A 144,179-nucleotide genomic window follows, 5' to 3' on the forward strand; every position below is an offset into this window, starting at 1 on the left:
TGAGATGACTGTACTGTATAAGCATTGAAGGCAAAAACAGACATGATTATGATCATATAGGCAGATAAGTAGTGTGTTTGGTTATATTAATACTACCATAGGTCATTCTTAGGACAGCTTCTGTTATCAGGTATCTGCTGATAACAAACATGATTACTTTTGTTTGCACTGCTATAGGCTTCAAGTTGAACAGCTGCTGCCATTTTGCAACCTCGTCATTAAAAAAATGAAGGAAATTTAAGTGGTACATGCCCATGTGAAAACAGCAACCATCATGACAGGCCAGGCCTACTAAACAGATGATTTTTGGCCATTTTGACATTATCGGTAACTTTGCCAAACTGGCTAATTAACAGAAGTGGTCATTCCACACAGAGACAGCTCCAAAATTTACCAATTTTGATAATGGATAATGTCAATTTTGTGTGATTTTGGAGTAAGATTTGTAAATAAACAAGTATAAAATAAGTAATTTAATTTGTGATCATTAAATTGTATTATCCATACTGCATATACACTCACTGAACACTTTATTAGCAACACCTGAATACCTACTTATTCATGCAGATTCAGGTCAGGAGCTTCAGTTAATGTTCACATCAACCATCAGAATCGGTAAAAAATGTGATCACAGTGATTATGACCATGGCATGATTATAGGTGCCAGACGGGCTGGTTTGAGTATTTCTGTAACTGCTGATCTCCTGGGACTTTCAGGCACAACAGTCTCTAGTGCTTATTCAGAATGGTGCCAAAAACAAAAAACATCCAGTGAGTGACAGTCTGCGGATGGAAATGCCTTGTTGATGAGAGAGGTCCACGGAGAATGGCCATATTGATACGGGTTGACAGAAAGGCTATAGTAACTCCTATAACCACTCTGTGCAATTGTAGTGAGCAGAATAGCATCTCAGAATAAACAACACATCGAACTTTGAGATGGATGGGCTTCAACAGCAGAAGACTACGTCGGGTTCCACTTCTGTCAGCCAAGAACAGAAAGCTGAGGCGGCAGTGGGCAGAGGCTCACCAAATCTGGACTTTTGAAGACTGGAAAAACGTAGCCTGGTCTGATGAATCTCGATTTCTGCTGAGGCACACAGATAGTAGGGTCAGAATTTGGCGCCAACAGCATGAATCCATGGACCCAACCTGCTTTGTGTGGTGTAATGGTGTGGGGAATGTTTTCTTGGCACACTTTGGGCCCGTTAATTCCAATCAATCATCGCTTGAATGCCACACCCAATTTGAGTATTGTTGCTGACCACCACAATTTACCCATCTTCTAAATGCTACTTCTATGCACCATGTCATAAAGCAAAAGTGTCTCAAACCAGTTTCATGAACATGACAATGAGTTCATTGTTCTTCAGTGGCCTTCCCAGTCACCAGATCTGAATCCAATAGAACACTTTTGGGATGTGGTAGAACGGAAGATTCACAGCATGAATGTGCAGCTGACAAATCTGCAGAAGTTGCGTGATGCAGTCATGTCAACATGGACCAGAATCTCAAAGGAATGTTTACAACATCTTGTGGAATCCATGTCATGAAGAACTGAGGCTGTTTTGAGAGCAGTGAGGCCCTACCCAGTGTTCCTAATAAAGTCAGCAACCCCCCTCTCTACATATCAGAATCGACATCTGCCGAACCCTAGTTAAGTAGTTGCTAGCGTGTTGCAATGCCGTTGCTAGGGTGTTGTGGGTGGTTGCTTACTGGCCCTAAGTCAAAAGAGCCAACCCCCAAATCTCTATGATACTCCGGAAGATATTCAGGTCCCTCCTTCAATAAAAGTCTATGGGGTTTTTCAGCCTGGTTTATTGTCCAACAGCTTAGAAACGTTATAGCACACCTTTCCTCAACAATGGGTTTGTTCAAACCCCTTACCTTAAGTATGAGCAAAAGTAACAGTGACAGGCCGTGCTTGACATATCACATGATGTTTGATTTGTTTTGTAAGCAACGTGTCAAAGTATGGTCCCATTCATCTCGTCGTTTCATGAATCAGACAACAGTCTCTGCTGTCCTGGAGGAAAAAAAAAACAAAAGCGATCTGTCACTCACACTCACTAATGTGGAATAACATCAGCCGTCTCGTCTCTGCCCACTAACACCACTTTCATCCAATGATACGCTGTCCATGCGCCTAAATGATCTCTCTTTTGTAGATACCATACGGGGTTGTGTGTCATGTTTCACAACTTCTCACAAGCCAAATGACAAGGTGCTTTCTTGTGGAGAATGCAGACACAAATGCAGACCAAAGTGCGATTTCTACACTAAGCAATAAAGCAGTTCTTCCTTTGAATTTGCTTCTCAAAACAGGCTTAAATCAGGCATGAATAGAATAGTCTAGATCTTTGCTAAAGCCCTTGCATTATAGAGCAAAACAGAAGGAATCCAGAAGTTAAAAATCCCATTCATTTTCTCCACAAAGAAAATGTTTGAGATAATGTATACATAATGTCTAAGGGTTGTATGACTGCTGAATTTTAATAGTCAACTAATCAAGCCCATTAGTTCAGTCGAATTCGACTAGTTGTGACATCTTAGGTGTGACGTCTAACCCTAACAAATCAGGTAGAGCTTTTTCTCCCAATTTGGAATGCCCAATTCCCAATGTGCTTTTAAGTCCTCGTGGCCTCAGTCCGGGTGACGGAGAATGAATCCCAGTTGATTCCGCGTCTGAGAACATCAACCCGTGCATCTTATCACGTGGCTTGCTGAGCGCGTTGCCACAGAGACATAGCGTGTGTGGAGGCTTCACGCCATCCACCACGGCAACCAGCGTATTTTACCACTGAGCTACCCAGGCCCCCCCAGGTAGAGCTTTCTTAATTAATATGAATGAGGCTTCCCTTGCCATCCTATGTTTCAGAAATCAGCTACCGGCTTTATTTTTTACAGAAACTTTTTGTAAATCACGGGGAAAGAGATTAGTGGACTTCAGGCTGACAGTGTTGACTACATTTGTTATAGTCGACTAGTCTATGTAACCCCTTGTATACACAAGACAGAACTACAGTACTATGAGCTTTGAGGTTAGGCAATTCAACAGTCTCATCACAACACGTAATAATTCGTACAAGATGGCGAAATTGTTAGATATCATACAAGGCTGGGTTTCCCGATAACATTGCAACTTAAGCTTTAATGATCATCTTAACTAACGTTGCTCGTTATTTTATGATGGAGTAACGCCTGTTTCCCAAACCAGCACGTAGATCGCTTGGTATAAAGTAGAAATTAAATGCTTTGTTATGGGAGCTGTTCAATCCAAAGTTGCTGATCACTTCGGCCAGGATGTCCAGGTGTTTGTCTTCTCAAAATGAAAATAAGGTGGAAATACTAACAATCATGGAAGTTGTTTGTAACCTTGTCGAGGCGCAGAAATGTATTACCTAGCTATTACAGGATTGAATTCAAAAAATAATTATGCCTTTTGTAAGACAGAGTTTCAGATGTATTTATGCTCAATCATAGAGATTAATGAAAGTGACGCAATAAATGCATGTAACGTGAATGTATGCAATGTGAATCACAAAGGGCTCTCACATAGCCTAAAGTTTTGTGCCTTTGGTTGGAAACTGAACAAATGAACTGAGAACAGGATTAAAATGATGGGCATCAGTGTTGAACTACTCATAGACCTTTCTAAATATTAATAGGTCATCTGGTTAGTTGAAGGTACTGTGTACTTTTACCCTTACTGTCATTATGCATCATGCAATTTGTTGCTGCCTTGTAAAAAGATAATAGGCAAGCCGATCTGAACCAGCCATTGGAGGAAGTAAGAAGAGGAGGAGGATAAAGAAAGAGAGAGAGGGAATCTCTCATTGAACACTCTTGCTCTAATCTTCTCTGTTAACCATATTTTAATTATTCATTAAGGCATATTTATTTAAGTTTTAAACTGTGTGGTCACATTACTCACGTCTTCTTAAATAATCTGTTTAATAAGAACATGTCGTCTATCTACTGCCATTACAATTATGCTTATCAAAGAAGGCTAATATAATGTTATACTGTATTACGTGTCTTGCAAATTTAGACCTATCACGTCGCATGCGCAGACTGCGGAGACTGCCAGTTGATTTCAATGCAATTTTTCAACACTTTTTTATCCTCGGAAATAGTTTACAATGGCTTTCCAATGATCAAAATATATTAATACAATTTATTCAATGTTCCATTGTCTTTGATAAACTATGAAAGATGCCAGACAGATGCGTTTAAGTTGCACTTAATGGACTTAAGAGTGGTTCAAAGCTCTCGTTAATTTACGAACGTTTTTACGAACTACTTAGATAAAGATGCTTTTGGGAAACGCGCCTTAGAGATTAAGCACTACTTAAGTGCTGCTAACATTTCAAATCTTTGAAATAAAAGGCATTACATTTTTATTTTAAGAAAGGCAACTGTGAACAAGATTGTCTATTGAATGTCAGAAACCTGTAATATGCTTCCCTTGTCTCGTTACAAACCCAATGTTGTCTTTCTTCCTAGGTTGAAAAAACGTATTTTTCCTATTAAAATAATGGCTAGGTTTAGGGTTTGTATAAGGGGTTAGACTTTATGGTTAGGTTTAGGTTTGGGTTGAGGGTTAAACTTCGTATAAAATCATATTAACATCGTTCGTTGATTAGTTTATTTTTCTCTATGAGAGTAAAAGTTGCACGTTTTGTATGATTTCTTAATCTTGTACTATTACTACGTGATGAGACCGGGTTAGGCAATATAGTATCGTTAATATTAATATTGACGTTCTCTACATCTCTCTTCCTCAACTTTTCTTCCTAAACACCCCTTTCTGTTTGCTCTCAAAGCTGTGCATCCATTTAGAAATCAATTCATTCTCAGTGCACTCTTTTAATCCCACGTTTTTCAGCAGAACTGTTTTCCAGAGGCTGCATCACTATATGACCATGAAAGCATAATCTCCCTGTGCCCTCTTTCTCTCTGACTTTAAGCCCTCCATCCATCCCATTAGTTACTACCACCGCACATCTGTCCGCATTTGGAAGACTGACAGCAATGCATCAGTGTTGCTATTTCCAAAGCCAGAAGAATTTTCTTAACAGAGAATTCATTTATTTTGAAACGTTAACAATACTGCAAATCTACATCTCTACATATTCCGAAGTAAATATGAGTGGTGCTTGACATGACAAACCTGATATGAAAATTCAAAATATCACAGCATGTATCCTGTTGGCTATTACTCGTGAGTAAAGTTCATTCTATCATTTAATTTATGACCCCAAAGATTGAGTTCCAAATAATGTTCTAATCCTTTTTATTACAGCAGGTACAACTGTCTAGCCACACTTACAGGTCAGAGGCCAAAACAACAATCGAACAAAACAAAAATTATCTTATGAGTTATTTATAAAACTAGGCCTAACTGCCGGAATAATCATGAAATTCTCATGCAGGAACCAGGGAGATACTCGCCATCTGCACAGACGATTAAATTAACAGTCAGTTTAGTTATACCATATGCAATTTATTTGTTTACAAGAGGATGAAAGAGTGGGCTTCTCGAGAGAAAAGACACGGTTATCAGTAAACTCAAGGTGCTTTACTTTAGACATCACATCGTGATGTCACTTTGTTCTTAACGATTATCCCAGGATGTGTGTGAATGCAAGCACAGATTACGGGAAAGCTCTTGCAGTGTGAATGAACAAATTTTGCAGTCCCAAAAGTTACCGGAACAACTTTTCCCTGGATTAATACCGTGATCTCTGTGTGAAAGGGGCTTTAGCGTTTGTCTGCCACAAGCCTGTGGATTTGTTGTTTGAGATGTGAAGAATATGAGCTGCTCTCTGAAGAGGATTTATTTGGAGACAAGTAGGTATGAGAAATGCATTATTCCACAATAATTGCAATCACCAGTCTGCAAAAACCTCATCACGAGTGGTTCACTTCTGTGATTTGGTACGATTGTATTAATATCAGCAGCGAACATTAGTGCAAATGAACAGTACCCCAAACCACCTATTCAAGCGGAAAGGCGTTCACATTATCCAAACGAACTGAACTTTGATGTAATTTGAACCCGGGTGCGCACCAAAAGTGCCAGTGTGAAAGCACCCTCACAGTTGGGCCATTGCTTTCAGGAATTAGTTCAATAAGTTGACGAAAATGCAAGTGAACAACAGAAGACGATGGTGAAAACGCATTTGTATAACTTGGTCTGAAAGACTATAAAGACATCTTTATGGGTCTAACCTCCAGAAGAGAAATAGTCCAGTATCGCAAAGCCGTCGTATCATGCCTGCAACGACTGCCTGTACGCGCGTACGGTCAAATGAAGCATACTTTAAAAGGCTATAGTGTTCGACTGTAAAAAATCGAATTATACTTTGGGCTTTAATTTTTTTAATGTATTTTTTCTCACGTTGAACGTACAACAAAATGTGTCACGAAAATACTGCGCTTTTGCACAAGACACTGAAAAAACTGTGAGACGTGGTGCAACGGTCAAAATGCAAAAATAGTATTCGGTGTAAACTGCCCCTAAGAATTGTGATTTATTCCATATTCGATGAGTGTAAAAGTAAAAAATTAAGCGTAAGATTATCCGTTCTAAAATGTTATTTTAAACATGGGATTAAGACACTCATGTACACTAGGGATGGGCATTATGGTCATTTTGTCTACTCAAGTACTTAGTGCTCGTCGAGTACTTGAGGGGCAATGACATGTACATAACTGTATATATAATAACATGTCTGACAAAGGTCTTTGGCTGCTGCATTGCGCCTTGTTTATCCGGTGTATCATCTATTCATTATTATAGGCTGTTATAAAATAATCTGTTACAAAATGTACAAAAGATTGCATTATCAAAATATAATTCATCATATTTTGTCATTATGTGAAGATTCGCTGCCCAACTCAATGAAAAAATGTGCACAACACCCGTCTGTCTGTTCTTCCTTCAGGTTACCGTAGTAAGCACGCATCAGTTTTTTTAGTGACTGTCTAAACCGTCTATTCTCAAATCACGGTTGGCTTAACAGGAGACACCATAACCATTGCGTTTTTAATATGTGTGTTAAGTTGAAGTTCAGTTTTGAAGATGCTGCATTCTGTTCCATTTAGCTTCGCTCTGTCTAGCTGTTTGAAACACTCGCCTGCTGTATATGCGCTGCTTCAGCACGTTGAGTCCACTGCCACATGCCTGTTGTGTGTGTGTGTTTCCCCAAGAGTTCGCTCCTGTGGGGAAAGCCACGATGCTCCGTATTGATGTTGCTGTGATGATTCATGAAGCGTTCCATTCAATTTGGAGAGTCGGAATTTCCACATTTCAACTGGGCAAAGTGCAACAGAATGACACATTATGTTGGACATCTAACCTGGAAACTCGTGCGGAAATTTTCAACTCCCATTTCGTCAGTATGCAGGTGTGTGTTACGTCACGCAAACATTTCGGCACCCAGGGCAGGGAGGTTTACAGTCAGTGACAAACATTCACTTTTATTAAATAATATCCATTAATGAGTCAAAGTTCTTAAATTAAATGATAATAAAACGTGTTTAGCAAACGTTTTGCAGAGACAGGCGTTCAAAACATGGCTAATTACACTCTCTTTTGATTATCGTAACGATAGCATTGCATCCCTAATGTACACTGAGAAAAATTACATTTTTAATTAAATTTTCATTTAAAGGTCCACTCAGTAAGTTTTTGTTCATGTTGTCTTGGACTTACACTGAAACCTAGGGGCTTGGATGCAGCATCATTCAAACTCAATAGTTTTCAGTTACAGATGCCATTGTAGAAATTCACTATTCACAGCCAGCCAGGTTTAATTAAATTAAAGGCAGTGGAACATGCTTTTACATCAACAAAAGTTGGTGCACAGATGAAACAGCATTGAAGAAGATGTGCTGTCCTAATTTAGAAGTGCTCTTCATCAACTGTAAGCTTTTCTACTTGCCACAGGAGTTTTCCTCATTTAATCTGGTGAGTGAGTACATCCTGCCAAAAGCATGCGTGAACGCAGTGTTGCAACAGCTGGCTGATCACATCACAGACACGGAGCAACAACTCCCAGACTCTCTTATCACTATTCTGGGAGATTTTAATAAAGCTAACCTCATCCGTGAACTGCCAAAATACAAACAACACATCACATGCCCCACCAGAGACAGAAATATACTGGACCACTGCTACACCACTGTAAAGGATGCATATCACTCTGTCCCTCGAGCAGCTTTGGGACTCTCTGATCACTGTCTGGTTCATCTTCTCCTGACCTACAAGAATAAACTAAAATCAGCTAAGCCTGTAGTAAAGACTGTAAAGAGATGGACCAATGAAGCAGAGCTGGAACTACAAGCCTGCTTCGACTGCACTGATTAGAGTGTTTTTAAAGCTGCAGCCAGAGACCTGGATAAGCTCACATATACTGTGACATCATATATCAGTTTCTGTGAGGATATATGCATCCCTACTAGGACATTTTTATCATTCAATAACGATAAACCATGGTTTACAGGAAAACTCAGACAGCTTCGTCATGCCAAAGAGGATGCTTACAGAAGTGGGGATAAAATATTGTATAACCAGGCTAGAAACATACTGACTAAGGAAATCAGAGTGGCTAAAAGAAGCTACTCTGAAAAGCTGAAAAAACTGTTTTCAGCCAACGACCCTGCATCTGTGTGAAAAGGCCTGAAAAGTATCACCAAGTACAAGACACCACCCCCTCGCTCCGTAGAGAATCAACAAATGGCTGATGACCTGAATGTGTTTTACTGCAGGTTTGAAAAGCCCAGCCTCACACCACTCCCCCACTCTGATCTTCACTTCACACACACACCAACACCTCCAAGAACCCCCCTCCTCCCCCCTGCTGCTACTCAACCTGCACTTATGGTCTGTGAGGAGGAAGTGTGCCGGGTCTTTCGGAAACAAAAGACCAGGAAAGCTTCAGGCCCAGAAGGTGTTTCACCTGCCTGTCTGAAAGTCTACACTGACAAACTGGCCCCCATCTTCACACAGATCTTCAATAGATCAGTGGAGCAGTGTGAAGTTCCCTGCTGCTTCAAACACTCCACCATTATTCCAGTTCCCCAAAAAACCAAAATCACAGGACTTAATGACTACAGATCTGTCGCTCTCACATCTGTGGTCATGAAGTCGTTTGAGAGACTGGTTTTGGCCTACCTGAAGGACATCACTGGACCCCTGCTAGACCCCCTTCAGTTTGTTTACAGAGCAAGCAGGTAAGCAAACCATGTTGATGCTGTCAACATGGGACTGCATTATATCCTGCAACACCTCGACAGACCTGGGACTTATGCAAGGATCCTATTTGTGGACTTCAGTTCTGCCTTCAATACCATCATGCCTGATCTTCTCTCAACCAAACTGACCCAGCTCTCCACCCCAATCTGTTGATGGATCATCAGCTTTCCGACAGATAGGCAGCAGCTAGTGAGACTGGGGAAACTCACATACGGGACCCTCACTATTAGCACTGATGCTCCTCAGGGATGCATTCTCTCTCCACTGCTCTTCTCCCTGTACACGAATGACTGCACTGCAAAGGACCCCTCTGTCAAACTCCTGAAGTTTGCAGACAACACCACAGTCATCGGCCTCATCCGCGACAGTGATGAGTCTGCATACAGACAAGAGGTTGAACAGCTGGCTGTCTGGTGCAGTCACAACAACCTTGAGCTGAACACGCTCAAAACAGTGGAGATGATAGTGGACTTCAGGAGTAATCCCCCCGCACTCCCACTCCTCAACATCCTGAACAACACTGTGGCAGCAGTGGAGTCATTCAGGTTCCTGGGCTCTACCATCTCTCAGGACCTGAAGTGGGACACCCACATAGACTCCATTGTGCAGAAAGCTCAGCAGAAGTTGTACTTCCTTCGCCAGCTGAGGAAGTTCAACCTGCCACAGGAGCTGCTGACAAAGTTCTACTCGGCCGTCATTGAGTCTGTCCTATGTACATCTATAATTGTCTGGTTTGGTTCAGCCACCAAATCAGACAGAAGGAAATTATGATGGACAGTTAAGACTGCTGAGAGGATTATTGGTGCCCCCCTGCCCACCCTCTAAGACCTGTATGTCTCCAGAGTGAGGAAACGTGCAGGTAGAATCACTCTGGACCCCACACATCCTGCCCACTCCCTCTTTGAACTGTTGCCCTCTGACCAGTGCTACAGAGCACTGAGTGCCAGGACATCCAGGCACAAGAACAGTTTTTACCCTCAGGCCATTTTCCACATGAATAATTAAACTGCCTTGAGGACTCCCACATAGTGCAATAATGCAAATAATTATCTCATGTACATATGTAAAATCACATACTGTATTTAATTAAATAACTGTACATACTCCTATCTTGCACATACATTACCACTTGCACATGTACATACACCATTCTATGTTATATGTCCTATTATTTGTATGCCTATTTATACTCTTACCTTGTTTTATATTCTGTGTCTCACAGTAATGTTCTGTGTGAACTTGTTTCTCCTATCACCAAAAAAAAAAAAAACATTCCTTGTGTACGTGAGAACACTTGGCAATAAAGCTAATTCTGATTCTGAAATGTCCAACAACAGGGCAGTTACTGAGATTAAGTGAGAAGTATTGGGCTGGTCATGTGATTCTAACATGGCAGCCGACATGAGGGGACCCTCTCCATGTAGAATAAGAGTGTGTTCACACTTGTAGTTCGGTTCTCTTGGGCCAGACCAAAGAAGAAAATGATCCATTTAGTCCTGGTTCGCTTAGCATTCACACTGGCATTTTTAACACTGTACCTAAAGATACAAAACAAAAGGCATAAGGATAAGGTCACAACCTGATTGGACAGCTTTTATGGCGTATATTTTGCGACGGAACTTGCCAAACATCCAAAATAATGCTGGCTGCTGGGCTAAATGTGCTCGTTGGACCCACTTTCCCTTAACCTATCACTGAACATTTTGAACACTTGAGCATTTTTGTGCGTTTTTTCCAGTATACTGGAAATATGCTCATCGGACCAAATGTTAATAAGGAACTTTACCTCCTCATTGCTTCATGTTTGCCCTCTGCTCATTTTGTTTTGCATACACCACTCTTACCGCTCTTTCTATGTTATCAAATCATGTGATTTTTAGGGTTGCGTCTTCAACACGTCCTGTTACTGGTCCGTTTAGACATCTTTGGTCCATGCTGTGTTCATATATCAGTCAAACCGCACCAGAGTTCGTTTGGAAGCGGACCAAGACCCACTATTCAAGGGGCCTCTGTCAGCTTGTTTGGTGCGCACCAAGGTTCTGATGGCAGCGTTCACACTTGTTCAAATGAACCGCACTAACAGAGCAATCGCACCAGAGTTCGTTTTAATCGAACCAAACCTGCCAAGTGTGAACACACTCTAAAACAGCTTTTATAAGGTTACTGATATGACTGAAGTCTTCATCTCATGTGAGTGGTCATGATTTTAGACATTGGTTTCAAAATTACAATTCATGTTTTTAGAAGTAAAACTTTTTAAATGAGAAAAAAATGATTGAAGTACCTTTAAACCCCTCCATCTGATATTTATAGACCTATAGAATTTATTTGTAAAAAGTCTGATTTATTCCACATTCTGTGAGCATTAGAATTTTTTATTTTAAACATTTGACTTATTCCATGTACATTCGATGAGCGTGGAAATTAAATTTGAAATGTAGAACTATCCCATGTTCGTTAAGCGTTAGATAGCCTATTGAAATTTTAAACTTGGGAAAAAGATGTAAATAAATGTAAATAAGATTCTAATTTAAAATCGCTCCATTGGATATTACATTTTTGATCTAAATTTTTGAAAATCAAATGTTATTCCACATTCGATTTAAACGCAGTACACCCTAGGAATCTAAAATCCTATCCTTACGCTCATCTACAACTACACAAATGGGTGGTACATAATCCTAGTGATGGGTCGTTCATGAACGATTCGTTCATTTTGAACTCAGAAGAATGAGTAGTTTCAGAGAGTGATAAATTCATTTTGTGTTGGCCACACATGTGCATTGCGCAATCTCTGTTCGTTTGTTACGTGAAAACCGCATAGGTGCTGTACAGGAAACAGAAATGATTAGTTCACCTTTCGACTCTTTTGGTCCGAGTCGTTCGTTCTTTTGTCATGTGACAGCCGTATACGCTATGCATTGCTCACACAGGAAACAGAAATTATTAGTTCACCTCTTGAGTCATCTGGTCCGAGTCGTTCGTTCTTTTGTCACGTGACAGCCGTATACGCTATGCATTGCTCACACAGGAATCAGAAATGATTAGTTCACCTGTCAAGTCTTCTGGTCCGAGTCGTTCATTCTTTTGTCACGTGACAGCCGTATACGCTATGCATTGCTCAATGCTCACACGGGAAACAGAAATGATTAGTTCACCTCTCCAGTCTTCTGGTCCGAGTCGTTCATTCTTTTGTCACGTGACAGCCGTATACGCTATGCATTGCTCACACAGGAAACAGAAATGATTAGTTCACCTCTCGAGTCATCTGGTCCGAGTCATTTGTTCTTTTGTCATGTGACAGCCGTATACGCTATGCATTGCTCACACAGTAAACAGAAATTATTAGTTCACCTCTCGAGTCATCTGGTCCGAGTCATTTGTTCTTTTGTCATGTGACAGCCGTATACGCTATGCATTGCTCACACAGGAAACAGAAATGATTAGTTCACCTCTCGAATCTTCTTGTCCGTGTTGTTTGTTCTTTTGTCACGTGACAACCGTATACGCTATGCATTGCTCACACAGGAAACAGAAATGATTAGTTCACCTCTTGAGTCTTCCAGTCCGAGTTGTTTGTTCTTTTGTCACATGACAGCCGTATATGCTATGCATTGCTCACACAGGAAACAGAAATTATTAGTTCACCTCTATGGTCCGAGTCGTTCGTTCTTTTGTCACGCATATACGCTATGCACATACGGCTGTCACGTGACAAAAGAACGAACGACTTGGCAAGTAGATTCCAGAGGTGAAGTCATCATTTCTGTCTCTCATCATTTGTCCTTGGCTGCATTATACATTTTCCTTATTCGGACTATAATCAAAGTTTGCGTAAGTAGACGTGTTTGGAGGGATTTGGCTATTGAAAATGTAACATTTTAATTTAATTCTGCTCTAATGAACGAAATGGCTTGTATAAAGATTCGTTCATTTTGATGAAAGACTCAAAGATTTAAGTCAGTAAAATGATCCGATCTTCCCATCACTACATAATCCCGTTCCCCTCCCAGCCACTCCCATGATCCACGCGCTTCTCCAATCCGCTCTCACTTGCTCTCTCTTCCGCTCCAGTGTGTGCGCTGATGCCGCAGCTCCAGTAGACTCACTCTCTCCCACGCTCTCCCACTCTCTCTCTCTCTCTCTCTCTCTCTCTCTCTGATAATAACACACAGCACAGTCATGGCGACAATGACAGTCCAACCGCTCACCCTGGAGCGAGGTGAGTACTGACAAACGCACACCCATTCACTTCTCGCAGGAGGAGAGATGGTGGAGGTAACTTTAGGCTTTTGCACAATGCGTTTCTATGTATTTGTGAATTATTGGACTTGGAAGAAGGAAATATAGTCATTGAGCTGTAGATTTTTTGGTGGATGTTGCCTTCTCGTTTCGGCTTGTGTCCGTTATATGACGATGATAAGAATATTATCTGCTATTCTCTATTATTAATCCACATACTTTTGTTTTGGACTGTCTGCGCGCAGTTTATCTATATGCAACACTTTATTGGCACTAATTCCTTCATGCACTTTGCTGCGACTCAATTCAAGGCTTTATTATCCTTAGGCTATACTCCACTTGACAGAAGATTATACAACTTCTGACATGCATGTTTTAATATACTACATTAAAAATCAAATCAAAGCTTTTTTTTTTTTTAATCAACCACAAATGTTATAGCGTACACATGATGGAATAAAGGAAATATGTCAACGTGACTGAAGTCATGTGGACAGAAGCTTGCCTTTTTTATCGCGATGTTGATGTTATCATGGCAGCAATCTTGTTGTTGCTTAATTTAACAACACCAGTCAGTGACAGTGCCGAAGGGTCTGAACTGAAGACTAGAGAAAAGCGATAGTGAGAGCAACCATATGTGATGGCTGATGGGTCGCTGTTGTTCTTTTATATTTACGCGATTACCCGCGAAAGCAAACCGCGAATAATATTTCGTTCTTTAACGATTATTTAGCGCGCAAAATGACTGATAGGCTATGGCAAACGAAGCCAGTTCAGCCGTCACTCAAGCAAGGTGATGGAGATATTTATAGAGTAACGTGATACCTCTGGCATGTGCACATGGCGCTTGTGTAAACGATTTCGCTGTGTTATAGATTAAAATAAGTGACTGTCCCGAACTGCGTCACACCTACATTACATTTTTTTTTTTTTTTTTTAAATGAGCAATAGTAAAACATGTCAAACAACGGCACTGGATGACAGCAATAAACAAAAATTAACTTAACCCTTTCAGACCTCATTTACCTTCCAGTGACACAAATAAATGGCCAAGCTTCATTTCTACTCTAAATGCAGTCATAAATAAAAAACAATCAAACAGTTCAATTTATGCTTATGTTTTAATTATTTCCTATGCCCAGTACAATTCAAATAATTATACATATGGATTTGATGATGAATCATTGTAGATTCTGGTTGTTTTTAAGAAATCAAATTACTTAAAAAAAAAAAAAAAAAAAAAAAAGAATATATATATGCTATTCATTTATATATATATATTTATATATATATATATATATATATATATATATATATATATATATATATATATATATATATATAATGTATGTATGTACTGTACTGTACAAAAGTCTTAGGCACATAAGATGTTTCACAAAAACATTTGTCTTAAGATGGTTATTTATATCTTCAGCTTTAGTGTGTCAATAGGAAATACACATTATAGACTCCCAAACATTTCTTTTGCAAATAGAATAGAACAGAATAGAATAGAAGAACAGGGAGCCCTGCAACAGATGGCATGGTCCCCACAGAGCTCCCCACTGAACATCGATTCAGTCTGGGATTTCATAAAGAGACAGAAGCAATTGAGACAGCCTAAATAGATAGAAGAACTGTGGCGAATTCTCCAAGAAGTTTGGAACATCCTATCTGCCAACAACCAAGAAAAACTGTGTCATGGGGTACCTAGGAGAATTGGTGCTGTTTTGAAGGCAAAGGTGTTCACACCAAATATTGATTTAGCTTTTTTTTTATGTTTACTGGACTTTGTATGACGTTAATTGATAAATGAGAACTATTTATGGCATTATATTTGAAGACATCCTCACTATGCAACATTTTTCACAAGTGCCTAAAACTTTTGCACAGTACTATGTGTGTGTGTGTGTGTATATATATATATATATATATATATATATATATATATATATATATATATATATATATATATATATATTATTAATATATAAAATAATACTTTGACAGATTTAACTGAAGCTGAGTAGTTATATATACTGCTCAGCTTCACTTAAAACTGTCAAAGTATTATTTTTAAGGTGTAATAGTTTGAATTGACATATTTGTTGCCATGCTTTTTTTCAAAGGATGATTTTTTTGTTCAAAATAAAAAATAAAAAAATGAAATTACACATAGTTTGAATTGGTGGCATCTAATTTAATTATTCTCTGCAATTTGGGTGGCACCAAATGACAAAAGTCATACTCATAGGATGGTTATACTACAGTTATATTAAATAAAACAGCAGTGATAATGTCTGACCTGTAGGCAAAAGTTTGCACTGTGCAAACATTCTCTGTCCACTTTAGTATGACCATTTGAAGATAAAAGACCAGACTAGACTCAAGGAACCATATCGAAGAAAAAAAAATTCTGACCAGAACTGTCTGTGTTGCCAGTAATTGCAGTACAACAAAAGACAGCGTTCACAAGGAAAGACAGACATTGGTATCCATCAAACATCAAGGTACAAAAGATCTGAGAGGTTCGTCTGCACAGCACTTGCATAGTCCTCCGTCATTAGACTGTGGGGTGTTTATGTGCTCTCTGCTCTTTCAGGAATATCACAGTTGGGCCAGTTACTGCTAATTCATGTGGTTTGATAAAGTGGATATGGCTTTGTGTCTGTGCAAACTCCTGCTGTTTTGGAAAGCCTGTTATCTGGAGACTGGCATTTTCTTCAGGCTTGTCTGACCCTTAAAGGATATAAAATGTAGAAGACCGTGCACTCCTCAGTAAAATTGTTCTGTTACAAACATGTGAAACATAGTTCAGAAGTGTCTTGGCTAACCATGTTGTCAGTCTTGGAACATGGAGCTTTTTATTCTGTTTATTTACTAAGGTTGTTCATATATAACTGAACATCCTAAAATTGTAATTTAATGATAATGGAATTATTAGAAAAAAAGCATAAAGGTGAGGTGTGTAATTTCTGTGTCAGTAGCTTTTTCAAGCAGAATTGCAAAAATTATTTTATTATTATTTTCTATGTTTCAAACGAACAAACAGCCCTTGACCTGAACTCACACCATTGGTTGATGCTCAGACAAACATAGTAATTTTTGATAGCGCCATAGAACCACAGTGTTTACAATTCTGGGGGAAATATAGTTGACTCTGTACATTAACTTTACACATGCTTCACCATTAAAGTGAACATGAAATCCAAAATTGGCCCAATTTCAAAAATATTTATGAAAACTTTCTCTGCTTCAGAAACAACTGCATTACGGAAGTAAAATGGGCTGTGAAAACCATGTTGAGTGGCTTGTTGACTTTAAATCAACCTTCAGGCTATGTCCAAATTAATCCGGGTACATTTGAAAATGGCTTATTCATTTTCAAAACACTCTTCATCAACACTGCCATTTTCAAACGTTTTCCAAAAGTTTCCCATCCACACTGAAACTTATGAAAACTATTAATTCCCCTTACTGCGCATATGAAAAATCGCTGTTCCATGTACTGTCTGAAACGCAATTGTCCTTGTGTTCAGTCGCCTGACAGTAATTCCGAGTAAACATCCCATCACCTTCGATGGAACGCAAATGTAAAGGTTGTACAAAGTAACATTTATCTTTAACTATCAAAGTGGACAGCAGGCACAACAACGCCACTACAACATGGGCCGCCATCTTGATTGTTTTGGGTTGAATGGATCACATGACTGCATTACATGACAAAAAATGCGTCATTGTTTTCAGATATCTCCACTTTTCCTGTCCACACTGCAACGCGAAGATGGCGTTTTCAAATTTATCCACATGGGAGAGTGTTTTCAAAAAGCTCAGTTTTCACTATCAAAACGGCGTTTCAGTGTGGACGGAAGGCCAAAACGTAGAGAAAAAAATTGTGTGGACATGGCCTCAGATTTGCTTGCTAAATAGAAAATGTTTCGCCTTATGCTGCGTCGAAAGCCAGGACATTTGTAGGATACTTCTTACTTCAAATCTCAGAATTCCAACCATTAAAGGCATTATTGCCCGATGCTTGAAATATTAGCAATGATATTAGCAATGATTATTAAATAATGGAGGAATGTTGACTCATTTAATGTATTTTATTTACTTAAAAATGAATGTTTATCACTTTATGTTGTAAATTGCCCTGGGTGCCACCATGTTTGTGTGATATCACACACCCGTATCTCAGCAAAATTGAAGTACGACAAATGGAGTTCCATTGCACTTTTCCAACTAGGAAGTTATAAATTCAGACTTTCCGAGTTGAATGAACACAGCATTGTCCCTACCTTAGAACTGACCAATTAGGGCCTCGACTCTGCAGTTTTGTATGCAAATTGTATCACACCACATATTGAGCCAATCGTATAAAAGCAGGGACATAACTAATTTGCAGGAAAATGCAATAATGTAATATGTTATGGAATTTAATTGTGGTCTTGCAATGTGTATGTTTGCCACAATCTTGTCACAAAGATTGATGTCCTTTTTATTAAATCCTGTCTACAAAAGGAAACTGTAGAGATCTTGTCGTTGCTGTAGACATGCTGACAAAATAGCATTTTAAGAGCACATTGGAATTTCACTGTATTTTAACTTTTGCAAAGAGTTGGGCCATGTTCCTACTATCTTTTGGAATTACTCTGAGCATTTCACTGTTACCAGGGTTGATTTTTAGGCCCGTGTCCGCCTGGTATTAAGATGGAAATGCACCCTTAGGCAAGCATCACTATATATTTTCCTTATACTTAGGATAGGAATTTCCAGAAAACCCTTGTAAGCATTAAGTTACATTTTGGTGTGGAACTTATCCTGTACTGTTTGTGCTACAGATGTGAATGAAATCAGTGAGGAGAGATTACATTTTCTAAAGTGACTGGACTTTTGATTTTTGCCTGACAGACATTAAAATCCCCTAGATTTACTCTGAAGGAGGGACACGAGCCATATCTAGAAAATGTAAAAATCCAGTTGGAAAAAATGACCTCTCTTCCTTTTAATTAACAGGTTTAATTGAATTTAATTGATTGCTATAATAGTATAAATATGCACTTGTTACTCCTTATCAAGCTAATAGGGTTCATATTAGGGGTGTAATGGTTCAAATTTCTTACAGTTCGGTTTGTATCACGGTTTTAGGGTCATGGATTCGGTACGGTTTGGTATTTGCTATGTTGAGAAAAAAAAAATATTATTTCCAAATCCAAAGTAAGAATACTGTGTTTAGTAACAAACACTTCAACAGGTTTGCCCTTAATAAAAATCATGGTTTTACTACAGTAACCATATTTTAATCATGGTATTTGTAATAAAATCATAGTAACCAAAAAATCAACATGGTTACTGTCATGGTTATAATATATAGTAAAACCACGGTTATTATATGGAAACTACAGTATTACTATTGTAAAACCATGGTTAATTGTATCAAAACCATGATTTCTGCTTAGAAAACCCTTATGACAGCAGTAATGGTTACTTCAGTCATCATTACTACAATATTACTATAGTAAAACCATGGTTAATTTTCTTTAGGGACCTGAACTATAAAATAATTTTTCTCTAATTACTAAACAATATTTTAACTTAATACATGCACTATCACTACATGCATCAACATAAAGTGCATTTCAAACTCGACTCAACATATATTCAACATTCGGAATATACATCGAGCAATGTCTGCAAACAGTGCCTGTTTTGTAAACTTTTTTGAACACTGCTGTTGTAATAGACTGCAAAAAAAAAAATATTCCCAGACAGGAGACTTGAATAATGCATGGGGCTTCTCTATCAGCTGCTTGTTTTCTCCACTTTGCGCTTGCTGTTTCCAACTACACACAACACGTGCAGAACAGTGATGCCATCAAGTTGACATTAGCGGTGGTTGTAACTGTGCGTGTCTATTTGATGCTTTGTTTTCATCGCCAAACCTTGTTCTCAAGATGCGCCATTAAACTTGAGGTGAACCGCAGTGCCAATGCTTACCGAAACGCGGGTGGTGAACCGTACGGTTCGGTTTTTACAGAGAACCATTACAACCCTAGTTCATATAGCTATAAAATAATCAAGATATAATTTATAGCTATAAAATTTGATAGCTATTAAATAATATAAAATATTTTATAATTAATATCATATAAAATATAAATTGTAATGCAAAGCTAGTCTATTGTCAGTCACATTTCAGTTTTATTCCTCATAATCAATGCGTATGTGTTTTTGGGGTGTTTGGGGGATGTACTGTAATTGGGTCAGGTTTTTATGTCAGGTCAGTGTCGCTGCACAACAAATCAAACTTAAATCAATAGGTGCTTGCACACATAAAGCCATTTATTTTAAACAAGACCTGTTGTTGAAATACCAGCAAATCAAGATGGCTCTTGTAATTTGCCATCATAGGAAGTTGTAACACTGCCAGAAAAGTTTCGTATTGATTCTATGTGTGAACGAAGCCATTAGATTAACAGTTTGAGCATGTAAGAGGTTAGAACGTTCTAACGTAAAACATCTTCTGTCAAAGAGTTTGAGGGAATCACAGTGAAGGAGCTGACGCTGTTACTCCATGTCATTTCATTGTAAGCCTGTGACATGATTGTCAGAAATTATGATTATCTATGTTATACTGTATTTCATCAAATATCAAAATGTTGTGTTGGTTAAAAGCTTAAACAAAAGAGCTTCTCTCCATCCAATGATTTTTTAACGGGATTTTTGTGTTGACATATGAATAGCATTGAATAGCTTTATAAAACGGAAAGCAGTCTTGAGTGAATTGCATTTGGTATGTTTATCGGAAAAGGTAAGCCGGTAATTTTACTGAGATTTAACAGGTTTTGTGAGAAAGTGGGTAATAGTACCAGCACTCTTCACTCAAAAGAGAGAAAATTACCTTTCACTTCTTTTTTTGGTGAGTAAAATATTTTGAGAACTAGCGGACAGCACACAAATTATTAAGTACTTTGTTGGCAGATGGCCATTGCTGACTTGGTATCAAACAAAATTTCACGAGTTCACTGGTTCATATAGTCTTGGGGCTTGGACACAAGACTGGGCTTGAGCTTTAAATGGTCAATGGTCAGCCCTAAATACAGGTCTAAATGGGGTCTAAAACGTGTTGTGATCGAATCTCAAAAACCACATACAATGTGGTCAGAACACATATGACCACATCACATTTGAGGTATGAATGCTAATCTGTCCTGTATGCATCACGGCAGCAGTGAAGCGCCGACCCTCACCTGTTAATCAACTGCTGCGCTAAAACAATTTTTATTTTGTGTACAGTTAAAACATTGCCGGTTACGAGCGGCTTTAAAAGGAAATAACTGTCCAATCTGAATTTTTAAAAAAGCAGATTCATACACAGTCACACGAGCTTCATGGATCTTCTTTAGTGTGTCTGATATCAACACAGATGACAAGCATGATCACCTGAAGCTCTTTTAATACAGGTAATGCACTAAAATAATGGATAATTTTGCTAGACATGTTGCGTTTCTGCTTTTCAGCCGCATCTGGGAGAAACAGCGCATCGGTTTTTTTGCGATTTCTTTGTCTTGTTTGACTTTGTTGCATTTTATTATCATGCAGTAACACAGTGACATAGTTATTTATGTATGTCATCATTAAACAAACCCTCCCCTCCAAATCCAATCACAAGTGGTCACAGGAGACGCATTTAAGTGACCTGGTGTAAACAGCGATGTGTCTCACCTGACCTCATGTGATCGGATCACCCGAGACGCATCTTAATACCAGGTGTAAATGGGGTTGTAATGATTTGATATTCCTTTAAAGATGATAGAAAGCCCTTCATTTAAGTACATGCTCTAAATACTAGGGTTAGTGGTGGTCCAAATACACAGTGTGCTTGTGGAAAAAAAGAGGGTCATGTTGGTCCCTGCACTTTTAGCAATGATGCTCCATTGGTTTTAATGGAGAGCCAGGCCACATACACTGAATGTAGAGTGCTAGTTTGTAAGATTGAATACTCTGTTTCTATGCTATCTTTGCCTCCTCTGCTTACTCATAGATCCATGTTGTTGGGCTATACATTTAATTACGCAATCACTCTGGCTTATTTTTTGTTTGTAAGACCACACTTTACAATAACAGACAGATAATAGTGTTCAACTCTTCAACACCATTGTCAATGCATTTGCAGCCCCCTTCGCTGCCCTTAACAGTCTCCATGGTAATGTGGTTAAATGTACCAATCAGAGACCTGGAGTGTGTACAACGAGCCCTTTAAACATCCTGTTTGTGAGTCAGCGCAAGTAGATGTGACGTAAATCTCAGGCTAGATCCACACACTGCTTTTAGCTGCCACTATGCAAATCTGTATCCGATGGGTTTAGCGCTTGAAATAACATTGTGTGCAAGGGATGGGCATTTTACTCATTACTCAAGAATTTGACAGTTAAATAAAACAAGTACTGGCTGACTAGCTGCGATTCCTGCACATTAATGTAATTATCTTTATTATTACCATCACCACTATTTTCGTCACAAATGGCAAGACCTTATATTTTCAAACTGTGGCTGGCTTGCCCAGAATTGCCATAAATGTTGTGTTTTTTGTTTTAAGTTGAGTTAAATGGTGCTAGTTATATAGTAATATGCCATGTTTTTTCATAAAACATGTCTAAAAACACTCTGCTGTTCCACTCAGTTCCATTCTAGTCCACTGAAAATATGATAATCCACATTGAACTTTACATCAAAAAGGTTTTAAGCCATTTTTCTCTGTTTCAGTGTTGGCATAGTTACTGCAATTTTTATTTTTAATGGCAGTATAGTTCAGGGGTGAAGCCACCATTTTAAAAGTGCCTCCACACTGCTTAAAAATAGCTTTACATATTTAACATGTCTAGTAGTCTGCTTAAATGGGTGGGAACACGGTTACCCCCTTCTTTACTTTTATTAATGTTTCACTTCTCATCCTGTAGAGTTTGAACAAACACCCTCCTTCTCTCTTACTGACAAAGATGTGACTGTCTGACTTTTCTACACCAACACAGCAGTTATAAACCACTGTAAAAAAGTGGTAACCTGCAATTGTCACTTAAGTTTGAAATGATCTTACAGCATGACTATCATCATTGTTTTCCCTTTGAAGTACCCTTCGAAGAGATCATTTCTGCCATTTGGAACGCAGGGAAAATGACCAGAGCTGCATTGATTACCCTGTCTGACAGACAGAATGTACAAGCATTATTTTGGCTCATAAATCTCACCCGAGTTCTCATGCTGTGAACAACAATGTGCCTCTTTCTTTTCTGAATGATGGTGTGCGTCACTGAGATGTGTGAGAAATGGCTTTATATGGGATGAGACCTGTTCTAATGAACCGAATCCAGGTCGGCTGTTCTGCTCGTGCAGTGTTCACTGAAAGCCAGAAGAAAACCTGAGGTGGCACAGAGAATTAATCCTATCTGTAATAGCTATGCCTGATGCAAGAGCTTAAAATGCTTTTAGAGGATTCTTTCATCATATAACTTTGTTAATGGGTGAATTTATCTTCAGAATGTTGTTTCATGCTTTTTCGAAGACTTAACCAGTCCATTTATATTTTCATAAATAACTGTGCCCACTAAATTACATTATGGTAATTGATCTTTAGACAGTTAATAAGGCATTAGACATAATTTCCTTCCCTGAGGTTATAGAGTTTCAGCTCAATATAGTTAAGTAAGTGACTGAAAGATGACTAACCTCTGATCCTATCTTGCATAGCCGCTAGCCAGTCTGTTTCACATTGCAGGTTATTTGGCCTCTTAAGGACCGGCCACATAGAAAGGAAGAAACCTTCTGACTGAAATTTAAAGTGGCAAACCGCAGTATGTTTTTTTTTACAAATAGTTTAGGGGCTGATGGATGATACAACTGTACAATAATAGACTGGGATGCAAGAAACATAATTCAAAGTATGGCGCGACAGTCTCCTTAATTAGTTGCACAGAAAACACCAATGAAATGAGCCTAAAATTGCATTCGATTAAAATTATAGCTTACATGAATGTTAAGCATTCAAATGTGGATATTTGCTGTAAAATTTTGAAATTCAAAATAGTAGTTTGAACTCCCAGTTTACTCAGGACATTTGATAATGCTAAGGCAGAGGCAATTTACACTGTGTAAATAGCAACCAAAAGCATCTTATTTTCACTAAGTGCAAATAGTGTTAGATGCTATTTACACCCCAAATTAAATACTAACATACAGTATAGGGGCATCACTGCAGACTTGCTACAATATTACTATAGTAAAACCATGATCAATTTTACCCGAATCAAACCAAATTATTATAAATGTAGTTACAATGCAATAACATGTATGTACATAATAAGTACATTGTATCAATTGGTTAAGTACATAGGGGCCTGGGTAGCTCAGGGAGTATTGACGCTGACTACCAGTCACGAGTCGCGAGTTAGAATCCAGGGCATGCTGAGTGACTCCAGCCAGGTCTCCTAAGCAACCAAATTGGCCCAGTTGCTAGGGAGGGTAGAGTCACATGGGGTGACTTGTCCTCTGCCAACCAGATTGAGGTGAGTAACTGCGCCACCACAAGGACCTACTAAATAGTGGGAATTGGGCATTCCAAATTGGGAGAAAAGGGGATAAAAAAATAAATAAATGGTTAAGTACATAGTAGTTAAGGCCACCTAATATAAAGTGGGTCTGGAAATATTAAGAGTGGAGACAGGTGAGGGCTTGGGTAGCTCAGCGAGTATTGACGCTGACTACCACCCCTGGAGTTCATGAGCTCGAAACCCAGGGCGTGCTGAGTGACTCCAGCCAGGTCTCCTAAGCAACCAAACTGGCTCGGTTGCTAGGGAGGGTAGAGTCACATGGGGCAACCTCCTCATGGTTGCTATAATGTGCTTCGCTCTCGGTGGAGCGCGTGGTGAGTTGTGCGTGGATGCCGCGGTGGATGGCGTGAAGCCTCCACACGCGCTATGTCTCCACGGTAACATGCTCAACAAGCCACGTAATAAGATGCGTGGGTTGACGGTCTCAGACGCGGAGGCAACTGAGATTTGTCCTCCGCCACCCAGATTGAGTCTGCTACCCCACCACGAGGACTTAGAGTGCATTGGGAATTGGGCATTCCAAATTGGGGAGAAAAAGGGTGAAAAAAAAAAGAGTGGAGACTGGAAACAGGATGAGGAAAAGTAAAACAAAAGGTGGAATCGAACCCGGGTCATCCGCACTAGAAAAGCAGATCCACACCGTCGTTACACCCCATGCCAAACAGTGTTGGATGTAATCCAATTACAAAGTAAATAGTTACTGTAATCTAATTACTTTTAGTCAAAAAGTAATGTAATGAATTACATTTTAAATTCTTATATTCAGATTAAATTTTTTGACTTTCAATTAATTTAATATAATGTACTTAATTTTAATGAAGTACATTATAAGGTTATGCTTATTTCTAATATATTATTCATGTAGAATACATTAATTATGGCCCAGTAATGAGTCATTGTGAAGGAGAAATGTGAGGTGCTGAGTGTATGACTTGTGTGTAACAATAACCCAGAAAGAAATATAGACATTATTTTGAATTTGTTGAGCAGAAAAGTCGTTTAGAAAGAAACTTAAAAGTAAAGTAATTAGTAAAGTAATATGATTACAATTTTAGAGAAACAATTAGTCATTTGTAATGGATTACTATTTTTAAGCAACTTATCCAACACTGACGCCACGGCAGCGACACTAGGGCGTAGTTTGTCTTTTAGTTTGTTCTGTTTCCACCAGACTTTTGGAGTGCAAATAGCCACCTTGTGTGGCAAGTTTTATTTATGCCGAGTGCAAATAGTCACTCTGTAATAATAAACAGGAAAGAATGTTATAAGGAATGTGTACAGCACATGAAAACATATTGCTATTGAACTAGAGAAAGACAGATCAAAATGACAAAAAAGAGAGAAAAACATAAAAATCAAGAAACACAATGCAGTCAGAAAATGAGACGGGAAGCAAGAAGGAACGATAGCTTGTCAGTGATCCTCCTCTGACCTCTTGATAATGAGACATAAACGTTCACGCATTTTTTGTGCTAGCTGAAACGAACCCAGCAAATTAAAGACAGCTCATTACCCCACACACACCACTCCAGATTCCCCGCTCAGCAGAAATCTCCGGTAATGATGGAGCTTTAGCGCTGGATTAATGAAGAGTCGGTTGTCATGCATTGTTGAGTGGCCTGTAGAGTAAATGTGTGGATCTGGAACAATGACTAATCTGATGTCATGCACTCTGTTGTTGGGAAAACAGAATGGATAGAGTAATAGTTCATGGGAGATGTATTTTGAGCTTCATATCATTGGGTGGACATTTTTTCTGTGCATACTCGCTAATTTCATTATTAGTACTGTGAAGTGTAACCATTTCCTAAGCCTATATTTTTTTGCACATTTTACAAGGGCCTGGTGTACAAGTGAACAATTGAGTAATTGAGCCAAGCAGAGTAATCGGCCGATATTGCCCATTTTGAGATTACTGGCATCAGCCAAAAACTATGTTGTATTGGTCAAGTAATGGAAATAATCATTACGCCATGCAACAGCCTTGTTAATGGATGCATGATTTCTGATTTCACATATTTTTAGTGAATATATAGTTTGTAAAATAAATCTGCTATCATGAAATTAAAGTTTTAGGGTGATAAGGGTCATTTTGGTTGATTGCCTACCTACTGTAAATCTGTTGGCATTATATTAGAAAATAGCCACCCTTCTCTGCAGGTATTGGTACCGGCATATTGGTTAAAAACCCATATCGGTTGATCCTTATTGACTTAAATATATTGTCAGCCATGATTCACAAACACTACCCAACTGAACTGGCCAGCACAGACCAATTATCTGAATGGCTCACTGGACATCATGGGGTGATGTTGAAAAATAACTTAAGCGAGCCTGACCCACTAAATAGTAGAGACGCACAGATTTATTGGCCAAACATTGGTATTGGCAGATAAAAGCAATTATCTGTAAAATCGGACAAAATTGGACGATGATCAGGGCTGATTATTTCATGTCAAAAGGGAGCGGAAAAACACACAATTACCCTACAACTTGTGCTGTGTGTTAAAGAAAATGTCTTTTGTGTGGAATTACTTATAATTGGGTGATAATGACAGCAGAGTTGCTATTTGTAAGCTTTACACTGCTAGAATTTAGAATTTCATGAGTTGGAACTACTGTTAAAGCTCTTAACACAACTAATTTGATTACTCGCCTTAAAAGTCGACAAACAAATTTGTTAAAGCTGTATATGCTGTATAAAGCATGTTTTGAACCACAAATCTATTGGTATATGCAGATGTTGTTCTAAATAATTGGATACCGGTATCGGCATTAAACATTATTATTGTGCATCCCTAAAAATAAGTATGGAATTTTGTGTACATGTTATTTGCTACCATAAAACTTTATATATCGCCATTTTTTTATCAGAAATAAGCTACCCTCCTCTCTAGATATTGGTATCGGCATCAGCCATTAAACAAACTCATATCTGTCAACCACTATTTACTTCAATATATTGTCATCCATGTTTTATGAATGCTGCCAAATCGAACCGCCCAGCGTAAGCAACTATCTGCACGGACCACTGGATAGCCCGGAGTGACACTGAAATAATATGGTTGACCCACTATTGATCTGTACATAATCTGTCTGTTTATTCATGAGTGGATAGTGCTGCACAAAAGTTTGGCATGACCCATTTGCATTCTAAAATTTGATGCAACTTGATGAATTTGAGCAATTAATGTTTTAGTTATGACAAAATGCTGTTTATTTGTTTCATTTTCTTTTTTTTATATATCTTGAGCTCAACTGGTAGAGTGAGGTGTCAAGCAATGCCAAGCTCATAAGTTTGATTCCCACGGAACACACATACAGATTTATAAAGTATGTACTTTGAATGTAATGCAAGAATAAAAGTGTTGTCCAACTGAATAATATAAATGTAGATATTTCTAAACCATAATTTTCTACAGCTATGATTATCTGGTGGACCAGTGGCACTTTGGCCCTCACGTGCTTCACCCCTGCTTGAGATCTTGCAGTCCTAAGAGCTAGAAAGCAGCTTGGTGACAGTTTATGCCATCGCCTGTATTTATTTTTTCACCAAAAAGCATCAGTCGTCAATTTGATGTGACGCATGGTGGCAATAGAGTGATTAATGCCATGCAAACATTCCTCTGACAGCTCTGTGCCAAAGCCAAGTGGGACATCCCAGGGCACCACTCAGTTATGGATCTTGCTGTCAGCTTTTTAATAGAATCAAAGCTGCTTTAATAACAGAAGAGCTTCAATTTAAACACGTTTCAGTGAAAAAGAGCAGAAATTCAATGTAATGTGACAAAATAATGAAAAATGTCCCAAACCCGCCCATTTGGCGTTCTAAGATTACAGAAGGTTGCAGCCTCCTCTCAAAGTGATGAAATTACATCAAACTGCAAGAGATTTTGCTCAGATGTTCTGTTCTCGCATCTGTTTTATTCCCCTGAGCCCACAGGCTGTATGAGCTTTTGTGCCTGCTCCCCTAGTCACGCTGGGTTAGGTTTTATTGGTTCCTGTTAGGGTTTGGCCCACTTTGCTTTGCTATCCATGTACAAATAAAGGTAATGCCTCATGTAGGCTAGTTTGTGTCTATTTGTGAGACAGTGTTTAGGAAGATCTTCCTCATTTTTCTCCCTCAGCGGTGTTGTATATTACATAAAATGGGTGCAATTTTTCATGGCCCAAAGGATGTACAAGCACAATTAGCCATATGCTTGCCTTCCCAGAAAAAAACTAACTGTGATGAGTGCTACAAACTGCTAAATGTTGTCAGAGGCTCAGACATTAATAGCAATTGCATCTTTAGTAGGAGTACATATTTTCCACATCAACTGGTAGGTTGTCTGAATGATTAGTCAACTAGTCTTTGTTAAGGAAGCCCTAGTTAGGCTGGTTTAGGGTCATGTCTGCTGTCCTTATATAGAAAAGCAGATATTCAACAATAAATGACACTTATAGACAACAACTAACATACAATCACTAAGCACTTTATTAGGAACACTACGGTCCTAATAAAGTGCCTGACGGGTTCTTCTGCTGTTGTAGCACATCGGCCTCAAGGTTCGATGTGTTGTGTATTCTGAGATGCTATTCAAATTGTACAGAGCAGTCATCAGAGTTATCGTAGCCTTTCTGTCAGCTCGAACAAGTCTGGCCATTCTCCGTTGACCTCTCTCATCAACAAGGCTTTTCCATCTGCGGAGCTGCCTCTCACTGAATGTTTTTTGTTTTTGGCACCATTTGGAGTAAACTCTAGAGACTGTTGTGTGTGAAAATTCCAGGACATCAGCAGTTACAGAAATACTCAAACCAGCCCGTCTGGCACCAACAATCATGCCACGTTCCAAATCACTGAGATCACATTTTTCCCCATTCCGATGGATGATGTGAACTTTAACTGAAGCTCCTGACCCATATCTGCATAGTATGCATTGCACTGCTGCCACATGATTGGCTGATTAGATAATCGCATGAATAAGTAGGTGTACAGGTGTTCCTAATAAAGTGCTCAGGGAGTGTATATTAATAATAATGATAATAATAAACTTTATTTGTATAGCACCTTTCATACATTGAGTGCATCTCAAAGTGCTTCGAATATCAGAAATTAAAAGTCAAAGAAAGTGACTGGATTAAAAGAAATAAAAGTATATAAAAATTAGAAATAAAAAATTATATTAAAATATATTTTAAATAAAAAAAACAAAAATAAAACAATAATAATAAAAAGTAAAATATAAAGAAAAGTTAATAAACAAAAATTAAAAGTAAACATTCACACCTACATATCAATCAAATTTAAATGTGGATGCTTGGAGCCTGTCTGATGTCAGTTGGTAGAATGTTCCAGATCTTTGGGGGATAGTGGCTAAAATGACACAGCAATATTTTAAAAGGTCAGCATTTGAAGACTGAAAAACAAAAAAACAAAAAAAAAGGAACATATTTTGATAGACTGTTAAAGTTTATGCAGTGAAGTACAGTATCAAACACCACACTTAACTCCAAAAGGAGTAATACTGACGCTTTTCCATTATCTGCATTTTATCTTCGATCATTCACTACCATTAGCAAAGTCGTTTCAGTGCTATGACATGATCCAAAATCATACTGATATTTTTCACAAATGTTATTTTCAGCTAAAAACTGATTAAGCTGGTTAAACACACCTTTTTCTAAGATCTTACTCAAAAACGGTAAATTGGAAATTGGTCTAAAATTATTGAGAACCAAAGGATCCAAGTTAGTTTTCTTCAGTAGTGGTTTCACCACAGCACATTTGAGGACATTTAAGAAGATTCCAGTGTCCATTTTCAACAATAAATTTAGGCTAAATAAATACAAGCTATCCTTTATTGCAGAAAAATATCAGAGCAAATAAAAAGATTATACATAATAACCGGAACATTGCTCACGGCAGACGATTTGAAGTTTGACATTAATTGAATTGATTTGTTTTCATTACATTGAATTTGTAACAAAAGATGACTGTTGCCGTGGAATTTCGAGATGCAACTTGCCTAAAGCACAGCATCCTGTCAGCACACTAAAACTGTGGAAAATGTTGAATATCTAAATCCCCTTTAAAGCACCACAGGAAATAATATTAATGGTTAAGAGTGTAATTTATACAGAACTAGCGCCACCCAAGATGTCAAGGTTTGGCTGGGTAGCTTTGGCAGTTAACCCCTGCTGGTAAGGGATGCAAAATAGTTTGGGGTTGGACTACCTATCTGTGTTTAGGAGTACAAGAATATGTCCTTGTCTTGTGCCATATGCTGTCAGTAATTGTGGTATGTTGTCGGTACAGTAGGAGTTGCACTTACTGCGCTTATGACATTATAATACTGTCAAATGTTGAGAGCGCATGCATGTAATGCTCAAATATGCACTGCTCTCTTGTGAAATCTCCCTGCTCACGAATATCTTTGAGCACTTGCTCTTGGATTGCCTTCTCTTGGCACTTGTCAAAAGTTATCTCTAGGACTGACCAATAAAAAAATGCTACCTCAATATGGAGTTATATTTGTGCCACAAATCTGTGCGCAAGATGATATTTTGGGAGTGCAAAATGATTTTTTGATTGCACAAAAATGTCGTTTTTTGTAAGAGTACCTAGCAGTCCATTGGATAGGCTATGTTTTGGGAAATATGTTTAACAGATACATACCATCCAAATACCATATTTCAAAATTAATATGACATTAGATACCTGAGATTGTTGATTATATGGGTCCATCATCTAGACACTGACAGAGAAATCCAGGTTCCGTTTTGGGATTTCCCTCAGCCAATAAGAATGCATATCTGAAGTAGCATTTTCACTGGTCAGTCCTGGAGCCTGTTCTGATTGGTTGATAACTTTTGACTACTTTAAATCCAAGAGCCAAGAAAAGGCAATCTGAGAGCAAATGCCCAGAGAGAATCGTGAGTGCACAGGACACATTTTGAGCGCCCACACGCATGTTCTGCGTGCAAGCAGAGAGAATCTGAGAGCATTGAGAGATTTGCAAGAGCACAGAACTTATTTTGAGTGCGTACACTCACTCTCTGAGCGCGAGCAGGAAGATTTCACAAGAGAGTAGCGTATATTTGTGCAAGAATTAAGAAAATACCAGTGCGGGCGGAGAGATTCACGCTTGCACATTACATGCATGCGCTCTCAACATTTGACAGTAATATAACTCCATATATACCCTGCTGACTGAGACTCGTAAAAACACGAAGATGGTACAGTACTTCAGCTCGAATTGCTCCGATGGTAGGAAAATTTCTTATCACAGTCCAGGTGCATGATTAATCTCATTAATTTTTTAAACACGTTATTTTTTAAATACAGGTGCATCTCAATAAATTAGAATGTTGTGGAAAAGTTCATTTATTTCAGTAATTCAACTCAAATTGTGAAACTCGTGTATTAAATAAATTCAATGCACACAGACTGAAGTAGTTTAAGTCTTTGGTTCTTTTAATTGTGATGATTTTGGCTCACATTTAACAAAAACCCACCAATTCACTATCTCAAAAAATTAGAATATGGTGACATGCCAATCAGCTAATCAACTCAAAACACCTGCAAAGGTTTCCTGAGCCTTCAAAATGGTCTCTCAGTTTGGTTCACTAGGCTACACAATCATGGGGAAGACTGCTGATCTGACAGTTGTCCAGAAGACAATCATTGTCACCCTTCACAAGGAGGGTAAGCCACAAACATTCATTGCCAAAGAAGCTGGCTGTTCACAGAGTGCTGTATCCAAGCATGTTAACAGAAAGTTGAGTGGAAGGAAAAAGTGTGGAAGAAAAAGATGCACAACCAACCGAGAGAACCGCAGCCTTATGAGGATTGTCAAGCAAAATCGATTCAAGAATTTGGGTGAACTTCACAAGGAATGGACTGAGGCTGGGGTCAAGGTATTAAGAGCCACCACACACAGACGTGTCAAGGAATTTGGCTACAGCTGTTGTATTCCTCTTGTTAAGCCACTCCTGAACCACAGACAACGTCAGAGGCGTCTTACCTGGGCTAAGGAGAAGAACTGGACTGTTGCCCAATGGTCCAAAGTCCTCTTTTCAGATGAGAGCAAGTTTTGTATTTCATTTGGAAACCAAGGTCCTAGAGTCTGGAGGAAGGGTGGAGAAGCTCATAGCCCAATTTGCTTGAAGTCCAGTGTTAAGTTTCCACAGTCTGTGATGATTTGGGGTGCAGTGTCATCTGCTGGTGTTGGTCCATTGTGTTTTTTGAAAACCAAAGTCATTGCACCCGTTTACCAAGAAAATTTTGGAGCACTTCATGCTTCCTTCTGCTGACCAGCTTTTTAAAGATGCTGATTTCATTTTCCAGCAAGATTTGGCACCTGCCCACACTGCCAAAAGCACCAAAAGTTGGTTAAATGACCATGGTGTTGGTGTGCTTGACTGGCCAGCAAACTCACCAGACCTGAACCCCATAGAGAATCTATGGGGTATTGTCAAGAGGAAAATGAGAAACAAGAGACCAAAAAATGCAGATGAGCTGAAGGCCACCGTCAAAGAAACCTGGGCTTCTGTACCTCCTCAAGCAGTGCCACAAACTGATCACCTCCATGCCACGCCGAATTGAGGCAGTAATTAAAGCAAAAGGAGCCCCTACCAAGTATTGAGTACATATACAGTAAATGAACATACTTTCCAGAAGGCCAACAATTCACTAAAAATGTTTTTTTTATTGGTCTTATGATGTATTCTAATTTGTTGAGATAGTGAATTGGTGGGTTTTTGTTAAATGTGAGCCAAAATCATCACAATTAAAAGAACCAAAGACTTAAACTACTTCAGTCTGTGTGCATTGAATTTATTTAATACACGAGTTTCACAATTTGAGTTGAATTACTGAAATAAATGAACTTTTCCACGACATTCTAATTTATTGAGATGCACCTATAATTAGTTGCACTGAAAAGGCGGAAATGCGTCATCAGTCGTTGAAAAGGTTCCATTCTGTTTGGTGGCGCAGAAGTTACACACTTCACCAAGAAAAAAAATCATTAAGTAGTAGATAAAGTTGACATCTCAAATCTATTAGTTGGTTATTAGATGACTAGTTAACCATCCTGACCCATTCCTATTCAGTGTCTTGATTACAGACTGAATCATAAAGACCCCAATGGCGAAGGCCAGCAAACCTTAATTTTTCTTCCATTCCATAACTATTTTGTGAAACCAGGCCATGACTGACTCCAGTGAATGTGTCTATCCTGTAGGTCTGCTGAGGTGAATGGAAGGGGTATGGCAAGAGCACTGATTGCTTTCACTGGCCCTAAGCAAGTCTATTTCCATTATCCCACCAATCGATTCGCTGCAGCTCCACCATCTCTCCCTGCCCTTTGCTGCTAATGTAACATCACACCTCACCCTGTCTCTCCTTTACTCTTAACACATTTGTGCTTTCTTTCTCTTTTAGATGTTGCCAGGGCAATTGAGCTGCTGGAAAAATTACAGGAGTCGGGTGACGTCCCGGGTCACAAGCTGCAGTCCCTGAAGAATGTTCTAGAAAGCGAGTTCTGCACGGCCATTAGAGAAGTGAGTCACATGAACCTGTAATAAGCCTTGCTGTCACCTTTCTAGGAGAACCCAGAGTTGGAGTGTATTTGAAGGGTGACAAAGTAAATACACACACAGTTATCCTCATAATTGTTTTAAAGAAGTGGTTCATTCCAAAATGAATCATTTACTGAGCCTCATGTGTCTCACAACCCATATGACTTTCTCCTGTGAAACACAAAAAGAGATTTTATTATTTATTTATTTATTTTCAGAATTTGCAGGCTCTTTTCTAGCTAAGACTTTCAAGCTCTAAAATAGTCTATACCACCCATTTAAATTGAAAGTATATGCATAATATGCAAAAGAATTAGCATAGAGCCAAATCTTCGGTTGTTGCATGTATCAACCTGGAGAGCTACAAGATGAAGATTTTCAGAGAATAAAATGATCATCATCAATTTTGGGATGGAATATCAGCCTCATCTGAACATGTTGTTAGTGACAGGCTTACGTTATGTGTCTATCAGGCAGAGATAGTGGTGATGAATGCCTGTTCCTCTCTGCTCTTCCCTTCTTGGTACATGCACTTTAAAGCATTTGAGCCACCTGGACATAGACTGTGTGTGACCATGACTGCAGCCGGAGTCATAACGTGCTATTTTCATGTTGATATTATGTTATACGATTAAACATTTGAAACGGAAATATTACTTGCTTATATCTGAATGAATTTGACACTTAAATCGCTTTTCTGACACTACACTCAAAGCACTTTTAAAAAGAGAGCAGGGGACTCTCCTCAGCCACCACCAGTAGATCTTAATATTTATCTACTATTAATGTTTGAATTGTACTACAATTATCAATTTAAGGGGTTCAACTCGTGATATGGCTGATACGAGTTCAATAGAATACTTTATTATTTTTATACTATATTGTCCAGCCTCAGTTACTACAATAGCATGTCTATGCAGTGCTCACAATAACATCATGAACTAAAATCATAAAATGAGGATTCAATAATTATGGGGATAAAATATACTTCATTAGATGTAAAAATAATATGCTTAAATATGCAATATAACAATTACAAGAAGTCAGTTTCAGAAGTCATACATATTAAACATGTCACAGTGTCTTAACCAGACAACGTATATACATCGCGATCGGTTAACACACGAGTAATGTTCGGTTCATAAAAGCATGACAAGCAATATAAGCTTCAACAACCCTACCAGATAACATATCCAAGCATTATAGCAGGTAAACAACTTTACCAAATGGATAACAGATCAATATCCATCTAGACAGCAGTGATGCTGTCCTGAACTGTGCGAATGTGACTGAACTGAGCTGAACAGCGACATGACGTAATGACGCAAGGATGAACGTCATAAGCAAGCGATTTCGCGCCAAATCGAACCCGACAGTTCAAAATACAAATAAATTTTATAGGCTTATAATAGTGAATCAGAGTAAGGTAAGGACATTATTTTGAACACTAATTGTTTATGTACTCAATCAATAATGGCAATTTGTTCATTTTTAACCAAAAAATCTTACATAGTGCAGCTTTAAGAAACATATTTATTCAGAGAATGAGGTTTAGTAGACACTATGGTTTTACGTGCAGTCGCGGGACAACATCCTTGCCACTTTAAGACGTCCCCATCGCCCATTGGTCAGATAGCTGGGTGAGAAAAGAAACAGATGATGTTAATATGTATGTTTATTTAACTCATTATTACATGGATGATTATATGCTGCCCTTAGGTTTGACACCACAGCTGTTCTCTTTTGTTAATAGTGGGCTAGTGTGTATAGCTGTGTGGTTGTTCATTGTGAAACAATACGGAAGATTAATTGATCACCAAAATATTTGTTTTTTGTGTGTAAATGCACCTAAAATATCATATAGCAAGATGTTTTTTTGACACGAATGTGGTACACTTTGGAGCTTATACTAGCCAAGAACTGCCAACCTAGACAGGACTGTAAAATGGACATATAAACTGACCAAACACAGTTAGTTTAAGGGCTGGGTAAAAAAATAAATTCATCGATTTTCCGATGAATCGAATCTCCACTTTCACTTTCACTATCATATTCCGCTTTTGTTTTTGGCAATTCTCATTCTTCATGCATATTGCCACCTACTGGGCAGGGAGGAGAATTTATAGTAAAAAAGGACTGAAATATAGTCTAAAGCTTCCAAAATCCAGCTACCAGATCTACCTCAGAAATATGCAGGCTGGTATCCTGTGAACAGGAGCTTTTCCACCATCGGGCCAAAGGTTCATGCTGTTCCGTACCCTTAGGCACGGTCAGGGACTAAAAATGGTTCAAGGAATGAAAACGAACAAAACATTTTGCTGAACGTAACAAAAAAACAAAAGGAACGGAAAGGGTTTACATCAATACATTTTCGGAAATTACTCCGTCCTGTTGCCCCCCAAAAATTTGACTTCTCTCTTTTTAGTAGACCATGCACTCTCTGTGAGTACACCAAGGTTTAAAAAATACAAATGATTTGGCCCACATAAGATGAAGTTTAGTTTGCAGCATTTTTTAACTGCAGCATTTTTTTTCATTTAATGAATACATTGAAACTCATTGTTGTAAATGAAGCATTTGAAAATGTAAAAGGCTACATCCCTAATGTTTCAGAGGGCTGCTCCAACTAATCAATTCAATCTAAATCACTTAAATTATAAAAATCAATTTTGAAAATAATAAAAAATGAATTCAGTTATGATTAGTTGAATATCTTTGCACTAGCACTGCAACCTCCGTCATTGACACCACTTTACAGTAGTGAAAACGTGTTTCTATTGGAAACAGACATTTGAGAAATGGTACAGTGCTGCATCTGAAAAGAGCCCAATCCAAGCACTATATAAAACGTTTGATAAGCTCATAGTTTTGTGTGGGTTGTCAGGTGCTTTAACAGATTCCTTCTGCTGTTCAGTGTGCTTGAGAGATGTTTAACCCCAGCTCATAACTTACATTTTACTGATTTATTCTTATTTGTCAGTATTATAAACTCAGTGTCATGCAAGTTTCCATTTTGCAGAACAGCTTGTCCAAAACAGCAAGTGAGCCATTACATCTTCAAATAGGCATTACTTCATGGAGTGTGCGCCAATGCCGCTCAATCAAACGTAGGGTTACGATAAAATATTGTTGATGTGTTGAACATCAAATTTCAATGTTTAACTGAAATCTTACATGTAGCTGTAATGGGATTAATACATTTGTTTTATTATCAATTCATTTTGTGATTTAAATTATCCTTCTACATTAAAACTGTGGAGAAATTCTGTTTTGATAACATGAAAAGCATATGCAATTTTATATGACAAGATTTAGATTTTTTATTTTTTGTTGCCTTTAATTTGCACATTGTTTGAGGACAACATACGGCAAGATGTGGAATAATGTTTTAAAATACAGGAAATTCAATTCAGCTTTCTTATTTGATTAAAGAATTAATCAACAGAAATAACCTAATATCATAACATTGTTTTATAATGTGTTCTATTAATCATGAGTGATTTAATGTCATACCAGCTGGGACATTTTACACTTGCAGGCTCACTATTGGCTGATTCAGTAGTTGAGGGTGGCCATTTGGGTCCACATCATTGTAGTCCTTATTTTAGGTGTTTGTGCTGATATGCTGTGTTTGGTTTTCACCAAACGTGGCGCTGTGCATTATGGCCAAACATCTCCACTTTGGTCTCGTCTGTCCAAAGGACATTGTTCCAGAAGTCTTGTGGTTTGTTCAGATGCAACTTTGCAAACCTAAGCCATGCTGCCATGTTCTTTTTAGAGAGAAGAGGCTTTCCCTGGCAACCCTTCCAAACAAGCCGTACTTGTTCAGTCTTTTTCTAATTGTACTGTCATGAACTTTAACATTTAACATGCTAACTGAGGCCTGTAGAGTCTGAGATGTAACTCTTGGGTTTTTTGCTATTTCTCTGAGCATTGCACGGTTTGACCTTGGGGTGAATTTGCTGGGACGTCCACTCCTGGGAAGATTGGCAACTGTCTTGAATGTTTTCCACTTGTGAATAATCTTTCTCACTGTAGAATGATAGACTTTAAATTGTTTGGAAATGGCCTTATAACCCTTCCCAGATTGATGGGCAGCAACAATTGCTTCTCTAAGAACATTACTGATGTCTTTCCTCCATGGCATTGTGTAAACACACAACTGAATGCTCCAGACCAGCAAACTGTTAAAACTTTGACTTTTATAGAGGTGGTCACACTTGCTGATGATCAATTAATCAAGGGCATTTGATTAGCAGCACCTGGCTACTACTTAGCCTCTTAATTCCTATGGAAGCAGTAAGGGTGTACTTAGTTTTTCACACATGGCTTCTCCATTTTGGCTTTATTTTTGTTAAATAAATCATGACACGGTGTAATATGTCATGTGTTGTTGTTCATCTGAGGTTGTATTTACCTAATTTTAAGACCTGTTAAGGACCAGATGATTCTTATTATGTCCTGATATGTAAAACCATAGAATTCAAGGAGGGTGTACTTTATTTTTCACATGACTGTATATAGTGCTTGGGTTGGGCTCTTCAGATGCAGCTCTCTACCATTTTTCAAATGTCTTTTTTTCCTATTGAAATACGTTTTCACTACTGCAAAGTGGCGTCACAGATGGAGGCTTGTTATGCAAGTGCAAAGATCTTTAACTAATCATTATTGAATTCATTGTAGATTTTTTCATCATTGATTTTTTTATCATTTTAGTGATATTTAGATTGTTTAATTAGAACAATCAAATAATTCTAATTCTAATTCAAATAATTAGAAGTTGTTGCAGCCCTCTGAAAGCTTAGACAGGCAACCCATCAAATTTTTCAAACGCTTAATTCACAACGAGTTTCAATGTATTCATTAAATTAAAAATTGTGCTGCAATTATATATATATATATATATATATATATATATATATATATTGTGGCAGCGGGGGCGTGGTCAAGCATCTTTCCGGTCCACCCAGGGGAGCACCGCTGCCATCCGACGGGGAACGGAGTGTCGAGGACTCTGTGATGGGAATCCCTCCTCCCTCCTCCCTCCCGGGTTTCGGCACCAGTGTAAGGGGGTTCGAGGAAAGGAGGAGGCGAGAACCGGCTTGACAACTTAAATAATAATTTAATGAACAACTTAACCAAAAACACACAACCATAAAGACACACAGAACAGCTGCCTGTAATTCTCTCTCTCTCTCGTCTACTTGCGGTGTGGCTCTTTTTATGCCGCTCTCCCCGTGCTCACTGAAATTAGAGACAGGTGTTAGACATAATTTAGCTCAGGTGTAAGCGCCCTTACCGCTTTCTCTCTCTCCGGAGAGATGCTTGACCATGCCCCCGCAGCCACATATATATATATACACACTGATGGATTTCATTTTGCTCAACTACGAAACACATTTGCCCAAGTTCCACTGTCATAAGTCCAACACATTCTTTCTTTGTTGTAGAGTGTGTTGTCTCCGCAGAACACAGTCATCGTGCTACTCCTAACAGGTTAAAATACCTCTCCAGCACTCTTAAACAATTTAGGAGCTGAGACCAAATCTTAACACTTATGAAGTTTTATGAATCATATTTACTCTTAAGTCTAGGAACAAGAGTAAAATGACATCATTCTCAGAATTTTGACACACTTAATACAAAACTTTACTCTAAGTGGCTTTATACATATGGCCCCTGGCAATATTGCCACTGGTATACCACCCACGCTTTCATTTCATTCTATCCGGTTAACATTTGGAAAGGAGGCTGCGGAACGACTGAACTGGAACAAAAAAAAAATACAGTTTCAGCTCAGAATGAACCAAAATGAAAAACATTTAGTTTTTTGTCCCTGGTTTCTTTTATCTTTTTTCACGATGTGGTGCTGCGAATTCAGGATTGGAATGGACTGACTGGGCAAGGCCAGTTAGATATTGAAAAATCTCTTGTCATTTTTGTGTGTAATATGCATCAGACGGTTCGCTGGCATACTGTCTGAGGCTGAGACTAATACACCAGTAACTATGCATGATCAAATATGCCAAAACTGGACATGGAACATCTGTAGAGTCATGCATCAGATTGGATACAAGATTAATTTTACCAACGGATGAATCATCAAGCACTGTTTCATTTTGCCATTGTAGCATCAAACTCTTTCATCAACCAATAGTACAGTGCATTACTGTAATAAAACTTTCAATAGTACATCAATTCACTCTCCCAGCAGGCATCAGGCCCTAGTTTCTCCGAGCCGTGCACTGATGCCATATGAGCTCATTTCATGGCCCGGCAATTGTGCGCGGTATCATATGGCGCAATCTGTCTTGTACAGTCCCATAACGAGGGTGTGAGAGAACATTCGCAAGTTACAACTTCGGTTCACTTTATAGTACCATCAGTAAAGCTCTGCATGGCAGGAACAATGTCAGTATGACAAACTGTGCCATGCAATGTCCTCCAAAAAGAAAAGAGTACAAAAAGAAGATTGTGACCATCAGTAACTATGGTACTTAATGACAAGAGGTATCGCTCTGACTCATTCAGATGAATCAACAAGCACACTTAGCCATGTGAAATGACAGTGATTGACCAAATAAAGATGACAAAAGACTAACCCGCTGCAAAACATCATCTTTCCAACCAAACCAAATGTATATTTACCTATACAAGACCACAGTCTGTCCTGGATTACAACTATCCTCATCTAGTCTTCGACTATTGCTCGAACCTCAACAGAGAAAACAATCTTTTTTCCTGCTTTCAAGCAGCATCTGATAATTTTATGCTAATGTAATGTATGTTTGAAAGTCATAAAAACAACTGGACTGACCAAAAATGATGTCTTCCAGTAATGAGATTTCAGATGGAATGCTTTTATGTTGGCGAGAATCATTTCCCACAACCTCACAGTCTGAGAGAGAGATTATCATCACTGCAAACATGTTTATGATTTCCAACACAAATCCCAAAGGAATCCAACAACAGGGCCATTATCAACTGAGAGCTTAATCAATCATTGCCTACACCTTTTCTACAGGGTCACGGATGTCACACTCTCTCTTTATGAATTGTGAATTTGTGTATGTGGAATAGCCTCTGTGCCATGTTTGTTGAGAAAAATTTGCATATGAGAAGTGTTATGACGAATCTAGCCTTGCGAAGCCAGACTTTTGACTTGAGTCATTGAGACATTGAATAAATAATCATTATTATCTTCCCTGAGTAAATTAGTAAAGTTTTTTTTTGCACCAAAACAGTCACAATTTTGTAATATATGATCATTTTCCAACCTGTCTCTGACCCTCCGTCTGAAACGCTCGGTTTTGGCCAAAGCGCCTCCTTAAAACTTCAACATAAATGGCCACTTTTATGATTGGCTAACATAGTAAAGTCCCTCAATACACAGCCATATGCTGTATGTCCAAAAACAAAAAGCTGGAAAACCATGGCACTTATATTCATTAAAAAGCCTTTAGTATCACATGGCTAAATACAAAAGTTAAAACAGCTCTCCTACGTGTTCGGCGTGAGCCTTCCTCAGGGAGAGTAACAAACAAGCTTCACACAGCTTCACAAAGCTGAGAGTAATATCACTCATTTAGTAGGTCACATGATCAACTAGTTAACTATAGTGTTAAACATTTACTATTGTTACTTGTTTTTGTACTCAAAGAGAATATTACAAATAATACACTAAAAAACAAAAATCCAAATCCTCATTCAATCCAGGATATTTCATAGCATTTAGCTTGTATATCCAAAAATTCTCTCTATGATTAAGTTTTTGTTCTCTATTACCTTTCCTGATTGAAATACTTGTATGGTCAATAACTTGTGTTTTAAGAATAGATGGATTACAGTTGTGCATTAATTTAAAATGTTTAGCCATAGGATACTCTTCATTACCCCTACTAATGGCATATTTATGTTCAGCCAGATGGTCTTGCAATCGTCTTTTTGTTCAACCAATATAGAAAACTTTACAATGTGGACATTCCAGCCTGTAGATAACAATGAGTAGTTTTACAGTTAATGAAAAATTTTGATAGAATAAATCTTATTTGTTTTTCCATCTAGAAAAGTTTTTCCTTGTAGTACACTATCACAGTGATTGCAAGGATGACATTTAAAACAACCCTTAGATTTATCCCCTAACCAATTATTTTCACGAGTGGGTGGTAGGTAACTGTACTAATCTGCCACCTAAAGTAGTGCTTTTCTTAAAACTTATTGGAAATTCTGGAAAATGCATCTCTCAAAAAATCATCACTCTGTATAATGCCCCAATTTTTGTCGGATAATCCGTTTGACTTTTTCAGCAATCGTGCTATATTGTGCAACAAAATAATCTTTATTTGAAGTTTCAGATATCATTTATCTTTTTAACAAATCTGTCAGCTTTTTGGATAGTTTCGAACTTTTACCCTCTGTTTAAAAAGTGTTTTTCTAAGTCCATAGGTTTATCCTCAAAATCTTGCTCTTTGTCACAAATCTTACGCCGTCTTTGAAATTGTCTAAAATGTATGTTTTGTATCAATTTAGGAGGATGGAAACTCTTAGCATGAAGAAACATATTTCTATCAGTAGGTTTCCTAAATATTGATGTATGTAAAAGCCATCTTTATCTTTACTGATTTCAAGGTCCAGAAAATTAATCTTTTCTTTATTGTACTCTAGGGATAGTTTAACATTTGAGTTGGTACTATTAAGATATTGGTGAAATTATATTAGATCTTCCTCTGAACCCAAAAAATAAGATAACGTCATCAATGTAACGTCCTCACCAGATGATTTTATCTAGAAAGTGATTTGTTCTAGGATTCAATACATAATCATGTTCCCGTTTACCTAGGAGTAAACCAGCGTAGGAAGGACTGTAACAAGCAATATAGCACATCCTTTTACTTTTATTCAGAAAATATTCCAAAGCCAACAATCCATTTTCATGTTCGGTGTTAGTATATCAAAACTCTACATCCATAGTGACGAGATAAGAAGAAACACCAAAGTTGCTCAATTCTTGAATTGTTTTCAATACGTAAGCTGTTGATAGTATTCTGTATTCTCCAATTGTCTATTAGATTCCTCTATGTATTTATCTTTACCCCAAATAACGATTGCACCTCCTTTGTCAGCTCTTTTTATTACAATTCTATAATTGTTCATCAAACTTGTAAGAGCATCGTTTTCCTTTGTAGATAAATTAACCTTGTGAAATGTCTTCTTCTTCTCATTAAAAAGCTGCTCCACATCAAAATTACCCTTCTTTACAAAAGTATTCAAAGTAGCATTTTGAACCAAGGACAAAAAGTGGATTTAGGCTTAAAGATACTGCCTGGTATTGTAGTAACATACTTAGATGTACTTGTATTGTGACTTTGACCAGGATTTGATTTATACCACACTTTCAAATGCAAGTTTCTATAGAAATGGAAAGGTCTGTTTTTGTATCAAATTCATTAGGAGTTGATGCTGGGGCAAATGGCAGTCCCTTAGATAATACTTTTATACTGTTCTGTGAAATATGTTTATCTGAGATATTACAGTTTCAGTCTGTTTCTGCTCCATGTATATGGGCGATCTAGGCTTCTTTCTCCCTCTCCGGGCAGGTCACTTACTCCTCTTCTCTCTCTTTTGCTCCACTCTCTGTGTTTCCCTTATGGGTGCTAAAAAAGTACTGGAAGAGGCTTCATTGTTTCTAGAGTGCTCCTCATCCTCACTACTAGTAATGCTGAAGGAGTTCCTAGAGTTCTTTTGAGACGAATTAGGAATTGTAGTTGAGCAATTTTGCAAGTGCCATGCATAGATCTTGCCTTCTTTATAGTCTTTATAGACTTTTTTCAGTTTAACTTGTTTTAAATTCTCCATGAATGTATCCATTTCTGCTTTAATATTTACTTCTAGTTCTTTCATCTTTGCATCGTCACTGCATGTCTTGATAGATCTTGTAACTTCATCAATTTGAGCTTGAACAGTCTGAATGTCTTTTTTTAGATTCCTCTATTAAAAGCAGCATCAGGTCAAAGGAGCATTTGTTCAGAATTGCTTCCCACTTATCTTTAAAATCGGTTCGATCTTGTCTACTATATGCTGGGAAATTTTTGATACAAAGCCCTCTAGGGATCAAACCTTTTCTCCAATAATCTGAGAGTGTTGTTGCATTCAAATCAAGCTTACATTCCTTTTCTTTAGTAACATGCTACATTTACTCATAAAAGTACATAAAATGTACTTTTATGAGTATGTTTTATAGTGGGTACTTTTCACTCATACTCAAATAAATTTCTGATACAATGGGTTACAGTGGGTTGCGTTCCTGTTGTTACATTACTGGTTTTAATTTAATAAGTGTTAATAAATGTGTAATTTATTGAGATTTCTTAATGGGACTCTTACGTCAGCGGAACTTCACAGCTGCATGCTGTCACTCGAGTCGCGTTCAACACTACAGCAGGAAGAGCGCAAAACAAACATTTCTTCACTCCACACAATGCCTTCGTTTTACACCAAGCCAAGATTAAACTTAAGAATACACAGTGAGGTAAGTTTTAAAGACTGTGACAATGTGGGCTTGTTTGTGTCAAGGTGATACTCATTCATTTTCAATGTGAATCTGTAACTGTGGGCTCTAATGACCGTTTTATGAAGCTTACATTTATATATAAGCACTGCAACATATCAGTGCCTACTGTATAAATCCTTGTAAACATCCGCGTTAAGTGCAAATGTTTTGCCCTGCCTATCACGATTGTGAGCATTTCTGCACGTGCAAGGTTGCCGTGTGCACAGCGTTTGACAGATGCGTGCGGCCTTGTCTTATGGACAACAAGTTTCCAAACACAGAGATAAGGTGCAATTTACCCTTAGTGTACAGAACTAATTATCTAAATTCTTTCGATGCTGACAATGCTGGACCGTCACTGAACTAAATTCACGCAGGATGTAAAAAGCTGTGAAATGACAGCAGAAGGCATGAATAAAGTATGATCATGCTTCAGTGTATAATTAAACATTATATGTAATTGACATTGTTCACGTTTTTCACCGTAATAATTACTAGAAAAAGGTTTCCAAACTTCTCTTCTAATTGACAGATTCATCATAGTAGAATGACCTCTTATATGTCTAAGTATCAAGGAAAATTGTATTCCTCATGTCATGACCCCTTTAAAGTCTGGTCCACTTCACGGCCAAGAACAGCCAACTTAGTTGGAAAATACAGTCTGACCAACATGTAAAGCGACCAATCATGGTTCAGTGGGGGAAATCTGAAATAGACAATAGCACAATAAAGGATCTTTCACATGACTAGCATCAGAGTTGCCTATAGCATTCTTTTCTATGGAGTAAAGCGTTAGCTTCAGCGACGCCCCTGACGTTGTCTTGCATTCAAACAATATCAAATTTGCCCCATTGCCACTGACGTTTAGAAGCACCTGCCAATGATTACTGGGCAATTTGGATGATGTATGCATTCATGCAAGTCTTTACAATGACTGGTCCAACTTTGCATAATAGTTTGTGATGATTCACACAGTTTAAATTGTGTTTTAGAGTACAAAGTTACAAGAAATACTTAAAAAAACGGAATGTTTTTTTTACTCATTAATATTTAACTTCTTGAGTCAAAACAGCCCAAGACTTTAGTTCTTGGAATTCACTAATTTAAATTCACCATAAACACCCTTAGATGTTCAGTGAGTCCTTTTTATTACTCTCTGTAATTAATGAATGAAAGCAATTGCTAAGACTTTATTTCTGTACAAATACATGTTTTCAACGTTTACTGTGCACATAGGAGTGTAATGGTATGTGATTGTCACAGTATGACAACAGTGACAAAAAATACCATGCTACTATAGTGCATTGCTAATATTAATATTATCAAAATAATATATATATATATATATATATATATATATATATATATATATATATATATATATATATATATATATATAAATAACATTATTAAAATAATCCAAAAATGTTAATGATTACTGCACAGGTTAACAGTTCAGATATGCTTTTAGTTCAGTATCTGGTTGTTTTTGAAAGTTAGTTTGATTCTAAGCAATACATACTGAAAAATAAGGAAACCTTTAACTAAATGGACAAGGTGTGTACATAAAAATATGCTCTTTTTCATCAGACAATTTTACAATCAAAAATTATTATTAATTTGCAGTTCAATTGTTGATGTTTCTTCCAGTACTTTCTATTTTCTGCTAATCAGGGCTCCAGACTAAAAAAATGACTTGGGAGCCATTGGCCCCTAAACTGAAACATTATGGAGCCAAATGGCTGTTTTAAGTCACCAAATCACAGAAATGCTCGATTTAGATTGCTGTTCAGAAACAAGATAGAGAGCCAAAGAAAAGGAAGACAGCTGATAACCCATTCATCGGAGGTTTAATAAACAGTATATAGTTGAGAAGACAAGTTTGCATTCCCTTTTGTCTCATCAGTGTTCACACCCCTTTCATAATTTATACAAATATAAGAGATACATTATTTTTTATTTAGTACTGCTCTTCAGAATCTACATGACAGATAATTACAATAATGTATAGTATGCATATAGTAGTGTGTTGTCTTCTTGAGCATCAGTGAATGCTTGCACCTTGTGTAATAGTTGTGTGCAAGTCCTTCGATTGTCCTAAGTGTCAAAAGCTTGATTTTATATATACCACTCTGTACAACTGTGCTGAGAAAAATGTCATCTCAGAATGCTATTCTGAGATGAAGGTTGGTGATGTTTTGGTGGCACAAGGGGGACCTACACAATATTCGGCAGGTGGTTTTAGTGTTGTGGCTGATCAGTGTGTGTGTGTTTGTGTGTGTGTATGTACATGTGTGTGTGTGTATATATATATATATTGTTTTAAAATATTGCCTTAGTCTTTCTTTACTGTTACCGGATGGCCCAGACACAGAGACAGCAAGAGTGCAAACTGAATGAAATCCCAGATGCAGTTTATTGTGCTACTCCAATCCCAATCAATAATTACCAGAAGGAAAAAAAGTGATACACAATATGGGACTTTTAATTATCAAGAAGCCCCAAATACACATGGGACTCTTATTTTGAAATGTCTGCACTCCCAGTTGTGAGCTCACAGCTGATTCGCGGAGAAAGTGAATCTGATTCAAACTACTAACCTGAGCACCTGAGTTCACACCCTCAGTTCTTTTCGGGTGATTCATGAAAAAGATCTGGTTTAAAAGAGTCATTTGGTCATGACTCTCTTGTGCTGGGTTTGTTGTTGCGGTGCAGCGAGCTTGCACAACAGAACGGGTGAAAAGCGGTGTGAGACACATTGGCGCTCTATAGATATATTCAATAACTCACAAGATGATATCTGACGAAACCGCATATGAGCACACACAACCCGACTGTCGCCAATGGCGACTAGAATTTAAATGATTGTTGCAATCAATTATTTTTGGTCACATTTGCGACCATTTGTGACATTTGCAGTCTGGAGCCCTGCTAATACTGATAATTTTCTGTATGCCTAAAATACTTTTTTTACACATTTTTTTTTTTTTTTTTAAATAAAAAAGTACTTTACAAATAAAACATATTATTGGTAGTAGTAACGAGTGCTGTTCGTGGGAGTGATGGTTTAATTAAAGGAGGAATATGCAATTTACAGATTTAGTTTATTGTTTTATTATTATTATTTTATTTCATTTATTGATATTTACGATGGAAACTTCTGGAAATTCTAGACTTTATATTCATGCAATATCATAAATGAGAAAATGTCAACTGTATGATAATAGTCTGTTTTTAAAACTGAGGTATACCATGAAAGCATATATAGGCCTATTCGCACAAAGGTCCATGCAGTAAACCAGAAAATACATGTTTGTAGAACAGCGCACCTACTGTTAAGGTGTGAAATTGTTTTTAATTTTATTTGTTTCGCACTCGGAACCCTTTTCATTCATTTAAATTCGCAAAATTGCTCTTCGTGATTCAATCTGCAGCGCTTTTTTGTTTTGTGGAATTCAAAGCACAACATGACCCTCGCATTGAATGGTGCATTGAAGCCATGATACGTGTCATGAGAAAGACTGCCACAGAAAAAACTCTTTAATTCAAAATATGGTACGCCAAAATGGTTTTACAGAAAACTCGAAATGTGTGTAGATGTATGATCAGAATTTCTTTTGATTATTTCATGGACAATAAACTAAGTGGAATATTACTACTCGTGAAGATCTAGTGAGTATCTAGCTTAACTGAGAGCAATTGAAGACCTCTCCTCTCGCTCTACCTCTACTTCTCTTCACCGACATCACAAAATGTATTTTTCTCTTTATAGACAGGCCACCATGGTTACATGAAGCACGTCACTCTGGCCTGTGGGCGTTTTTTTCCACTTTCACAGAGAGTAGTGAGGAGTCAGGGGCAATACACCTGTATGTGTGTGCTATTCCCACTGAGGCAAAGCAGATCTGGGTTAATGAAAAACGACCGAACACCCAGTGAGCTGAGAGGAAACAGAGTGCTCCCTCGAGACGTGGCAGAGAGGAAGACTGAGAAACAATGACTGAGCTGAGACAGGATTGTAGAGAGAGGAGAACTGGAAGAGAGAAAGGATGAATCTCAAAGTATTTCCATTTCTCGCTTAAACATTCCAAAAAGTTACATCTCTCAATTCATCCCTTTAAAAGCACCACAGCTAAAATGAATAAACTCACTAGTTTGTTGTTGGACGACTAGTAGAACAACCTGTGCCATTTGTGGGATGTGTACCTTTATATGACAGCTGTCTGCATATGTATATATTACACATCGTACATAACGTGTTTGCCACGTGTAATAAGTTCACTTGGTTAAATTAAGTGTGACATTTTTAATCGCATTTAATAGTGTAACTGTATAATTGCGACATCCCTACTTTCTCTTCTTACTTGTCAGAAAACATTCTCTCTTTCTTTACAGTGTATAGTAAATAGACACGCATATCTCGCATTCAACATGGCTTTTGAAAACATTTCCTTTGGAAGACAAAAAAATCAGTTTTCTGTAATAATTATGAATGGAGGTTTACATGTATACATGTCAAATACGGCATTGTCACACTCTCTGTAAAGTAAGAAGCAGTTTTTATCATCATCTCTAACACAAAACACAGCAACAAGTAATAGATCTACTTACTATTTTAATATAAATGCTGTCGTTAAAAAATTATACTACTTTAGCATATTATTCTGCAGTACATCTTGTGGTTGTGTGATAGTTTATTAGCCCACAACACTAAATTCTGGTATTATTCTCCTTCTAGATATTTACATTGTTGCTAATGACAGCGGAACTTTGTCACACTTCCCGTAAATGCAACCTCTTGCTTACTTGCGCATTGCAAAATAAGGTGGATTGAAAGCAGGGCACTATCATGGCCGCCAGAACTCAAGATCAGTGGTTAAAAAAAGCCCTATTGATCTTGCTGACTGCCTTAAAAATTACATTTCCAACCACTAATGAATTGTATGAAATAAAATAGCTCCCATGGTCTGTTTTCTCAATCTCAGATCCCAAATAGATGTTGATAAGCAATAATTGGGTTGAATATCAGGATCAGAGACAGCACAAGAAAAGAAAGTACTTTTTTATATTTAAGGGTAACTTGTGTTTACATTTTTGTTTTATAGTTTTAATTTAATTGCTTTTAAGTGAATACAAAATCACAACATATATCTTGTTTGCACTTCAACCATTAGCTGTTTTTTATAACCAGTTTATAAAATTACAGCCTGAAACAGTTTGAACTTTATTGATATTCATGCATTTCCAAGACGCAAACAAGACACAGAATATTCCACCTGCAGAGACGCACACACAAAGAAGTAATGCTCTGGAAAGTCTTAGACAATAGATTTTTGAAGGATCAATACATCCAGACAAAACAAATCAATCTAAGTTGATTCTTTTGCTAATAAAAGGTAAATTCTTAGTGTATTCTTTGTTAATGGCATTGAACTAACCATATGTGGCAGGGCTGAGGGCGGGGCCGGGCCGTGATTCTGCACACTCAGCCCCTAATCAGGATGATCAAGCCCGAGAGGGATAAAGGCGACCGGAGACGGCAGTTCAACAGAGAGAGAGAGTTACGGGCAGGTGCCTGGCATGTGTTTGTGTTTTTGTTTAAATTAATCATTAAACTATTATTTGTATTGTTAAGCCAGTTCTCGCCTCCTCCTTTCCATTGAACCTCGTTACACTGGTTCCGCCACACGGGAAGGAGGAGGGATGCGGCGTAGTAGATTCCTCGCCACTACCATCCACCCCAAAGGGGCAGCCGCGGCCATCCGCCGGGGGACGGAGGAGCCCGGCCGCCTGAAAGCGGAGGAATGGCTGCCATCCGCAAGGGGAGGAGGGGCTCCTAGCCGACCACCTGGAGTGGTCAGGGCCGCTGCCAGAGGCGGAGGAGACCCCTACCAGCCACTAAAACGCAACAGGGTCAGAGGACCGCTGACTGCGAGTGGGGAGGGGCTCCTGGCTGACTGCCTGGAGCTGGAGAACCGCTGCCAGGGGCGGTGGAGACCCCTTCCGTCCACCGAAAACACGGCGGGTGTTCCGTCCACCAGGGGCCGGAGGACTGCCTCCTATCCGCCCGGGGAGACGCGGCTGTCGTCCATTAGAGGGTGGAGGAGTTGCCGAGAACCGGAGAGTACATTTTTTTTTCTCTCTCTCTCCTCTCTCTCTCCCACTGCTGCTCCGCATTGGCCTTTCCCTCTCTTTTTATATACAGGTGCATCTCAATAAATTAGAATGTCGTGGAAAAGTTCATTTATTTCAGTAATTCAACTCAAATTGTGAAACTCGTGTATTAAATAAATTCAATGCACACAGACTGAAGTAGTTTAAGTCTTTGGTTCTTTTAATTGTGATGATTTTGGCTCACATTTAACAAAAACCCACCAATTCACTATCTCAAAAAATTAGAATATGGTGACATGCCAATCAGCTAATCAACTCAAAACACCTGCAAAGGTTTCCTGAGCCTTCAAAATGGCCTCTCAGTTTGGTTCACTAGGCTACACAATCATGGGGAACACTGCTGATCTGACAGTTGTCCAGAAGACAATCATTGACACCCTTCACAAGGAGGGTAAGCCACAAACATTCATTGCCAAAGAAGCTGGCTGTTCACAGAGTGCTGTATCCAAGCATGTTAACAGAAAGTTGAGTGGAAGGAAAAAGTGTGGAAGAAAAAGATGCACAACCAACCGAGAGAACCGCAGCCTTATGAGGATTGTCAAGCAAAATCGATTCAAGAATTTGGGTGAACTTCACAAGGAATGGACTGAGGCTGGGGTCAAGGCATCAAGAGCCACCACACACAGACGTGTCAAGGAATTTGGCTACAGTTGTTGTATTCCTCTTGTTAAGCCACTCCTGAACCACAGACAACGTCAGAGGCGTCTTACCTGGGCTAAGGAGAAGAAGAACTGGACTGTTGCCCAGTGGTCCAAAGTCCTCTTTTCAGATGAGAGCAAGTTTTGTATTTCATTTGGAAACCAAGGTCCTAGAGTCTGGAGGAAGGGTGGAGAAGCTCATAGCCCAAGTTGCTTGAAGTCCAGTGTTAAGTTTCCACAGTCTGTGATGATTTGGGGTGCAATGTCATCTGCTGGTGTTGGTCCATTGTGTTTTTTGAAAACCAAAGTCACTGCACCCGTTTACCAAGAAATTTTGGAGCACTTCATGCTTCCTTCTGCTGACCAGCTTTTTAAAGATGCTGATTTCATTTTCCAGCAGGATTTGGCACCTGCCCACACTGCCAAAAGCATCAAAAGTTGGTCAAATGACCATGGTGTTGGTGTGCTTGACTGGCCAGCAAACTCACCAGACCTGAACCCCATAGAGAATCTATGGGGTATTGTCAAGAGGAAAATGAGAAACAAGAGACCAAAAAATGCAGATGAGCTGAAGGCCACTGTCATAGAAACCTGGGCTTCCATACCACCTCAGCAGTGCCACAAACTGATCACCTCCATGCCACGCCAAATTGAGGCAGTAATTAAAGCAAAAAGGAGCCCCTACCAAGTATTGAGTACATATACAGTGAATGAACATACTTTCCAGAAGGCCAACAATTCACTAAAATGTTTTTTTTTTATTGGTATTCTAATTTTTTGAGATAGTGAATTGGTGGGTTTTTGTTAAATGTGAGCCAAAATTATCACAATTAAAAGAACCAAAGACTTAAACTACTTCAGTCTGTGTGCATTGAATTTATTTAATACACGAGTTTCACAATTTGAGTTGAATTACTGAAATAAATGAACTTTTCCACGACATTCTAATTTATTGAGATGCACCTGTATTAGTATTGTGTTTTAAATTGGTATCAACATCGTTACGGTGTACAAGTACCGCGTTTTTAAAAAAAAAAATTATTGTTGTTGTTTACCTCCCCTTGTCCCCTCCCAGATCCAGGAAGGCGGGGATGACCTGCCATTGTCTGGACAAATTTATAGTGCTTTTTTGTCCTTTTTGGAGCTTGACAGCTGATCACTATATGATTTTGTTGGTAAAAGAGTTCGGAAATTACTTTTGTAGAAGAAAGACCCTCATGTCATTGCAACTGTATGAGTTTAAGTAAATGATGGCTGAGTTTTTATTTTTAAATGAACTATTCCTTTCAGGAAGACTTTGTTGCACCTGCTGTAAAGCCTCAAGAGACTTCTCAAGCATGCTGAATTTATAAAGCGATGACAAGCCAGACACATCAAATAACAACTGCAGTAAATAAATAATGTGCACAACATGCTGTAGAAGACGCTGTGCTAAAATCATTTAGACAGTGCTTTCAGACTTAAGCATATTTCACATGCAGGTTGTCATCTCTTCTTGGTACCCAACTCTATTTTGTTTAGGCGTTGACACTAAGCAGATGCTATCACTTCTTATAAAGCAGTTTTTAAAGGCCACTCAACAGGTCCCGCCATCTTAGAAGGTTTACATTGAGTGGTTTAAAGTTGGCAGAGCAACAGGCATAAAAGACTTTTAAAATGTCTCTTTCTATCACACTAGAGTCTTAGTAGGAAGATAGGAAACATGCTAAACATTCTATGGTGCTGGAGGAGAGATTGAAAGACAGAGGGGGAATCCACTAAGAATGAATTGCGCTTATAGTGCTGTTTATTTGCAAAGCTGTCTCTGTTGTTTTAGCTCCCAATTTACTTAAGGAATTATGCAAATCAGGTAGCAGCGCAAACATCCCCATCTTGCAGTTCAGTACTGAGTGATAGTTTTTGGAGAATGCAGCAGACTACAACAATCCAGCATACTACGTAAATACCACTGCGATCCTGGCACCTGAGTCAGGTCTTTAAAATGCCAAAACTGCATCATCATTTAATGAACTGCTGCTGCCATGATCAATAGAAAATGTATTGGACTCACTGGTGAAGATCACGATCTAAGTTTACGGTTAAAACTTTAAAGTCCCCAGATATATAAGTCAGGCATATGTGGTATCATTTGAGAGCTTAGAATCTGAACTTTTCATAGAACACCATCACTTTTAGCATGTTACAATACATAAAATATCAAAATAAGAGCTGAAAACATCTGCATCACAAATAAGCGCCACCTAGAGGTAATGTGTTAGAAATAATATGAATATAAAAGTCTTTCACATAGCACTTAAATGGACAAGTCATAAATAAAATGAAAGCTCTTATTCTCAGGAATTTTCCCTAATACCACAGTTAGACAGATTCTCAAAAGAATCACAAAGTGAAATTTGATTTGTGTAAGACATAGCATACACTATGCTACATCTCATTTATGCACCAAGCACTGCTGCTGTAAGCTCCAAATAGCTAAAAACTTTATATCCGCTTTTACCTTAGGCAGTTTTCTAAAGAAAATTGCCATTTTTTACTTCTCTGTGAGCTTGCTTGGCTGAATAAGCCAATGTTATATCTTAGATGTCCAGAACAAAATACGCTTTCCAGCAGGACAAGCATGCTAAACAAATCATCAGAAAAATATTTGAATCAACTATTGGTGATAAAATGTTTTATGGCATCGCAAAGGGTAGGAGCTTGGCTTTCTGTTGGCACCTAGATTGAGCTTCTAGTCAACTCACAAGCAGAGATATTCGATGGATAAATGGTGGTGGTTCATGAACTGAAAATTAGACTGAATGTATATGAACAAGCACATCTGTGAGAGCTGAAAAGCATTAGAACACCACCTACATTTCAGATTGGCAGTGATGGAAGGTGATAGTACTTGCTGCCATCTAGTGGAAAGATAAGACTTTTTGCTGGGAGATAAAGCAAACAGAGCCTGAATTAGATGCTTACAAAGTTAAGACAACAACAAAAAAGATTTGCCCCAGAGTTTAAGGTTTAAATAAAATTCAGATTAGTTCAACAGTAACTGTGCCAGGGAAATAGCGCTGACTTTCATGAATAAGGTGCAATATATATTTTACTTAGAAAGGAGGTGGTTTTGTGCTTTAAAAAAAAAAAAAAAAAACTGAAAATAACTTGGTGTAATAATCTTGGTTCAGTGCTATGTCAGCACTAGTAGTGTACTATTAGTACTGTAAATAAGACGCAGATTTTTACGCTAAGGTGACGCAACTGTTCAGTGAATTCACCCCAGATTTGTTATTTGGTAGAGACAGATTTCTTGTAGCCCCAGCTGCATTTCAGAAACACCGGTTGATGAGATAAACATAGTTTCTCCAAATGAACAAAGGACTTGAAGCTAATAGTCGCATCCCTGGGTGCTGTGAATGTAGATGTAGCCTCTGTACATTCACCTGTTTGTGTAAATAAAACTGGCCTTGACCTTGAAGTCCATATCTTGAACATGATCAAGCACAACTGAGAAATTGAGTATTTATTTTAATAACATTTATTTTAACCCCTTTTCTCCCAATTTGGAATGCCCAATTCCTTTTGGTGGCACGGTTACTCACCTCAATCCGGGTGGCAGAGGACAAGTCTCAGTTGCCTTCGCTTCTGAGACTGTCAGTCTGCGCATCTTATCATGTGGCTTGTTGCGCATGACACCGCGGAGACTCCCAGCATGTGGAGGCTCATGCTACTCTCCGCGATCCACGCACAATTTCCCACACGCCCCATTGAGAGCGAGAACCACTAATCGCGACCATGAAGACGTTACCCCATGTGACTCTACCCTCCCTAGCAACCGGGCCAATTTGGTTGCTTAGGAGACCTGGCTGGAGTCACTCAGCACACCCTGGATTCGAACTCGCGACTCCAGGGTTGGTAGTCAGCGTCAATACTCGCTGAGCTAACCAGGCCCCCAGAAATTGAGACTGTTAAACAAAACAATATAAAGGCATGATAGAGGTTTGTAGAAATTGAATGGGGAATAAATATGCATAGCAAAATTTCTAGGGCTGAAAATGTTATTTTATTCACTAACGGTCAGGTAGACCTATGTTTCTTTAGTGTATTGAAAATGTTCTCGCCATAATATCTGAAATAGGACCGTGCTGATATAGTCATATATTGATATATTGCGATACTTTGCAATATTGCAATATTGTATCGATATTTAGATCCATCTATGTATTGTGTATTCATTTAATGTCTAATATTTCAATAATGCAAAAATAGGATGTCTAAAGCTGAACCCGCATTATTCACGATTTCTCATTTCAGTTGCAATCTAATTATGATTGTTTTGTTTCACAATATATATTGAATCGTGACATACGTAAGGAGTCAAATGTGTTACATACATATGTAAAGTGGTTGGAGATACCCAGCCCTAATCTGAACACCACAGTGTAGTCAGAGATTCTTCATTCAACTAAAGACTTCTGACAGGAACATAATTGCTAGCAATAAACATGCCAACAGTTTAACTAAACTCAATTTCCAGTAGCTGACTTGAAAGAGAAAACTGACTATAGAAGAAGACTGTTTACTCTAATGCCTACTAGAGCACCCCTTATGGCAGTACTAGGAATGCAATTCGTAGTTGCACTGCGTTTTGAATGCTGTTCTGACATTTCGTAATGCAACAATGGATCAAATCAAGCTTGTGCAGCTAAAGTATTTGCATTCAAATACTTGCTTAGCGTATGTTTTAGACCTTGGAAGAAAGTATCATAGGTACATAATTGCGGCATCATTAAGAATTCCATGTGCACATTTCGGAACACAATAATGCATGAAATCGATTTTGAGTATCTAGAAGTGTTTGTGTTCATGCTCTTGCATAGAATATTTCTAGGCCTTTAACTTGGAGGAAGGTAAAATATCATGGGTACATAATTGCTGCAGCGTTGAGAATGAAACGTATATGCACTGTGTTCTTAATTGCATACTGACACATTTTGGAACACAACAACGCATGAAATCAAGCTTGCTTAGCTAGGAGCATTTGCATTCACATACTTGCTTAGAGTATGTTTTAAACCTTTATCTTGAAGGAAGGTAAAGTATTATAGGATCCCAACTGATGCAACGTTGAAAAAGCAACATACTTGCGTTGTGTTATGAATTGCGTAATGCGTACTGATACATTACGGAATTAAACAATGCATGAAATTGAGCTAGAGTAGCTACAACCCCAATTCTGAAAAAGTCAGGACAGTATGAAAAATGCTAATAAAAACAAAAAGGAGTGATTTGTAAATTATATTCACACTTGCTATATTGAAAGCACTACAACTAAACATTATATGATGTTTTTTAAAATGTACAGTAATTTCAAATCAGATGATTGCAACACACAGGTGCAATTTAAGACTAATAACAATTTAACGAGTTGAAATAACAAGGCGATGTGAAACAGGAGATGTTAAACAGGTGAGGCAATTGTGTCATAGTACTGTATATTGTATAAGGAGCCTCCAAAAACTTCAAACCTTCAAGAGCAAGGATCGTTCAAGACTTGTCAGTTTGCCAACAGATGCTTCAGCAAATAATCTAGCACTTTGAGAACAATGTTCCCCAAAGACAAATTGGAAGGATTTTGGGCATTTCACCCTCTACAGTGCACAATAAAGTTAAAAGATTCAAGGAATCTGGTCAAATCTCGGTGCGTAAACAGCAAGACGAAAACCACTTCTGAATGCTCGTGATCTCTCAGATCCCTCAGACGTCACTGCCTTAAAAAACTTCATTCATCTGTAATAGATATCATGAACATGGGCTTGGGATTACTTTAGTAAACCTTTGTTAGTCAACATCACTCGCCGCTGCATCCACAGATGCAAGTTAAGACTTTACTATGCAAAGCAGAAGCCCTACATCAACACTGTCCAGAAGCCCTGCTAACTTCTCTGGGCTAGGTCTCATCTTAGATGGAAAGTAGAACAGTGGAACTGTGTTTTTTGGTCCAAAGAGTCCACATTTCAAAAAGTTTTTGAAAAACAGCCATCGTGTTATCTGGGCCAAAGAGGAAAAGGGCCATCCAAGCTGTTATCAGCGTCAGGTCCAAAAGCCAGTGTCTGTATGGGCCCGGGGTGTGTCAGTGCCCATGGCATGGGTAACTCGCACATCTGTGAGAACACCATGAATGCAGAAAGATATGTACAAATTTTGGTGCAACATATACTGCCATCCAGCACTGTCTTTTCCAGGGACGCCCCTGCATTTTCCAGCAGGACAACTGCCCGGATTACAAGTGCATGGCTGTGTAAGCAGAGAGTGTTAGCACTAGATTGGCCTGCCTGCATTAAGCACACCATCTGGCAACAAAGATGTACAATTGTTCAGCTAAAGACCTACATAATGGATGAATGGGGGAAAATTCTACTTTCTAAACTTAAAAAACTTGTATCTTCAGTGCCCAAATGCTTAATAAGTGTTATTAGAAGAAATGGTGATGTTTCACAATGATAAACACTCGACTGTCCCAACTTTTTTGGAGCGTGTTGCAATCATCTGATTTTAAATTACTGTACATTTAAAAAAAGAAACAATGAAGTTCACAGGGTAAAACATAATATAATGTGTAGTTGTAGAGCTTTCACTCACTCACAAATCACTCATTTTTGTTTTTATTAGCATTTTTCATACTGTCCCAACTGTTTTGGAATTGGGGTTGTAGAAGTATTCGTGTTTATGCACTTGCATAGAGTATGTTTAGAACCTTTATCTTGGAGAATGGTAAAGTTTCATAGGCACATAATTGTGGCAATGTTGAGAGTGCAATGATCTTGGGTGGCATTATGAAATGCATATTAACACATTTCGGAACGCAATGACGCATAAGCGATTGTGTGTAGCTTGAAGTGTTTGTGTTCACGTACTGTCCTTTTAAATCTTGGAGCAAGGTGGAGTATCATATTTCCATCATGATTTTCATCATCTTAATAATTGAAGAGCTGTTTAATATATGCAACTGAAATATCTTTCTCTCTTTGTCTCTCTTCCTCTCTACATTTTAAAAGGTCTATCAATATATGCATGAAACAATAACGGTGAATGGCTGTCCGGAGTATCAAGCACGTGCAACAGCTAAGGTAGGTCTGACTTTGTTGTTTCCACATCACCTGCCCTGATTGTTCAAATCCCTGTTTCTGTACAACACATTAAATTATGTATCTACTAGACTAATAATCGTACGTCTTTTAAGCCCTTTTCTATAGTCTAATTAGCAGTAAGCTGAAATCCATTAACTAAGAACATTTCCAACGGAGAACATTTTTAAAAGTGCTTTCCTCAAACCATCAAGGGACCAAGAACAGATTTGCATGCAGACACTTGCCAATTCCTCTTCAGTCACTGCACCAGTGTTCATTCAAATTCATACTCTGTGTGAAAAGTGCACTCTTGCTAGAAAGATAGGACAGTTAAAAAAAAAAGAGGTAAAGAGTTACTGGATGAGCTGAATCGCTGTAAGGAAAGGTCTTGCTTAAAATTTTAGGCTGAATTTACACTGCAAAGCCTAAGGCACAGAACCAATATTATCTCCCATTTGTTTGCATTCTCTTAAGATACAACTGACTGTGTTTACTTTGATACCTCATAAGACAGTGCAGTGCTGTGCTGGCCAAATTGATCTGTGCTGCATTATCAGTGGATTGCGCAATTAAAATTATTCGCTCTGGGCTGTCCAGTGGGTTTGTGTGGATATCGGTGGGTGCTGTACGATTCAGTTGAGTAGTAACACAGTTTCGTCTTTTGGAGCGTTTTGCTTGCCATACAGTGCATAACTAAATAAAACAGGACTGCATAACTATGAGGGTTACTGTAATAGGTAATTTGACTAAGGATTTGTCACAATGGTCAAGCAGTCAATTAGTAGTCCAACAACTAATTAGTGAGGTTGACTTTTTATCTAGATATTTTTTTTTTATATAGTTTTGATATTTTTAGCAGCGGTGCTTTCATTAGCTGTTAGAGAGTTTGTCCTGTAAAACCCTCTCAGAGAAGTTTAACCTTAAACTTTAAAGCAACAACTATACCTGTACGAATTTTAACACTGGCCGTTGCGTTACGTCTCAAGCTGCTTTTTGAAGTTAAAAAATAGTCCACATTTTTAAAAATGCATCTTGAGACCCCTGCATTCCCTTCCATTCTTTTGTGCTTCGTCTTGCTGTTTTTGAACATTTTCTAATGTAAACGTCCCCTCAGGTAAACCCGAAACCAGCCTAATTATTGAGGGCTTTTCTTAAGACTGATCAGTTGACAATTCGTTCAGGGCTGCGTTTCCCAAAAGCATTGCAAGTTTAAGTTGATCGTAGAGACCATTGGTGCCAATGGTTTCTACAATCTACTTAGGCTTACAATGCTTTTGGGAAACGCAGCCCAGGCTAGGCATGGGTCACGATCGGGTTTTGAAATTAACACCCACCAAATGTGGGTAAAAATCAGCAGTGGCGGGTAACTCTGTCAGTCTTATTAGCCACTTTGGTGGGTGATGTTTTCAGGGTTTTTCCTGCATTGAAAATACTGTGAATGTCGGGTGATTCGGAGCCGCTCCAAAAGCAAATTGAATGGTTTCCATCTCATGTTCAGCACTTTATAAGCACTAAATATGCCTCTCAAAACTTACATGTGCATCCGTGCGGGCCGATTTTGCAGCAGCGTACATCAACGAGCTACAGAGATAAATTTGTTAGAGCTCTGGGACAGCGCAGAGCAAAACTTTAATGATTCATTCGGGCTTTACTTGATATCGCGGCTACACCGGTGGAGACCACAAACCTTTCATGGTCCTATCATTACAAATGACACTGTTAGAGGGGCCTGGGTAGCTCAGCAAGTATTAATGCTGACTACCACCCCTGGAGTCGCGAGTTCGAATCCAGGGCGTGCTGAGTGACTCCAGCCAGGTCTTTTAAGCAACCAAATTGGCCCGGTTGCAGGGAGGGTAGAGTCACATGGGGTAACCTCTTGTGGTCGCTATATATGTGTGGTTCTCGCTCTCAGTGGGGTGCGTGGTGAGTTGTGCATGGATGCTGTGGAGAATAGCGTGGGCCTCCACACACGCTACATCTCCATGGTAACGCGCTCATCAAGCCACGTGATAAGATGCGCGGATTGATGGTCTCAGACGTGGAGGCAACTGAGAGTCATCCTCCGCTACCCGGATTGAGGTGAGTCACTATGCCACCACAAGGACTTAGAGCGCATTGGGAATTGAGCATTCCAAATTGGGGAGAAAAGGGTAGAAAAAAACAACAACAAAACAAATGACACACTTAAACAAAGGTAGAACAATGGTAAACTTTCCTATAGGCAATAAGTACAATTTGGAATGAAGGCGCTGAAACTTCTTTGAATTATGGACAAATTATTGACAAATTTTCCTCCTGTTCTAACTGGCCATGTTTGCCTTCAAATATTCTAAAGGTGACTATAATCATTAGGCTTGTGTCCTGCTTAACTAACATAATTCTCGTTCAAAAAAAAATTCCAAACAAATGCATGCAGTTAAAGTCTCTATTTACCTTTATAACTTTTTGGCTAGTGACCTTGGAAAACTACTAGCCACAGTGGCCGGTGAGCCAAAAAGTTAATTTCAAACCTTGGTCACGATGGTCAACTAGTTGACAAGTAATCCAATAGCAGATTTTTTGGTTATACTTTATTTTAATGTGTCCTTGTTTCCGTGTAATTACACAAGTAATTACTGGTTATTACTAATTAACAACATGTACTTACTATAGGTTTAGGGTTAGGGTAAGGGTTTGGTTTAGGAATAGTTGCTACACATAATTTACCATTACTATAGTAAATACATGTAATATGTGTAACAAGGACATGTTAAAATAAAGATAAAAATTTTTTTTGCTTTGACATTATTAGCAGTGCTATTTTTATTAGCCTGCTGACAGCATGCTGTGCTTTTGCTGATAGACAGCTTAGCCAGTAGACAGTAAAAACATCATGGAGAAGTTGTGTCTTTAAATTCATCCCGTTTAAAGCATCAACCCTTCAGCCACACACATTCAAACAGATGTCTTTAGCTGTTGTATCAAATATTGCACTGTTTGAGCGTCATGCCAAGAGTGTTGCAATTTTAAGATGGTCTGTCAAGTTAAAGTAGTCTTTTAAGTTTTCAGGAAAAGCCTGTCTCGCGACCCCTGTGTTCTGTTCCATTCCAATGGGTGCCGTCTAAATGTGTTTGAATGCTAGAACACATCTTCTGTATATGACCACACTTGTAAAAATTAACATTTGTAAAAATTAACCACTCTACTAAATAAAATTAAGGATGCACCGATATGGAATTTCTGGGCTGTTACTGATAACCAATAATTCACAGCTCATTGTGGCCGATACTGATACCGATAACCAATATTAAAATACATTAAAATAGCACAAAATAAAATTAAAAGTAACATGAACCAAAAGTGTGCCTATATTACAGATGAATGCTGATTTGAATGAGAAATAAATGACAATATACTTGCATAAATTGTATGGTGCACATTTATATGAGTGTTTCGTTAATCCTGAGATTAATGAACTTCAAACAGCTGTAATAATGCATTAAACCAAAACAAGATAAATTAACAGCATGTAATGAACATTAAACAGACAATACAAACTGTAATCTCTGTAAACATAGTGTAATATTTATGCTAGCAGCCAGATTGTGCAGTGGTGGTTTGTGTGATTATGTGTGTGTTTGCACGCACATCTCATTCGCAGACGGTTGTTACAGCGCTCATCTGTGACAGTTCCTCTGTATAACTTATGAAATGTGAACACAACAATCATAATGGGAATAGGTAACATTATACAGATCTAACAGTCATGAGTCATAATGTTAGAAAAGTCTCAATTTGTAAAATACAACAAGCACATTCATTTCACTAACCAACTAATGTTTTTAGCCAACTCAGTTATTTCTATATCTATGCCCTGTGTTAGATTGTATTTGGGCTTATTTTAATCGCAGTGTTGTTCTGTAAGTAACAATGTGCTATTTCCCACATTTTGTTTGTGTTTCATTATAGAGCCTGACTGGTATGGGATTTTTGAGACCGATACCGATTTTAGAGGGGGGAAATTCACCGATTACAGATATGGTGGCCGATATAATTAATTTTTGAGCTGGAATGAAAACAGACCTTTTCTATGTGGATTGTTCACTGATTTTGCACCATTATGACTATGCAAAGGTACTCCAAAGGCTGCTTTCTTAAACAAATATTTTTATCAAAGAATATTTGACATTATTATTATACATTGTCAACAAATTCTAGAAATGAACACTGAGAAAATAAAGAATAAATACAAATACAATAAATAGCTTAAAAAACATCAGTACTGTATGTTTAGTATCAGTCAGTTGCTGACCATTAAAATAAAGAATAAATACAAATCAAATAAATAGCTAAATAAACATCAGTAGTACTGTTTAGTATCAGTCAAATGCTGACTATATTAATACTGCCAGTCAATTATTGGCAGGTTGTAAAACAAGAAGCATTTACACCTGCCGAGACAAGAGAAAAACAGTGGCAGCATTGTTACACCGTATTCTGCTATACAAGTTCAGGGGAAACTTTCAACGGTGGAAAACCAGACTTTTAAATATTACATTTTATAAATGCAACGACTGGAATTGTTCAGTTGAAGGGGGTACCAAACTGTGAATCCTGAACAAAAGAGTTTGGTGAATACATGTTTACACATTAGCTTCCACTCAGCTGACAAGGTATGAAAGTAGCTACGTGGTTAGCTAGTTAGCTATAAGCTCGTTGTCACGGAGAGTAAAAATGGACCAGAGTCCCACCAACTAGGTAACAACGTAGCATGAAATCAACACCCAACAGACACAATCCACCACCGCACTGTTGTCTACTGAGCTGCAAAAAGATGCTCTGATGTTTACCTTTCAATCTGCTACATTACTGACTGCACTGACAAACTATAGCTGGCTAACACAACAAACATATGTGATAATCATAAATGACATGGTTGTCAGGGACAGGGTTAATGTTATATTAGTTATATTGAAAAGGGAAAATGATGGGGTCATTGTTTATTAACATTCCAGTATGTATTTCACAAACTAGTTAGCAAATTACCGAGAAGACACCACTCAACTCCGCACCGCTTAACTCCGCCCTGTCTGCAGAGCCACCGTCAGCTCAGAGTCAACTCTGTAAACAATGGAGTCGGAGCGCACTCTGCTGGACAAACTACATAATGACACCAATTCTAAAGCACTGTGTTCTGCATTATATGTTCTGAAAAAAAAAAGTTTTCATATCTGCTCATATCGGTAAACATATACGCCGATACAGATCGGTCAGGCACTATTTCATAAGTAATAAGCAGAAATGACTGCCCCCAAGTAATATACATACATGTTTTTGTCGCTTTTTCTTTTATTGCCTCATGAAACAAACAGAATATGGGAAATGGCAACTCGTTAAAACCAAAACCAAAACCAGCCCCAAAACAATGTAACAAGGTGCAGAGATGTTGAAATAATCCTCACCAAGCGACATGAGCTTGGCTTTCACTCACAAAGACACTGTCGCTTGAAACACTTGAGTCCCTGCCTGAAGGAAAGACGCCGCAGGCAGTCAGAGATTTTCAGCCAGCAAGCAAATAAACCGTAACAAATTATTGCCGAAAATATCGGCAGTAATTCCATTATCGGGATTCAACGTGATAATATTTAGATTTTCCCGGTTATAGGCCAATAATATATCAGCCACCGATATATCGTGCATCCCTAAATAAAATATTAAATTGCTTTTGCTCTTATTACTCACTCATACACATGTACTCCCTTCATGATGTACACATTAAAATTCCCATGCATTAAGCAACTTTACCTGAGCCTATCTGTCATGTAACAATGGCAAAAAGTCCAGAATACTAGTGGTGACAAGATGTCAGATACATATTGAATTTAGAACTAAATTTGAAAGTGGCCCATATCTGATGCCAAAAAAACAATCCGGTCACATAAAGTTTTTTTGCAGTTTACACACATGTAACAAGACCTCAACTGTTTCATTTCTGTAAAAAAATTAGAATTGGCTGTAAAAGCAGCCTTAGTGGCTGAATTTCAATACAGCACTTTCAGTCATGCCACAACATTGCACTGGTCTCAGTCCATCACAAAGAGGCACATAAGCCAATCAACCAAACGCTTGCCCTGCCAGATAAAGGCCACACTAGGGAGGCCAACCCACAATCCCTCCCATTCAAACCAGCAGCACTTGTGCCAAGAGACAGCACCAGACACAGAGAAAAGAGGTGAATGAACAGAGAGAGAAACAATGTATGCTTGGATGCTACCAAGAATGCTGAGCAGTACCCAGTGATACCTAGATTAAAAAGCTCAATAGGCCGCTCTTGTGGGTGTTGTTGTAACTGTGTTGTTGAACTGAGGGTAATAGTCTATTAACTCTGCAAAGCCAAGTAAAAACAGAGGACTTGCGCGTTTATCAAGGCTATTCTCGACATGTCCACTGCGGAAATGTCAAATGTTTTTTGAGCTTTGAAGGGCTCATATCATGAAAAATCTTTTTTCTTGATATCTTGACATGTTTGATGTTCAGAAAGCTGAACATGACTGCCCACATTTAAATGCCAGCAACACCTGGTGTTGACAACTTGCCCAGTCGCACTGAAGTGGAAGGAGGATGAGTAGAACACCAGAAGAAGTAAATAATGTTATACCATTATGGCATAAAACTACCAATGAGGTTCGCCAAATGTTGTGCTGTTCCTGGCTGTGGGGTAACATCTTTGCAAAACAGCCAAAAAAAACTCTTGTTGAATTATAAGGGTAAGAGAAAAGCTGGAAAATGGGTATATATGTTTTTGGTGCAAGACACCTTGACTAAGATTATAAGTGGGACTCAGGGGGAAAGATTACATCTACATTTTATCAAGCTATTATTTTGATAAATGCAAAGGACAAAAGTTAAAGAGGTGAGATATATTATGATATTATGGTTTCATGATCTACAATGAATTTCCTCTTTGTAATGTCTTGATAGTATGGTAATTCATGTGCAGTGTATGCTTTCAGAATTTTAATAAATCTATGTCCTCGTCATTGATGCAGTCTTAAAATACATTTTTAATGGGATTTGCTACTATTTAAACTTTGTAGCAGTTTTGTCAATGACATCTGGGCTTTCAATTTCAGCACAATAAAGACAAAGCAATAACTTTACGATTTGTATTCCTCGTTTGAGCATACCTGGTGCTGATAATATGAACCTACAGTATAGCAATTCCCCTTATACCTTGTTTAATTAGTATGCTACATTAGCAAGTCTCCTAAGGTGAGTAGAATTAACATATAAATTACAGTTCTAATATAGATGTAAATTACAAAAGCCTTAGAGTGCCTCAAAGCGCCCTGCTTGGTCACTTTGACAAGTTGCTACAGGTTTGAAAGCATATGGAATGCAAAACACCAGCAATAGGGGCAATTATCATGGCATGAGCAGCTCGTGTGGGTGCCATAGGGAGAGTTTTCAATCTATAGCACATAAACAGGATGGAGAACAGCTCTAAAAGCCCCAGTCATCCTATGGGATACCTTGCAGCAGTTGCCATGGAGCTTCGGCAGTTTGAGATACATTTCATCATCCATACGCCAAGTGCATTCCAAATGCATCTCTGATGTAAATGTTAAAAGCCAAAATGTAATACCATTTAAGATTCTTTTGAAAGTGTATGGAATTTTTTAAGAGCTAATGTGTAGGACAAGTAATGTAGAATTTTAATGTAGAAAAAGAAGAGCTTGAATAGGCCATACATTAAGAGCCTCAAGATTAGCTCAGAATAACGCAGATACAATCTGGCATATGTTGTATTTTGGATGCTGTTCCCCATATAAACTATAAGCAAGTTCCCAAGAAACATCAGAAACAGGAAAGCAAAGGACTTGCCTGAAAAGGACATACCTGGAACAAGCAAAGTCTGCTGATGCTGTACGCCATATGTTGACTTAGGTAAACACTGACTAGTGGAGTAGTAAAAATTAGTATTCGTGTAAGTTCTAGTACAGGCTGGCACAGGAGACATTTAGTGGGACCATCGACAAATCTCAGCCAAGCAAATGAAAATGTTGTGACTTCAAAAATTCTTGCAATATGTTTCCTTGTCTTCTTTCCCTAAAAAGTATATAGGAAGTGAGGAGAGACAGACTTACATGCAGAGAACTTTCAAACAGCATTTCTTGGGGTTTACTGAACACTCAGACAGAGAAGATGATGTTATTTCAGTTCCAGAGATCAGAAAACTGCATGGTTTGCCTTTTGGGAATATGCCGCCTACAAAGTCTCTGAAAAAGCCTCTTGTTGTTTTCCTGTGTGTAATGAGGGGAGTCCCACTGTGCTGCACCTGTAGATTCAGTCTGGATCAGCGGGAAGTGCTTTTGTCTTTCTTCACTGTCTGCTGTTGATTGCCTTGGATAACAGGCCCTGTAATCACAGGAATTCAGACAGGCTGGATATCGGTTGCAGTTTCTCTTTTCGTTGAATTCACACCACAAACATGCCTGTGAAGATATTTTGACAGGCTGCTAAAAACATCCAGAATCACAGAAATATTTTCTTGCTTTTGCTAGTTATAGAAATGTTTATTCATAGATATTTATTCAAGTATTTCCACATCCACTTTTCTGTAGGTGTACAGTATATCACTAGGACTGTCAACACAATATTCAGGCCCATTAGAAAGCTAGAATTTTACTAGGCCATACTTTCAATGAGTCAAGATAGAAGTAAAGCCTTTATAAGTCAGTAGATCCTTAATTTGGCTTTTATGATCAAAAATGTCATGTTAGAGTTTGGGGGCCTGGGTAGCTTAGCGAGTACTGACACTGACTACCACCCCTGGAGTCATGAGTTCAAATCCAGGGTGTGCTGAGTGACTCCTGCCAGATCTCCTAAGCAACCAAATTGGCCCGGTTGCTAGGGAGGGTAGAGTCACATGGGGTAAACTCCTCGTGGGCGCGATTGGTGGTTCTCGCTCTCAGTGGGGCATGTGGTAAGTTGTGCGTGGAGAGTAGAATGAGCCTCCACATGCTGGGAGTCTACGCGTTGTCATGCACAACGAGCCATGTGATAAGATACACGGATTGATTGTCTCAGAAGCGGAGGCAACTGAGACTTGTCCTCTGCCACCCAGATTGTGGTGAGCAACCATGCCACCACGAGGACCTACTAAGCAGTGGGAATTGGGCATTCCAAATTGGGGAGAAAAGGTGATAAAAAAAAGAATGTCATGTTAGAGGACTGATGTGTATAGAGGGCTTTAGAGCCTAACAGTCCTTGAATATCAATCCACTTAAAGGTTATTCAAGTAAAAGGGGCTCATGCCAGTCAGTTAATTGGATCTTTTACAAAAAACATATAACACATGAATTCCTATCTTGAATGAATTGGAGATTGTTTCTCAGTTGCTCAACCAGTTTGGGTTTACAATGGTGCCAAGGTCATTTAAAGTGGATGTATGAAGTCAGTGAAGTCTATCTATAATACAGCTTAATGATAGCAGATTAGATGCATTCACAAAGGCTGAAATTAGATGAACATTTATTCTAGCATAGATTTTGTAACGATTCTGATAATCTAAAAAGGCCAAATGTCGTCATATTAATGGGCCTGGTCATCATATCAGTCCATCACAATTTCTTAGTGTCACGCCCTCATGTCCCACAATCACGCTCACTGATACCTTCAACTGTCCCTGCCAGGCCACAGTGGCGGCGTTTGCAGCCAGTGAGGGTCATTCTCACCCGAGAGTGGTGGAGCTGCCCAAGACGGAGGAGGGGCTGGGCTTCAATGTGATGGGCGGTAAAGAGCAGAACTCTCCAATCTACATCTCCCGCATCATCCCTGGGGGCGTGGCCGAGAGGCACGGTGGCCTAAAGAGAGGTGATCAGCTCCTGTCTGTCAATGGAGTGGTAAGTAGACATTGTTTAACTCATAGCTAATGCTAAATGCAAGAAAGTGCAGTAAGTTTTCTTTCTTATGTTGATGTATTTCTTATTGAAACAGGAAGTTGATAATACTGTAGAGCTCGCCCTTTTTTAAAATAGCCAGCAGTCTTTAGTTTACACAGCCACAAACCGTGATTTGTACTTGGTATTGCTAGTCAGAAGAAGGTGGTATTAATTAGGGGATTGACGTTCTCATTCTAGAGTAGATTTTATTGGGCAAAAATCTGTATGCACCCTTGCAAACAAGATGAGTCATCAATATTTTTGGTCTGTTTTCTCAGAAAAGGAAACCTATACATTTTAAATTGACATATGTGCTAAAAGTTGACTGTCAACTGTAAGCCTCAAAGCATATAGACATGGACTAAAAATCACAGTGCCCATCCACATTTCAGTTGTCTTGTTTTTGGAAGTGTATTTCAGATAAATTTTTCCATAGGGATTTCATAAAAGTATTCAGAAAAGGGTTCCAAGCCATGAACCAAACCAACCAGCAATATTAAAAGCTTTAATTTGAAGCAAAAAAGTTTTTTGAAAATTGGACTAAAAGACTATGTACTTAATGTCTTTAATAAGGGAATTAACTACAATCTCATGAAGCATTCTGGATGGCATAATCAAATAAAAAGATTGAAAAATATAAAACGATCGATTTGAAGCTGTTGATTATAAGTATAGAAACCTTATATTTTAAGATTATTTCAAAATATATTTGTAGTTATTAATAGTACAGTAGTTTACGAGTCTAGGGAGACAGACTAGATTCACTACAGTGCTCGTTTGCTGCGACTATCTGATTAATGGATCTTTTCTCTTTAAGATTCTCTGGTAGCATAGTCCCTCTATTTAACTCTGTTTCTAAAAGTGAATTTTTTTTTATTGACAAATCTATCGTACAGATACTTTCGCTGAAGTTTATCTATGCTGCCATTACATAACATGCCTCTTCATGCTGTAGCACCCACTGACATTGAATCGAAACGCATCAGTCTGGGGTGAAGTGATAGTCAGATTATTATGATTAGGATTTTTCCATTGATCTCATTGAACAAAGATTTCCAACAGGCTGATCACATCATGGTATAATAGGCTAATAAGTCAATCTTTGCAACTGTTACTCTCTCTCTGACTCATTAGACAATAGACACTGAATTTTTCTTTAGGTAAAGTTTGACATTAAAGTACTGAAATTTGTTGAATAAGCTCTAAAGATGAGAGTCTATATTTAAAATGAAAAGAGCAGATGTCAGTTGAGTGTATATACAGTAAATGTTTAAAATGTCAAAGCACTGTTAGTTGTTCAAATTAATCTTTCACTGAATCTGAACAAATCTTTCTGTGAAAACGCAGTTTGCTCTCATAAAGTGCTGTGCGAAACCTTTTAAAGCCTGTTTCTTTGCTGTTGTCTGCCAACATTTCAGTATGTGACGAGTTTATAGAAACAAATGTCTACTTCTTTCTTGATCGAAGAGACAGAGGAGTTCAGAAAGGTTTCATTTGATTTCATTTGCATCAAAGATTGTAATAAGGATGCATGCTGTGATGGAGCATTTGAGAAGCAATTTCTCATTAAACCAAACATGTTATGCTTACTGAGCTGATAGGAAATTAATGGCTCTTTTGTGTCTAACTTTAATTGTTCACCTTTACTCACCAAAGATCTGTGCCCCTATGCTGTTGGCAAAAATTGAGATGCATCAAGAATCCTTTTCGAATCAGATTGTGACTCTCAGAATCGAAATATAAATCAAATCATGAGGTGCCTAAAGATTTCTACCCCCACCACCATAAGATGATAAACAAAATCAACTATGGGTTGATGATGTGATAGGAAGTTGTAAGATGTTTACATTTCAGATGCTGTCAATGTTTTACACTTCAGTGTCTTTTCAAATGTACGAAAATGTACGTGTGATAGAACCACACTTTATGGACGAATACTTATGAGATCATGTTGGAAATGACATGTCTTCATTATTTTCCACAGAGTGTGGAGGGCGAACACCACGAGAAGGCTGTGGAGCTGCTAAAAGCAGCTAAGGACAGCGTTAAATTGGTGGTTCGCTATACCCCTAAAGTCCTGGAGGAGATGGAGGCACGGTTCGAGAAGCTTCGCACCGCCCGTAGACGCCAACAGCAGCAGCTCCTCATACAGCAACAGCAGCAGCAGAACCTGGCCTCTCAACAGAACCACATGTCGTAGGTGAGGCTTTTCATTGCTTTAAGGGTAACAGGACCTCAAGGGGGCAGCACATGGACAAGTAAGCTGCCCCAGATCCCTCTTGAGGCCTGTGGGAGATCAGAGGACTGGCATGGCCTGTCACCAGTAGAACAGACAGCTACTGTGTCTGATACTAAATTGTTATGTCATAATGAATCAATTGAAGCAGTTTGGCATGAAGTGCGGATGACATCACTGAGACCAGTTGAGCTGAATAAGAGGGATTCACTTATCAGGCAGTTTGCCAGACATTGAGGAATTACACTTAAAGGACTTTTAAGGGAAAATTTATCCTTAGAGAAGAACTATTTAGATTGGGAAATCAATATTGTTTTATTACAGTACTGAACAGGCCTCTTAAGTCTATTAATCTCACTGTATTTTGAGAATGATGGAACTAGTCATAGACATTGTGGGTTTTTATAATGCATAACGCTTTATAATGCATTTTAAATGCCTTGTAGCACACCCTATAATACATACCTAACACACAATCAACAATATATGCATTTAACATGTAACCATGAATAGTTAAAGACTCAGGGTTCCCACTCTTTTCAAGGCACAGTTTTCCAGGACATTTCCTGGACTTTTTATGTGCCCAACGGGTGTAATAACATTTAAGCAAAAACACACAAGGTCATGGTGTGTATTGTGGTTATTGGATGGTTATTTTTTCTGAATTTCTGTATTCGACAGTTTAATGACATTTTATCATCAAAATGATTTTTAATTGAATTAGTTCATTAAAACTTTATTCAAATAAAATAGAATTATCTAAATGTATTTCTTTTAACATAACTTCATTATTTTTAGCAAATACATTTTTACAAAATCCGCAACAAAATTTGAAACGCTGGAGATATTTGTTAAATGAAGTGCTGCACACAGAACATCACATATGTGAGATATTCATTTAATACATTGTTATTATTATTTAATTACAGTAAACATTATATTACTATACAGTATTAAAATATTTTCTCCATTTCACGCGTTAATTTAAATCAAACTTTTATTTAGGCTTTTGTGTGTTTTTGATGGTAGTTTCTCACCTCCCCAGTGTGATTATTAAACCCCGAAATTTGAAATTTAATTAAATAAACATAGTCTGTATGTGCTGCAAGTTTCAGAGCACTCTGCTCTCTGTCATCTACTACACACACAGAGTGCACGTGATGCAGTGTTCTCAGTGTATGAAAATGAAACGTATGTGTGTATTTGACACCTATCCTGAGTCCCGATCATTACCATGTTTTTGTTCATGTAACAAAAACCTTTTTTGCGACACAGTCAAACAGTTTTATTACACTCAAATATTTTCCAGGACAAATCATTATTTTCCAGGGCATTTAGGTATTTTTCACATTTTCTATAACTGGAAAACTGCACTGCAAAATTCCAGGTCTTCCAGGATGCGTGGGAACACTGCTCTATGAAATCAAAAAAGTTGTGGCTTTTAGTCCGTGTGTGTGTTTTGAGGGATAGAGAGATAGAGCAATAGCAATCAAAGCAAGATGCTCCAAAAGTATCCTTCTGACGCAAGAGTACATAGGCCAACAATTAAAAATAAAGCAGGAGGAAGTAAGCCAATAATAAGGTTATATTCAAAGATATGGAAATAATACAAACAAAATTACAACTTCTAAAGCCACTTTGTGTATTGTCTAAATGCTTTACTTGTCTGCTGCCACAATATTTGTATATGATGTAATATATTTTATGATATAAATTGTATATATGTATATATATAAATAACAAGGAGGGTCAAGTGTTTGGTACAATTTTTAAGAAACATTTTCAAAGAAATACATTTTTTAATGATATAGATTATGATAAATTCTGAGACTCTCAGCCTAAGAAACTGCTGAAAAATCACAAAAACTTGAGCTAAAAATGTACCTTTTTTCATATTTTTCTGATTTGACATTATATACCTCAGGATGTAAATAAGGTGGCTCCAAAAAACTGCTTTTGTTTTGTTCCCAATCATGTCACTTGTAAATGAGTAAAAAAAATTATTGATACAACAAAGCAATCAAAGGTTATAGCATTACAATAAAAATGTATCCTAGTTTCCAGCAAACACAACAATGACTTAAGGTTTGCATAGCATGCAGACATGATTTTAGTAATGAGATTTACAGAATGAGTTTCATTCTGTGCCATTTGAGTCATCATTGAGTCTGTGTCATGCACTTGGCGCCAAATGTAATTAGAGTGATTGATCACATGACTCGCTGCCCAAATATGAAGGACTATCACCACTGGTTGGAGCAATCTGAACCCAATCCGATTCGTTTAGTGTTCCATGATGCTACAGCATTTCTGTCATCTGATCCAGGAAAGCTAACGTGTTTGTAGCCAGAAAGCAAGATGCCAGATAGCCAGATGCTGTGTGCACAGTGTGCTTCATGTGGGTTATCTAATGATATAGGCATCCAATTACTTTGTGTGTGGGCTTGTTTTAAAGATAACCGCCTCCTCTAAATAATGGTATGTTTTATGATATTTTATGGTCTGTTTATTTTTCATGAAGTTATAAGCAAAAATGCTGCATATGAGCAACACCTGTTCACATGAAACATGCATGTTAAAGACATATACTTAACTTTTACTCACTATATTTTTCTTTGTCAGTAAAACAAATGACTGGTTGTATTCTACTCATTGAGAGCTTTCCGGCAACATATGTTAAATGGCTATTTGATGGGTTTGATGTTTTTACGGATTACAGTAATATGTACATTGCAATATTTTTAATAAATTATCAGAATGGAGCACTTCTGATTTGTCTGAAAATTTAAAGCACTTGTTCAGTTTTGGTCATAATGCATACATTCATTGTAAAGTACAGCTTCTAGGCTTTAAAACTATACATATTTTGTGTTGGTCAAGACTGTAGTTATTCATATTTTGATTATTATATTTGTTTTCTCATGGGCCCATCCGAGCTTAATGGGTTAATTAATCGGCACTTCGTATTATTAATTTGAATTAAAATTTTCATCGATTGGCAGCTCAAATATATATATATTTCAGTTATCAGATGTGAAATTAATTGGCAGACTAACAGTACAACAGTTAGTAGGAACAAATAAAAGACAACCAGATATTTGTATGTATATTTTATATAAACATACCAAAATATCATAGTATTGGTACTTGTTGATAGTATAAGGTAAATGGTGTTTCATATGCCTATAACCCGGATACTGTGTAAACATCAATTGGAACTTAAATTAGACTAAACTATCCAAAATGCTCTCCTAAGTCCACTACATGCCACTGCTATTACGGCATTATGAATACCTTTATAAGGCATTAAAAAACCCGATATGACACATTAATATAGGTATACAGGCTGCATAGAAAATTTTAAAATTTTTTCTACAAAGTATTATTTATGATATTCTCAAAATCATTTGTTAGGAACCTCACTTATCAGCATCAAAAGTAGTGCCTCCACTTCTGTTTTAAAATGAAAAAGAACGCAGCTTTTTGCGAGTCCATTATTACACTTCACTGAAATAACAGCACTCTCATTTTCCAAAATGTCCTTCCTCTTTGCAAATGCAATAGAATATCAGAGAATTCTATTAGTCACAGTGTTTTCCGGTCAGACCAAAGCACTTTTCGTAGAATTAATGATACTCTCGCCCAACTCTCACCTCATTGGATGCTCACGCTGCAGTTAGCTCTGAGCAGCAAAATAGCTGGCATTTATGTAACCTCACCGTAGAAACCAGCCATGATTAAAATGAAGCTATAAGCAGTACCCACTCTAAAGTATGTCTACTCGGAAATACATTACAGATAACTTAGAAAGGCACTGGCATTCGAGCACTTATCACTTGAGGGGCACTGGGATTCTGCACTAGTCTCTTGATTGAGGCTAGATCCTTGGCTATAAAATCATATGTGCTTGTGAGCTATTGAGTTAAGTATTTTGAGAACATTATGTCTGGGCAAGAGGATCACTAGGAGAGAGTTGAGCTCAGATCATCCCCCATCAAGACTGGCATGCTGACTAAAGAGCAAAGCCACAGTGAACAGAAAGCTCTGCCAACACTAAACCACACACACACACACACACACACACACACACACACACACACACACACACACACACACACACATGTGAGTAGACACTCACACATACACATATCTGAAATACAAGATCAGTGTAGTCACCACTTCAAAGTAAGATCATATTCAAAAGAAACTAGGGATGTCCCGATACCGACACTTGTATCGGAATCTTGTCCAATACCACACTCAGGTACTCGTGCTCGTAAAAATTCTCCAATACCAAAAACCGATAACATCTGATGAATGAATGTCATTACATAAACATTCAGCACACAAATTCTAATGACGTTATGTCCTAGTGAGATTATTTAACCGCAAAAGCTGCAATTTAATGAGATAAATATATAGTTTACTTTGCATGTGCAGCGTGCTTCAAATGTGAGCAGAGCACCAGTGAATGTGTGGAGACAATGTTGTGCCGACGCCGGCTGCACCACGTATCTTTTAAAGCTCCTCCTTGGCTCATACAGGGAAAACACTGCCATGAGCATCGAGCGCTTTGTTTGTTGCAGATGACAGCGAATAGGGGAAATACTTTGTAGCACGAGGCACATACAGAGTACATACTTATTTAATTATATAGCAAGCTTTTGCAGTTTAATAATCACTTTGAGTCACATAGCGCCCGGCTTTTTCGGACTGAAAAGCTGCCGTCATCACACAGAAACACTTTAAAATAAAAGCCCCGTCAAAATAAAAGCTTGATTTAAATGAAAAAAGTATGACAGAAATATATATTACTATTGTAAAGTTATGTAATATTCACTGTATCACTACTACTACTACTACTAATAATAAATCAATTGTAATTGTATTATATTTAAGCCATATCTCACATCTGTGAAGCACTTTATTTAACAAAATAGAACTGTATGTTATAACCAATGCTGTATTTTGTATTGTGCTGTGAGGTTCTGTATAAAAGCACTTCATTTGATAAAAAATAATAATTGTTATATTTTCATATGATTAAAGTTTTAATTAATTGATTTATTTAAACACCATTTTGATGATACAATTTAAATAATCTGTTGATATGGAGTTCAGAAAAAAACAAAACAAAAGGTATTGGACTCAGTATCGGTGAGTGTCAGAAAGTATTGGTACTCGTACTCATTCTCAAAAAAATGGTACTGGGGCATCCCTAATAGAAACCATCCAAAAGCCATTTTTCCAAGCTTGTGCAAAGCAGTGCAATACTGTAGGTAATCTTTATTTAGCCTGCCAACAAATAAAGATTTAATTTTACTATAAAACAACCATAAAATAAATGATACAACCAGGATAAAATGGGTCATTTTAAATATTATATTTAAAAAATCTCTGCACGTTAAGATGAACGAAAGAAAGAACAAGTCCATATCCTTCGCATCTATTTGCAAGTAAAAAAAAACAAAAAAAACAATCTGCTTCCAAGCCTATGCATTTATTTCCATGGTAAATAAATAATAAAATCAGTTGTAATAATAAAATCAGTATCGGACGTATTGATACTTTATGATCGATACACCTAACTATGACATTAAAGGAATATTCCGGGTTCAAAACAAGTTAAAATGATTCGACAGCATTTGTGGCATAATGTTGATTACCACAGAAATTAATTTCGACTCGTCCCTCCTTTTCTTTAAAAAATGCAAAAATCTGGGTTCCAGTGTGGCACTTACAATTGAAGTGAATGGTGGCAATCTGTAAACATTAAAATACTCTGTAACAGGGTAAAATGGGCAAGGAGGAGGCGGGAACCAGCTGAACAGTCAAAATAATGTTTAATGAAAACTTAAACACACACGGCAGCTACGTGTGGCTCTCTCTCTCCCGAACTGCCGCATCCAGCTCGGCCTTATCCTTCTCTTCAACTGATTATCCCTCCTCCTCGCCACACTCCTCCCTCCTTTGCCTCAGGCCTCTGAACCCCCGGCATGACGTACATCTCCGCCCCCCCCTTTCCGAGGGGGGAGGCGTTGCCTTTCTTGCCGCGCCTGCCCCACCTGTCGAGACCTGGGAGGGAGACAAGGGTAGGGAAAAGGGCAAGGTGGAGCGACAGTCAGAGAGAAATTGCTCGCCGGTTCCGACATGCCATTGCCTGGTCCTCGACCACTCCTCCACCCTCTGGCGGACGACAGCCGCTCCTCCCCGGGCGGACCCCTGCCGGATGGAACGCCCCTCCACATTCTAGCAAGCCCCTCTGCTCCTGGCAGCGACTCCACCGCTCCAGGCGGCCGGCAGTGAGCCCCTCCTCCCCTGCAGACGGCCGCGGCTGCTCCTTTGGGCGGATGGCAGTGGCAAGGACTCTCTCCTCCTTCCCGGGTTTCGGCACCAATGTAACAACTTCTTTTGGGCAATGGAGGAGACAGGAGGCAACGAAGCAGTGCGGGCAAGGTTTTTATTTCCTGTCGCCTCAGGTTCAGTCTTTACACTCAATCAGATAACAAAATATTCTTCTTCTGGAACAGACAGTCAGATCATTAGTGAACATCAAGCTCATACTCTCTCTCTCTCTCTCCTCTTCTCTGGTGAGCTGGTGGCCTTTAAGTCTCCCTCCGCCATCACTATAACAAGAGACAGCTGTTAGACATAATTACAACCCAGGTGACGAGCCTTATCACTCTCTCTCCCGCAGACAAACACACGACCACGCCCCATCCCCATAAACTCACTGTATTAAAAAAAAGTATAGCCACAAGATGTAAACAATATGGGTTATAAAATGATCTTAGTGTGATAAAATCACTTACTAACCTTTTCTGTGTAAAGTTACATCCAATGTTACAACTTCGTTGCCACGATGACATAATGCTATAAACCTTAAAACGACTGTAAAAGCAATGATTTACAGCTCAAATAATACACAAGTTTTAACAGAACAATTAATGCAGGTGTTTTTATAAAATTATAAGCTTCAATTTCTGCCTTTTAACCCTCCAAAAATTGGCCCAATTCACTTCCATTGTAAGTGCCTCACTGTAATCTCGATTTTTGCTTTTTCGTCGAAATTATAATTTTTGTGGTAATCCACATTTTCCCACAAATGCTGTCGATTGAGCTTAACTTGTATTGAATCCAGAATATTCTTTTAACTCCATTCCAAAACCTAGTGAATTCCATACCATTGCAGGAGCCGTTCAGACTAAGGGAGTTCTTGCGCTAAAAAAACCTAAGACGCAGCGCAACAAATATAACAGAACGCAGGTGTCTGGAGACAAGTTTTAATAGTTGAAGTTCTTTTTAACCTGACACAGTGTCTAAAAAATGCAGCGCTCCTGCTCGAGACACTGAGAATCAGTAAGACGCATTCCATCTAACAGGTTTAAAAAAACTATTTAAAACATACACGAACGGACACAAAAACGCGTTCGGTGTGAACAGTCCCTGAGGCAGTTGGTTAATCAAAATCTAGCACGTTTACAAGCGCAAACAGACCTAAAATTGCATTCAGTGTTAACCAAAATGAAATCTTATGACTTATCTTACGACTTACCCTCACTGCCCTTAATATCCAATCTAATAAAGTCAAACGTATAAGTTAAAAAGCCCAGACATACAAGCAAACATTTTGATGGTCCCATTAAACCTGTCTCTCAGCTTCTGTCCTTTTGGTCTTTCACAGATTGTTCCAAAAGAAGAAGAAGTAGAGGACACTGAGTGGGAGCTGCTCGAAATCACAATCACAGTGATGTAAGGAGGTCCAAGAGATCGGAAGAGGACCAGTAAAGACTATCCTCTTTCAGTGTACTACCTACTCAAAAAGGTTGAAAACTCCATGATCGGTGTCCCAAATTGGTGCTTGGAAAAATTGACATGATGGCAGAGAGGACGGCGTGCACGGAGTACATGGTTTTACAGTTATTGTTCTTATTTCAGTTGTCTGAATCCAGTCGCAAGTTGAGTCCCACTTGTAGTTTTGTGAAAATGTGTTTACTCGACATTTAATTCTAATGCAGTTGATTTTGTTTTTATTTTTGTTATATTTTCATTTCCACCGCTTTGTACAGTAACCTTTCAAAGGATTCTTTTGGTGCTCGTGTCTATGAATAGAAAGCTCTTTTATGTCCTTGACTGGATAACTCTGAGGTAATTTATACCATACTGTAGCAAGGAATATTTTGTAAAGAAAGTAGATTTAGCAATAACACACTTGTTTTGTCATTCTATTGTCAAATTATGGGTAAAAAAAAAATCTGCTTAAGGTGTAGAAGAAGAATTTTATGATGGAATATACATCTTATGCACCATGTGACGTAAGTCGGACTTCATTATGAATATCATTTGCACAGAAAGTTCTTGTAAGATCACTGTATAGACAGTGCCATGGATGGAACAATTTAGATCATTCATTGATGACTGTTTCAGTGCAGTTTTACGGTTGTGATGTCACTACTGAAATTAAAATCTAATTCAGAAATATTCAATTTAAGTCGATATTATACGATAATTTTCTATATACGAGGACAAACAGAATGTCAAAGACTGATCCATGATCAACAAATGAAGGTAAATCATAACATTGTATTTTATTATTTTAAAGTTCTATTTTCAAGTTTATTTTAAAGGTTTAAAAGATTATTAAATGTGCTGTTCTGTGTTATACTTTACGGCATTATATTTAACTTAAACGACCACCTCATTCACTGGAAACATTGTTACATTGTCCTGTTTTGACAATCAATTTATGAAGCAAGCATTACTCTACTGCATTATTCTCTTCATTTCATAAAAATAACATTTTAATGGTATTTCAGCCTCATTCCCTCAAAATAAGCTCGCAAATGCACGCAAAATGTCTATCCATTGCAGTGCTGTAGTTGTACTGTTTAGAAGCAAACTGTAAATCGCAATTAGTTGACCACCAGTAATTAACGGTAATATCGGATCTGTGTTATTGTAATTTCAGTTGATGGTTTTTTCCTGCGTTGGACTTTGGTAGATACGTCAGTTAGTTCCTATGTTGGTTGGTTTTTGAGTAAGCTCAGACTGGGTAAACTTTAAACATGTCATCCTAATAGACAAAACCACGCAAAGCTGTGAAAGTGAGTTGTTCCTTGATTCTCAATTGTTTCATTAATTTCAATGGATTCTTTTCCCTTTAATATGTTTACTTACAGACTTTCGTATTAATGATTTGCATTAATACAAGCTTATCTTATTATACAGTGGGGGAAAACTACCAAGTAATATGCAATTGTTATACATATTATATTTGTATAAATAAATAAATGTGCGTGTGTGCAGTGATTTGATTCTTCTTAGATTCTTCACCTTCTAAACTGGATCTGTCCATGCCTGACCTTTGCTAAAAAGTAATTACAATTATTGATTTAATCATAAACATTGGGCTAATGGACCACCCTGTACTCATGCATTTAAATTTTGCATTGTTAGAGGTGCTTCCAAGGCTATTGCTTCCTAAGTAGCATACTGTCACTCATGTTCAAAAAGAAGAAGGAAAAAAAACACTAACCCGTAGTAAAAACTTGGGAGTGTAACTAGTCCAGTACCGCTTGTGCTACAGACTCACACCTACAATCATGTGAGTTGTCGAGGAGAAGTGTGGTGTTACATTTCTAAGCAATCAGACTTACACCGATGAGCCAAAACATTATGACCACTCACAGGTAACAAGGTCTGGGTAGATTAGATGGTAAGCGAACAATCAGTTCTCGTAGTCAACGTGTTGAATGCAGGAGAAATGGGCAGAAGTAAAAACCTGAGCGACTTTGACAAGAGCCAACTTGTTATGGCCAGACGACTGGGTCAGAGCATCTCTGAAATGGCAAGGCTTGTGGTGTTCTCCCGGTCAGCAGTGGTGAGAACCTACCGACAGTGGTCCGAGGAAAGACAAACCACAAACAGGTGACAGGGTGTTCAAGGGCAACAAACCGACAGAATGTCTACTGTGGCACAAGTCACAGAAAAATTCAGTGATGGTTACGGGAGGAATGTGTCACAACACACAGTGCATAGCCGCAGACCAGTCAGATTGCCCATGATGACCCCCGTCCAATGCCGAATGCGCCTACAATGGGCACGCGAGCATCAGAACTGGACCTTGGAGCAGTGGAAGAAGGTCATCTGGTCTGATGAGTTCTGTTTTCTTTTACATCACATGGACGGTGTACATATGCGGCATTTACCTGGGGAAGTGATTGCACCAGGATGCACTGTGGGAAGACAACAAGCCGGTGGATGGAGTGTGATGCTCTGGGCAATGTTCTGCTCTAGAAAACCCTGGGTCCGGCTATTCATGTGGAAGTTAATTTGACACGTGCCACCTACCTAAACATCATTGCAGACCAGGTACACCCCATCATGGCAATGGTATTCCCTGATGGCTGTGGCCTTTTTCAGCAGGATAATACTCCCTGCCACACTGCATGCATTGTTTGGGAATGGTTTGAGGAACATGACTAAGAGTTCAAGATGTTGCCCTGGCCTCCAAATTCCCCAGATATCAATCCAATTGAGCGTCTGTGGGATGTGCTGTACCAATAAGTCTGATCCATGGCGGCTCCACATCGCAATTTACAGGTCTTGAAGGATCTTCTGCTAATGCCTTGGTGCCAGATACCACAAGACACCTTTAGGTGCCTCGGCGGGCTCTACAAGACATTTTGGTCTGTTTTGGCAGCACACGGAGGAACAACAGCATATTTGGCAGGTGGTCATAATTGTTTGGCTCATCAGTGTATGATTTTTCCATAAAACATGTGAGAAAATCTCTCAGACTTGCATTGAAGAAGGGACCTGAGCCAAATACAAGGACCAGAATATTATAGTGAATTGGGCTCTTTTTACTTGGGCCAGTAAGCAACCACCTCCAATTAACCAGATCACCCTAACAAGTAGCAACTGCATAGCAACACACTTAGCAAACTAATCACAACACTAGTATCGTAGTAGTGAGTTCTGCTCCCCTAAATGTAAATGTATCTGAAAACTAGTGCAAAAGTAAGAGAAGAGGGGAAAATATTCCGTTTTATTCAAAGACAGGGCAATTTGATATGTTTAACAGAGGCCACTTCTCGCTGGCTGCCGTTTGTGCATTGCAGTTCTTTTACACTTACCAGGCATCTAATGAACTGATAAATAACCCAAGTAACCTTGTCACATTAGCATAGATGAACCCGACAGTGAAACTAATGCAGGGATCTGCTAGAACTTCAGAATGCATTGTGATTTAAAACAGGGATGTGCCAAGATGGTCGACTAATCGACTAGTCGTCTAACAACTGACTATTGAATTAGTGGGGTTGACTTCTAACATTAATATTTGTAGTGGTGGTGGTTTTAATGGGAGACAAAATTCTCAAAAATGAATTAAGAGACGCAACTTCTTAGTAGGGATGTGCACAAGTAATCGATTAATCGAGTATTCGTTCAGCTTTAAATATTTGACTAGTAAAAACACTACTTGAATATTGCAATTTGATTTCTCTTTGTACTTTTGCCTGCCATGGGCAACATTGAAACTGCTTCACTTACCTAAATCTTGCCATTAGTTCTCCCAAAATGAAATTTCAGTAATGATTTAAAGTGATTGTATTGCTTTAGAAGACTTGGAAAGTATGTTACTATGTGTGAGTGCAAATATGTTTTTGTTTTGTTTTGTTCATTTTTTAATCTAGATCTTGTTGTTTATGCATGGTGCTCATTTTTTTTTCATTAGAAAAACGGGTTCAAAAGTTGAAATTTGGAATTTATGTTCAATCTTCAAGTAATCGATAACTTTTTTTTTTTTTTTTTACATGTTTGAGTACTCGACTACAAAATAACTCAAAATGCTCATCCCTACTTCTTAGAGAGGGTTTTTGCATGATGATAGCTTGCTGTGCTTTACAGTGAATAACAGTCAGCACATTAAAACCCTCTGCAAGAAGTTTTGTCTCTTTAATGCTTCAGGTTTATTCTTTTTATGCACTGTTTTTACAGAAAAGCACAGCATCAACAATACATTTCAAGACGATCGCTGTCAGATTTTAAATCCTCTGCTGTGAGTAATGTTCCCGGATTTGTGAAGTGTTGTGGAGAGATTAAAGTCTTTCTTCGATTCTGTCTGACACTGCTTAAATAAATAGTTAAAGTAAAAAAGGTTTAAACTGCTTGATGTCATGACCTAGATATGTACCTTCAATATTATCTTGTAGTTCTGCGCTTTTGAATATGCAGCGAGGATCGCCTTGAAGAACTTTGAAGTGCATCATTCTGCATTCAGGTTGTGCATAAGCACGTTTGTGCCACTCTGTATTGGAGCCTTTCTTATTTCTTACTTTGATAGTTTTGTGCAATAAGATTATTAGGCCTATAAACAACTGACCGACTAATCGATTATGAAAATTGGTAGTTCCCCTTCTGTCACTCACTCGATGTTGTGTCGATGTAGTGACACTAGGGGTCACCCTTGGGAGCCCCAAACACCTCAGATCTTTGAGAAAAGGCCAATGAGAATTGGCGAGTGGAATTTACATGCCACTCCCCCGGACATACGGTTATAAAAGGAACTGGCTCGCAACCACTCATTCAGATTTTTTCTTCGGAGCCGAGCGGTTGTACTATCAGCGAGCTGAATACTACTGCTGTTCCATCCACCTCTTAAGAAGCATATGCTGTTGGATATACGGCACATTTCCAGCGGCTTTCTCTCCTTCTGCATGACAAGTGTAGATTTCGCCCCTGGGCGCTTCGACAGCGCTAAAAGAGTGTATATTCCTGCTAAAGAGTATATTTTCTCTATTAGAGCACACACATTGACGTTGATTGTCTTTTTAAAGGCACGTCTTTATAAAGATGCCTTTCCGTCTTTGTGTGATTCCTGGACAGCCACGGGTGCTGCCTCATGTGGCTGGGCAGCGATCACACTGAGGCATCGTTCGTGGATGGTTCATGTTCTCATTGCGAGAATATGACCATGGCAATGTTGCGGTCATGGCTTTCCTTCTTTGGGGGAAAGCCACTCTAGCCGCCCCCCGCACCTCGCATTTTACCTCCGGGTATGAGGCTGGCCTGGCTGGCGCTGGAGGTGATTTGGGGGCTTCAATGGGCGCAGCTCCGCCGGGTAAATCCCCGCGGACCTCCCATTCCCCAGCAGGCTCGTTTGCCCCGGCGAGTTCTGAGAGGAGACCAGCTCACCCCAGGGCCAACTTAGTGTCCCTTTCGGAGCTCCGGAGCAGGATGAGTGCTAGATCGCTGCATTGGAGAGTGTACTGGTGATGTCAGACATCGAGGACTCGACTGGGCTGCCACCTTCGGGTCAGCCCGCCCAGTCTGAGGCTGATGGTGGATGACCACCATGCTTGCCCGGGCTGCCGCGTGTGTCGGGTTGGAGTGGAACCTTCCACCCTCCCCTGAGCCCCCGCGGCTAGATGATTGGTTCCTGGGTTCGGGACGCCGCTCACAGCCAGGTGGCTGCTGCCGTGGCCTGCTTCCATACTAGATACTTCTCTTCACCCCCCCCCCCCCCGCCCCCCAGGGATGTGGGGAACTATACAACGTCTTTTGGGGCTTTGGGGGAGGCTACATGCATACCGGTGCACCTGCTACTACGCACGCAGCAGCTTGCTTGCACCTGAACCGGCAGTCCACGTAACACGGTTCAGCTAGTTGTGGTGTTTTGTATAGGGACCCTTAGTGTCACTACATCGACACAACGTCGAGTGAGTGACAGAAGGGGAACGTCTCGGTTACTGTCGTAACCTCTGTTCCCCTCCATTCCCTGATGTGTCCCCCCTGCCACAATGCTGTACTACCCACTGAAATGGCCGAGACCCTGTCTCGGCTCCTCAGCACAAAACCTGAATGAGTGGTTGCAAGCCAGCTCCTTTTATACCCGTATGTCCGGGGGAGTGGCATGCAAATTCCACTCGCCAATTCTCATTGGCCTTTTCTCAAAGATCTGAGGTGTTTGGGGCTCCCAAGGGCGACCCCTAGTGTCACTACATTGACACAACGTCTCATTCCCTCCATCAGGGAACGGAGGTTACGACAGTAACCGAGACATTTTGTACACCCCTAATTTAAATGCAGACCCTGAAATGTACAGGATTATACTGTGTTTCATATTTTAAAACAGGTTTAACTGTGAGGTTTCGTAGTCATCTCCTTTCGGTTGATTTTCCCATGATTACATAATATTTCCAACACTTGCAGTGGAATGTTGTTCTTTATAAGAAAATGACAGGAACAAACCTTCCAATATTAGGCAAGGCCTACAAATATAGGTCGACCGATAGTGGAATTTGCCAATACTGATAACTAAGAATCCCAGATTCAGTTTATTGTGGACAGAGACTTGGCTCCATTAGAATGCTCTTTAAAGAAATATTTAAAAAATTAAGCTTTTTATACCCTATACAGTATATTCACCAGATGAAGAATTTGTATATTTCAACAGATGAAGTTTAATAAGGAATAAGTTTTATTATTATTCACAGTATTTTAAGTTGTAGACACAATGTATGTGCTGATAAGGCACATTTCCGTATAGTCAGATTTTTCTTTGCATTCCCTTGCTTTAATTAAGATTACTTGATTATCAAAGCTTCTTTCTTGCCACCCTCCCATACAGGCCAACGTTATGCAGTGCTCTTGATATGGTTGACTGGTGCACCATTACTCCACTCCCAGCCACTGAACTCTGTAGCTCCTTCAGTGTGATTGTTGGCCTCTCTGTGTCTTCTCTCACAAGTCTCCTTTTTGTTAGAGTGCTGAGTTCTGAGGGATGGCCTTTTCTTGGCAGTACCTGGGTGGTGTGGTGCAGCTTCCACTTCCTGATTATTGATCCAACTGTGCTCACTGGAATATCCAAACAGTGGATATTATTTTGGACCCTTTCCCTAATCTATGCATTTTTATTATGTTATCTCTAATGTCTGTGGAATGCTCTTTGGTCTTCATTTTCTTTCAGATTCACAGCCTGACCAATGATCCTTCAACAATGGGTTTTTTATCCAGAAAATGCGATTGCAACTTTAATGATTCACAGGTGGATGCCAATGGTAAAGTAATTGTGTCCTCATTAGGGCAATTTCTTTCATTGGTGTAACCTGGCAGCTTTCACAGCACAGGGGTTGAATACTTATGCAAGCAAGATATTTCAGTTATATATATATATATATATATATATATATATATATATATATATATATATATATATATATATATATCCCAACATAAAACCAATGTCACCTAAAAATAATTGATTTTGAGTTCCAGTGTTTTAAAGTAAAATATCAAACAGAATGATATTTCATTGCACCATTTGTAATTCAGTAATATGAGATCATTGGTCAGGGGTCTATGTATACACTACCGTTCAAAAGTTTGGGGTCACTTGCCTGAAATGTTTCTCATGATCTTAAAAACCTTTTGATCTGAAGGCGTATGCTTAAATGTTTGAAATTAGTTTTGTAGACAAAAATATAATTGTGCCAACATATTAATTTATTTAATTACAAAACTAAAATGTTATTAAAAAAAAATAATAATAATAATTTTTGAAATGGATGACTTGGACTGAATAATTAAGAAAAGCAGCCACTAAGTGCCCAACATATAGATGGGAACTCCTTCAATACTGTTTAAAAAGCATCCCAGGGTGATACCTCAAGAAGTTGGTTGAAAAAAAGAGTACATTTCTGCAAAATCTAGGCAAAGTGTGGCCACTTTGAAGATGCTAAAATATAACATAGTTTTTATTTATTTTGGATTTTTTTATAATAAATATTCCCATTTCTATTATTCCACAGTAGTGATGACTTGACTATTATTCTAAAATGTGAAAAAGAAAATAAAAACAAAGAATGAGTAAGTGACCCTAAACTTTTGAAAGGTAGTGTATATATATATATATATATATATATATATATATATATATATATATATATATATATATATATAGCTGCAATCAGCAATTGCGGGGCCAAGCACACCAACAAATGGCATTTATGAAAGTGTCTGATTTTTTAGAAAAACAGCATAAAAAAAAAACTGGTAGAATTGCTAAAATTCAAATACAGTTCATTTTAAATTTTGACCAATAGGTGACAAAATCACCAAGTTTACATGATGAGGTCAGGGTGTGGTCATTATGACACACACAAAGTTTTATGAAAATATGGCAAAGCATTGCAGAGATACAGCCTTCGATGCTTTTTGGCGACTTGCCATTAAAGTCGTTGGAGCGCAACTCGTGAACTGTTTTTTCTATCGAAAAGCTTTTGATAACTATTTGTTGTGAGTTTCCCTAACTTTTGTTGTGAGTTTCCCTAGATGATACACAACAAATTTCATGCAAATCGGACCTACGGCCAAGGAGGAGTTCGAAAAAGTAGGTTTTCAATTAAATTCAAAATGGCAGACAGGAAGTATGGCTGGCTATGGCAAATTTGGTATCAGCATATTTGGCATGACCGAAGGAATCTAAAGAGAGCAGTGACAGGACGAAAGGCCAAAACAATCAAACATTATTAGCATTTTTATACATGTCATTATAACTTTTGACCACAAGGTGTCGCTGGACCAAAACTTTATAGTTTTATGCCTCAGGGCATAGTGCCGATGATGCATTGCAAGTTTTGTAATGGTATGCCAATGTGTTTGTGAAATACATCATTTTACGACAAAATTCAAAATGGCCGACATAGGAAAATTGGCTATCATTCGACTCGTTGTGCCCCAAGTAATCTAAAGAGACCAGCCTCATAATTTTAGGCTAAACTGTTGAGAAGTTATAAGCAAAAATAGCAATTTTTCATATCTCCTGACCACTAGGTGGCGCTGTGTCGAAACACTGCAGGTACCCTCAAGTCATGATGGCTTTGACATATACAAAGTTTCATGTCAATATGCCAAAGTGTTGCGAAGATACAGCCTCTGTCCATTTTGGCGTGCTCGCCATTGAATTCGTTTGAGTGCTATTCAAAATGACCTTACGGTTCAAAAGTTATGAACATAAACATAAGTGCAACTTTGAACTATTGGTGGTGCTAGACAGTATGAGCTAGAGACTTCATATTTGTGTCCTTTATATGTCAGATTGTCCTCTATCAGTATACCAAATTTCATAACTTTCCTATGTACGGTTCTATGGGCTGACTTCAATGGCGGAAGAAGAAGAAGAACACTAAAGGATACAATAGGTGCCTATGCACTTTCAGTGCTTGGCCCCTAACTATCGGCATAGATTTTTGCTGATAACCAATAGTTCCAAAATGCAACTATCTGCACTGATCAATCGGTAAAACCGATATATCTGTTTACCTCAACCTACAACAGTCCAACATCTCAATGTTTCCACATAACTATATTCCAACTTGATCTGTTTTCTCAAATAAAATTTGACTTATGAAACTAAAAGAAAGTATTTTATAGAGTCTGTCTAGGATAATTATGCTTCACTGATTTGATCCAGTTGTTAAAAATGTTTTTCGATTTCTCAAAATCCATAATAAAGGGGTAAGTAAACTTTGTAACGCCCATAAAAACTGTTGATGTGATGAAAATCCTGTGGCTGAGCAAAATCTTGACAATAACATAATACATTCATTGGAAAATCCTCTAGCAAAGGCATTTTCGATTTATTTGTATTTTATTTATAACTGGGGCAGGGAAAAAAGAGGCCCACGGCAGCACATTGATTTACCTAAATCAAAGTGGATTTGTACTTGGAACTGTAGGTCTGGTGAATTTTAAATGAGGGCTATACATTGTCCAATTGTGCAACATTACTCCTTAAAAAGCAGGACATGTTTGTATTTTATCTCAGCACTGTGTTGAACTAGATAAAAAATGCCTACTTAAAACATACCAGCTACACAAAACTTAGATATTTGGACTGCACTCTGGACCGATCATCTAAGGGAACAAATACCTAATACATACAAAAAATTTAAGAAAAACACCCTTATTGTCTAGGTGGGTCTAAAAGGACATGCTTCTTGGAGAAATTTGTTTTGTTTTGTAAAAACAACATTTAAAGCATTCAGTTCTTGTGGCTATAGGAGCAGCATTTAATATATCATTAAGTATATTGTGAAAAATCTAAATTACCTTTCAAAAAATGTACTACTGTGGCAGTACCACGGTACAGTGATGGCATCAGATGGTAATACCAAAGTACTTTGTCATTTACCATTGTACTAAATGATTACCATATTCATTTACCAGTACTCCAACTTACATAAAAAATAAAATAAAATAAAAAAATGGTTATGTAATGGTACTTTTTTTTTTTACTTCAACTGTACTGTACTCAAGTAGTGTTTGATACTTTTTTACCTGGAGTCATTCAAAAGCTGCACTTGCTGGTGTTGAACTAAATAAAGACTTTCTTTATTGCTGGAAACAACAGGATGCACATGGAAAGTTTGTTTCAGCTGACTGTAGGGACAAATTCTTCCCATGCAATTTTTGCCCTCTGTCTTCTCAAGTATCCCGGTACTGTTTTAAAAAGGAAAAAAATGCTCAAAACGATTCACTGCATCGTGCATGATTGGGCTCAGCTGTTCAAATGATTCAGACTGATTTGCTAACCTACTCAAAAAAGTGATTCATTAATGAAATGGGCATTGCTAGAACTGATATGAACAGCCGACAGGAGACATAAGAAAATGATTCTCACATCGGTATGTGGTAAAATCCCTTCGTAATTCATCAGAAAAATACAATTGAGGCACATCAGAAATGTATGCAACGTCGACGCTCCTGACCGGTAGGCTATCTGTGTGACCAGTATCTATACCCTGATAGCACAAGTAAACCCAGACATCTATTTGATGTGTATGTTTACATCTGGAAGACATTTTTTTTCCTCTCCCCAATTTGGAATGCCCAATTCCCAATGCGCTCTAGGTCCTCGTGGTGGCGTAGTGATTCGCCTCAGTCTGGGTGGTGGAGGACGAATCTCAGTTGCCTCCGCGTCTGAGACCGTCAATCCACTCATCTTATTACGTGGCTTGTTGAGCACGTTACCACAGAGATATAGCGTGTGTGGAGGCTTCACGCTATTCTCCGCAGCATCCACACACAACTCACCACGCGCCCCACCAAGAGCGAACCACATTATAGCGATCACGAGGAAGTTACCCCATGTGACTTTACTCTCCCTAGCAACCGGACCAATTTGGTTGCTTAGGAGACCTAGCTGGAGTCACTCAGCACACCCTGGATTTGAACTCATGACTCCAGGTGTGGTAGTCAGCGTCTTTACTCGCTGAGCTACCCAGGCCCCCTGGAAGACATATTTTTTACGGTGCTTGCTCATCTGCAATACGTCTATAAGACGCAAGTATGTATTTGATGTGTTTCAGACATTGAGCAGATGTCTTTGAGACATGATTTAGAATGTTTATAAATATGATCCTTTTAAGATGTTTAGCAGATGTAAACTAGATTGTGATGCTTTCCAGATGAAAAGATCTAAAACAGACATCGCGGAGATGTACATGTGCTATCTGGGATTACATCTGGAAGATGTATTTTTCATGATGTTTGCTCATCTGCAATACATCTCTAAGACATATGTCAATATGTATGTCTCGGATGTCAATAAGACATTTATCAGATGTCTTTGAGATGTTTATGATTTAGAATGTTTGTAAATCTCATCTTTTAAGATGTTTAGCAGATGTTGCTTAAATTGTGATGCTTTCCAGATGAAAAGATCTAAAACAGACAACTCTGAGAGGTACGTGTGCTATCTGGGCATGGTCTGTACTGTAGTGTTATTATGGGAGGGCCCCTGATAGCACACGTACATCCCCAGGTCATCTATTTGATGAGTGTGTTTACATCTGGAAGATGTATTTTTTGGTTTTTCCTCATCTGCAATACGTCTATAAAACATATATCAATAAATATGTCTCAGATGTCAATAAGACATTCATCAGATGTCTTTGAGACGTTTACGATTCAGAATGTTTGTAAATCTCATCTTTTTAATATGGTTAGCAGATGTTAATTAGATTGTGATGCTTTCCAGATGACAAGATCTAAAACAGACAACTCTGAGAGGTACGTGTGCTATCTGGGTTTACATCTGGAAGACATTTTTTTTTTTTTACATTGTTTGCTCATCTGCAAATCCTCTTTAAGACATATGTCAATATATGTCTCGGATGTCAATAAGACATTCATCAGATGTCTTTGAGACATGATTTAGAATGTTTGTAAATCTCAGCTTTTTAAGATGGTTAGCAGATTTTAATTAGATTGTGATGCTTTCCAGATGAAACGATCTAAAACAGACATCTCGGAGATGTACATGTGCTATCTGGGGCAATTTTACATAAATGATGAAAAGTGAATGGTGTATTTTTCCGTGCCGCATTTATTGTAATTACCTTAGTAACCCTGTGACTGCAGCCAAATCACTTGCTACTGTGAATTATGGTATTTATTCAGCATATTATTATCTCTGCCAGGAAAATGTGTGGAGATTCTAGCCACAGTGTGCTAAAGAATCAGTCTGAAGTGAACAGGTGAAATCTTGCAAAATCAGATAACCTTTTATTCTTAATAAATCGTGGTCGGATATCGCTCTAATTTATTTTTGAGAGGAAGTCTTACTTGTAATGTTTTTAAATGTTCCCTAATCACTGCTATTAATTCAGTTTATGGTTTATTGATGTGATAGTAGATGTTGAGAGGTGATGGCATTTACAAGGCCTTTGGTTTTCTTAGTCATCACAGGTTGATGTGTGTATAGATTTTAGAAAAGACTGCACTCTGGTGGCCAAATGTTATTAGTCCTTGTACTACGACTGAGTCAAAAGAGACCACTTATGGTAGAAATTGATCCTTTAAAGGGTTAATAACAAATCCAATATAGGACCCATTTAATGGATCATAGTATAGTTTTAGAAATGGACGTTTCTTCCATTGCATTTGGAGTTATAGCAGGTGGGCGGCTGGATTGCTTAGTGAAACTGAATCCAAGGTGGATTGCTGTACTTAAAGCATGTGAAAGACTCTCACAGATCCTCTATGCATTACTGAAATCCTTCACAAAAGCAAAATTATAAATGCCTCAGAGTTAGTAACCTTTTAAAAGGTAAAAGTGGGGCGTTTTCTGATATTTTATAACCAAAATGTTACAATAATTTAGGCCTATAACTAATAATCATTGGTATCGTTTTAAAATATGGCGCCAAATGACTTAGTCTCTCACACGATACCATTTGAAGTAACTAAAGATCCTCTACATAAGATGAAAAAGGAAGAAATATTAAAAACAAAATCAAATACCAAAGCTTAAGCGTCCCAATTTATGTATACTCACACTACTATGTACTTGATTTGATTGTTTATTTGATTCACTAACAAAAAAGCACCAAAAAGTACTTCATTGGATATGATCTGCCAAATGAATAAATGTAAATTAGCATCTGATACCATCACTAAACCAAATTACTTCAACTGTACTTTTTTATGTAGGATTTATTCCTTAAAGACCACTTTAAAATGACATGTAATGCATTTGTTTACATTATGGGCATGTAATGAAACTTAACTAAAGCAACATATTTTGGAGAATGTCCTTTTATGCAAAGACGCACACACACAACAGCACCTTGAAGTGTCAGCATGTGGCCATTTGTTCATGACAATGGTATTAAGAAGGTGTGAATGATGTGTAACATTTGTTTCATTAAACAAACAGTCACACAGAGCTCATTTCCTCTCTCATTCTCTTTTTTTAAGCATCCAACTCATCACACTATCAACACCCACCCGCTCTCCATGATTTTCTGGCAGCTGACAAATGGTGTATGATGGAGTCCTGCAAGCTGCTGTCAGGGAAGCTAATATTTACTGAGAGATACAAAATGCATTTCAAAAGCATTTTATTCCTCATTTAAAGTACAAAAAGTGACCCTAACCCTAAAATTTTGGGGGGATTTATTATTTAATATATAAAAATGTTCATTAAATATGATACAAATGACATTATGTGAATACAGTAACAGTCATTTAAAATTAATTATGTACAATCTTATTTACAGCACAGAGTTGGACACCATTAAGTAGGTTCATATGGGGGAAAAAAATCAACATTTACTTAGTTCCACAGCGATTATTACTGATAAACAAAAATTACTGTCAATGTACTCATGTTACCAAGTCAGCCAACATGGTGGAAAAGCAAGATCCACTTTCTGTTCTTTAATATTATTGGATTTATGGATAATTTGACTCCACTTAATTTAACTTAAGTGAATGTCCAGTTGCTAGAACCAAGTTACAACCAAGCCCGGACAGAATCTGAATTCTGCGGAATGGACCTAAATATGGTAAAATATGTTCAAAAGAGCTGAGAGTACTACAGTCCAATTGGTAGCTAAAATCATATTCAAATTAGCCAAAACATTTAAAGGGATCACCCAAAGTTCACCCAAAAATGAAAATTCTCTCGTCATTCTAGTTGTGCATGGCTTTCTTTCTTCTGCTGAACACAAAGAAAATTTTAGAAAAATATCTCAGCTCTGTAGGTTCATACAATGCAAGTGAATGGTGGCCAGAACTTTGAAAGTCCAAAAAGTGCATAAAGGCAGCATAAAAGTCATCTACATGACTCCAGTGGTTAAATCCATGTCTTCAGAAGCGATATAATAGGTGTGGGTGAGAAACAGATAAATATTTCAGTCCTTTTTTACTTTAAATTCTCCTCCCTGACAGTAGGTGGAGATATGAACAAAGAATGCGACTCAGACAAAAACAAAAGAAGAAAAATGTGAAAGTGAAAGTGGAGATTTGTAGTAAAAAGGACTTAAATATTGATCTGTTTCTCAACCACACCTATCATATCACTTCTGAAGACATGGATTTAACCACTGGAGTCATATAGATTACTACTATGCTGTCTGTATATGCTTTTTGGACCTTCAGAGTTCTGGTCACCATTAACTTGCATTGTATGGACTTGTTTGTATGAGATGTATGGATTTTTCTAAAAATGTCCATTTGTGTTCAGCAGAAGAAAGAAAGTCATACATCTGGGATAGCATGAGGGTGAGTAAATGATGGGAGAATTTTCATTTTTGGGTGAAGTATCCCTTTAATGATCCAACACATAACTGAAAGGATGTGTAGAACGTTGTGAATGATGGACATTCCAATTTGGAGGCACAAATTCTGTGTTGGCCTGGGCATAACCAGGATGGAGTGTCTCAGTCCCTCTCACAGGACGTGGTAGACTGGTCTGTTGCTGGGACTGTCTGGAGAAGTGGACTGAGAGTCACTTCCAGTTGGTGAAAGAGCAATCATATTCCTCATTCCCACAGCAACTCCTGTGTCTACTGAGGACAGCCTGTCCACAATGCTGGACAAACACTGCAAACTAGATGTTCCGGGAGTTCTGTCCACTACACTAGCTGGATTGGAGAAGAACGAGGAAATTACATGGTTAGAGAAACATGGCAAACAATCTGACACAAAGAACTTAATTATTAGAAAGTAATTATTATGTGGAAATTATGTTTTGAGGAATTTGAAAATGAACCTAAAATACATTGAGGTACTTCAAATATTCAATTTAGTGGTCGACCAGTTGAGTTTCAATATTTGATTGATTTTTAGATTATCACATTTGTTCCCCCTAATACTGAATATGTGGCTTCATCCATTTTTCTTACCATTTTGTGCATCAAAGTTGTAGTTATTCCCAAAGTTTGGATTCATCTGAGGCCAAACAGGACTGTTGCAGTCAATCTAAGCCGAGAAAACAAAAAGCTCTTTTTTTAAACATATTCAACAGTACAGACAAATTTGAAGCAATGAACATATTGTCAATCATTTAATTTTTTTCATCTACAAAAACTTGTGCATCACAACAGCAAATGAGCTGTGTGGTTTGTGTGCTTCACTATACTGCTTTATTTCATAGTCTGGTTACTTTGCGAGGAACTCTCATGCTACGCTGTGCTCCATGCGTGGCGAATTGATTGAGTCAGTGGAAGCGACACCAGTTTGTGCAAGATGACACTTTCTCTGAGTAAATCTGCAGAAAATCCTGGCAGAGGCGCAGCTCATGCAGTCAGTCAAGAATGCGGCGCGGCTGCCTCTTTCCTGCCAGCCTCTGTTGGCTGGATTTACTGAGGCTTTATTAGGCTATAAAGAGTCCAGTGGGAAAGCCATTACTGTATCCTCCATTTTTAAGCCCTGTATTGAGATTTTGTCATAAATATCTTGTGAACCAACAACTCAGACTGAGTCTAGATGACTGTCCTTCTCTCCAATCTAAAATAACAAGTCTAAATTGTAAAAAGTGGCAACTTATTACCTTTAAGGAGCTATTGCTACCAGATCAAACCCTAACTAGCTTTGTTGATGTAGCCTAATGTAATCAGGTTGATTCAGACATGATAAATAATATTTTAGATTTGAATCAAGTCGGTTAATTTAGATTGTATAGAAGTGAGAATGTGCAGTTGTTAAGGAGTTTAAGGAGCTATTTCTACCTGACATGTCACTTCAAAATAAAGTTTGTTGGTGTAAGCTATTGTAATTCAGTCAGGTTGATTTAGTCATATTAAACAATATTTGACCATTTTGACCAGTTATTTTAAAAGTTACCAGATTAAGCACATTTTTTAAATATTGTTTTTCATTTTTTATGTACACTGTCAAAAAGTGAAAACGCGCAGATGATATCTTAAGGAATATTCCGGGTTCAGTAAAAGTTAAGCTTAATCGACAGCATTTGTGGCATTATGTTGATTACCACAAAAAAAAATATTTCTTTAAAAAAGAAAAAAGCTGGGTTACAGTGAGGCACTTACAATGGATGTGAATGGGGCAAATTTTTGGAGGGTTTAAAGGCAAAAATGTGAAGCTTATAATTTTATAAAAGCACTTACATTACTACTTCTGTTAAAACACATGTATTATTTGAGCTGTTACTTAAATCTTCATTTTTACAATCATTTTAGGGTTTGTTGACATCACATCGTCATGGCACTAAAGTTGTAATTTTGGATATAACTTTACACATAAAAGGTTAGTAAGCAATTTTATCACACTAAAATCATGTTAACATGCATACAGTGATATGTCTCATCACTGTCACGACTGCTATGTTGATCGGAACTGCACCCAAGAATTTCACACACCATTGCACTTGTGTATATGGCTGTGTGACAATAAAGTGATTTGATTTGATTTTGATTTGATATTTTTTACGAAATAGTGTGTATTTTAATGTTTACGGATTGGCTCCATTCACTTCCATTGTAAGTGCCTCACTGTAACCATGATTTTTGCTTTTTTTGAAGAAAAGAAGGGGCTAAAAAATTAGTTTTTGTGGTAATCAACATTATGTCACAAATGCTGTCGATTGAGCTTGACTTGTATTGAACTCAGAATATTCCTTTAAGAAGCTATTTCTACCTTACATAACCCTTAGAAAATAATGTTTGTTGGTAAATAAAGTCAGGTTGATTTAGTCATATTAAACAATATTGTTGGACAATATTTGACTGTTTTGATCAGTTAATTTAGATGTTACCACATGAAGCATATTCAAACGTAATCATTATCAACACTAGCAAAATTGATCTCCTTTATTTTGATTATTAGCTAACATTCATTGAGATTTCCTAAGTGCTCTGACCTATAGTAGTAAACTAATATCTTAGCATATAAAAGAAGACAGATGTGGACGGCAATATATTTTTGTCGTGCTAGTAGTGAGACAGCCCTGACTCCAACTGAGTGATAGAATCCCCTGTGTGCCACTGAGATATGAACACGAAAGTGAAAAAAGTAGAGAGACAAGGGCAAAGGGTAGGACATCAGACCTTGTGCAGATACACACAAAAACATGGAGAAACCCAAACATCTACATTCAAACGACTCTTTTTGCACTGAAAAAAGTGGTAACGTGCGATTGTTATGCTATGGAGCTCTTTCTACTTGATCTAACCATTAAAGTTTTGTAGGTGTACCTTAATGTTTTCAGGTTGATTCAAACATCATGAATCAAACCAAGTAATTTAGATTAATCATTTCTTTTCCAGTGTGTGCATTTGACCATTGGACCTATTAGAATTGCCGAAGTTCCTTTTGAATGTTAGTAGAACATAATGGTTGTCAACCCAAACCCCTAAAATCCAACAAGACATGAGCATAAGATGCTTACCATGCTTTCACAACAGCTAGAAGATGGACTGGCGGGCTCTGAGCTGCTCTCTGTAGGCAGGTTGTAGTAGTTTTCCACCTGTTCCCGGAGAAGCTCTTGAAGGCTCTCGATATACTGGATGGCGTTCCTCAGGATCTCCACCTTGGGAAGACGCTGGCTGGGATTGGCGGATGTGCAGCGACGTAGAGCCTCAAAAGCGTGGTTCACCTTCTTCAGCCTGCGCCGTTCCCTCATGGTGGCAGCTCTTCGGCGGTCCACTGTGCTGGATTTTCGCTTGCAAGCTTTGCAGGCCCATTGCAGGCAGTGACCCGGCTGGTGCGGGGCCCCGGGGACCCGAATGTGCTCGTCCTCCTCGGATCCAGCAAGTTCCCCTCCGGTTCCAAACTCCAAAGTTTCAGGGGATGAGGCGCAAGTGCTGTCGTAGAAGCCCTGGGATGTGGAGAATACATCCATGGTTGGAATCGTGTTGAGTAGGGTTTGTATGAACACTGTGGTGAGTGATGTGATTTCTCTGGTGCCAAACAGCCTCTCTTATAGGGCCCTGTGTGGAGGCCGGGGCCCACACTGGTCAGCCCTATTGACAGTGCCCCATTGGCCAAAGCTGTAAGGGCTCAGTGACCCCCCTCCCTGTCCACCCTGCTCCCCACCCAAACCCAACGCCCTACTGAGATTCCCACATCTGTGTGGAGGGGTGGTTTCTCACTCAGCTCGACAGCTTAGCTCATGATGGTCATTACAAGACATTTCAAACCGATCTCATTAGAATGGGACGAAGTGGCGAATTCGTACCAATTTGGACGAGTTTATTCGTACGAAAATGTACGAGTTATACATCCACCAATGGAAGATGCTTCCCTTGTGTTCTTGTAATTCCAGATGTGCCGTGTTTTCTGTTTTAATCCAAAACCGTGTTTTCATAACTTTTACACTTAACTCTAACCCCATCCCTAACCCTAACCCCATAGAGTGTAACACATTTCCCAACCCAGAGCATAAACATAATCATGATATAAATGTTAATAGACATGATGTGTAAGAAAGCAACACTTCCATGTTCCGAACACGTGTTTGTGAAGCGTATGTGATTGGTTGATGTTGTAAGTTTTCATACGAATTAAAGCATGCGAATTGGTACGAATTCGCCACCTCGTAATATTGTGACGAATTCTCAAGTGACTATGTTGAACATTTATGTGTAGCCACTCTTTATTTTGTTTTCACTCTGAGACCTGAATTGAATTGTACCTGTAGCCACTCTCATGTTGTCCTCCACTGTATCCAAGACACCTTGGATTTGTATGTATTGATTAATAAGAATCTTTAGAAGTATTGATGACTGATAGTGGCTTTTCTCCACTGACATATGCATGCTGCATAGGAGACCTTAAAAAGGAATAAAAATTCACCCAAAAATGAAAATTCTGTTCTCATTTACTCAATTCATGTTGTTCCAAACCTGTATTACCTCTGTCTTCCATATAATGAAAATGAATGGATGCTGAAGCTATCATTCTGCCTAACATCTCCTTTTGTGTTTCACAGAAGAAAGAAAAGTCATACAGGTTTGAAAAAACATGAGGGTGAGTAAGTATGGTAAAAAAAAACTTTCATTTTTAACTGTTTAATTACAGTTTACCCTACACAAAGGAGCATAAATAATTAAACCAATCAAGTTATTTAAAAAAGAGAAATAGTCAATAATGGCTCCATGTTTAAAAGTTTGCTGCCTGGTTTTAAACTTGAGGAAAGAGCAGCGTTACAGATGCAGCCCAGCTGTAAGAGCTGGTGTAGCGTTTCAGAGACCCAGAACCCCCCCCCCCCCTTCCCCCCACACACACACACAAATGCTGGTGCGGCTATCCTTATGAGGACTCTCCATAGACATAATGATTTTTATACAGTACGAAGTATAGATTCTATCTCCTAAACCTAACCCTCACAAAAAAGATTCTGTGTTTACATTTTCAAAAAAAAAAACATAATTTAGTATGTTTTTTAAGGTATTTGAATTATGGGGACACTAGAAATGTCCTCATAAACCATATTTATAGCATAATACCCTTGTAATTACCAGTTTGTAACCTAAAAAAAAAGTCCTTGTAAACCACCCAAACCCACCCGCACACACACACACACACACACAGCAACTTAACTGAAGATTTGGACTGTGGATGAAGGTGTCAACAGCAGTTAAAACTCATTAAATTTCTAAGTAGGTCATTAGCGACTGTGTGGCGAGATGTTCTCTGCCCCTTTTGGTTTCCAGGTGAAATGGGCAAATCTGTAACATTTATCTCAATTTCTAATATCTAATATAACATAAAACTGGTTTATTATGCATAATGGGAGCCTTGAGGTGTTGTTAGATTGTACAAGAGTCATTGACAAATTTGGTTATCTGACATTATAAAAATGAGAAATCTTTCAAAAATCTAGTTTAAAACATGTTTTGAGTTGGTAGAAATGTTGTGTACAACGGGGCTAAATGCCCCCCTGGGGTAAAAGGCACTTTTGATTTTATTTTCTCTCAAAACACTAAACAACAACAAAAACTACCACAGTATTTTCCTTACAGTAACACCTGTTTGTCACGATGCACTGCAAAATATTCCTGATTCATGAGGTCATCACGTGCAGTGTCTAAAGTTTGATTTTAAGGTAATTTAATCTAATATTTAACTATTTTTTAAATGTTGCACATTTGTAAAGCGAATGAGAATCCCTGAAATTATCACATTTCTTTTTAGACAAAATACTTATTTATCATTTTCAGTTTTGTTATAGCCAATTTTACAACTTTGTTACCATGACGATGTAATGTCAACAAATCCTAAAACCCTAAAATGACTAACAATTATGATTTAAGCAACTTTACAGCTCAAATAATACTTGAGTTTTAACAGAAGAATTAATGTAAGTGCTTTTATAAAATTATAAGCTTCACATTTCTGCATTTAAACCCTCTAAACATTTGCCCATTCACTTCCATTGTAAGTGCCTCACTGTAACCTCCATTTTTATTTAATTTTATTTTTTAAAGGAAAGGACAGACAAGTCAAAATGAATTTTTGTGGTAATCAACATTATGTCACAAATGCTGTCGATTGAGATCAACTTGTATTGAACCCGGAATATTCCTTTAAGTGGGTCGAATAGATTTGTTATGAAAAATGTTCAAAGTTGGCTCATATTGACCGATTCCATTGTAATGTAGATTCATTTGTTTATAGAATACTTAAGATGTTATGAAATACCAAATATGATGATGTTAACCCTTTTCTGGAGTGGTTATTTTGAATAAGTATTACTGTACATTACATTTTTGAAAAGCATTTATAGCATTTTCTACAAACATGATTTAATGACTTAAAAAGTGGTGTAACCATAAAGTAAAAAAATTGGATATTGAAATACTTTCACCTTGCACCTTGAATACAAAAAAGACCTTTATTAATTAATTAATTAATTTATTTATTTTACTGTCTCCGGACAGTTTTTTGACACTTTTGACAAGGTGCTGTACTTCATCTAAAACTAGCTTAGCCTTTAATATCTTTTCGAATTCTTACATGATTATTATATATGCAGAATTCATGACTTCATATTAACTGAGATATTACATGGAATATTTGTACTTCTGTATAGCCTACATATAGGCCCAGTAATATACATTTTGACCTAACATTTTTATATTGATGAAAAAAATAATTTGCCATAATAACCAAATAGCCACATATTATTCGTCTTAAACATTTTATATGTTGATAACACTTTACAAATGTGTTAATGTTAGTTAATGCATTAGGTTTCATGAACTAACAATGAACAATATATATATATATATATATATATATATATATATATATATATATATATATATATATATATATATATATATTGCAGCATTTATTAATCTTTGTTAATTTTAGTTAATAAAAATACAATTGTTCATTGTTAGTCCATGTTAGTTAATAGTGCATTAACTTCTGATTTAAATAAATGTATTACCATATGTTGAAATTAACATTAAACAAGATGAAATGCTGTAAAAGTATTGTTCATTGTTAGTTCATGTTAACCAGTGTTAACAAATGGAACCTTATTGTAAAGTGTTACTTATATGTCTTTAAATATGTACATATTTATATGATTTTCTTCTTAATTGTGCTCTTTTTCACGGTAACTTTACCTTCACTGCAACTTTTAAATGTTGAGCTGCACGCACGTATTGCTTTGCAGTTAATAAAATAACTTTAAAACTTTTGATTTTAGTATAATTAGCTGCATAGATGCTTGCAAGATAAACTGATTAATTTAATCAAATGTATTTTTAGATCAAATTCAGTGAACAATAAGCTTACAAATGGTGCTTTAGGCAGTTGCTCAATGAAGTCAAACATCAGCTAGCTTAAAACTTCTTAAATGAATCAAGTGTCTTTATAGAGGTCATTACGCGAGCCATCAGTGTTGACAGCTAATAAAGACACAATGCGGATATTTCTCACAACATGTTAAAACATTTGGCCTCTCCGGTGTCTGGGAACCGTGCGCACCTAAGAAAACACGGGTTCCCCGATGTAGTTTGTATTGCACACAGCTGAAAAAGACATTGGCCAGGGATAATCCTGCTTAGCTGTCGTTCAGATCAAAGACAACTGACTGTTTACAACATGGACAACGAGAAAACCTGACAGCAGTCGATAACTGAGTCCAACTCAGATTGCGTAAGCATATGGTGACAGCGCATCGGTCCTGGAGGAGGCTGTGTTGAGTGAACTCGAAAACCTGCTCTGAGATTCGGGAAGGCTGTGTTGTCTCAAGGGAACTTCAGGGGGTTTTCTGAGGGTTGTTGTAAGGGGTCAGGGACTGTGTTAAGTGTAGGGCAGAGGGCGAGCTTTAATGTTCCCTAAGTTTAACTGACTTGGAAGTATTTGTTTCAAATAAATATGTTATTCAAAACTTCAACCATATTTGCTTTTTTTCCAGGACACTTTTGAAAAATCTATCTAGGTTGAATCCTTAGAAATAATTAATATTTGAATAAATGATTATAGGGGAGACCTGGGTAAGGTGTTATATAAGGGAACATTTGTGCTTGTTTTCTCTAGCAGGTTTTGTATGTATAATTTTAGTGAATTCTTTCCTTCAAAACAAAATTCCAATATCATCATATTTTTATAAAAGCTCTTGGAGAAGACAATAAAACCACACTGGCCTATATTAAGGTCAAGGTCAACTTGATAATAAAGGTAGATTTGCACTGGAATTATGAGCTGTGTTTTCAGGACAAGGGTATTTTTCATAAATGTCAGGCTGACAAGGTTGACATGTTTTATGTTGTAATTTTACACAATTCATGAATTAGTTCTATTTTTGTTGGCAAAAACAATGCCCAGTTTTACTGTGTCATTCGTTATTTTTTTATGTTTCATAGTTGTATAACTGATTAAATTGGCATTTAATGCCAGGTTCAAATTGACACAACTTACCCCCATACAGAGTCATTGGGGAATTTAGTCACAGAAGGTCAGTGTGTGTTAAATGAACCGCATTTTTTTTCCTGGGCAGTAATGGCGGAAACATTATATAGCTTTTTAGGACTTTAAGGTATGAGCCTATATCAAATTTACTTCCTAAAATAAACCTGCACTAAGAAATATTCACAGTACTAAAATGTGTGACAACTAGCCCCAGTCTCTCCTGTTAATTATAGTGAGTGATGACTGCATAAATGAAAGCAAATCTTTAAGAAAATTATGAAAAGATAAGTTTTTTGTCCACCCTCTTGTTTTTCTGCATCCTTCTTTTGCCAAGGCCAGACATTGGCTGGACTTTTTCCATCAGCAATAACAGTATCATATTTGATCACATGATCAGATTGTGTGATTGGCAACAGCATTTGTCTGGCAGCTAGAGGGGGTGTTCCATCAGCTCCAGTGATGTGGGACATCAGAATTGCTTTGTTGCTGGAGATTCAAAGGAACGTCAGTAAATCTTCTGTTTTCTCTTTTAACACAAATCCTGTTGTTATTATTTTATCAGCCAATTGACTATGTATCTTATCAGCTAAGTTGAAACAACAAATAGCCTATTTTAAATGGCCATCATGGTGAGTTCAAAGCCAAAGTAAAACAAATCAGCAGCCAACTAATCTATAGGGGAAAAAAACAAAAAAATCACATATGAGATCTTTTTAATATCTCAATTGTTTTACCTAGAAAGCAACGGAGAGCAAAGGGTGACCTTTACTTTAGTCTCCTGCTTCTTAGATTTTTCTCCTTAAAAATAAGACCCCATTCATCCCACTTGTCTTTCAGAAGAGACCTCACAATTGTCTTCCAAGACAAAATTATCTAAGCAATGATATCCAAACTAATGTTACAGCTCTATACTCTTACTGTATATAAATAATTTTGATTTCTCCTAAGCATTGGGTAGAATTGGGGGGAATACTGTGAAGGGGTGATTTGTTCCCCCAGTCATGCATCTATCCTTTTTTATATATATTTTTTATCAACGCTGAAAATGATTTAGTATGAGATACCTTAAAATTGCGTGACTACAAGTCTGTCATAATCAGACAAAAAACTGAAGTCCCCCCTCCATTATACAAGTTGGTATCGCCCAACTAGTATCGCCCAATCCCCCACCAGTGTAGATGATGATGTCATGTGGTGCCTGTTACTTTTCTCAGCGCTGCCCAGGATGGGCCAGTCACAGTTGTTTATTATTACTGCATTTTTTTAAAAATGCTTTTATAGATAGGGGCCTGGGTAGCTCAGCAAGTATTGATGCCAACTATCACCCCTGGAGTCGTGAGTTCCAATCCAGGGCGTGCTGAGTGACTCCAGCCAGGTCTCCTAAGCAACCAAATTGGCCCGGTTGCTAGGGAGGGTAGAGTCACATGGGGTAATCTCCTTGTTGTCGCGATTAGGGGTTCTCGCTCTCAATGGGGCACGTGGTAATTTGTGCTTGGATCGCGGAGAGTAGCATGAGCCTCCACATGCTGTGAGTCTCCGCGATGTCATGCACAGCAAGCCACATGATAAGATGCGCGGATTGACTGTCTCAGAAGCGGAGGCAGCTTGAGGTGAGTAACCGCGCCACCACGAGGACCTACTAAGTAGTGGGAATTGGGCATTCCAAATTGGGAGAAAAGCAAAAAAAAAAAAAATGCTTTTATTGATAATGCTAAGGTAGATTTCCATTCACAGGTATGAATCCTCGCATTTATGAGTTTTTATTAAAAATAACTATCCAGTGTAAAATGTCTGCAAAGGAATATAAAACACTCTGAGATTTATATGCGGATGCATGGAGGATTCAGTTTTCAAAGTGTAAAGCGCCCCCTGCAGGAATAAAACTTTGTGTCTCACAAGACACAGTCAGTGGCTAACAACATGTGCAATATACTGAATTTAGAAAACATGAAATATATCACCATTCATTTGTGGAGTCAGTGAAGATGTTACAGGTGTCCATAGAAATGATCAGTTGTTTTTCATGGCGAGGAAAGCAGACAGGCATTTCAGATGAGCAGGTAAGAATTGTTACTTTCTGAAACGCTTTTTCTGAATGTTTGATAGAAGACACAGTGTATCAATATTTAGGAATATGCAATGAATATAATTTTCTATTTATCTGTGCATTAATTTGAACTTCTTATGCAATGTGTAATGGGTTGTAATGAAATAAATGAAGATTTTTTTATTTCTCTCAACAACTGTTTATTAATTGTCTTCAGTAACATTGTTTTGTTTGGTCAATGTGAATTTGTTTGTTCACTAAGTGCAAAAATTCTTGTTGAGAGAACTACTGATTTCTTGTTCAGCCAATTATCAATACGAAACCTTTATTTTGTCACCATTTCAATTATTTTTACATGAACTTAACTGCAGTCTGTGCCTCTGAAGAGAGGTATGTTGCAAGGCAAGGCAAGGCAATACATAGAACTGTTTGACATAAACACACAATAGACAGTGGCAACAAAAAACAATAGCAGCATAAATAAAGTCAATAAATAGCAAAAAATAAGCCTATAACACTAACTGTATATTTTTTTCATTTTACAATGCATGCTGGGAAACGTGCAAATCAGCAAAATTGTTTAACATGAAATTGTTCATTCAGACAACTCTGGTAGGCTAGTTGGGGACTACATTTGGGGGAATATTATTGGTCTAACATGTGATTTTATGTAGATGAATGTAAAATTCACATATCGAAGTATTGGTGACTCAAAAACACCCAGATAAAATGCGATTTAATTTTTTACAGTAATATATGAACTATACATATGTGACCTCCATTCTCCTGAGCTATAAAAACACTTTCAACCCACTAAAATTGTAAACTTTAAGACAGATTAATTGCTGCCCTACATTTTTTAGTCAAATCAAAGTGGTGCCAAACTTGCAACCTGCAGCGATAACTTCATTGTACTTTTTTTGACCATGTTGAATTTAATTATTGATTAAGAAAATCAAGTTCAAACTCTAAAAAGCTCCTAAAATCAAGTTGAAATGACAAGTTAAACGAATGGAACATTGTTTTTTTTTTTTTATTTTTCGTTTTTTTTTTTTTTTTTGCTGGGATGAATCCCAGATGGTATGATGCTGTAATCCCATTCATTGTACCTTCTTTCGACGGTTTATGATAATGGCAATTTTGGGCTCATTCAATATTCAGAGTCTGTTCATGCAGATCAAGGAATTCAATTTGTCAAGATATTTCAAATGTAATATTTCTCACTGAGAAAGAGCCAGGCATTGTGACTGAGGGGGAAAAAAAAAACTCATAAAATCACACCCTCTCTACATCTGAGATCCTATAAAACAATACTAAAGTCAGAGCTATCTGGTTTCAGTCTGGTTCTCTGCTTTGAAGTGTCCTGCTCTTAATACCATCCAACTTGTTAGACAATCAGCCGAAATGTGCAGCTGCCAAAGCAACAGATTTAGCCTTGTTTATATGGGATATTAAAAGTGTTTTAAACAACTTGCTGATACACTTTTGAATAAAATGTTTTAATTACTTGATTTTTTTTTTTTTTAGGTAAGGTACTAGTGACTAGGCCGATAGGCCTACAGGTGCTTCTAATTTGCCTTTTAATTTCTTTTCTTTCTTTTTTTCATTTCAAATTATATAATCAACATAGAATAATAAATTAAAAGTTTAAGAATTAATTGAAAAATTAACATGAATTTCAGAATTTCTCAGTATTTGTCATTTGATTAGCGACCTTGATTTTCGAAATAGTCCAGAATCTTAAATATTTCCTTTTTTTAATAACATGCCATTTATTTGTTTATATACAGTATTTATTTATTTATAATCCTAAAATGTATTATCTATTAACGTATTAAATAAATTAAAACATAAATTATATATAAATTATATATATATATATAAAAATATGTACATTTTATATAAATGTATTATACGAATTATATAAAAACATATCATATATATTTATTAACTTAATTATAAACATATTTATTTCTTGGTTTAAATGGGAAAAAATCTAGATTTTCAATGTGATCTCAGACTTTTGGACCGTAACGTATGTTCTTCTAATTGATAAAGAATTTGTGCTTTAAATCTAACCACAGTTTGCTAAAAAAAAAAGAAACATTTTGTAATAAAGTTTGTGTTATTATTTTTATACACATTTTTATCAATTTTTTCTATAGGTGTCTATATAATACAAATTTAGCCTTGTTTCCGAGATGTGTATTGTGTTAGTCACTGGCCATTTGAAGTAACTTGAGTGTTTGAGTACATACGTTTACTTGTGTGTATGATGAGGTCAAAGGTGGTAATGTGTTAAATGGAAAGATCAGAGAGCCTGTCCTGACAGATAGCACGCTGTGCAAGATGAAATACTTTAGTGCAACTTTGGAACACCAACAACCTACTGATGAATAATTGCCAAGAAGTAGCTGCAACATCACATACACACAAACACAAACATGAACACTTGCAAATTCATCATGATGTTAAATCTGACCACTCAATGCAATGCAATCCCATGCTTCATTCAAGGGGAAAACCCTTGCAGCCTGTAACCATACGATAGCTGTCATGTTGCTTGTGGCTTTGCAATATTTTCCCCTGGCCAACCTTGTACATCTGATCATGAGACAAAATAGATACTCTGAGTTTGGGGGGGTCTAAATTCATTGCAGCCAACCCTGAGTTCTGCCCTGCCAGCTGGAAATAACAGGCGAGGCCAGGCTATTTCAGGGCCAGTCATACTTTGCACTCCGTTAATACTCTTAAATCTGGGAGAGCTGCAAGCTGGTCTGGTCAAGGCTGGTATGGCATACGGAGGGCTCTTAATTCAGTGGGTTTAATGAGGACAGCCATTATTGTAAGCTATACACGCCTGTTAATTTCAACTCGGGACCTTTAAGAATGTTAAAGGAAAATTCCAATACAAATTAAGCTCAATTGACAGCATTGGTGGCATGATGATGTTTACTAAAAAAAAGTCATTTTGACTGGTCCATCCTTTTTTTTTTAAATAGTTAAAAGCAAGATTACAGTGAGGCACTTACAATGGAAGTGAATGGGGCCAATTTTTTGAGTGTTTAGAAATGCAGAAATGTAAAGCTCACAATTTTGTAAAAGCACTTAAATTAATTTTTCTGTTAAGATTTGTATATTATTTGAGCTGTAAGGCTTTTAAAATCGCAATTTACTGGGATTACAGGGTTTACCGCATTATGTCGTCATGGCAATGAAGTTGTAAAATTGGCTGTAACTTTACACAGAAAAGTGTAAAAGCCCCATTCACTTATATTGTAAGTGCCTCGCATAACTGCAGTTTTTGCTTCTTTTTTATTTGAAAGAAAAGTAATGAAAAGAAAGAAAGAAAAGAAATCAACATTATACCGCAAATGCTGTCGATCTAGATTAACTTGTATTGAACCCCAAATAAATTACTTTAAAAATTAAACAAATTTAACAAACCAACTTTTACATGGCTGCAAATTAATATATATATCTGTTGAATATTTGACTTCAAGAATAAATATTTCATTAGACTGAAGCAGGCACATAATTTGGTGACATGGGCATCTCCAACAGACCACACTTAAACATTTAATAAAATAATACAACATAAATACAGAGAACATTTTTTTAAATTTTATGTGCAGTTTACTGTTTAATGTTGGAAAGATACCTGGCAGTGCTCTTAAAATTCATTTTTTTTCTCTCTCTCTCTCTTTCTCTCTCTTTAATTTATAAAATAATTTAAGTAATAGCAATATATTACAAAATATGTACATTTGCATTTTTAGGAAGACCATATAAATGGACAGGAATCATTCTGCCTGTGATAATGACCCTGAAAATAACCTGGAATCACGTACAGCAAATGAATGTTCAAAATTATGAAAGAATACAGACTATTACATTGTAACACTTCATAATAGCTTTCATTAATAACATTTAAAAACCTTATTCTTAAAGTTAAAAACGTTATTCTCACTAAACCTGTTAAGAAAAAGTCCTGGTCCTATTTTATTTCAAAATCAAACACCAAGAAACAAAATGAAATTACATTTAGCCTATTTTTTATGGCCATTGAGATTTTTTACAGTGCGACATTATTTTCTGACAGCTTCACACATTTTACCCCATTGCCCAGTTCTCATTACTGCAATGCAAAAAAAGATAGTCATTATAGCTAATATTCTCATTACCGCAACATGAAAAAATTATATATTTAAACTGTAAAGTATTCATAGGCCTACATCATCAGTAGTGCTTTCCAGTTTCACAGATTTTAATCAAGAAAATCTTTGAACATAAGCATATATATTATTGTAATAATAATAATAAAAATAAATTAATTTAAAAAAAACAAAACAAAAAAAACATGACCATGTTATGGTAATGAGAATTATCTTGGAAAACAATGGGAATGGTAAAAATAAAAATGTCCAGATGTGTTATGTGTTAATGAGAATTAGGGGGTAAAATGTGCTTTAGTGTCCTGAAAATAATGTCACAATGCAAAAAATCTTAAAGAGATAGTTCACCCAAAAATGAAAATTCTCTCATCATTTACTCACTCTCATACCATCCCAGATGTGCATGACTTTCTTTCTTCTGCTGAACACAAACAAAGATTTTTAGAAAAATATTTCAGCTCTGTATGTCCATAAAATGCAAGTGAATGGGTACCAACATTTTGAAGCTCCAAAAGCACATAAATGCGTGATAAAAGTAATCCATACAACTCCAGTGGTTAAATCCATGTCTTTAGAAGCGTTATGATATGTGTGAGTAAGAAACAGATAAATATTTAAGTCTATTATAAATATATAAATTTTTTTTTTTACTATAAATCTCCACTTTCACTTTTACATTCTTCTTCTTTTGTTTTTGGCGATTTACATTCTTTGTGGACTTAAATATTGATCTGTTTTTCACCCACACCTATCATATCACTTCTGAAGTCATGCATTTATCCACGGGAGTAATATGGATTACTTTTACGCTGTCTTTATGTGCTTTTTGGACCTACAGTGTTCTGGTCACTATTCACATGTATGGCTGAAATACTCTTCTAAAAATCTTTGTTTGTGTTCTGTTTAGTGGTGCTAAATGAAGGTTTTATTTTCTTAATGTAAAATATCATTTATTTATTTTTATTTGATTAGGGGTTAAATATGACCAGAACATTTTCTTGACAGGTTTCATGAGAATCACATTAATGTACATTCAAATGGTTAGAAATGTTTTGAAACTTTAATTTAAAGCTTTATACTGTATTCGTATTTCAATGTACATTAACTACTGATCTGTTATTATATATTATATGATAACATCAATTATAATTATAATTATATTATAGTATTATATTATTAATGCTTATTCATGACTAATTAATATTGTAAAAATGTCACCTATTACATTTAAAACATTCACACTAGCTCATGGAAATAAATAAAAAGTCGGAAATGTGAGATGCATATTTGAGCTTCACTTTTCTAAGATGTGGTCGGGGCAGCGTGCTTTCGTCTCTTCAGTGGAAATACTGTCAACAATCGAGGAGAGGCGACGAAGGCTGCAGGACGCCGAAGTCTCTACTGCGACTCCTGGAACAGAGATTTACGCAAAGAGAATTGCGCGCAGGGTCAACGTATTAAACGTCAATGGCTAGACGCACAGACTTTTATTAAATGCTCATTTGACACGTTTAAAACTTCTCGAAATTGAAAGTATCTCTGTTTTGTACTAACCTTCTCTGTTACTGGCCATCTGGGAGCTGGAATGATCTAGATTCCCCTGCCAGCTTTGGCAGGTCTTTTTCCAGTGATTCTCACTCGCAGCCACCTGAACAGTCAAACGTGATGGAAAACATTACATTTTACCCTCGTAGTTCAATATTAGAGCATTTTTAGGACATAACACATTCAAAAAAAATAAATCATTAGTGATTAGTTTTGGCAAACATAGTTATGGAACCACGTGTATCCAGCTGTCAGAGCACATGGATGTCTTGTGTGGGCTTGCTTGTGTTCTTACGTGGTTGTCTTTAGTGTTATAAGTGTAAGGGTCACTGTCAGAGTTCTGATCTTGCTCGTCCAGCGTATGCAACAAGTCCTGTAGTTTCTCGATGTAGTTTATCGCGCTGCGTAAAATCTCCACTTTGGGTAGCCTTTGGTTTGGATTGGGCACTGTCTTTTTCTTTAACGCGTCAAATGCCTCGTTGATCTTTTTGAGCCGCCTTCTCTCTCTCAGAGTGGCAGCTTTTCGCCTGTCAGTCGGTGCCGATTTTCTTTTGCAGATTTTGCAAGCCCAGATGAGACACTGGCCCTCGCAGTGAGGCTGAAGCCCCGGCGGCGCAAAAACGTGTTCTTCCCCGCTGCTCTCGCACCCCGTTTCGGACGGGACTGCATCCTGTCCCGGGGAGAGAGGGCTGTCATTCCCCTCATAGAGCGGGGACACTCCTGGCATATCCAAGGTCCCATGGTCCCCCTCAAGATAACGCAAATCGTTGAAAAAATAAGAGTTGGTCTCAAAGAGGTCCATCATGTTGTTGCAAGCTGTGTTTTGACAGTAAGACTGTTGGCATTTAAATAGCCCTGTGACACAAGTCAGAGGACTTAAATATAGAATGTGAAATTCAATCCATCGCTTAGCTGTCTCTGGGCTTTAGGCTTATTCCAATGGGCCTTCAGTACATCAAGAGTTTTATGTGAGAAACAAATGAGAACCCTATACATTATAGTGTCCATATTACATGTTACTTTAACTACTTGTTGCAGTTACAAGCAGCTACACAAAATGATTACATTTTGAAACCTATTAAGTATTGTTCATTATTACTATTCAATTCAAATTCCGAGTATTTGTTGAGGAGAACAAGGCTAGTTGCAACACTTTTTACTTCTGGGAATATATCTCAGGGTATGTTTATTTCTGAAAGACAATTTCTGCTTAGACGACTACACTAAAGTCAAAAAGCTCTCCAAAAATGTCCACCATTACTGCCCAGGATAAAAGATACAGTTCACTGAACACACATTGACCTTTTCAATGAGAGATTTGAAACTTATACCTTTGGTTCCCACCAGTCTTGAACATTTGTTTACATCCTTGCTTGCTTACAACTTCCCCATGTGACAACTGGCCTACTCTACTATATCAGTACTGTAAAAAAAAAAATGATTTAAATGGGAGGAAAAAAGTAAAACAAATTTTACAGTAAAAAAAACAAACAAACAAAAAAAACTATTAATTGGTTAACTGGTAGTTTCACTGAAAACCATTTTTTTTTTTTTTTTTTTTTTTTGTGGTGAAGTAAATATAGCAGAAAATATTCAGTACGTTCTACATTGAATAAGTTAAAGCATGAACTTGAAAATATTAAGTAAATTCTACATTTTACTCAATCATCAATCATGTAAAAAGAAAAAAATTTCAATTAGATTTCTGATTGTTTGTTATCTTTATAATGTGTCGTCATGTATCAGTCCTAAAGTAGAAAACCTTGTCATATTTATTTGCTAATTTGAGTAAATTTCACTGGTAAATAAAATAAGTAAATTGTACTGAATTTTACGAAGTTCGTGTTCCCAGCAGGCTTGAATCATTTGCAAGTTTATTTACATTGTTTATATTGTTGATTTTGTTTTTATGTTTGGTATCTTCTTGTTTTGTGAAGTCTAAAGTTCATTTTCTACTTAAAATTAACCGTTCATGATCAAAACAATTATCTGTTTATTTTTACTGTCATCGTGTTTTGTGTTGAGGTCTGTGTGCGCAGCTCTGTATCTTATTTCTACTGCCAGTAATCCAGAGCGATGTTGTCTAATTGACCACATAGCATGCAATAAGATCAAAAAGATAATGTTCATATAAAATGTTCATTTAAGTACTATGTATATTAGATTTGTAAGTACAAATGTATTAACCGAAATGTTTACATTAAATTTACTCCAATATTATGTCATGAAATAAACTGATCATTAAAATTTACTTGGAAAACAGTGCAAATAAAATAAAATAAAGTAAAGGTTATTAGTCTTTTTTTTCCAGTGCATGTAAAAAATGCATTTTAAAAGTAAAAAGTATGATTCGATTTACCTTATAGCTAACAGCAAAAATGTATAATATGTTTAATAAGACAATACATGTCCTTTTAATTGGGAAATAAATAAATTGGGTTTCCAGAAGTCCCTACATGATCCATCACATTTGATATTTTACTCTAATACTGAAATTTTATGTACATTGGGATTTTTTATGTTACATTTTATGTTGTTTATTTAAAGGGATAGTTCACCAAAAAAAAGTACAAATCTATCATCATTTACTCACCTTCATGCCATACCAGATGTGTTTGTTTTTTTGTTTTTTTGTTTTTTGTTTTTTTGCTGCAGAACACAAACGAAGATTTTTAGAAGAATATCTCAGCTCTGTTGGTCCATACAATGCAAGTGAATGGTGGCCAGAACTTTGAAGCTCCAAAAAGCACATAAAGGCAGCAGAAAAGCAATCCATAAGACTCCAGTGTTTAAATCCATATCTCCAGAAGTGATTTGATGGGTGTGGGTCAGAGTTTAACTAACTGGACCTAAAGAGCTGAGATATTCTTCTAAAAATCTTTGTTTGTGTTCAGCAGAAGAAAGAAAGTCATACACATCTGGGATGGCATGAGGGTGAGTAAATGATAAGTGAAATTTCATTTTTGGATGAACTTTCTTTTTAATGTTTATTTTAGTACCACATGTGTTCCCCTGGTGGTGTGTTGTGTTTGTGTGGGTACTGTACACTGTGCACTGTCTATACATATTTATACGCCATTGCTCCTAGAGTGGCCACTCTTGATGAACTCAAGTCATCATAAGTCCTTCTGCACTACCACCTGTGTACTATAGTGGTTAACAGTAACATTTATTTTTGTAGTTCCAGTAGGTTGGTATATTAACATTTTATCATTTAATGATACACAGTATATGGTAGTGAAGTGTACAAAAACGGCATCCCGTAATGCCCGAAACATGGTCGCAGTATTTTTGTTGTTGTTGTTGTTGGTGGTGAATTTCTGGCAACCACAGCCGTTTTTCTTTTCTTTTTTTTTCTTTTTTTTACTTAAATTTAACAGGATTGTTTTAAGGTGTACAAGCAGCCCCAAAAAATAATTATATTTTAAACACATTGTTCATTATTACTATACAGTATTATTTGTTATTTCTCAGTGCTTACTGTAAAATTCAGTAACATGAACACTGTATAATGTAAAGTGGGAATAAAATAAAGGTTGTTAATGCCTCTCACTGAACATTTGAGAGCATGATTGGTGCTCAGATACCTATGATATGGTCAAATGGTGACATTCTCTGTGATTAACTGCAATTTCAAAAAATCATATGAAAAAAAAGTCAAAGGACATTATAAGCAAGCATTGTTTTCTTACACACTGACTGCATGAAAACAGTGTACATTTCTGACAAAAACACATGCAAATAAATTCTGAATACTGGAAAGAGCGTGTTGTTTTCATGCCTTGTAAAAATAGACTGGAATGTGCTCGGAGTAAATGAAAAGCTCACACATGTAAGGTAAACATAGCTATAAGGGCCGTTTATCTTAAAATCCATAAAACACATGAAAGGCCTTTCCAAAGTGTTATGTGTCCTCTGACATGAGACGTTTTATTGAAGGATGTGAGTTGTTGATGGCTTGTGTTGCTCTCAGGGTAGATCATGTGACATATAAATGTACTGTATACAGTTTTTAATGAATTCAAATGAGCTTTTAGCAAGAGAAGGCAGAAAATCAAACACTTCATATGCTTTATACTTGATATGCATGGATTATCCACTTCAAATAATGCAGCAATAGATTATTGAATTTATAAGAACACGATTCAGAACAGAGGAGCAAGATAAATAGCATATACTGTATACGATGCATATATACAGTATGTATATCTATTAATACAAGTGTAAATGCTGGATTTGTTGCTAAGCAAGTGCTGAAAATGGCTACACATCACCCTGTTTCTTGTTCATGTGTAACACAAAAGGTTAAATAGTTCAGGTGACGTCTCACGTTGTGGTCACATCTCACATTACCTTGTTGTAAAAGGTTATGGTCTGTAGGTTGAATACTGTGTCATAAATCTTAGAGTCTGTGACAGAGGCGATGATTGTGTGTAATGTCACTGATGTCGATTCTCTATATGCGTACTTTCTGAATTATGATACGCCAACACTGCTCGTGGAAACAGTACAGCATTATTTTTACTGTTACACATCTTTATGTCCCAACAAATAATCATGAAATTATGAATTATTCTAATTCAAAGTAATTCTGTAATTCAAATTTTGGCTCTAGGTACTAATATATACACTAGCCATTGTGACAACTTCCTCATGTGACAACTAGCCCTGATTTCTCCCATATCTATACCATTTCCACAGTTCCACTGCTGTCTTCTATAAAGTTTTACAGACCATAGCTAATCAGCACAGCTTCACTGACAATGGCCTAAACTCCATCGGCTGGTCATTCACCACTCAGAGAGAGGACATAGTTTTATTTTACAAGGCTTTTCATAAGGCAGAGCAGCCCACGCAGGTTCATTTGGTTTCAAGGGATTAGCCATATACCATGTGCCTAAGAGTGCTGAATGTGTTTTATTGCTTTTCCACTCTTAAAGGTATTATTTCAATCAGTGAACAAACAGGTAAAAATATACCAGTAAGAAAGTCAATCTGAAGAAAGCTAAAAATGTGGTAAATGTTGGCATTTTAGTGGCATTTTTGCCTGAGTGTCTTGGTTCATTTCTGACTCTTCATTGGTGTAACCTAATGTACTAATTCAGTCAAATACATTCCTGTTACAACATCCTATTGCCATTAAAAGCAAGTCACATAAATAGTATTGCAGTAAACATATCTTGCATTCTGTGAATTCCTCCTTGTAGTATGATATGGGCTGATTCCTTTTGTTTATTGCTGATAGCATATAGGGATATATTAGGGTTGTATTAGTTTCCTGACACTAGATAAAGTTAAGTTTTGACCTTGGTTTTAACAGTTTTAGGCTTTATACTCACTGACTTGTAGAGTAATTAATTTAATGAATTTACCATGCAGGGACCTTGTTTACAACAAAAGAAAATTCTGTTAAATTTACGGTAAAATACCTGCAGTAGTGGATGCCAGAAATTTACCGTACAAAATACATTGACCATGTTTCAGGCTTTATGAGTTGTAATTTGAATGCCTGTATATTTTACAGTTCACTACTGTTTATATCATTAAATGATATCGACTTGATATACTAACTTTCTGGAACTATAAAAGTCTGCTTTTCACTTTAAAATGTATGGTTAATTACCGTGGTAACTACAAAAGGCCACAAGATGACTTAAAGTTCATCAAGAGTGGCCCTTCTAGGAGCAATAATTAATACACATGTAGAGACAAACAAAAAACACCATCAGGATAACATATGTGACGCTAAAATAATGCAAGAAACATTAACTAACTTTCATAAAATATAACAAAGATCTCCCCAAACGTACATAAATGATATTAAAAATAAGAAGAAACATAACTTTTCCCATTAAAATATAATGAAAGGCGAGAGGTCAAGCAGGGACTTCTGGAAACGCCTGATAATTGTTTTTCACTGTAATTTTAACAATTGTTTACTGTAAAAAGTACATGTATTTTCTGGCTAAACATATTATACATTTTTACAGTTAATTATAGAGTAAAAGCATACTTTTTACATTTAAATTTATTTTTATTTATTTATTTTTTTTTACAATATTTTACAGTAAAATTACATGTATTGTCTTGTTAAATATATTATACATTTTTTCTTTATATGTGAAGGTAACTACCCGTTAACCAGTTAAAGTTTTTTTACTGTAGCATGTTTACATTCTTTTATTAATACAATTATGGACGTTTTTTACCATGTACTAATGGTGTGCAGCTCCATTTTGGGTAAAGATGTATAGCACTTGATGCTTATGAATGTAATTTTGCATTTCTAAATTAGAGCTCATTTAAATGTGAAATGTTCTATTTCTGTGCCAGCAGCAGCACCAAACAAAATTGCAATAATGATTGTTTGCAAATAGGTGTCCCAGTCATTCCTCCCATAATCTTTCTCCCTTGACAAAACACTCTCATGACGAAATGTCACTGGGGCAACTTTTTGCCTGCACCAGCAAAACGTTGTCCTTGTTCCGTATTTTAAATGTCCCTCTGATGCCGTATCCAACTAATTTTGGGTAATTTCTTTACTATACCCAAGGCAAAATCTTAAAATTAAATGATTTGAAAAATTTGTCATTGTTTACTCATTGTGTTATCATTTAATTTATTTATCGTAAATTTATTTATTTGTTATCCAAATATCTGAGTTGTGGATCAAAAAATTAGAAAAGCACCATTAAAATGATCATGAGCAATCCACTATTCGTGCACCATATTCTAGGTCTTCTGATGTTGTGTGATGGCTTTGTGTGAGGAACAGATTTCAAATGAATGCACCCATTCACCCATTCAAAAGTATTACGACAGCTTTGATGTCAGTGAATATCTATATTATAGTCTAATGTAACTAAATTTACCTGTCTGTTGTTTATATTGTTGATAATTGGTTAGGTTTAGGAATTGGGCTGGGTTAAGGGATCTAATATACAGTTTTATGCACAATTTATACCTTATGGAAACTGTAACATTTCAGTTCTGAAATAACATTTATTGAATCAACAGAAACAACGCAATGCGAGTCAAAACAAAAACAGACAGGTGCAAAAATGTGGGCACCTCAATGGAATTATCACATCAATATTTAGTAGAGCCTCCTTTTGCTGAAATAACTGCCTGTAGTCGCTTCTTATAGCCACTGATAAATCCCTGAATTCTGGCTGCAGGTATTTTGGACCATTCTTCCTTGCAAAATGTCTCCAGTTCAGTCAGGTTTGATGGTTTCCGAGCGTGGACAGCCCGCTTCAAATCATTCCATTGATTTTCGATGATATTCAAGTCTGGGGACTGGGATGGCCATTCTTGAACATTGTATCTGTGTCTGTGCATGAATTCCTTGGTAGATTTGGAACAATGCTTTGGATCATTGTCCTGCTGAAACAACCAACCCCGGCGTAACTTCAACCACTTGACTGATTCTTGAACATTGTTCTTAAGAATCTGCTGAAACTGGGTGGAATCCATGCGGCCCTCAACTTTGACAGGGTTTCCAGTACCTGTGCTTGCCACACAGCCCCATAGCATGATGGACCCTCCACCAAATTTTACAGTAGGGATCAGGTTCTTCTCCTGGAACGCTGTGTTCTTTTTCTGCCATACAAAGCGCTTCTGGTTGTGACCAAATAACTCTATCTTAGTTTCATCTGTCCACAGCACATTATTCTAAAATAATTCTGGCTTGTCCAGATAAGCATACCTCAAACGACTCTGCTTGTTTGCAGTATGCAGAAAAGGCTTTGAGCTGTTCCTTGTGCAAAGTGCGCTGGACTGTGGAACGATGTACAATGACACCAAACAAAGCAGTCATAATTTAGAAACATGATCATTTTCCACTCTGTCTCTGGTCCTTTGTCTGAAACGCTCAGTTTTGGCCTAAGTGCCTCCTTAAAACTTCAATGTAAACACCCAGTGTTATGATTGGCTAACATTATGCAGCCCCTTGAATACAGCCATATTTGAAACTCAATCAGAAGAGAATGAACAAGCTCCTCAACATTATAAAACAAAATTTTAGGGTTTACACATAATGCACATCCAACACATTGCATCCGAATATATGTATATGTCATCACGGCCCGGCCCACCCTCCTCCTTGCCAATCTCCTCCCTCTTTCCTTCAGGCTGGAGAGCCCCCGGCATGACGTACACCCCACCCCCCCCCCCCCCCCTTTCCGGCAGGTCTTCCCCGCCTTACCTGGGAGGGAGACAAGGGGAGGGAAAAAAATACATAAATAAGAGAGGGAAAGGCCAACACAGAGCGACAGCGGGAGAGAGAGAGGAGAGAGAGAAAAAAAACGTACTTGCTGGTTCTCTGATATGCCGTAGCCTGGTCCTCGGTCGTTCCTCCGCTTTCAGGCGGCCAGGCTCCTCCGTCCCCCGGCGGATGGCTGCGGCTGCTCCTTTGGGGTGGATGGTAGTGGCGAGGACTCTACTACGGTGCATCCCTCCTCCTTCCCATGTTTCGGCACCAATGTAACGGGGTAAAATTTAAAGGAGGAGGCGAGAACCAGACGAAGCATCAAAGTAATATTTAATTAAACAAAAACACACAAACATAAACACATACAGGGCAGCTGCCTGTAGCTCTCTCTCTCCCGAACTGCCACCTCTGGCGGCCTTTATCCCTCTCGTTGGCTTGATAAGCCTGATTAGGGGCCAGGCGTGCATCATCACGGCCCGGCCCCGCCCTCTTCCTTGCCGCAATATATTAAACTGTTCATCTCAAGCAAAACTGTTAACACTCACACCATAAACTCAAACAGTCATGACATTTGAAATGTTCATGAATGAAACTGTTTACTTACAGTTTTGCAATCAGGTCCCAATGTTTTTAACTGCCCCATCCTTCAATAACAGTTCCTTAGCAAAGCTTGAATCGTATTATGACTGGCTGAAAAAAAGTGCACATACATAGTCCAAAGTACGGTGAACGTCCTTGTTACTTGCGTAACCTCCATCCCCTGATGGAGGGAATGAGACGTTGTGTTGATATAGTGACACTAGGGGTCACTCTTGGGAGCCCGAGACACCTCTGGTCTTTGATAAAAGGCCAATGAAAATTGGTGAGTGGTATTTGCATGCCACTCCCCCGGACAAATGGGTATAAAAGGAGCTGGTATGCAGCCACTCATTCAGGTTTTATGCTGAGGAGCCGAGACAAGGTCCGGCCATTTCAGCGGGTAGTTCAGCGCTGTGGCAGAAGGGACACAACATTTCGTTCCCTCCATCAGGGAATGGAGGTTACACAAGTAACCAGGATGTTCCCTATCTGTCACTCACTCGACGTTGTGTCGATGTAGTGACACTAGGGGTCCCTATACAAAACGCTGCAACTGGCTGAACTGTGTTACGTGAACTGGCGGTGTGTGACGGCAGACAACTGTGTGCCTCGTAGCCAGTGCACCAGGCCGACACGAAACCTCCCCCAACATAGTTATGAGTGTCGAACGGCCCTTTGGGGACAAGTCAACTACTCAAAAGATAGAGACAGGCTAACCCAGTCGTGGCCTCTTTTCCCCTTCTTTTTTCCACTCCCTAAAAAACAAGGGGGATTATCTGACTGGGCCACCAGGTCTAGTCGGGGGGTGTCCCTCCCAAGGGGAGGACACCGCGGAGACCACACCTTGCCCAAAGAGAGGGGGGATATTTAAGTGGAAAATACGTCACATGGTCTTGCCAACCATGTGGAGAAGATTCATGGTAGATCCTACCCAACGGGGAGGAGTTACTACAAACATGGAGACTGTGGCAGAGGGGGCTCTGCCCAAGGAAGACGCAGTTTGCCAACAGGGAAACGAATTAGCGGAAGATATACATCGCATGGGGTTAATTTACAGGGAACCGCCACATGTGGAGCACCTACCCCAGAACAGGGCTCTTAGTTAGCATGTGTACTAGGTCGGCAGCGAGTCTCTCTGAAAATTCGACTGCCACAGGGCTCGGAAGAAGTCAACCAGGGAACAAAGTTTGTGAACACTACTGGGAATTAATGCCGCACGTCTTCAGCTCAAAAGGAGGTGGAAGGCGCTATGTGCAAGCGATACACCTGGCCGGCTATCCCGAACTTATCCGCTTGTATTGCGTGCCACTACCTGGGACGAACCGGTTCCTTGCAAAGGTGTTGGGTGCAGCCTCCGGGCGCCTCTCAGGAACCTGATGATCAGGTCGTGCTTCCCTAAGGACTTACCGTCCACTGTGTCGTGGTGTGCTGCTATAGCAGCAACATACACCTTCAAGGTGGAAGGGGACAGCCACCCTTCCAACCTCTCCTGCAGGAAGGAAAACACCGATCCAACTGCGCATCTCTGGGGGTCTTCCTTTTGGGAAGAACACCACTTAGCGAACAGATGCCACTTAAAGGCATACAGGCACCTCGTAGAGGGGGCCCAAGCCTGAGTGATTGTGTCTACTACCGTGGGTGGTAGACCGCCTAGGTCTTCCACGTCCTGTCCAGGGGCCACATGCGATGTATTCCGCGGTGCCATGCCCATCTCGGGACTCGAGTCTGAAGCCAGTGCTGAAGTGGTCTCACATGCATCAACCCGAGCGGGGTGGCCACCGCTGAGAATGCCATATGCCCCAGGAGCCTCTGAAAGAGTTTCAGTGGAACCGCTGTTTTTTGTTTGAATGCCTCCAAACAGGTCAGCACCGACTGTGCGAGCTCATTCATGAGGCGTGCTGTAAATGAGACCAACTCCAAACCGAGAAAGTTGACCCGAAGCCCTAATTGGCTGAGGTGTGAGAGCACCAAGTCCCTGTGTGCACACAACATGTCCCAAGAGTGAACTAGGATTTGCCAATCGTCGAGATAGTTGAGAATGCGAATGCGTACTTCCCTTAACGGGGCAAGAGCTGCCTCTGTGTCCTTCGTGAAGACGCGAGGGGACAAGGACAGGCCGAAAGGGAGGACCTTGTACTGATACGCCTGACCCTCAAATGCAAACCGCAGGAAGGGTCTGTGTCAAGGTAGAATCGAGACGTGAAAGTACGCATCCTTCAGGTCTACCGCCGCAAACCAATCTTGATGCCGGATGCTCGCCAGAATGCGTTTTTGCGTCAGCATCTTGAACGGGAGTCTGTGTAAAGCCCGGTTCAGTACTCACAGGTCCAAGATTGGCCGCATCCCACCGCCTTTTTTCCGGTACGATGAAGTAGGGGCTGTAAACCCCTTCTTCATCTCGGCTGGAGGGACAGGTTCTATCGCATCCTTCTGTAGGTGGGTGACGATCTCCGCGCGCAAGGTAGCAGCGTTTTTGTCCTTCACCAAGGTGAAGTGGATACCGCTGAACCTGGGCAGATGCCTGGCAAACTGAATCGCGTAGCCGAGTCGGATGGTCCGGACCAGCCATTGCGACGGATTGGAAAGTGCAAGCCACGCATCCAAGTTCCGTGTGAGGGGGACCAAAGGGACAATGTCGTCGGACGTACCGGCAGATGGGGCAGGCGGAGCTTGAGGTGCCACACCATGTTGTGGCTGTGCTGAGTCTAGGAACATCGAAGCACTTACCTGGCTCCTTATGACCACCCCTGGAACAGCCTGGGACAGGGGAGGAAGAGGCCTGTCCTCGCAACCCGTGGAAACTGTCACATCGGGGGCGGATGTGTGCCATAGCTGGGCGTGCAGAGGCAGGGAGACCGCCGCTGGAGCACCAATCCTGCAAGGGAAAAAAGGTGGACGGTGGTCGTAAGGATGACCGTGCACACCGGGTATGTTACCCAGGGAAGGAGGAAACCGCTCTTTTGCTGAACTGTTGGGTACCGCAGCCACTTGGGCACGTGGCAAAATCAAATGAAAAGGCAACAAAAGATTCTCCACCTGGCCCTGCACCGGGGGATGGAGTGGTCTTACTGCCAGCTCCAGTGCAGTGGGTTCCGTTGACCCTGGGTCACCCGTCTCAGAGGCGCTTTGACGATCTTCGTGGGTTCTTGGCAGCCGGCCATGAGATGGGTGGTATCTGCTTCCTGTGGTGGGCTCCATGCCAGGGCCGAACCGAAGGGTCGGGCTGCGGCGGAGCTGGTGCAGTCACCACAGGGGAACGCCCTTGGCGACAAGCAGACAGGTTGCGGGATCTTGAGCCGCGCCAGGGCAGGATATGCCAGATAGCCTCCGTCTGCTGCTTCACCGTCGAGAACTGCTGGGCAAAGTCCTCGACGGTGTCGCCGGATAGGCCAGCCTGGAAGATGGGGGCAGCAAGGAACCGTGTCTTGTCGGCCTCACCCATCTCGACCAGGTTGAGCCAAAGGTGGTGCTCCTGGACCACTAATGTGGACATCATCCACCCGAGAGACTGCGCCGTGACCTTCGTCACTCGGAGAGTGAGGTCAGTTGCCAAGCGCAGTTCCTGCATCAGATCTGGGGTGGAACTACCCTAATGCAGTTCTTTTAGCGTCTTGGCTTGGTGGACCTGCAGGAGAGCCATGACGTGCAGGGCAGAGGCGGCTTGTCCAGCAGCGCTGTAGGCTTTGGCCATCAGGGACGATGTGAACCTACAGGGCTTGGATGGGTGCTTTGGGCATCCGCGCCTGGTGGCGGCGCTCTGCGGGCATAAGTGCACCGCGAGCGCCTTATCCACCGGGGGAATCACCATATAGCCCCTGGCCACCCCGCCATCAAGGGTAGTGAGGGCGGGGGAACTGAGAAATCGGGACCGGGCAGTAAAAGATGCCTCCCACGATTTTGTCAGCTCCTCGTGCACTTCAGGGAAGAAAGGCACTGGAGCGGGGCGCTGCTGCTTTGAGCGGCGCAGTGAGCCCAGGAACCAATCATCGAGCCACGAGGGTTCAGGAGAGAGCGGAGGGTTCCACTCTAGCCCGACGCTTGCGGCCACCCGGGAAAGCATGTCCATCATCTCTGCATCATCCTGTGACTGGGCAATCGTCCCCGAAGGGGGGAGCCCAGCTGAGGATTCTGCATCTGACTGGATAAGCCCGCTCTCCGATGCTGTGCTCGAGAGCTCATCAGCTTCGCGGGCTCCGAACAAGAGGTCGAACTCACCATGAGACGATCCGGCAGACTCATCCAGAAGCCCGATTGGGGCAGATGAGCGTGCTGGGGAATGGGAGGTCCGCGGGGGGATACCTGGCGTAGGCGGTCCCACTGGGGTCCCCAAATCGCCCCCAGTGCTAGCCGCACTGGCCTCAAACTCATAGGTAGAAGGACCGAGGTGAGGAGCCGCTGGGGTGGCTTGCTTTCTTATGAAAGCAAGCCGCAACAGCAACATTGCCATGGTCATGTTCTCGCAGTGAGAACATGAACCATCCACGAACGCTGCCTCCGTGTGGGTCGTGCCCAGACACGAAAGACAGCGATCGTGACCATTTGAAGTTGAGAGGTAACAACCGCAAACAGGAATAACACACAATTGGAAAGGCATCTTTAAAAAGACGCATCTTTTCCATCAAAATGGTCAAAGACATTCATCTAGTTCATATTTAAATACACCAACGATCAAAAATAGCGCAGATGGGCGCAAGACGGCATTTAGGATGCATTTGTGCTCAAAACAGCAAGATGCACAGCAGCTGATGAAACCGAAAGGCTTCTCCTCTTCAGAGTTCTAACTTGACACAGCATCTTTTAAAAGTGGCGTGAGATACATGACAATGGTCAAAGATGTCTGTATAGTGCTTGTTTATATACAAAAATAATTCAAAATAGTCCAGATGGGTCCCCTTTGGTGTTCAGAAATAGTTAGGCCACACTAGTATTGTTTGTCCTGTTCTCTCTCTCTCTGGTTATGAACTTAGCGCAGGTGGGTTGGGTCAAGGGTGTGATGATGTAAAGTAAGCGTTGATGTTGTTGCTGTAGATGCGCTCATGAATTAATGGATCCCCTAGTGACATAGGGAAGTTACGAAAGTAGAAAACAAGGCATTTTTGCAGCTTGGTTTCAATAAATGCTTTTAATGCATTCAAGATTATGTTTTGAGTTCTGAAATTTACATATATTTTTATAGAAGAATGACCTCTTATATGTCAAAATATCAAGGAAAATGTGATTCCTCATGACATGAACCCTTTAAATGTGCAAGGTCTGTGATGGAATCAGCTGTAATGAGGAGAAACCATTCTGTCTGTGATGTTTTCATGGTGCAGGAAAATCATTGCTATGGTACTGTTTGATTAGCAGTGTGTAGAGAGTGCTGTTCAGTTGTCCAATCTCATGTCCATGGCTTTCAGAAACACTTGAGAGTGTCACGGCTCAGCTGATAAATCTGTCTAAGTGACAAGGAGCTGGTGCTTCAGCTGTCAGGGAGAATCATTGGTTATTCTGCCAAGGGGCATAAAGCTCTAAGGACGAGTCGTTAGAAAGCATATCTACATTTGTGGCGGAGACCTGCATCCTGATTTAAAAACAAACATGTTGAGGGTATCTTGCATATTTATGATCTGTTCATATGCTCACACAACATGCAACACATTTAAACAAATGCTTATAGTACTTGCTGCTGGTGTGTATTCAAAAAACGTGTATTAGATAACCATGATATGAGTGGTTTTAAAGCTGATGAAAAAGATACTGCTATACCTTTTCCTATGAATCGATATTTATAGATCCCTATATATCTCTATTTCAGTTAGCAATTATTGTTATTATAATTATTATTATTATTATTCTGGAATAAGCAGTGTTGTGATACATGTGCTGGCACCATTGCTCTTCACTGCTGACTTTCCATTATGTAACACTATTAATACACTCAAGGCCAGTGTCTTTTTTTCTGTATTCACACATTTACACACAGATACACAGACGAGGGTGATTGCATTGCAGTTGAGATATAAATACACATGACAATACCCCCAGTGAGGGTAGTACACATGTTCTAACTAATGTGGAAATTTAGATGGAATACTCTAAGGGGCTCACCATCTGACTGCAATGCAACTTTTCCACTTGCTCTCTTTTTCCCCGTTTCTGTTTGTAATTTTTTTGTCTCTCATTCTATGTGACTCATTATTCTGACATTGCAGTACTTGTTCATAATGAGTCAGACTTTGGTACTGTATATATCAGTGATGACACATACAGCCATAAACAGATTGTGAGTGAAGCTGAACTCTGAACTCCTTATTACACAGAGCTTTCGGGTCAAACTCCTCATCATCTTGGAGCTCTGAGCTTCAACGTCATGGGCCATTTTCAATAAAAAGTTAATTCAGCATGACGGACAACTCATATATTAACTCTGTTCACACCTGGAATTCCAGTGTTGACAAAGACCCACCTGGGTTGTGACCTCGTTTACCCGTAAGATTAAAGGTCAAGTTTCCCTTTGCGTAAAATATTGCTTTGCCCCAGTTTGCCATGATGAAGTGTAAACAAGGTCATTCGGCATATGCACAATCAGGAAATAGACAAGATATTAACAGCTTGCGTAGCTAATCCAAACCCATCAACACTTTATAAGATATCTACATCAATGTCATTCAGGTTCACAGATGCCTTTACAAAATAGACACTAAACAGTTAAGAGCATGCAGAGATGTAAATATTGGACAAAGAAACTTTGAAACAGCTTTTTAAACAGTTGCACCACTTTAATGTGATATTTCAGTGCAAAAGCCTGCATCGTAATCAATAACCACCCACATTACAACATGACCAAGTGCTGTATGCACTGGTTTAGCACTGCATCATGTGTATTTAAATTGTCATTAGTCACGCAGCTCCTTTCGATATAAATTAGACTAAAAATCGAATGCGGCTTATTCATAAAAGTCAGCGTTTTATGTCACTGCAATTAAAATTGTGATATTCCTACCCACGGAAAGGAGATGGTAAACTGAATTTTATTTAAAAGAAATAATTTTCTTTAGATCATAACTGTAATTAGTCATTAAATGATGGAGGAGTGTATTATAATCGGGAATACAGGATTTCCAGCCAGTGATGGTATACAGTCCCAGTAATGTACACCAGATTTTGGTGGTCTGTTTGCAACCTCCACAATGATGCACTCAAGAGGAGGAACTGGCCTTCAAGATGGGGAATTATGCTGTGCAAATATCATTCAGCATAGTTTTGGGTGTATTTGCACCATTAGCTTATTTGAAAAAATTCCTTCAGTGCTAAAACAATGCAGACAGCATGTGCAAATAAATGACGCTATCAGCGGGCACAATTTATTCTCAGTGAATACCTCCTTAAGTTTTTTTGACATCATTTCCGGATCCTGTATCATCATTTTCTCCCTATTGTTTCCTATTCTTGCTCTACTATAGCATTTAGCTGTTAATAAGTAGCAAACATTTAGAAGAGTTTTCAGGCTTGAATTTCAGTCAGTAACTTCCATCCATAAGGAGTTCCATCTTTTGCTCCTTGGCTACATCACAGCATAGACAACCCCTTTATCCTTCAAGAGGCATTAGGAGTTGAATCAGTTCCTGATATAATGTTTCTGCAGAGGCTATCGCTAGTCACAGTGCAAAGCCTGACCCTTTTCTCTACCCTTTGGACTTAAGCCTGCACAAACATGGTCCTCATGGCCTCCCCTTACCCATCCAGAACTCCAAGTCCCTGATGACCATTCTGGCTCTGGTCCTTGGTGTGATAGCATCTCTTTTTTTACACTTTGTCCTCCAGTGGCTGTAACTAGCCCCCAGTTTGGCTCAAGAGTGCAGAGTGAAGCTCCTCTAGAAACCCACTATGCTAATGCAAAGCAAATAGACGGCATCTCTCACTGTCATCATCAGCGATCTCTGATGTGCTGGTCAGAGATGAGGGGGTTTGAGTTTCAAAGCCAGCCAGGAAAATAATGATGGCATCTGCATGCTCCTGATGGGATGGGGCTTTGAAGGGGGGCTGGTTCAAAGGCACAGCGGCTGCAGTGCATCAGTTAGTGCTGGAGCAAGGTTAGCGTTTCAATGACTAGCTAACTTGCAATGACCTCACCTCAGATTAGAGGCCGAATTAAATGCATTTGGCAAGGGACAAATAGAGCTAAAGTTTTCACTGGAGTTATTAAAGTGTGGTTTGTAATCATTTGTATTATGAAGTTTAAAATTTTAGTCTCTCTTTTATTAAAATGCACTTTGGCTGTTCCATGGTACACTCTCAGATAAAACTGTACCTGTTAAGGTATAAGGGCCATCACAGGGGTTGTACCCTCAAGAGGACCATTTCTGTATCTTTAGTTAGAGTTTATGACTCGTTTTGGGTGTGTGATTCCACCCTAAGAACCTAATGTGTACCTTTAAGGGTACATTTATGTTTTGTACCTTTTTGTCTCCTTAAGGGTACAAATATGTTACAAACTCTAACAACAGGGGAAAAAGCTGCCCCAAGAATATCCTACCAATATGATTGTACCTGTCCAAAAAAGCCATGGTATTCCCATGGTACCATGTAAAACAAATAAATAAATAAAAAAAACACTAAAAACATGGTACTTTTTGGTGGTGGAAAGTGCCCAAAGCCTGATTTATTTATTAGGGACAATTCTTGCAGAGTGATGCCTTCAATTTCACTCAGTCATATCACTTTTTTACCTTCATTAAGTATGCTGAGGGTATTGTCAGTTATTTTCTTGAGCTTGCTTTTTCCGACATCTCCCAGACCAACGACCCCTCTCTAGTGTGCATCCTGTCTCTTCAGCACCCATGGATGTCTTCGCTTAAACGGAGCCTTAATTTATTCTTTTTGAAAAAGGAGATGTCCCTCCATAGCTTCCAGCATAACAATTCAAAAAAAAAATTCACACAACACATCCAAGACATGTGGCCTTTCTTTTATGTTGTTCTTTGATGTAAAACCCTGTAAAAAGTTGTTAATATCTTGCTCGCCTTAGGGAGCGTATGATTCAACTGACGATAAGGCACCATAAAAACAAATTAGCCACCAGAGTGTGACCATTCCCATAACAACAATGCAGCGAACAGTCTCTTAATATGAGAAGTGTGGAAATATGGTAACTCAGTACAGCGAATCTGTGTTATAACAAAGATTACCAGCATTAATGCATGGAACAGAAAAAACACCAGACTGTTGAGGGACACATTGGTTGCTTCCAAAAGAAACTAAAAGGATACATTAACAAATAACAGTATTCTAGAGTGAGAAGATAAAGAGATCAGCCAATGCTGGCATGTGTTATTAGGTCTGTCTGCTTTGTGCTAGTGAAATAACATAAAGCAGATTTGGCCTAAAGGCTTGTTGAAAGTTATCCCTGCTAAACCCCAGTGGGTAAAATAAACAGTTATGTCACATAATGCAGTGTAGACATTAAACAAGACACAACTTCAGATCTTTTCTTGCTCCCCTGCATCTCTGCACAAAGGGGACCAACACAGCAAAGTCAAGTAATCTATGCCTTCTTTCCCCTTTATGGTGGAATTAACTTCCAGACATTATCAGGACAGCCAAATAGTCATTCAAGCCTTAAGGGAAGTTTAGACCAAACAAGTTCTTGTGCAAAAGAAGTTAGACATGGCACAACAATTAGAAAAAACATAGCTGGTGTAGTTAGTTGACCAGCATGGTCTTTCTTGTAAAGCTGGTTAAGCTAATTAAGAAGTCTAGTGGGGACCTCAGCACACCAGCATCCCATGCTGGGAGACCAGCACACAAAGCACAACATTAGCTGGTGATCAGTAACGCTGGTCTTTTCAGCAGGGTAGTCAGGCCTGAACTATCCATTGGCATGTGACTTGAATACCATGGTGTCTGGCTGCAATGTATGTGTCTAGTCTTGTCCATAAATGAAATCTAAGCTCCAACCAATCTTCATAATGGTGACAATTAGTGTCTTCTTATTGGTCAGCCATTCAGGTGTTGGAATCTAGCATTGGAAGAATATCCAGGGCTTCTCTATCTTGACAATTTGTGAATTATTCTCAACAGGTTTATCTCACAGAGAGTCTAATTTTACTGTGTAAACCTAGATTATGGATTGGATGGTGTGTGTGTTTGTGTATGTTGGGGGAGAATGTAAGGTAATGGGTGTGAGAGGGATGATTAACTGTCAGTGCCAACTGCAGCCCGCATTCAACAAATTCCTCACAAATGATAGCGTTGTTGGTCCTTGTCCATGTACTACCGGGGTGGTTTCTTGTAAACGAGACTGAAAACAAACAACAAACTTGTTGAGGACTTGGACAAGAGGGATCAGCTGTTTACCCTTACAATAAACACACACACACCACAACAATTACGCCATCACATTTAAACTCTTGGTGGTCATGCCCACCTGCTCAGATGCAGTAAAGATTGTAGTGATACTGTGAGGTTTAATGTTATAAGGTATTATATGACATAGGTGACTGTAGTCATAGCGTGGGATGATTGATAGGAAAATTGAGAATCTAGACTATTATTCTATCTGAGAATGAAAATATTCACCATGTTGACTTTCTCTGGAATGAAAAGTCATATTGGGACCTATTAGGAGAGAGTAAAATGAGATAACAGCATGACAAGGATATCCACAACCCTAGATTTGATAATGTCTGCAGAAAAAGTGCTTTCCCATGCAAAAAGTTGCAGCCACAATGCTTTTGTGGGTGGTTGCCAGTGCATTGTTTTATGGTTGCTAAGGTGTTCTGAGTGGTTTTTAACACAAAGCTACGTGGTTGATATGGTTGTAGTGTTCTGGGTGCTTGCTAGGGTGTTGCTTATTGGTTTCTAGGCTGTTCTTAGAGTTTTTTAGTGAGTTGCAATGCAGTTTCTAGGGATCTTCTGGGTGGTTGCGAAGGTATTGCTAGGGTGTTCTGGGTGGTTTTAGCATTTAACTATGTGGTTGAAAGGGTATTTTGAATGGTCACAAGGGTGTTATGGGTGGTTGCTAGGGTGTTGCTAAGTGGGCATCATAGTTGCTAAGGTATTCTAAAAGTTTTTTAAGGTCATTGCTATGCAGTTGCTAGGGTGTTCTGGGTGGTTTTAGCATTTAACTATGTGGTTGAAAGAGTATTATGAATGGTCACAAGGGTGTTATGGGTGGTTGCTAGGGTGTTGCTAAGTGGGCATCATAGTTGCTAAGGTATTCTAAAAGTTTTTTAAGGTCATTGCTATGCAGTTGCTAGGGTGTTCCAGGTGGTTGCGAAGGTGTTGCTAGGGTGTTCTGGGTGGTTTTTAGCATTTAACTATGTGGTTGAAAGGGTATTTTGAATGGTCACAAGGGTGTTATGGGTGGTTGCTAGGGTGTTGCTAAGTGGGTATCATAGTTGCTAAGGTATTCTAAAAGTTTTTTAAGGTCATTGCTATGCAGTTGCTAGGGTGTTACAGGTGGTTGCGAAGGTGTTGCTAGGGTGTTCTGGGTGGTTTTTAGCATTTAACTATGTGGTTGAAAGGGTATTTTGAATGGTCACAAGGGTGTTATGGGTGGTTGCTAGGGTGTTGCTAAGTGGTTTCTAGGTTGTTCTGGGTGGTTGTCAGGACATTGATATGTGGTTGTTAGGCTGTTTAGAGGGGTTTTCAGCAAGTTGCTATGTGGATTCTAGGGTTTCTTAGGTGGTTGCTAGGGCATTGTTATGCTGTTGCTAGGGTGTTCTTGGTGGTTGCCAGGGCATTGCTATGTGATAAGGTGTTCTGAGTGGTTTTTAGCCTGTAGCTATGCAGTTGATAGATTATTGTAATTAGTTGCTTGTGTATTCAGGTTAGTTGCTAGGGTGTTTCTAAGTGGTTGCTAGGATGTTTTTAGGGTGTTCTGGGTGGTTGCCAGACCATCGCTATGTGGTAGTCAAGGTGTTCTGAGATGTAATTAGCATGTTGCTATGTGGTTGCTAGGGTGCTCTGGGTGGTTGCGACAGCATTGCTAGGTGGTTGCTATGGTACTCTGGGTGGTTATAAGTGGTTGCTTACTGGCCCAAGTCATTTCTAGTGTGTTCTGCGTGGGTGCCAGGCCATCGCTATGTGGTTGCTAAGGTGTTTTGAGAGATAATTAGCATGTTGCTACGTGGTTGCTAGGCTAGGGTATTCTGGGTGGTTGCTACAGCATTGCTAGGTGGTTGCTAGGGTGCTCTGGGTGGTTCCAAGTGGTTGCTTACAGGCCCAAATCCTTGCTAGGGTGTTTTGGGAGGTTGCCAGGCCATCGCTATGTGGTTGCCAAGGTGTTCTGAGAGGTAATTAGCATGTTGCTATGTGGTTTCTAGGGTGTTCTGGGTGGTTGCTATGGCATTTCTAGGTGGTTGCTAGGGTACTCTGGGTGGTTCTAAGTGGTTGCTTACTGGGTGGGTGCCAGGTCATCGCTATGTGGTTGCTAAGGTGTTTTGAGAGGTAATTAACATGTTGCTATGTGGTTGCTAGGGCGTTCTGGGTGGTTTCTGTGGCATTGCTAGGTTGTTACTAGCGTGCTCTGTGTAGTTTTAAGTGGTTGCTTACTGGCTCGAGTCATTGCTAGGTTGTTCTAGGTTGTTGCCAGGCTATCGCTACGTGGTTGTTAAGGTGTTCTGAGAGGTAATTAGCATGTTGCTATGTGGTTGCTAGGGTGTTCTTGGTGGTTGCTAAGGCATTGCTAGGTGGTTGCTAGGGTGCTCTAGGTTTTTCTAAGTGGTTGCTTACTGGCCCAAGTCATTGCAAGGGTGTTCTGGGTGGTTGCCAGACCATTGCTATGTGGTTGATAAGGTGTTCTGTGAGGTTTTTCCATGATCCGGAACAGATCACGCCTGGTCAGCTTTTCAAAGTATACGGTTTTGACCTCAAGCAAATACAAACGTGCTTGACGCATGCACACTAAAACTGCTTTGTGATACTCTTTTAGTACAGTCAAGACAGGCGCATAAGCCACGATGCGCACAGACGAGGACTATCTGTGTGTCGAGACATTCTGGGCCACACGTGGACAGTCCGCGCAGACTGCACTGATGACAAAATTTCCATCGTGCATAATGTGCGCGTTCCGATCAGCGACGTGGACAACCAAAGTATACTTTGGCCTTAGTGTTAGTTCATGGGATTTTTTTCACCTCCACTAGATGAAAACTAGCTAAATCCAATCTCTTGGAAAACTAATAGCACACCTCTTTAAAAAGCTGCATAATGTGAGGTATAATTAATGTCTGTAGAACAAATGGCGCAGGATAATTATGCATTAAAGTTTAACACTTCCCTAACCCCAAGTACAAGCAATATTGGTAGTGCCAGCCTTTGCAAACACTACTAATTTACGATGTTACATTTAAATTTATGTTAAAAACTCCAAGCTTAATTGTTCATCGCATTTGGCAATGTACCACCTAAATATAACCAAACATAGAGTCAATGAACAGTGATGTTTGCTTTTCTTCTTAGTGTGTCTGTGGTTCTTAACCTCCCATCTGTCATTGGATCTCACAGTGGGTCCCCAGTGCAGATTTCAGGTGATGTCTGTCTCTAATGGCTTTAATAGCTTTATCTGAGTCTAGGGCCCTGTGTCAGTGAATTTTTGTGCTCTGGGAGCGGGGTCCATGCCTGACCTCAATGTTTGGGTTAACGGTGTGTATTGAGGTTGGAGGCAGGAACTGAGGGTTCAGTGTGCTCACACACTGATGTGCGCTGCGGGGTCCAGGGGGACTACAGCTCCGGCTCCTGTTACCGGGGATTTAGTCATGCTCTGCTGATTTATGTGTATAACGGTAGCGAGGCCCCAGAATCTGAGCACCCCCACCCCACCTCAGCCCATCTATTTCACCCATTCCTACAGTCACCTCACTTTCCTTTACACACATACGCACATAAAACATTGCCCCACAATACTATCCATATTTTTATTATGCATTTCAGGCAAAGTCTCTCAAGTCCCTTCCCACTTGATGGAGAGAACATAGCCAGTTGTGATGGGCTAGACGTTTGCCTATCATTCATCTGGGTTTTGGATATGGGAAAAAGAAGACACTCATCTCTGCTGAGTCCTTGGTGGCCAGTTCATAATGTCATGATCATGCTCCACATGATCGGAGTAAAAAGGGCAGGACTCAAAAGCAGAGTGAAATGGGTATGTTTATTTAACTAACAAAAGTACTACAGAAAAAGAAAACTGAAACAAAACCTCCACAAGGGGAGAAACACAGTCCAGGGCGACTAACACATTGATGGGCTGGGCTGGAGCAAAACGGATCCGAACAGGAGACACTCTGGCAGGAACAAACAGGACGAGGAAACAAGACGAACTGGCACAGGACAGCCCACACGAGGAGACTAAAAAGGGAGAGAAATCAACAGGTTAACAAGCAGTGCAGGTGAAACAAATGAACAGATAATGGGCAGACAAGGAGTCGGTGTATGACGCAAGACTGAGAGACACATGGCAAAATAGAAACAAAACAAAGGCACACGCTCTCACAAAACACAAACACATGAATAACACGAGCGCATATCGCCAGGACTATAAGGCTGACATGCTCTCATGCCAAATGACAGACAACATAAGAGAATGCACGGCAATGCCAAAAAAAAAGATGCCATGCACTCTCACACTAGACAAAGCCTGAGTACACCGCAAAGCAAATACCACACGATGCACGCAACAGGCGCCAAAATGAGACGAGACACCTGTGCGTGAGTTCAGCCACAAATAAACAGACATCTAAGAGAGAACATGAAAACGGATCGTGACCCGGACACACAGCGCAAAGCGAGCGCAACTCGAAGCGCGCCCGAGGTGGCAAGAGACAGACACAAACAATTGACATGGGTGCATGCTGCCAAGATGACATAAGACCAATGTACTCACGCCAATAAATGACAAGAGAACGCATGACAATGCCAATAAGGCAAGCCATGCATTCTCACACAAGACACCGACTAGACAAGACACAAAACATGAGTGTCAGAGATCAGCCACAAAGACAATAAAAACACAACCAACAGAAGTGGTTGAACCCTGACATATATGCTTCATTTGGCGATGTGGTTGTTCGTATTAAATTAGAATGCTCCTCCCGAACTTTGTTTATGAAACTCCATTTTACATTATTGTAATCAGATTACAGTTAATGACTATCAATGAAGTTATTTACTTTTAAGTATATTACTTAGGTTACACATATTTTTAAAATAATACTATTTATGTAGAACATGAATTATGTTAATATGTTGTGACAAGGTTCTTTCACTCTCTCAAGGAGGAAGCGGGAGACGGAGAATCAAACTCAAAAAGGTATCTTTATTTTCGCTCACTCTAATGTTTTTTTGTACACGCAAATGATGACCACACACACACACACAAGTGCAGGGCTCGGCTCTCTCTCTTCCCTCTGGCGGTCTGGATCGCCCTTTAAATCACTCTCTGCTCTCACTGCGAACACAAAAAAGCTGTTAGAGGTGATTTCCTACAGGTGTCAACCCTTACCGCACTCACTCTCTCGGCTTCGCTCTCCACAGACATCACTTGGCCACGCCCCATCACCACATACCTCCATTGCCCGACTCAGGCCAGGGAGTCATCCGGCCTGTCACTTACTCCCCCCCACCATTTCTGGAGAGGACATCCGCAACAGCCATCTGTGCCCCTTTGGTATCCTTCATGCGATGGAGCCACTTCATGCGATGGAGCCACGGGGTATGGTCCGAACAGAGGGTGAAAGCACGCCCCAATAGATAGTACCGGAGGGTGAGGACTGCCCACTTGATGGCCAAACACTCCTTCTCAATTGTGCTGTACTTTATCTCTCTCATCAAGAGTTTGCGACTAATGTACAACACAGGGCACTCCTCCCCCTCCACTATCTGGGACAGTTCCGCTCCCAACCCCCTGTCCGATGCATCCGTCTGCAAGATAAAAGGGAGAGAGAGGAGAGTGTAATAATGGCCTTTTTAGTAGATCAGTCACCAGGCTGGTGACGGTCGAATAATTAGGCACAAACCTACGATAATAGCCAGCCAGCCCCAGGAACTGTCTCACCTCCTTTTTGGTCTTAGATCTTGGGCAGGCTGCAATCACCGTGGTCTTATCAATTTGCAGCCGCACCTGTCCATGACCCAAGTGGAAGCCCAGATACCGTACTTCCACCTGTCCAATTGCACACTTCTTAGGGTTTGCCGTGAGTCCCGCCCATCTCAACGACTTCAGGACAGCCCTCAGATGCTGCAGGTGCCGCTGCCAATCATTCATGTAAATTATGATATTATCCAGATAGGCAGCAGTGTAATCAGCGTGCGGTCTGAGGATTCTGTCCATGAGCCGCTGAAATGTAGCCGGGGCCCCGAACAAACCGAAAGGAAGGGTGACAAATTGGTGTAAGAATGGTGTGGAAAAAGCAGTTTTCAATGGCTCGAGCCATTTGTCCCAATTTCGAGCATCTTCATGTACAAGCTTATGAATCATATTCTTTAGTGTCTGATTAAATCGTTTGACCAAGCCGTCTGTTTGGGGGTGGTAAACGCTGGTCCGAATCTATTTAATCCCCAATAATTCATACAGTTGACATAGTGTGACATAAACATTTTGCCCTGATCAGTGAGGATTTCTTTCGGAATCGCCACTTGGGAGATTATTTTGAAGAGTGCCTCCGTAACACTACATGCTGAGATGTTGCGTTGTGCTGTCAACCAGAACCAAAACAAAGCGATACCCACGTACCGTCCACTCTAATGGCCCGACGAGGTCCATGCCAATTCATTCGAAGGGGACCTCGATCAAGGGAAGGGGGTGCAATGGTGCTTTTGGTGTGGCCGGTGGATTCACCAGCTGACATTCACAGCATGCCGCACACCATTTGTGAATATCCCCGTGAATGCCTGGCCAACAGAAATGGGCCTTTAGACGGTTCAGTGTTTTTTCCTGCCCTAAGTGACCCGCCATCGGATTAAAATGAACCGTCTGGAATAACATTTCCAGACGGTTCTTCAGTATTAAAAATTGGGTTGTATTTTCCTTTGACTGAGCATCCTGTGACACTCAATACAACCGGTCCTTGATAACTGAAAAATATGGGTGTGCGAGTGCAATATCTGGCTGGAGATGTTGACCATCAATCACTTTCACTTGATCAAAGGCATGCCTAAGGGTCTCATCTCGCATCTGATTCCAGAGGAAATTCCCTTTCAGGGAATCCTCTAAGGGCTGGGGAAGCTGGCACTTCCCTCTCCCTTACCTCATCCTGACACAGAGCTGACGTAGACAGCCCTGGCTCCGCCTCCCCAGCCAGTGCATCACAAACCACACACTGAGACACACTGTTACAGGGCCCATCCACACAGATTTGTTGAGGGAAATCTGTGTGGATGGGTCGGCTAATTCATACCCAAGATTAGTGGATGGGTGAGGTGGGGACTAACCGCAGCCTCTATACTATACTTTTGTCCCAAAAATTTAATGATGACCGTCACTAACAGGTAATCATGAATATCCTCTTGCACACACCTTACCTTCATCCGCCGGCTTGTATCCAAAGCCTTGGATTGAATCATGCTTTGGTGAATGGAGGTTTAATTACAACCTGAATCAATCAAGGCTTGATATGTAACCCCCTTTATACTCACAGGTATCAGGTAAGCTCCTGCTCAATTGGGGGCGGCCTGTGGTGCATCAGGGACCCGGGCCAATGTCTCCACTTTCATCGTGGGGCATCAGTCCAGGACCCCCACAGCTCCAGCAGACCAGCCCAGACTTCACACCCACACCCGTGGCAGTGGATTCACCAGCCTGTGGGTGAGAGTGAAGAGGGTTAGGGGAAGCCAGCTGATGAATGTCCCACAGGACCGGGGGACCGGTTTTGGGGAAGGGATTCCCCATTTCCAAGGAAGGGGAGGGAAGGGAGAGAGAGGGGCAGAGAGAGAGAGAGAAAATGGCTCACTCCCCCCTGGATACACTGCTTTATGGTCCTCAGCCAACTGGATCGCCTCTCCAGCAACTCCGGATGGTGGCACTGGACCCACTCCACCGTCCCCTTCGGCAGCTGGGAGACAAACTGCTCCAGCACCATGATGTTGATGATGTCATTAGTGTCGCCCTCCTCCTCAGCCAGCAACCACCACCAGCAGGCGTTGCGGAGCTGTTGTGCGAAGGCGAACGGGTGGCCGACCTCGCTCAGTGTCAGTGTGCGGAAACGCAGGCGATGCTGTTCCAGGCTGTAGCTGACCCGTTGCAGGATGGCTTTCTTCAAATCGGAATACCCCAGGAGGCTGGCCACCGGAAGTTGGTGTGCCACAAGTTGGGCTACCCCAGACAGCAGAGGTAGCAGATGGACCACCCACTGTGAGCACGGCCACTTCAGGGCTCTGGTTGTGTGCTCAAAGAGCTCCATGAAGGCCTCCAAGTTGTTCTGCGGTGTCATCTTTGCTTGCATCACATGGGCTCCTGCTGCTACTGGGGTTACGGCTGAAGCCCCCTCCTGGGGCAGCAAGCTCTGTAACACCCACCGGTCCTCCGCTTGGGCCTGGAGGAGCACCTCGAAGCACTTCTCCTGCTCCATCCGCAGCTCCATGAGGGCCTGGTGTTGTGCTTGGTGGATGCTGGCGAGGGACTTGAAGACTTCTTCCAGCGGCGAGGACGTCATGGCAGCATATCCTTCCTCCTTCCCAGGTTTCAGCACCACTGTGACAAGGTTCTTTCACTCTCTCAAGGAGGAAGTGGGAGACAGTGAATCAAACTCAAAAGGTATCTTTATTTTTGCTAACTCTAATGTTTTTTGTACACACAAATGTTGCCCACACACACACACAGACACACATACACAAATGCAGGCTCAGCTCTCTCACTCCCCTTCAGCAGTCTAGATCGCCATTTAAATTACGTTCTCACTGCAAACTCAAAACAGCTGTTAGAGGTGATATCCCATATGTGCCAACCCTTACCGCACTCACTCTCTCGGCCTCGCTCTCCACAGACGTTGCTCGGCCACGTCCTCATCACCACATTTGTACGTCTGTTTGTATTTCTGTGACAGCTGAAGGGTGTGCACCCCTTAACGAGTATATTACATCCTCGTGACAATGAACAATCTGAAAATATACACATTATTTTGAATTAGTTGAGCAGAAAAACAAAAACCTTTCTGTAAAGAGTGCTTTAGAAAGTAAAATAAGTAAAGTAATTTGTAATGTGATTACTTTTTTAGGTTCTGAAGTCTGCAAAGGATTAGTAGAATTTGGGCTGCAATTGGCACTGACAGATAATCATCCCATTCACACCCCTTACCTTACACTCTTCCCCAACATACACAAAACATCCACTTTTTTAAGGGTGGCAAATACCTTTTGAGGTGGCAAATAGGACACTTTTGAGGACACTGTACATGGACATGTACCAGGGTTTCCGTTAGCCGGTAATTACCGGTTTTTGGCTGTTAAAATATCCTAATGTCTGACAAATTCAAACACTGTCGGACACAATGTCTGGTGAAAATATTAGCATGATGCATCAGCAACCCCTTTTATTGATGCCACAAGTGTACAGTGTGACGCCACACATTGATAACAGTGCTCCACTGCCATGGACGTTTAAACTCTCCTGAAGCTTGCGGAGTCCTAATACGTGACTATCCCACACACAAATGCTGCGTTCCATTCAACTCGGATGTGGGATATACTTACTTGATATCTCCAATCTCCGACCATAAATGCATTCCATTGCCCGATATTTGAAAGATGACATTTAAGGAAACAAAACTGCAATGCTCCCGTTAGTTTAGCAGGGGTTCGACTGTTACCAGACACATCTCCTAGCAACCCAACTGATAAACAATGCTGCAGCGCTAGCATTTGTGCTAAAGGTGTATGATCGTCGAAAGAGAGTTTCATTTTCCATGTTTTATTCACCTGTTTCTGCAGGTGTTTGTTAAACAAGCTTTAATATAATAAAAAGGTAATTAGCCAAGAGAAATTATATGACATAACCAAATGATTTGTTATTTTAATATTTATTTATAAACTAAAAGATATGTGGCAAATTGCTATTTAGTTTAGTTTTGCCCCATTGTTGAATTTTTTAATTAGATGCTAATTACATGACGGTCATTTTTATTTATTTATTTTTTTTTTTTATATGAAAAAGCAGTTATAATGAACAAACATTTATCATTCAGTTGACTTGAATGTATCATAAATGAACCTGTGTCTCATTATTATGCATAGTCCATCGCATTTACATTGCAAAATAAACACCGAAATGAGATGACCAGATTTTTTCCAATTTGGCTGGCAAACTTTTTCATTCTCGGACACATTGGCCCGCACCAAAATTTCTTAGTGGTAACACTGACATGTACTGCTGACATGTTTCCCAGGACACTAAGCATTTTCAAACTTGTATGAGGCTTCTCCACACACTACGGAAGCTACTGTCTTCAAAAATCAGACCACACAGGAGTCTTTTTCCAACTTCTGCTAGTTTTGGGTGTCATTTAAAAGGGCCACTGGTTAATTTGTTGTTTCACACTGTGTAATGGAGGTGAGGAGAGTCTGGGTGAGGACAGGAAGGCCCTCCTCTCCGATCACCGGTGACCCTCTCCACTCAGGGCAACGGATGACATATGGGGGACATAACACCACACACGAAGCCAGTGCTTGATCTTTGAGACCTCCAGTGGATATATACACACCACATGCATTTACACGCAACAACAGGTCTGCATTTTATAAACATCACAGAAAGCTACACTGAGGGCCATATATCAAACTTTGTAAGAAAGAATAGACTTTTCAAATTCTCCAAACATGATCGTTACTATATTTGTTTTGAGGCCACCCTCATTTCTCGCTTTGTGGATTTGGCTGTCTAGGTGACAAAAATCTTGAGCCACTAACCCTCAGAACACCCCAGTGTGTGTCTGAGAACAGGTTACAAACTGCTAGCAAAAACAAAGTTGTAGGTTCCACTCTGTTTTATCTCCATCCCACCCACAGTGTGACACAGTAGGGCACTGTAGTGTCAGAGCTGCTGTGGATGCTGCTTCCCAAATGATCATCATTATGCTCACCAGCACTGAAAGCATTAATGCAAAATGCTTTCTCTGTGACCCTAATAATTATCAATACAGCCTGTTATCAGCATATTGATGTGCATGTAAAACACCCTCATTTATTTGCTAAGGGGCCGTTGTTGCCGAACGCGTTTTTGCATTCCATCTACGCTGTAAACATGGGCTAGATAGATGCTTTTGACCATTGCACTGCGTCTCGCTGTTTTTTTCAGTCACACGCAAGAGCATTTTTTAGACTCAACTTGTGTCAAGTTAAAAGAACTTCAAGTTGGGGGGGCCTGGGTAGCTCAGCAAGTAAAGACAACGACTACCACACCTGGAGTCACAAGTTCAAATCCAGGGTGTGCTGAGTGACTCCAGTCAGGCTTCCTAAGCAACCAGTTGGCCCAGTTGCTAGGGTGAGTAGAGTCACATTGAGTTAACCTCCTCATGGTCACCATAATGTGGTTCTCACTCTCGGTGGGGCACGTGGTGAGTTGTGCGTGGATGCTGCCGAGAATAGCATGAAGCCTCCACACACTCAGTCTCTGCGGTAATGCACTCAACAAGCCACATGATATGACATAGAGGCAACTGAGATCTGTCCTCCACCACCCAGAATGAGGCAAGTCACTATGCCACTGTGAGGACTTAGAGTGCACTGGGAATTAGGCATTCCAAATTGGGGAGAAGTTTTAAATACAAGACACCTTCTGTTCTATTGCTTGCACTGCATTTAGCTTTAACAATAACACATTGAGCCCCTAAGGCTAGCATCACTGTGACTATAAGCAACCACCTAGCAGCCCCTCAAACACCCCAGCAACCACCCAAAACACCATGGCAACTGCATAGCAATGCGCTGGCAACCACCCACAACACGTATTCATTGGGCCATGATTTTTGAAGGGGAAAGCACAACTCACATTTACAATATCTAATTTCCAATGTACGTATATTTGTGCTGAAAATGACTGTGCTCTCCATGGGAAAGTCATGAATGAGTAGACTAGGAATTATGTCATGATGGAGACATCCTACACAGCTATAATACTGCCAGTAACATTCATTACAATGAAAAACGCTTTAAAAGGGCGAAAAAGTGGTGTGTGACTATTCCAACACAACACTCTAAGATCTATGAGAAAAGGATATGGATATGTACATGTCCCAGTAGAGAGCGCACAGAGACAAATAGTTCAGAGTTCCGTGCACGGCTCTTTAAGAGGGAGCATTCCAATGGTTTTGCTCATCTGGTCATTCTCCTCGCAGAGTTGGACAGAAGCCCTAATTGGTGTTCAGACGCCCAGATGCTGCTGAGTGGGTGCTAAACAACGTTTGGAAAGCAGAATCCAACATACTCATTCTGAGAAAATGCAAAAAACTTTATACAACAAGCAAGCAAAGGTGTCAACTTCAGTTTAAAGGGGGTTGCAAACAGCATTCTTAAATTTGAAACCAATGTTTTTCTATGATTGTACGCACACCGCCGTTCAGTGTCCATCGACGGCACCCAGCTATGACTACTGGGGCTTCTCAAAATTCTTGTTAGTGCCACTCACATAGTTTTACATCAAATTCAAACCAAAATGTGACCACATATACCTTTTAGATAGATACAAAAATATTGAATAGCCTGTTTGGTTTACGTCAGGTTAGGTAGCTAACATTAGTTAACTAAATGTATTCAGGCCAGCTAGCAAAAATTTGCAAACTAACTAAATGTGACAAGTGTAAAATATTAGCAGATTTACAAACGTGATCAAATTAATTGTTTAACGCTCAATAATTATTTTTCATTGCATCAAAATTATGTATCTTAATTGGAGAGAGTGTTAAGTTAAAACTGACCTACCTCGAAACTCATCAGGAGTTAACTTTGGACTGCAGCTCACGCATACAGAAAGGCGATCTGTAATTAATCTGATCTGATCTGTAATTAAAATTTGGGCAAAATCTTCAGCTGTTTTCCAGTGGACTTTTTTAATAATAGGATCAAATGGGCAGATTCAATTATATTCTTTCTTTTTTCTTTTTCTTTTTTTAAGATAAACTTAATTATAAACTACCAATGCATTATACTGTAAGACACTATATATACATATATAAAACAAATTTAATGCTGAAGTTTAATTTGCTGAAGTTTCAAATATTCTCAAAATCTCAAATATTAATTTCTCTGGCTCCGCCTCAGTCTTGCGCACACGCTGTGTCTCTCTCGCTTGGTTTCGTTTTTGACACTGGTGTTTTCGGGCAGTGTGAAGAGATACAGCAGCTTGCCTTTATCTCTCCCACACCTGGCTCACCACTTGCGGGTGAATTCTCCATTCTCCATACAGTAAATCCGCTCCCGTGTTTATTATGCCCGGGACATGCGTTGCGCGTAATGAATAATCATGCATTGCTACACACAATCAGTTTCTGTGCTAGGATGTGCAGTCAAGTCGAGCATGTACCTCCTTGAAATGTATATACTGTATGTAGATTTTAGCCACAGGAAGTGAGGAAAAACTTAAGTGAACTTAAAGGAAGTGAAAAAAAATTATATGTACATAGAATAATGCATTAATTGCGTTAAACATAAAACTACTAATTGCAGAAATTAATACATTAATTTTTCCAGCTCTAATTTAGAAACTTGTTGTTATAAAAAATAAGGTCCAATAGATTCCACCTCATAGATTATTATCTATAAAAATTTTCTTCAAATTACCACAGTTATTTTTGTAAAATCATGATTAATTTGAGTAAGTTATGTGTCATTTAAAACCTTTATTTTGGCACATAGCACTAAGTTCTTCTTTTCCTCCTCAGTGCTGTTTTGCATGTCGGGGCTGTTTCGGAAGATTGATTTTCTTCACAGCGCTTCAAACTCAATTCTCACTCAGTTCAAATGGTTTGCATCAGTTTTGTGGTCTGCGCCGTGATATCGAAGGTAGCCAGTTGACATACGAGCGCTCCATAGATATAGTGAGCAGAGTAGATCATTGACACGAGTGGTTCTGTGATAGCTCCTCTTGTAGTGCTCATGAACATGCAAAGGACTCATTGTTAGGCAAATTATTATTTTAATGGTTTGGGTTAGGGTTTGGGTTGAATATTTTAGAATGTTGTTCCATGAACAATAAAAGATTTTGATTCAGGAACATTCTACTTGGAATAATCTGGTTCATCCTCCCTGTTCATATTCACCTTGTTGCTGCATCCCAGATACTCTGAGTCGCAGTGTTAATCAATGAATGTCACCAAAACGCAAATTTAAGATGCTTTTATCCAAATTAAGCAAATTACAGTGCATTAATTCTATACATTGTGTGTTCCCTGGGATTCAAACCCAAGATTGTGGTGTTGTTAGCACCATGCTCTGCCAGCTGATCTACAGGAAACCTACAGAAATAAATAAGTGGATATTGCTGCAACTGCCCGAGGGCATCCTCCACAATGTCAGAATGTCATAACCTAAAACAAAGATGCCACAGACTGCATCAAACCATAATGTAGGAGTTTCATGCATGTTGCATCAAATGTCCAAGGAACTGACTGGTGGAGAAAAGAAACATTCTAGACCTGTTTCTAGAGACTTGCCATCTTAAATATAATCAGTAACAGGGGCCATTTCACACTTCATACATCATGCAAAAATAAAGATGATGAAAGGGTGAAGAGCTTGTTGTTGTGATGTTCCTCTGAACCTTGTACCTACTGTGAAACCCCTCGAAAGGGTTCAGTATCCATCTACTGAGGGAGTTAGGGGCAGTGGAGCCCCAGAGATGACCTAAAAGGTCAAGAGAGGACCGCGTAGCTCAGTCACAGCCTGTTGAATATGCCATAGGCTTAAAAAAAGTAGGGGAAGGGAGGGACAGAAAGGCAAAAAGAGAGCTCACGTCTAGCTATCTATTTCTGTTCAGTATTCTGATCACAGATAGTGAATGGTAAGTTATTTACCTTCCTTTGGGCACTTTTGGATTATTTTCTATATTATTTTTCGATTCTTGACATCAGTTTGTCACATTGTCAAGCCCATGTTTGGACCACACAATGTTTTGGTAAAAGGCCGAATAGAGGGGGCTGGTTTCTTAGGCTAGGTTTCAAAGAGGAGTGCAGAAAACCTGTAAAAACAAACAAAGGTCATGGTGAGGTCGGTCTCGGCAACCCTGACCCACTCCTGGGGTCAGCTCCTCCTCACGCACCCCTCCCGTGCTGGCCCTACCTCGGCTATCAAATGGTCTGAGCAAGTCTCACAAGGTCAGACCTGTAGTAACATTTCACGAATGTAATATAACCTAAGAAAATGACTGCCATTTTAAGGCCATCCCTAAATAGTAAGCTCAACTTTCTTACAGTTATCCCAAAGTATTCAATGATTATAAACTTACATTTACAGAAACAATTAAAGAGCCTGAGGATGGTTATGAAGCTGTCAACTTTAATTCATTTTTCATTTATTGTTATACTACTAAAAACCCTGAAAAGATGTCACATGGTTCCAAGCACTAATCCTGCGATAGGTCATGCACCTTCAAATCTCTGGGAATGTCTTATTTTTAAAGATGTATGGTCAAATTTGACAGTTTATTAGGTATAAATTATAATCTGCAT

General features: G+C 39.0%; 3 protein-coding genes across 4 annotated transcripts; 1 reads left to right on the plus strand and 2 right to left on the minus strand.

The window, feature by feature from the left end:
- The first annotated feature begins 13,348 nt into the window (after positions 1-13,348).
- On the plus strand, positions 13,349-79,609 carry LOC127435429 (protein lin-7 homolog A-like). 2 transcript variants are annotated; one of them, XM_051688924.1, is made up of 6 exons: positions 13,349-13,484; positions 33,536-33,654; positions 58,074-58,145; positions 67,820-68,029; positions 70,053-70,268; positions 77,989-79,609. In XM_051688924.1, the coding sequence occupies exons 1-5, from the start codon at positions 13,445-13,447 to the stop codon at positions 70,266-70,268; spliced, it is 657 nt and encodes a 218-aa protein (XP_051544884.1). In that variant the 5' UTR covers positions 13,349-13,444; the 3' UTR covers positions 77,989-79,609. The 2 variants fall into 2 exon arrangements, with proteins under 2 accessions (XP_051544884.1, XP_051544883.1); XM_051688923.1 differs by having other exon boundaries at positions 70,053-70,264.
- Positions 79,610-93,283: 13,674 nt separating this feature from the next.
- Positions 93,284-96,960, minus strand: LOC127435427 (myogenic factor 5-like). The gene is made up of 3 exons (XM_051688921.1): positions 96,508-96,960; positions 94,004-94,079; positions 93,284-93,742 (listed from the first exon to the last, which is right to left on the minus strand). Exons 1-3 carry the CDS (start codon positions 96,958-96,960, stop codon positions 93,549-93,551), a joined length of 723 nt encoding a protein of 240 aa, XP_051544881.1. The 3' UTR covers positions 93,284-93,548.
- A 10,234-nt stretch (positions 96,961-107,194) lies between these two features.
- LOC127435428 (myogenic factor 6-like) lies at positions 107,195-110,576 on the minus strand. The gene is made up of 3 exons (XM_051688922.1): positions 110,050-110,576; positions 109,764-109,857; positions 107,195-109,619 (listed from the first exon to the last, which is right to left on the minus strand). The coding sequence occupies exons 1-3, from the start codon at positions 110,557-110,559 to the stop codon at positions 109,504-109,506; spliced, it is 720 nt and encodes a 239-aa protein (XP_051544882.1). The 5' UTR covers positions 110,560-110,576; the 3' UTR covers positions 107,195-109,503.
- Between the last annotated feature and the right edge of the window lie 33,603 nt (positions 110,577-144,179).

This window comes from Myxocyprinus asiaticus, chromosome 45, assembly GCF_019703515.2.
Source record: "Myxocyprinus asiaticus isolate MX2 ecotype Aquarium Trade chromosome 45, UBuf_Myxa_2, whole genome shotgun sequence".
NCBI classification, from domain to species: domain Eukaryota; kingdom Metazoa; phylum Chordata; class Actinopteri; order Cypriniformes; family Catostomidae; genus Myxocyprinus; species Myxocyprinus asiaticus.

Excerpts from the sequence above, each read along its gene's own strand:
- LOC127435428 (XM_051688922.1), bottom strand. The coding sequence starts at position 110,559 with ATGATGGACCTCTTTGAGACCAACTCTTATTTTTTCAACGATTTGCGT. Across the intron at positions 109,858-110,049 it reads ATAACACTAAAGACAACCAC|GTGGCTGCGAGTGAGAATCA; the intron begins GTAAGAACACAA and ends TTGACTGTTCAG. Across the intron at positions 109,620-109,763 it reads GATGGCCAGTAACAGAGAAG|GAGTCGCAGTAGAGACTTCG; the intron begins GTTAGTACAAAA and ends TCTCTGTTCCAG.
- LOC127435427 (XM_051688921.1), bottom strand. The coding sequence starts at position 96,960 with ATGGATGTATTCTCCACATCCCAGGGCTTCTACGACAGCACTTGCGCC. Across the intron at positions 94,080-96,507 it reads CTAGCTGTTGTGAAAGCATG|ATTGACTGCAACAGTCCTGT; the intron begins GTAAGCATCTTA and ends TTCTCGGCTTAG. Across the intron at positions 93,743-94,003 it reads CAACTTTGATGCACAAAATG|CTAGTGTAGTGGACAGAACT; the intron begins GTAAGAAAAATG and ends TCTCCAATCCAG.
- LOC127435429 (XM_051688923.1), top strand. The coding sequence starts at position 13,445 with ATGGCGACAATGACAGTCCAACCGCTCACCCTGGAGCGAG. Across the intron at positions 33,655-58,073 it reads TCTGCACGGCCATTAGAGAA|GTCTATCAATATATGCATGA; the intron begins GTGAGTCACATG and ends ACATTTTAAAAG. Across the intron at positions 70,265-77,988 it reads TCTCAACAGAACCACATGTC|ATTGTTCCAAAAGAAGAAGA; the intron begins GTAGGTGAGGCT and ends GGTCTTTCACAG.